Below are 144,179 nucleotides of genomic sequence, written 5' to 3'. Positions count from 1 at the left end.
CTCTCCAGTTATCAATCTTCTTGTTAATTTATCAGTCTCTATGTCTGATTGTCTGCCATCAATCTGTCCATCTGTTTGTCTGTGTGTGTGTGTGGGGGAGAGAGAGAGAGAGAGAGAGAGAGAGAGAGAGAGAAAGGTAACACAATGTGCTTTTGCATCCCGATACCAGAAAGCATCATAATTTTCAGATGCCAATAAAACAGTTACTTTGTCTGCGGGTGGTGTGAAAAACAGAATGTCCAACATGGTTGGAATGTGTAGATGGTTCTTTAAAGGCCAGTAAAATCCATAAAATGTTTAGTGTAGTCTCCATTACTGTATTAGATTAATTTACTTGGAAATTAGATGAAGCTGTAAAGAGCCCCATGGGATGTTGGGTTATTGCTACTGTAGAGAAATGATTGTGTGCTAGATTGAAGGTAATATAAAAATATTTGTAATAAAATAATGTATTTATAGTACAACAAATAACTGAAGGGACATGAATGCAATTGAAGATTTTGGAAATGTTCTGTTTGTAGATCAATATTTATGCTGCGTATCCAAAACATGCATCACAGGTTCTCTATTAGATTTTCTAGGCAGATGCTTTGTTGTGAATCACCAGCTGTTGACATTGTGATACAGACAGAAAGCCACTAAGTGTAGGAATGTCTACAAATGTCCATCATTTAAAGGTTGATATTATCTATATAGGAAAAAGTACATTAGTATTATTGATGTTGTCACTGCAATGTAAACTGACACTAAGTAAATAAAAGTCAACAATATAATATTTAACTGAAAATCAAGACAAGGCATCCAGTTTAGCCGCCTGCTGCTAAGATATACTGAGTGACCAGAACAAGCACACCATGTCATTTTCACACAATGATGTGGATACTTCGCAGTCAGGTACATATTTCTGTCTGGCTGCTGTACGGTCGACTGTATGGCTACTCTCTCCCACTCAGTGAATGCAGCTGTCAACCCACAGCCACAGTGAGCAGGAAGGACTGTGGATTCACCAAGCTGTAAAAGCGACTCTCCTGCAGGGAAAGTAGCTGATGTCTGGCTGAACAGTTACTAAGTTTATCACCCACCAGCTCTTATGAAAAATAAAGTTGCCAAACTCACCAAATGTATTGACACAGTCACTAAGTTGGCAACACTGGTGTGTTTTCAATTATGTCTCATTTGGTTACCTTGAAAAGCACATTCAGTCGCACATTTCCACAGTGTGTCAGTCACTTCTTCTTTGTATTGGGTAGCTAACATTCATCATTCTCTTCTTGGCACATTTTCATTCTGTTCATCACTGAAAACAAAAGCCTCTACTATCTATTAAGTCCAGATGTGTCACAATGGAAGACATTTAAGTATTTGTACTTATGCTTAAAAAAAGACAGATAATTGGTTTAAGTGGTATGCATGAACACAAATTCACATTTGAGAGTTTTGTACATTTTAATTTAAGACAGTCTAATATTTTATAAAGACCTGAAGACATCCTGCTCTCTGTATTCAAAGCTTGCTGAAAAGAGAGTCCAGTATTAGTTGTGTAACATCTCATATGAATAGGAGGACAGCTAAGTTGTGAATTCACATGATACACAAATAAAACAATTTGAAAGTGTATCCCATGATTTGTAGGTAAATTATAGTGATCACAAAAGCATCTTGCTGTGCACAAACAAATACCACACAACTTGAATACATGAAACTATTTATTTGTTTAATTATTTATTTCTAAAATGATGTGAAAAATTTTTACAAATAAATAAAACCAAAATTAAATACATCTTAAGAACACATATTTTTATATATATTTTCACAGCTTAGAGTCAATTAATCTTTGCTTTTGAAATGCTTTTTGAACATATTAACTTTTTAAAATATTTGTGATTATTTTAAACATATTTTTATCTGACCTGACGGATTTGGTACATCTGAATGTGGGACTATGAGACAACTCTACATCCTCTGATCCATCGATTGAGCTCTCCTCTCTGTCTGCTTCCCTCTCACATATATTCTAGAAAGGTTGAGATTGTTGGAGTTAATGAATAGAATCTAATCACTAAGATAAATCTGAACAAAACTGAGTTACTGTACATATACTGTAGCACCTTGAAACATGCACAGAGGAAGGAATACACACTACTATCAGATCATACATCAGATGGAGAAAGCAGGAACATACAGTATGCCTATAAGCATGTACCATTGTTTATAGTTGTGTATAGATTGTGTGTGCATGCATGCAGGACAGAAATATTCAACAATAGCATTGGTACAGAGTGAACAGAAACAATAACAGCCCAGAGCAGCTCAACCAAGGCAAGTTTATTTATACATATACAGTACATTTCAGCAACAAGGCAATTCAGGGTGCTTTACATAATACATTAAAAGCATCGAGACAAAGTGCAAAAAAACACACCATAAAAGGACATTTAAATACAATTAAAAACGGTCATTAAAGAACATAAGAGAATAGAAAACAAAAACAATCCAAAATAGAATAAGACAGGTATAAAATGCAAGAATAAACATTACAATGCAGTGTAAAAAATGAATAGTCACAACAGACCTGCAATTCCAGGCAGCATTAATTCATTTTCCATACCCGGGCTCTCATTTGAAGGGTCAAAGGGGTGCTTGACCCGATCCTAAGGAAGGCAGGAACACACCTTGGACAGGTTGCTTGTGTGCTGCAGGCAAACAAATTCAAACCTAAGAGCAATTCTGAGTCTTGTCACCTGAGTTGGATATGTGGAACATGTAAATGCCACATAAAAGGGAATCAGGGCTGAGATTTAAAACCTTGCTAGTCAGACATTATACCCTCTTTTATGAAAGACAACTTAGAGGAGGTCGGCTGCAGCAGGAATATTTGTACACGAGAATAGAAGTCTGCACTGACTGGTACACCTCAGGGTGCACCTCAGGGATATGACACAGAGGTTTAAGGTGCCCTAAAGCTCCATCTGCTCAGTTTAGAGACGCTGGCAGGGTGAATTCCTCTAGGCAGACAGCAACAGCGCACAGTTTTCACTACAATAAGTCTCACTGGGTGACAAAATGGAAACTTTGGTGTGCACATGTGTTTGTGTATTTAATCCTGTGGCTTATCCATCCAATTCAACAGATGTTAGAGTTTGCAATCCAGCCTGGAATCATTAGCAGTCATTTACCTCATAAGTACAACCTGATTACTCGCAAACACTCCTGTGTACAAAAACTGAGGCACACAGTTTGAGAGGCGGGGCTGCTGCAAGAGCCAGTGGGAATGAATGTGTGAGTTTTTGAAATTGTGCTCTTGCGCTCTCTCATAGTACCTTTGTCTCTCGTGTGTGCGAGTGTGTGCACATGTGCCAGTGCATGTGCATTTTTTTTTCCTGCAAGTGGTGATCCATTACTTTGTCAGCTATTTCCCATGATGCTTACCAGCAACAGGAACATTGTGTCTGGAGAAAATGACTTCATCCTCTGGAAGACAATACTACCTCATTCCTTTACTGTATTTCCTTTCTTCTCTCTCTCCTTTGATCCGTCACTCGTGTGTTGCTATAGTTTACTGCAGTGGTTCTCAAAGTGGGGTACAGGGACCCCCTGGGGTCCTTCGGGAGGTTCCAGGGGGTCCCCAGTGAAAAGGGGAATAATTTATTTTCGCTATAATTCCATCCATAAGAAACACAATGACAGGTCATGGGTTTCATACACTTTCTGTAATAAAACATCTAAAAGCAAAATTCTTATCAAATGGTGGACCCTAGGACAAAATCTTATCAAACTGGGATCTGTGGTCTATTTTGTGTCAGTTTAGGGGTCTTTGACATGAAAAAGTTTGAGAACCACTAGTCTGCTGTATAGTCCGTCTTTCTCTTTACCTCCATCTCTATCAGTGCCTCTCTATCTTTCTGGATCACTTCTGCTCTCCTCCTATTTTCTGCCTATGACTCATATTTTTTCTCCTGCTGTTTCTCTCTTTTCCCCTCTGTCACTTACTCTGTCTGCTTTAGAGACACTGTGTCTTTTTTCGCTCAGATGCTATGGTGATATTTCTCTTGAATGAGGGATGATCGAGCTAGCAGCTTTCTGCTTTTACATAATTGTAACATGACACACACATACTGTATTTTCTGTTTCCTCTTTCAGTCTACTTTTTCCCTCTCTCTCTTTCGCTCTCTGTCTGTCTTTCACACACACACACACACACACACACGCACACACACACACACACACACACACACACAACACACACACACATACACACACACACACACACACACACACACACATGCACAACACACACACACACAACACACATGCGCGCACACACACACACACACACACACACACACACACACACACACAGAAAAACATTTAGCTTGATGTGGTAGAGTGATTAGCATCAATCCTCTCACTGTACTAGCCCCACTCTATATGACCTTGGTTGCACCTTTTCATGCAAAGTAAAACTCAGTAGTTAGTATTGAGTTTCACAGACAGTTTTAACTGTTTATACTATATGGTACCCTTGTATGTACTCATGAGTATGTTGATTTTTGCATTTACTAGTGTCAGAGCTATTTAATTTTCCAGTGTATGTGAGAAATTCATTCCTTCTTCAGCTGAGTGATTAAATTAGTATATTTATTTATCTAAATATCGAGAACTAACGTATCCAAAGACACTCACAAATGCACTTGTAATTTTCATTCATATACATCACATAATTAGGAGGCTGTGCTGATCAATGATAAACCTCTCTCAGCCAATCTTATTACTTTTTTCATACCTGTTCAACAGCTGTGCAAACACAACAGAGCATGATGAAAATTGCTCACATTGAAAAAAAGGAAAAAAACTTTTACTGCACAAGAGACTGTGGCCAAAACACCCTCATCCTGCTATGCTGCATTTTCCAAGTTTTAATCAATTCCATTTTCACAACAACTGAAGACACAAATTTACAAAAAGTAGTAATCACATATTTGTAAGAAAGTGGGGGGGGGGGGGGGGGGGGGGGGGGGGGGTGGGGATACTGAAAGCATTCCAACAAACCTTTTTAACAGAATTATAAAAAGTAAAGGGAATTTGTTAAATTTGTGTTAAATGCTGAGATTGCAAGTAACCCTGTCTCCATGAAATTGTATTTATAAACTGTACAACTAAATTGCAACAATAAATACGTTTTGCTAGAAATGCTAGCAACACTGGCTGAATTACTTTTTCTCTCAACATAATGACAAAATTTTGTTGTAGAAATTTAATTTCTAGGAGACAGGGTTGTTGCGAGATATCAATTTCTTGGAAATAGTACTCCTGCATGAACAAACATACTGTATACATATACATAAATCATCTCATTGACATGCAGAACTTACAAGAAACTAGATCTTGCATCAAACACAAGTAGTAAACCAACAAAGGATACATTCACAACTTATTTCAAACATTTGTCGTCAGAGTAGTCAGAGAAATGACACCAGGTTTTCAGCATGACAAAAACAGCAATATTCTCAAGCACTAAGGGTAAAAGGTTTTGTTTAGAATAGTGATCTAACCTGTCCATGCTTTTGATTTACTTTCATAAAACTGACACAGCAATCAATCTTTATTTTTCTTATAATCAAAACTTACATTTAGTCTAATAATGGGGATGAGGAGCATTCCTGTCATGTTACAGAAACAAATGCTTGAAAATTAGGACTGCCCTGTTTTACAGTAATGGGGACATCTATTCACCCTGGTGTCCCAAATTGAAAGGGGCTAAATTCCATGGGAGCTGGGATGTATGATCCACATTGTTCAGTCTAGTTAAAAGTCCTGCTGCAGGCTTTTGAGTGAGCTGTATGACAGGGAGCTTTACAGATAAGGCAAGAAAAGAATGAATTATTACAGATATCATGCGAGGAAATCAAAGCATTGACATCTTCCTCAAAATCTGACACGGATAAGAAAGAATTCATCTTTGATATACAGTTGATAAAAATGTGAGTGGAACAATTGCCAGAACCTGACCTTTAAACTTATATTACAGTAAAAAAAAAAAAAGAAAAAAGAAAAAAATTATTTTTGTTCAGATGTTCACAGTGTTTTCTTGACGCCATCCAGATAATTCTACAAAGAGAGAAGATTATTGCACTTGAACTACATGGGTCAACAGGTAGTATATAAAGTATGATTGGCATCTTCAAAATAATGAAAAGAGACATCATGATTGCAAATGACAATGCCAAGAGAAAGGAGAATCAGAAACAAAATGAACAGAATCTGAACAGTGACTGAGATGTAGATATGATGTACTGTTGAGTCTAAACAGTGCCATGTTACACTACCTGCTGTGTTGCTGCTGTGGCAATCATAAGAGTGAAATTAGTTTCAATAGGCCTTGATTGCACTATTTGTCTAAATGGATCCGTTTTTCGCCTGCTTGAATGGCAAGTTGGAGGGGAAATATGTGCACTCATGCATGTCTACGGATGCCCTACACTCCAACACATCTCACATTACTATTTAATTGTGGTTGATTCATACTATTTATGACTAGCCTGTTGTTGCAAATTCTGCTGGAGGAAGCATCAAATTATCAAATGGTTGGCGACGCCCTGAGAGAATGCATGTGGTCTTTGAGGGCTCTTGTTGCCATGACTTAATTCACAAATAAATATGAACACCTTGCCTTGTGATACCTCATTTACATATAACTCTTTGTATTTCATTTTGCTGCCTTTCCCTCACACAATTGTGCAGGAGACAATAATAGCAAAATGAATAGGAAAGTGCACATCAAGTTGACGTAAATGCCAACATGTCACTGCAGAGACAGAAATGACAGACTGAAGCCAAAAACACACTAAACTGTTTTATAAAAAAAAATACAACTACATGTTGAAGGATTGTGAAATTTTGACAAGTGGAAACTGTATTTACATAGAAAAAAGGTTTCATTATTACACTTCCAATATAGACAATGATAGATGTGGTTAATCAGGGCTGTACTACAATACAAATTTAAAAGACAAGTCTTGTGCATCTGCATTTTTCTTTTCAAAAAAATTAGAGAACACCATACCCAACAATGAATTGATCCTACAAACAAGTATTGTTTGTGTAGTCAAAGTCTGATATAACTTCTTCCTCTGCACCTGAGACCTCTGTTCTTTTCCAAAAACATCAATTAGCAATAGCCACTCCGTTGCACTGTGTGACATGTTCCTTCATTGGACACTGTGATAATCCCACACATATACTGTACTGCTGCTGTAAATTCTCACTAATGAACTTCATTTGTGGCTAAAAAATTACCTCCACACTATTTACTCTTGTTTAAGTCAAATTTGCTGAAAACTAAAGTGCCTAGCTGTTTTACTTTTAAAAATAAATATATATGTGTGAGTGTGTATTTTTAAAGATTTACATCCTTAGTGGGAATAAATGAGCTTGTAGCCAAAAAGAAGACTTTTGATGTGATTTGTTGATAATCAGAAAAAATGAAATGTATCGCCAGCCTTATCCTTTAACCCCCTACCACTGTAATAATAATGGATAATGGCATTCACCACAGATCCAATTATTTCATCTGTTTTATTAAAAAAATGGTCACTCTAAGATTTTGTTCAAAAGTCCCTTAATCATCCACTAATACAGTAAAATACAGATTTCTTTTCATATATTTGATCAACTTTAAGAGTTACTACAATTGAACGGAAGCCTTGTCTCCTCATTTTTGGATTGCTTCTTTACAACAGAAGCTTTTTATCTTTTACTGCACAAAACAGAAAAAGCTGTATTACACATGAGCTGTATACACATGTGCATGCTTCATATGAATCTTTTGAAATTATATATTTTGTTCCCGTTCCAGGAACTCCAGGACTTGCCAAGTTTGTGGTTGTATGTGTATGTGTCTGTGTGTTTGTGTATATGTGTACACACACATGTGCAACAGTCTCTTCTCTCTCTCTGCAGTATTTTTCCACACAATGACAGCCCATTCAAATCCAATTAAAGCAACACTGAGGGCTTCACAGCATCATTCATTCGACTGTCACTCATTCTCTCCCACTATCTTTTGTGCTTTAATGTCATCTTGTACAGTAATTTATATTTTGAATAACCCTTAATTTTAAACTCCTTATATAAAAACAGTATATAAAATAAATAATAAATGTTTTTTATAGACTATAACACACTATAATATACATGTAGATAAATACAAGGGAATTTTATTCATGTATTTGTAAACACTTTTGTCCCCCTGTGAATCTATATCTTTCATTTAAACATTTATTGGATGTTTGAATGCACAGTTGAACACAGTTGTAATCATATATAATATTATGTCTTTACTAGTTTCAAACTACAAACTGTTCCAAAGGTCAAGAATGAACATTCAAATATCTTTCTGTCCTGACATTGAAAATGTATTTATTTTTCTTTCTCAGATTTCTTAGCAGCACATAAAACCACAAATAATTAGAAATAACCAGTCAACAAAATTAAACTAAACTACATTTACAGGCATTTTTCACTGAAGATCTCCTGCTAAAAAGCAAACTACACAAAATGAACACCTTTAAATTACCAGGAACACCTTTAAATTACCAGAACTGTATTGACAATACAGCATCATGACAGTATTAGATCAAATTGCTTTTAAGCAATTTAAGCATCTATGCACATACTGTAGGAGTATATATACTGTATGTATGAACATAAAATAATAATTAAGTTTTAAACGCACCTGTGTATGATTTCTACATGTATATAAACAGAATAAATGCTTTATAACACATGCACACAAACAAAATTGCTATACATATTTTTTATAATGTGGTCATCCATGTTAGTTATATTGAAAACAGGGAAAACAGATGAAAATTAGCGTTTAGCTATATCTGGTGCAATATATGTATTATGCATTGTCCCTGCTAAATAAATAAACAAAAAAAGCATTAAATATATATCATAACAATTTTAAATCTATTAAATGGGCTGCACAGGTGTAAATATACTTGATGAATGCTTTATTAATCACTTAGAAGCAGTTGATGGTAAGTTCATTCATATTCTGCATGTTTTAGCAGACACCCAGTTGCAAATCCAGGACCTGCTGCTCCCTGAGCAACATTGCTAACATGGCAGTGACAGAGTGTTCCTTTTGGCAGAATAGGAAGCAGTCTTTCCCAGGACTGCTGCATCACCACCAAACAGGAGAGTGTCACACTGCCAAATGTCACCCCTCAGCCCACAACACTTGGAAAAACAAACTTCTCAGAGGGCCATAAGCATCCACACAGCATCCATTAGGGTTCGGTACATCAGCAGGATGGCCATTGACCATATGGGAAGATTAACTGGGCAGCAACAGTATTGATGAAGCAAATATGTCATCACAACTATCCCAAATGAAGCCAACCTGATAGCTTTGCATGAGCAGCAGAAAGGTAAACAGATGCAGCTTTTTACTGATTACCAAATTTTAAGGTTTGGGGTGAAGAAGTAGGTAAATTATTTGCAATGGTAGATACAAGTAAAATACCGAAAATAAAACAAGGTAACTTGAAAAATGTAAATAAAATAAATAAATTAATTTCAAAAGATAACAATAGATTAGACAGAAAAAGATTTAATAATAATAATATTTAATAAGTATTTACTTAATAAGTAAATGGTAAATAATATAAGAAAATACCAGCAATAAAAGACACAAGTCAAAATAAAATTATAAAATAATGAAACACTACACAAAGTAAATAGATTACAATAAAACTGTAAAATGTTGATTAAAAATAAAATAAATAAAAAATATAATTATGAAACCATACAATTATAAGACACTACATAAAAGCCAGACTAAACAGATGAGTTTTTAGTCTACATTTAAAAATACAAGTATTTTCAGCTCCTTTCAGATCTTCTGAGGGCTGTTCCTGCGGCTCAAAGCGTAACGACTGAAAACAGCATCACCGAAGGCTTTCACTCTGCTTTTTGAAACAGCTAAAAAAGAAGAACCAGAGGATCTGAGGGGCCTTCATGGTTCATAAATTCAAAGCTTCTCTGATAGATGATCTGATGCAAGACTATCTGCTGCCTTATAAACTAATAAAATCATTTTAAAATGTTCATTTGAACAGCATTTTATTGTAGACATGACTAATATTACACTGGTGCTGTTTGTAAGTTAGCTGAGTGTGACAATGAGGCAACCCGTAGTCTGACTTGTTGCCATAGCAACAAGTACACAGAATAGAGACTGACAAATTTATAAACTTTTTTTTTCATTCCTGCTTATGTGTAAGTTGATGATTCCCTATGTGGTCTGGAGTGAATTATGAATGTTACTACTCTTGTAAACTCTTGTAAAAACACATCACATCACATAACATATATTCTAGACTTTTCCGTAAAATTCCCACTTTGCTGTTACAACTAAAGGCTGAAAATCCTTAACAGAATAATGTTGTTTCTGTGATTTATCCATCATTCATGTTTCCGTCTTTTCTACTTAATCGCCCTTTCCTTCATTACATCTGTAGTTAATTAACTGCAGCTATAATTACCTGGTCATTTTCCATTGTTGACATGCATTTACCTGCTGTATAGAAAGGCTTTAAAAGCAATGGTTACCATTATGTGTATGCGCTGAAATGAGTGTTTCAAACATCTTTCAAATGTGTATCAAACATGATTTGTGTATGTTTGCATCTGACTGCTTGGTAAGCATTTATTTCAGTGTTGACAGTTGGGTTGATATAAGTGTGTGTGTGTGTGTGTGTGTGTGTGTGTGTGTGTGTGTGTGTGCTAGGGGGGGCACTGCAGGGAGCACTGTTTCCATTAATGTCTGGACTAAGATGCAACTCAGCTTTCTGAATTATGTAAATGAGGTGCTGTAAATTCATGACAGGATCAATGGCTTTCATTTTTATCAAATCAATCAGGCCTCCATCAGTCCACAAACTCCACACTACTGTAGGACACACACACACACACACACACACACACACACACACACACACACACACACACACACACACACACACACACACACACACCGCAAGGCCTTATATTAATCCTGCCAAGACAGGCCTTAGAATTATGAGTTTTGGAATGATGTGTATACAGTCATAAATATAATTTTTGCTTTTAACCATCAGCTGATTCATGATAATGTCTGTCTGCATGTGTACGTGTGTGTGTGTGAGTGTGTGTGTGTGTGTGAGAGAGAGAGAGAGAGAGAGAGAGAGAAAGAGAGAGAGAGAGGGAGAGAGAGAGACAGAGAGAGAGAGAGAGAGAGAGAGAGAGAGAGAGAGAGAGAGAGAGAGAGAGAGAGAGAGAGAGAGAGAGAGCAGTAATAAGGCTGAAGTCCTTTGCGATGAGTCAACTATTGGGAAGCTACCAAATGGATCTTAGTCTGATACACTATAAGTCATAAAAGATGAAGAGTCTGGCCATTTTACTACAGCACTGCATATAAACTCACACTTATCCTCACACACACATCGCTCCTGTTGCTACCATAGTGGTGTGGTTGTGACATGTTGTTGTAACAACATGCTGAAAATTTGAGAAGCTACATCCTGGTATGTGGGTAAAAGAGAAACCTGCACGCTCGTATCAGTGCACACTGTACTTCCTTTTTGCAGGGCTGTCTGGGCTTTGAACAGCTTCAAAGACACGTACCTCAATTCCTGTAAACAACATGAGTTGCAAAACTGTTAAATCAAAACCGTTAAATACAGAAGAAATGCAATGAAGAAAACATAACATTATTTCACAGGTCAAGGAAAAAAAAACTTCTGGAGGCAGTTTTCAAGGACAATATGGATGTAATGTCTCTGTCACCAGTTGTTTTCTGATGGGAAGCTGTGAAGCCTGGTTTTGGCTTTACTGCTTGCTGCCTGTCCTGGTAATTGCTGAAGCCAGAAAAGAGCCTAAGTGGAGCTGAAGAGGGATTAGAGAGCAGCAACTACCCAAGCTGGGACACCTGTCAATGCTCCAACATGCCACAAATCATACATTTTTAGCTGTGAAGTATGCATCAGGCTTGCACTGTAATTCACTATAATGAAAACTCATGAACCCACTTGTTCACATGTAGTAGGCACCAGATTCTCCACAAAGAGCTGTTCAGGTATTGTTGGACCACTTGAATACATGCCAAAAGCTCACCTATGGGTGAGGGTACAAGAAGCAGAAGTTTAGATCTCCAGGTTAGCATTTGCAGGTAAAGAAAAAAGTTGCAATTAAAATATTTGTGCCACCTGCAGACAGTCAGTATTATAGCTGCAGGTTTTTCTTTTGAATTTAGTTATTTTCTTTATGTGCGTGTATCTTTCAGTTGTTTTTTTTTAATGTTTTAACATTTGTACCACTTGCTAGCTAAATTAAAGATATATGAAATTGGAGCATTGTTGTGTCACACAAACCCCCCGTGGATATTAATTACTGACACAGAAATATAATTCAACTTGTGGCTGTAAATCACATTTTGTTAATTGCCAAAGATGTTTTTTTCTCTGTGCACATCTGTGACATAACAGCTTTACCCATCACTCATTGAACCAGGAACAAACTAACATGTTGCTGTGAGTGTTGTGAGACTTAATTGTCTAAATAAATACTCAGTTGTCTGAAGCTAACTATTGCCCCTAAATATATATTTGGAAAAACAATATTTGGTTAAAATCCCCCATGTCTGGTTCTTCACAGTAACCAGAACGACGTTTCAGGAGGAGTCATTTTAAAAGCTTTTTGTACACATATACTAAAAATATCTGTCGTACCAAATCATCCAATAACGGCATCACTGTCCACTTCAGTTTTGCTTGCTCTTGCGTCCCACCGTCGCTCATTCTTCTCTCAAGTCACATAAATATCATGTTTCCACTTCCTCCCTATATCAAATGAAGTCCAGTAGGGGGTTTTTCAGCACAACCTTGATCTGCCATTGAAAGCTTACTTCACTTGTCTGTCTGTCAGGCATTGCATTTCACAATACCTCACCTCATATCCTTCTCAATTTGATGTCAGCCTTGATATCAAATTTTAAGAACTTAACTTTTGAAGCTGTATCTATTTTTAAGATTCTGTGACACATTTCTTCCTCTGTGCGACTTGTCAGTTGTAGTGTTGTGGCATTTAAATCTGTTTAACCCTTAAGTGTCACTGATATTGTTAAAGGACAAACATGTCTGCATCAAAAAACTGCTATAAAAATATCCTACATTAATATTATTTTCCACTTTCACTGAGTTAAATTTTTTAACCAACATCATAACTACCAAATTTGTTTGTTTTCAGAATTTTAACCCTTTAAATGCCAGTTTTTGACATGATGCCACTATGTTTTTAAATGAAAAAAAAAAAGCCGAAAATGAATTATTTTCCATATACTAAATGCAGGGGGATTTTTTTTTTTGATTATTGATTACAGTCTGAGATATGTCAGTGATTGGCAACAACACTGATTTTGAGGAATTATTATTTTTTGTGCAGTGTCAGATTACTAAAAAAATAACATTGAGGACAAACATTCCACTTTCAATTAATTAATTTTTTTAACCAACATCAGTCCTGATTATCACTACCAAATATTCATTAATTTTCAGAATTTTAAACCTTTGAATGCCAGTTTTTGACACGATGCCACTGTGTTTTTAAATGGAAAAAAACACAAAAAATGAATTTAAAATGCTAGGGTTTTTTTGTTTGTTTGTTTGTTTTTTGATTATCACAATCTGGGATATGTCAGTGATTAGCAACAGCACTGATTTGAAGGCATTTTAATTTTAACCCTTTGAGGCATGAGAATTTTGACCCTTTAAATGCCAGTTTTTTAGGGAGAGAGACGGGGAGGGGGGGGGATTGTGACCTTCGGTACTGTATAATTTAAACACAGTGTCTCAGTGGTCTCAATCACTAAATTCAAACCTTCTAATAAGTGTGCTGGTGGTCATCTTTTAAATTTAAATTATTGCTCTGTTAATAAGATTTGAAGACATATAATAGGCTTTGATATTTGCCATGTGGGCGTTGATTGACAGCTGTGATTGTCAGTTGGCTCACCTGCTGCTCTCTCTGGCTACGGGACTCGCACTGAGTACTGGAGTGTTGTCACAATATTTTGGTAAGTTTAATGTTACTTGATTACGATACCTGTCCTGTTAGTAGTTAACGTTAGTCCAAGTGGTGTTTCCAGTAAGCTAGTGTTCACATCTCACACTCCTTATTTGGAAGTTCTTGGCTCCAAACAGTAAAGATGGCACCAACCATAAGCTGCAACTCTGGGCTTCAAACCAGCTCCAATGCAAACCAATGGGTGACATCACACTTCGCTATGTCCATCTTTACATACAATCTGTGGTGTAAATGGATGAATGAGATGGAAAAAATGTAAAGTGTTTTGGATAAAAGCACCATATAAATGCAGTCCATTCATTTCCCAATGTTAAGATGAGTGAGCCTTTGTTTTCACAATTTTTATTCACAAGCTGTTGCTATACAGCTGATACGCAGATTGAATGGACATTTTGTTAGCATTCCATTATTATTCATTATTTATTATTCAGCCTTCTTGGCTGCATTATGGTGATCTTCACTGGTGTAGTTGCTTCTCTAACTGGGGCAACAGCCTTTCACAAGAGCAACACCAGACCAACTGGCTTTGACAAAATTTGATATATATGTGGTGAGATCTTGATAATTGCCCTCCTTAATGAAGAAAGAGAGAAATAGGGAAGAATGTTCTGAACTTAGGAACTTTCTGCATCAGTAAATGCAACATGGGAACAATGCAATGCATACTTCTGTGTACTATTAAATGTAAAGCAGAGTGAAGCAACAGGAGTATAAAGTAGCTGCTGCATTATTCATTATTCAAACATAATTATATCAGATGATTATGTGTTCGTCTCATCAAGTACTGCATTTGAACTGCAAATAAACAAACAGAACTTCTCGACATGAGGTCCAACTTACTTGCTGTTTCCGAAGCTTTCAACTACATCTTGAGGATGGAGTTGCTCACTTGCCATGGAGGTGGTTTAGTTGTTAACTGAGCAACTGAGCATCTCCGTCCGCTGACAAAGGCCACAAGGTGTGGTTGAAAGCTCCAGAAACAACAGTGTAGAGTTTTTATTCTCTCTTTTTTGTGTGATAAGCTGCTGTATCTGGTCAAGAATGAACCCTCTAGCCAAAAAGAAGAGAAACAGCTTGTTGTTTGTGACGTTTCATTTTAAACATGTGTTTATATATTCAAAAAATAATGTATTGAATATGACACATTGCACTCATTTGCGTGTGTGTGTCTGTGCACATCTGTGTCTGTGTAGGTGTGTGTGCTTGAGTGGGTGGGTGTGTATCCGTGTGTGTGTGTGTGTGTGTGAAAGTGCTGTTGGGGTGCAATCATTTCCTGTCTTCTGGTTTAGAAAAGATGTTGGCATGACAACATGACACTTGGGAAGGGTTGGAGGGTAGACAGATGAAAAGAGAGAAACAGTTCTCCCATAAATAGACAACTGGAGGTTTCATGCCATCTTTGAGAGGGAACTTCATGCTTGGATTTGTTTTTGAACGTACTTCTGATCTGAACTTGCATCTCAACCTAAAAATATTTATGAACAACAACAACGAGAACAAAAAACTTAACATGCTGATGTTAAATATTACATTGTAAAATCTGTTTCTGAAAACAACTGTAATTACCCTAAAATAACATAAACCCAACACTGAAAGCAAATCTGACTTTTTCTTTTTATTGCTCACTTTCCTTTCAAGAATGTCTTATCACACACAAACACTGCAAAAAGCACACTGCTCTCCACTCAAGGGAGCGGCATGTCTTTGTGAATATAAATTTATGTGTGTAGAGGTTTTTTTTTGCATAATTTACAAATTAGTTTTATGCGTAGATTGTCTCCTCATTTATGAGAAGCTAAGCCAAGATCAGCAGTCATTACAAGACTTTAAAGTCATTCACTATGGCTGGCATATTGATCCCGTCCATCTGTCATTCTCTCATATAATATTTATGACGAGGCAGCGTAGTTCATTCCCCCATAACCACAGATACCAGCACAGATCTGCTTAAACACTCTGGTGAGACTTTACTACCATGTTGAGCACTTTGCAAAAACTTTGTCGGATTACCTAAAAAAATGCTGTATCGTGCTGGATAAATGTGTCACATTGCAAAATATCTAAACATAAGAGTGAGGAAATGACCTGGATGACCTGAATTTCCATTGTTTGTTATTCTTTCACTCAGGGATAATAGTAGAGGGCAGATATCATTGTTTATGGTGTATGCTTCTGCTTTATAGAGAAAAAAATCCAAAATGAGGCTGACAGAAAAAAATAATAAATGAAAAGGAATATACAGGGCAAAAGAGAGGAGGAGAGAAAAAAAAACTGGGGATGTTATCACCTGAATTATTAATCAAGATAATTCAACTCCCAATGACAAGAGCATCTATCTCTGCACCGCACTGCACTGACACACACATTTGAACATCCACAAATACACAACCAACGCACACACACTTGTTCTTGCAAATGCACAAGACACTTTTATCTCGCCTATACTCAACTTTTATCTCTTTAAAATGGGTCAAGACAAAATGAAAATCAAGAAATTTCTCACTGGGCAAAAGAGATAGACAAAGAGAGACAGATACACAGGGGAATGAAGAGAGATAGGTTGGGGCTGGAGGGAGGGAGGGAGTTTTTTGATAAGAAAAGTTCCCTTCAAAACTCATAAGATTGCAAAGTGAAGTCACCTCATATTTGTAGCTACAGTATAAATTTCTTCTTTTTTTTTTTTTTTTGCACATCGTGCATGTGTGGGTGGCTGTGTGTTTTGCGGGTTATGCTTTACGCAGAAACAATGAACGCTTCCCAAAATACACAGTTAAAAAAGTGCTGCTCACTAGCGAAACTTATTTTTTACATTGACTTTTCTTCTTCAAGATAAGAGATATATAAAACTAATGTTTTGCTCAGCTGCCAATTTGCCCCTGGCTTCTTTTTCTCCTAGGTCAAAAGGTCTGAGAGCATCCAATGTAATATTATTATATGGCTAATGACTCAGTAACCTTTTCAGCCTAAACAGCCTTACAGGGGAGGCAGAGGGAGAATGCAGGAGGCACCAAGTAAACACTGACATGACAGAGGGAGATAAACTGTGTGTGAGACTGTGAGGAAGCAGAGGAGGATGAGGGAGCATTGTGGCTAACACCTACAGTGGCAAATGCGAGACAGAAGACTCACTTTGGTGACAATACAGTCTAATAAAAGCCACAGTTATTTTATCTACATCATTTTCTTTTCTAAATAGTGGGCTTATGTAGTTGAATTAATGGCGATCAAAACTGTTTAATAAAGACAAGCTGATAACCTGCTGCATGTTAACACAGCTATTAACATTTATGTATCATGGCATCACACAAACATTTTTTTTGCAGCGCATGCTCCTTGTAAATGCTTTTTTTTTCTCCTATTGCCATTGGCTTTATAGTAATTATATTTAGGTTTTTGGAGATTTAAATGGAATCAGGTTGAAATAACTGCATCAAAATGAGAACTGACAAACCATGACACTTTATCAAAATCTGGCTATATTGAACTTTAAAAGGCAAACGGGCTCTGCACACTCTGTTGAAGCATATTTTTTAATCAAATTGTCAGGCTTTTAGCTTGTATCAAGGCATACCAGATGAAGGTCACATAGGACCAAAAGCATGACTGTGTTTTGTTATTGCTTCTTTTGATAAAGTGTGTGAAAGCTGTTCCTTTCTTGCTGCCTTTCTTCCAGCACGCTTTTTGAGTCTTTCCTGTGTCTGTTTGGTTTTCCTATAGAAGGCTATTTTTATCACTGCCTTGAAACATGTGTCTTGTGTATGATGGTGTATAAGTCATAGAGTGCACCTACGTATATCCTCTACATGTATCACTCTGTCAGGCCTGTCTGCTGGCTGAGGGATGACAGAAATGGTGATGGAGGAGAACATGCGCACAGATTGTCAGCTAACACTTTAAACAGATACAGCAGTATATCTATATATAGTTCTCACTTAATAAAATACAGGAAATGAGCTACAGTAGGAGGAATTTACTTTCATAATTCAAAAGACAGTGACATTATTTTGTATTTGTTGTATCACTTCTATTCTACTTTCAACTTTCGCCATCTTTCACACCTTCTGAAATACAGAAAGGAAAGTCTTATATTCACATTTGGAACAAAATACACAATATTTCCTGCTGCTACTAGTGTCTAGTTGTCTAGTTTTATAGTTTTTGGGTCATGTGATTGTCTTCCATGACCGCTGATACCTAAAGAAGTGCCTAGGGCCATGTACTGTCTTACTTAACTTAAAGCTTTCTACCATACTATCCTACCTATTAGTAAATGACAGAGGCATGGCAGAGTTAACCTATTAAGGGGCCCCAGGGCAAAAATCTGTTGTTAGGCCCCTGTTGACCCCCCATCCCACTCACCTCCCACCTTCTGTACATTGTTTATACTGACACTATCACCAGATAAGAAAGTTTATATTGAACAATTTTGCAAAACACTCAATGACTATGTTTTAAAACTCTCTCTCTCTCTCTCTTTTTTTTTTTTTTTTACAATATCTGCACATGACAGTCACAGTGGTTAATGTTTAAGTTTAGGGGAAAAAATGTGGTCATGACAACAAAATATGGTTGGGGTATGGTTGTGGCAACTAAAAAATGTGGTTAAGGTTATGGAAAGATCATATTCATGGTGAATAACATCACAAATGTTAAAACAAATCTGTGTCAAGAGGAGAACTCCTGCATGAAGGTCAGACATGCTACAACCATCCACCACTTTGACCATCTTACCCTAATAATCCATTTCCCTACATAAACACACTACTTTTCTCCAATGGCACTGAACTTTTGGCATTGAACATACATCGTATAGTCCAGAATTGTCCAACATGGACATAATTCCTGAGGAATTCCTGTTCATAGCCTGCTGGCTCTGCTGGCTCCCATTAATTACATACTTTGTACATAGCAGACTATATAGTACATAACAATTTAATTACAGTATATGCTCAGAGACCACACATTGCAAATAAATCAAAAGTGGACCAAACTCCATTTGAGATGTTAAATCTGGAGCTTCTGGGGCTCTTGGGGAAACTACCTGTTTTGTCCAGTTAGTAATCTAGCCCTGGATAGAGGAAGAGAAAGAAAGAACCAAACTGTGTAGCCTAAGGATTGTATATGTGACCACAAATTAACTGAATGTCATTAACAGTACTTCAACATATGTGAAATTTGTGATGCACAATTAATTTACTGTTTAAGCATCTTCTTCAGACACATTTCATTTAATGGTTTTCCTCTATGGTGGCAATATAATGGCCTTAATGCAGCAGCCTGTGTGTGTCAGTTGGAGGAGACTTAATTTGTCAGCCACCACCCGTTGCTCATGGCGTTAACGGGTAGTCATGCAACAACAATTCTGAAATCCAGCTGCTACAGGAAATGCTGAACATCAAGTGTATTTATTCAATTGTTTTATTTATACATGTGGTGATTGTATACAGTAGAAATAGTTCAGACCCTATGTGTCACCAGCCAAAGCTATATAGGTGATGATTACTGGCTATGAATGCATGTAATGACTTTTTTCATTTTTCCAAAATTTGCTGCTAATTAAAAATGTAACATCATGAACATATATCAAAATATAATGCACTACTTTTCTCTCAAATCAGCAATAACAATATGTTAATGTTGCATATATGCAATGTGTATGGCACTTGTCGCAGATCTGTAAAACCTCTGAATCTGCTGAAACATTTATCTAATAAAAACTGGGATGTTTTTTGTCTTTTTGGCCTTTTGGTATTTTCCTTTAAATGGGCTTAAATAGTTTGAAATTCATTATTTTCAGCCCCTCACCCATAGTAATCCTGCAGCATGGATTTGCAGGATAAAGCGGAATGGATCATGTGGAAATGTTTAATAAGAAATCCAGTGGGATTCCTGCACAGTATGTAAATGAATGGAAATCGTCTGTCATGCATCATAAGCTGTAGTGTTGAATTCTTGGAAGGTATTTCATATAATTATGTTGAGATCATAAATAATATAGCATGTTTAAGGGATATAAAAAATACTGGGCATACTGCAGTTTTCATCAAACTTCAGGCTTTATAAAACAACCAGCAAATCTGAAAAACATGTTCAACATTTACATGCATAATTCAACATCATTTGGTGTCATTATGCAGCTTCCAGCATTTAATGTATGCTGAGCATTTTGGAGTACATACAACTACACATTTCGTATTTTGCACTAATAGTTATAATAAAAGGTTTGCTGAGATTTTCTGCATAACTCAATTCCAGTTACTCTGTGAAAACAGGGTTCTGCTGAATGCCACATTTTTAATATAAAGTATGCCTATAAAAAAGGCCATATTCAAATGAAATATAGGAAATATAGGAAAGTGGCTGCACTGCTACTTCTGGCCAACACACATGATTAATTGAGCAATTTCAGCTGTTCATTTATCTAGTGACTTTAAGCATAGAGCTCAGAAAGATAGAGTAGGGGGGGAAGCAACAAGTAAATCTGCAAGATTTTCTATATCCAGCAAAATGTGGGCCTATACTACATCATTTCTGCATGCACTGCAGTGTTTCGCTGCGATTACCATAATAATAACAATCAATCAATAATTGACAACATAATGTAACCTTCAGCTTCAGGGAAAATGTCTTTAAAACTAACTGTAACTTAATAAACGGGGTTGGCTGTGGCTCAGGAGGAAGAGTGGGTTGTCCACATGTTTTTGCAACATTTCAATTTTTAGAAATAACATCAAATAGATAACAAAACTCCATTAAAGACAAACTGCATTTATGAAAGGAAACAATAGTCAGAGGTTGAAAGTAATTAGCAATTGAAAGACCCAACAAATATAAAGATATGAAAGAACAAGCCCACCATTAAATGTGTTGATGTTGGCCAACAGCATCCTCAGCATCAGGGTATGACAAGTCAATTAGTTAATAGTCTGGTTCATGAGCCAAGACGACCTGCCACAAGCAGAGGAAAAAAAATCAGCTCCCTTCCAACTGATTATGATACAAATCTTTTTTTCTGAAACATCAAAGAAGAAACACATCAATTTTGATTTTTGTCTTTGCCTGGAGCACTTACATATATTCCGGCAAAATGCTGTTTCTGATTTCAGCTGTCTCAATAAATACTTAGAAGAATACAAATGACTCATTGTGAAAGCTTGAGCCCACTGAATCAGAAATCTAAGCTGTCAAGAAAGACTTTAGTGAGTCTTTATTTGAGTTTTCACACCCAAATGAGCTTTATTTTATAGTAAAGGCAAAGCTTTGAACCAGAAAATGTACCTATATCTCTTGAAAAGCACCTCAAGCTCTCTCAAAGTGCATACAAAGATGGTCTCCAATTGCTTGTCAATCAAGCGTGAGACAAGTATTTTGTGTCTCCTGCTTCAGGCTTTGAGGGGGATTTATTTTACTTAAGAAGAATTCTAAACCTTCGAAGTCAATCTCGATTGATTATTACACAAGCTGATTTCAAAATTGTGAAGTTCACATCTTCAGCTGTCATATGAACATTATGAGCTATTTTTTGTATGTGGCTACTGGTTTAATTTGAATGTGTTACATCAGAAATTATCTTGTTGAACAGATGTCTGTGTAATATAAAAAGTCATAAATCACATGGCTTAGAACAGATTCAACTTTGGCTTTCTCAAACATTAATAAGTGCCTCCATTTTAATCATATACAATTTTAGTGTAAGTGCACAAAATAATTTTACATTTTCTGTATTTTCAAATGCAGAAATAACAATTTTGATAAAAGCAAATGTTAACCTTATTTATTTCAATTTTCAATGCATAGTTGTTACTCATAACATTACATAATGATGTCTCCCTTCCATTCAAGTGTCTTAGTGAGCCACGAATGACATGTGAAAATGAGCCAGCATGCACAATGCCAGGACCCTGAAACTGAAGTTCAACAGTTCAGTGTCTTCAGCCATCATTAATTTCATTATTTATACCTGTACTGTGTCTACTGTGACATATTATAATGTCTTCTGTGAAAATGCCTATTATATGGACCAGTTGATCTTATGCAGATGGAGCTTCAGGTTGTCAAAATGTGAAAAGAAGTACTGAGAACCTTTGATCTAAACATCTGTAGAACAAATAAAGGACAATACTTCAGTTCAGGTGAGCTCATGTGGTGCTTTCGTACTGATGTACAGTATAGTTGCCTTTTACTTGAGATCAATGCCTCTGTTCATGGGGGCGATGATGATGTATGACTGTTGTGCGTGTGTGTGTGTGTGTGTGTGTGTGTGTGTCTGTCTGTCTGTCTGTCTGTGTTGTTGACAATTCACTTCTCTGTCCACTGGCTGCTCTACTCTATTCTGCTTTACTATGTTCTTCTCTACTCTACTCTATACTCTACTCATCTTAATTTTATTCAGCTTTACTGCTTCTCTACTTTACAATACTCTTCTTTTAGTCTACTTTTTAATAATCTCAAGAAGACTGCATCAGTGGAGGCTGATGGGGACCCTGTAAACAGTTAACAACCAGCAATTATCCAATCTATTCTGCACCAATCTTGAAGATTCTGAAGCTGACATAGTTGCTTATTACTTTTCTATTACATGATTTTTACATGTTCTGTGCCCTGATGCGTTGCAATAACTGTGCAAAATCTATTGATATGGTACAAGTCTGTATTTGTGCCAACACTTACTGTATGTACGTGTATGTATGTGTATGTGTGTGTGTACTTGTTTACTCATGTGGCGACATAAATCTACAGAGTCACACTGTGGGGATTTGCTTTCCTTTTGGGGACAAAAAACAAGTCCCCATAACGTAAATCATTAACATAAACCTTAAAATAAGGTCACGGTTAGGTTAAGGGTTAAAGTTAGGCGAGTAGTGGTTATGGTTAGGGTAAGTCTCCAGGACATAAATGTAATTCAATGTAATGTCCTCTGAAGTGATGGAAGCATGAGTGTGTGTGTGTGTGTGTGTGTGTGTGTGTGTGTGTGTGTGTGTGTGTGTGTGTGTGTGTGTGTGTGTGTGTGCCCCACATAGAGAATCAGTATGTGATCAACAGGCCACCACCAAACACCACCGAGTTTCTGCACTTCTCTTTTCCTGCTTGTCACAACTTCTGACTAGCTCAGTGAAAAGAACACACTCAAACACACACACACACACACACACATAAATATACACTACAGTCTGCCAGTGCACACAGACATTCACACACTGTTAAGCTTATAACACACTCTTCATTTGCGCTCTGACAGCTCAGTACATGTTCTTGATGAAAGAATTGACAGTTCAAGGTGACGGCTACCTCCAATTAATCCAGTGTTGCGCTGTGTGATGTGAGCTCAGCGTACAGGATTTGTGTGTGTATGAGTAAGTGTGTGTGTGTGTCGGGACACATGTGTATGTCTTCTCTTTTGAAGTGTTGGTCTAGGTAGGGGGTAGCTGACAGGTGTCCCTTCTTCTTAGCCATGCAATTTATCACCCCACTGGTGGTAGGGACCTTTGCCTGAGTCCAAATGCCCACAGAACAAAATGTTTTCTCTGCGTCTATCTCTATTTCTGTTGCTTTCTGTTCCTAAACATCTAAACAACAAGACAAACAAGCAATGATCAAATATTTCAAAACAAAGAATTAGATGTATGATAATATTGCTTTGGTACAACATGACCTCACAGTTATATTCTCCTCTCTCGTGCGTTCTCTCTCACAACGGCAGTGAATATATTCTAACCCAAAAAAAAAAAAGTCAAGGCATGCTGAGCAGCCATGGAGATTTTAAATCTTTTGTTCTTTCTGGCTTAATAATAAAAAGTGTTTCAGGGCTCAGTATGAGCCAGCTGTCAGAAATAAACCATGGCTATCAATATCACTCCCCAGATATCATTATTTTAGTTCTTTTCAATTAATTATGAGAGCGTGGTGAGACGGTACTTTAGATCTCATTTCAGGGCCTAAATTGGTTTGTGAGCATAAAAACCTTTATTGTGTACACCCTGCGGCACACACACACACACACACACACACACATACACACATGCACGCACACACACACACACAAAAATGGTGTGGAGAGTGAGTTTGGATATGGAAGTTAAATGTATAATTTTGTAGCTGGAGATCACAACATTTTCCTGGATATTGACTGGCTTATCATCAAGCTTTTATTGGAGGTTAAAATCTCGCTTGATAGTTTTGTTCCACTGGATGATTTTTTTTTCTATTGAAACACACATTCCTTCACTCTCTCCTTGGTAACAGTAGCTTTCTCTGTGGGGAGCCCCTTACCAACACCCCACCCACTCCCTCCCTAACACTCCTCCTATTCTATTCATCCACTGCTGCTGTACCGTATCAGCTGGGGGCGAGGGTTTTAGGGAGAATAGGGAGGGCGCGGGGGGGCCAGAGGGTGATGAGGGAAGCGTGAACCATGGTGAACAACACAAGCATAAAGACAGGCCTTAAAGTTGAGATACAAATCCATTTCCTCGTATTTTTTTACCCTCTCCTCTATTCCTATCGCTCTAGCCTTGCTGTCTTCATCTGCCCCATCTCTCTTTCTCTTCTCTCTCTCCTTGGCAGTGGACGGAAGGAGTCAGGGTGATAAATAGGTGGTGTCCGATGTGCTTCTCCTCTCCTGTCGTTCTTTCTCTCCTTCTCTTCCACTCTCCTCCTCTTCGGTCTCGGCTCACCGCACTCCCGGACCAACAGCGTGTTCATTCCTGTCAGCAAAAAGAGAATCACTGGAACAGCCAGATATACGCTCACAAACACACACACATTTACACTTGTGCACACACTCACACACTAATATAAACTCGCAGAGACCCCAACACACGTGGATCACTAGAAAGAGTATAGTCGGGTTGATAAAATGGGGCGACAGTGGGATGTTAATGTATAAAATGCACTCAGAGATTCACTGACATACAGCCACACACTGAGCTTACAGTACATGCACAAACACACTCACAGCCAGAGTCTATTAGTGTTCACAATGCACACAGTCTGGATGAATTAACATCAGTGGTCACCAGCATCGACACTGCACATGCACTTGTTTATCACAGGCATTTTCTCCCTCCTTATTTGTGAGTGTGAGAGTGGGTGTGTATTTGGATTGTTTGGCTGAATAAACTCCCCGTTTTAGGAAGAATGAAAGAAAAAGAAAGAGCAAGGGGATACAAGCCTGCAGTCTTAGCAGAAGAAGGTGGTCAATACCTACCTCAGCCATGATGGATAGTAGCCCCGGAGTTAGAACTGAATATAGCTTTATTCCTACTAACCTCTAGTGACACGTGTCCTCCCAGAAAACCATTATCAAAGTAAATGCCTGTATCTCAAGCAGCGCCATATATTTAAGCCTATAAGAGCTCTGAACTGTGCAGAGCTCCCTCATCCATTTCCAAAATCTCTCAAAACGGCCACCTGTCCAGATCTTATCAGTATATCTCAAATCAGGACAACACATCATACACAACATTCAGCCTTATAATAACATCGCCTGCAGTGTCAGTTCCCCCTCTCCAAACATTCTCAACATAGTGCACTTCCCTTGACCCCTCACTAGGTAAGTGAGTGTGTCACTGGAGCTTTATTGAGGAACAATTGGTGTAAGCATCCCCTCAATGCTGCCATGCATCACCTGTTGTTTAATTGAAGAGGCTGAGTGCTTGTTAATGATCCTCTGCTTGACCCTGGGCCTGTATTTGCATTGTTTTTAGCTTTGCACATGGCTAATAGCTAGCCTGAAGGCACACCGGCCTTGCTAAGGATCGAACACCAATTTCCTCCATGCCAAGGGCGAGCTTACCACATCATTTGGAACACAAGAGAGAAGGTGGATGCCTGCACACAAACGCAGCCAAGCGTTCTCTATATTTCCTGCCGCAACACATACTGTCATGCACACATGTGCACAAACAGACTGTATAACTGAACCCATGTGGCCTGGGGGTGCATTGAATAGGAACAGTGAAAGGTGCTATTTATTTAGCTGATGAGAGTGAACTTGTTAGTAGAGAGGCTGTGGTGGAGAGGCCCCTAACACCTCCAGAGAACTGGCTCTTTCCTTTACTTTCCAGAAAGACTCTTTTAAAGAGGTCAGAGAGGGTGAAGAGCAAAGACAGCATGCTACAAAAGAAAATTGAGCCTAAATGGAACAAGCTAGCACACAGAACCACCCTGCACCCCCCGCCATTTTTCTGAACATGTCTTTAAATTGGGTTGTAAAAATGTGTATCTCTTGGGTTTATATGAGAATCCAATCTTCAACAAGGAGGGGGTGAGCAACAGAGCAAGTGATAAAAACAAGTAAATCAATTTAGTTGCCGGATTTATTTTCCGATCACAGAGAGCAGTGAGTAATAAAAACTGTATTACACCAATGCTAAGCTTCGCTTGCATTTTTCATTTATGTGCATAGCATTTGCGTGTGTGTGTGAATATATTTGTGTGAGACAGTTGCCTTCAACAGCAACAACAGCATTTTTTTGTGTATGTGCTTGTGGCAGAATTGTGAGTTTCTATTCACTAAGCAAATACACAATAAAAGCCCACTGGGTTCCATTTAACAACACAGAAATATCTACGGTATGTGCGCAGATATAAACAATGTTATAGCCCCATCACTGGCCCACTGCTGTCCTTATGCTTTGTCTGTACTTCACTCTCTTTATGACACTTATTATTTGAAAGTCAACACACATACGAGAATCAGTGTGAGTAGAAAAGCCCAGACAATGTTTTGGAGTATCATTTGGCAGGTGCAATGGGGAGGATATTGGGAGAGGGGCAGCAAAATTGCCTCAAATCGAAAAACTATACAGGAAATAATTTACTTGGACTGTATGTCTCTAGGCACTCAACATTTAGAATGGGCTCTGCTACTTTAATTGAAAGGGAAAGAGAGACAGGGAAATAGAGAGAAAAGCTGTTACAAACAAGAGCATGATTTATGAAATCCATCCCTCTGTTCGTCAGAGCGAACTCATTATGTATGCGCAACAGCGAGAGTGTGAGAAGACGGATGAGTCGTCCCTGTGGTGGAGGAAGAGGAATGGCGGCGCTAAACTCCGCCGGTAATCAACTGGTGAAATTAAACATCAAAACAACAGGAATGATTGTGTGCGGCAAAGCGATTTGTCTGCAATTAGCGACCGGTCGCATAACTCACACACAGGCACACATAAACACATTCACACTTAATGGAACAAGACGTGTAACTGTGTGTGTATTTGTGTGTGTATGCAGAAATACGGCACAAGATAACCATAAAAACAGTAAGTTAATAAACTTGAGAGACATTAACAGGACCTGGGGCAATTGGTGAACAGCTACTTCATTTGTCAGCAGCTCTTATTGAGCGCTTTCTGAAAGGTGGCTGCTTGTATTTATGGCCCTGTCTCTGTCATTTGTTTATGCTAGTTTAGTTAAGGTAAGAGAGAGGGGGAGAGAAAAAGGCAAAGGAAGAGAACAGAGACATTTTTGTGTATCTGGTATTCATTTATAGTTTATTGTATCCAAGCCAGAATCTTTAGCCTAGTATAAAAGCCACTGTCGTGACCTTTAAAGTGTTCCATGAGCTAACATAAGGCAACATACACTCTCACAATATCAGGACAAGACATCTGTGGTTTGTATAAACTCAATATAAAGGCAGTGTGTCAATGTCTCAGCTTCATCTGCAGTGGAAAAAACAGACGGAATGATTACCTGAGCCGCAGAGACCCGTATGGAGCTGGATTTCATTGTGGAAGTTTGTCTGAATGCTGCCAGCGTAATTCATCAGTGTATTGTAGCAAGCACTGTTTACCACAGCAGGGGTGTCACACAGTTAACACCCAATGTCAATGCTGTAAGCTTCGCAAGACTGAAAAGATAGTCAGTGGTCCTTTAGCTAACAACTGCTCTCATATTTCTTTCCTTCTGTCTAATTGAATTCCCTGTGTATCACAGGATTACTAGTTGTCTGAGCTTAAGCCTATACTTTTCTTAATCCTTAACATGATTGCATGTGGTTGTCTCAGTTGACAGAATAACCTGTGCCATAACAACCTAGTCGAATACTTCCAGCAGCTGCAGCAGCTACTGGTATCCTTGGCGATGCAGATTTCTGTGCAGATGTGGTCACTGTACAGCCAACTGACTGAAACAGTCTTGTGAATAAGCGATTAGGAGAGCTGGACATCTACTGCCAGTCTGTGTTGCTTTGGGAAAAGTATGTGGTTGTGTGTTTTGTCAGTCAAGCAATAATAGTCCCTGATAATGTTTTGAACATTTGCAATGAAGGTGTCTTATGAATTTGCCAGCATGTAATTGATTTTAGTGCTTTGTCTGTATGTGCTCACCCCCGTTTTTCTCCTGCTCTTCTTCTCTAACTAACTTAAATCCTGTGTTTGTCTATCAGATCTGCTTCTTTCTTCTATCCATCATTATAGAACAACATGAGTAAGGCTGCAATTTAGATAAAAATAATACAGGATTGGACTGCTTCTGACCAAAGTGCCATGATTGGTCACATATTGTCTGCCAGTGACACCATTTCATTTGCAGAAAGATGTAAAGCTTTACCCCCTGACCTAATATGATTCAGATCAAGACCACTTGTCAAATGAGTGAAGTGCCCTAGCTAGTCCCTTTATTGAGATCTGAAATCTGTTTTCTTTGCTTTCCTCTTTCCTCTGAACAGAAAATTGCTTCAGTGCAGCTCACCGGGGGGGCTGGGCCAGGATGGAATTGGGGGTGGGGGCTTTGGCTTCAAATGATTTGTGTGAATTGCTCACACACCGCATGTTGGCCTTTCACCTCATGCCACGAAGCAGGTGAAATGGGGTTGACCCAAACCCTGCTTTTTCGCAGCATGCAAAAGAAATGGAATTTGATATGATTCACATGGTGTGATAGGGTTCATCAGATCACAAAAACTTGAGGGCCAGCTACAAAATCCACATCCGCAGTGTCTCTTTTTGGACAATACTCTCCCCTCTCGATCTCTATTTCCCCCTGTATTCTTCAATCTATCTTTTCCTCTTTACCTCTGACCTTTTCATTTTTGAGTTCCTCTATACCAATCTGCTCTTCCATCTTGTCGTCTACACTCTCTCTCAATCCTGCCATACTACTGACCTTTCAGTTTCATTCTTCTTCCATTTCTCCACCTCTCCTCTCCTCCTGGTCCAGGCTGTAATTCAGCTTGTTTCAGGGCCAGTTAGGCAGCCAGTGGAGTTAATCTGTCTTTTCAGGTCATAAATCACTGCTTGGCATCTCTCTCTCTCTCTATCTATCTCTCAGTCTCTCTAGTTCTCTCTCGCTTCTCTCTCCCTCTTCCTTGCTCTTACCTGCTGCATGGACGTGGAGCATACTTTGAGGTGATTGCGACTGACAGTCAGTGCTGGTGTTCTTTGCATGTGTGTTTGTGTGCGCATGTGTGAGTTTGTGTGTGGTTATCACTGCTTTAACACCCAACAGATAGGGAGTGAAACTGCATACTCTGGAAGTGCCACAGCCAATAAGAAAAGATTGTTGAAATGTCAAGACCAATCAGAGGTGATGCTCTTCTCTGTAGTGCAGTTTGGATCTGTGTGTGTGTGTATGTGTGTGTGTGTGTCTCAGCCTTTTTGCAAACACAACAATGACACACACTTACACTAGTAACAGATGGAATCTGCTGGCTAAAACATCATTCATAAGATGAACAAATTCTTTTTTAGCTTGCTGCAGATGAATTAAAGCTGACTCTGTGCATGCATGTATGGCTGCGTGCATGCCTGTGTGTGTGTGTGTGTGTGTATATTTTGACATATCTACAACCAGGCAGGTGCAAGGGAAACTGCTGGCTCTTGCATCAGACAAAACCACATCAGGAACTAGAATGGTAGAATTGATGGGGGGAGAAAATACAGAAGAAAGAAGGGGAAGGAGAGAAAACAGCTTAGCGTAGCAGGAGGGTGCAGAGAGAAAGAAGGAGAATGCGGGAGGAGAGTAAAGTTGAATAGCAGGAGGGCGGGAGTGGGAGAGCCAGTGAATGAATGTGTTGTGGATCCATTGTGCCGAGCTTCTGAATGGAGTGTTAGTAAGCTAAGTAGTAACTGGTGATTTACAGTTCTGAGGCCATATCAGCTGAAGTGGGCAAACAATACCCTTTTATAAGAAACATTCAGCAATGGTAAAAAAAAAAAAACAACCCAAAAAAACACGAAGAACTGTGCTGCTCTGGATCTAAAGAGGGGTGAAGTGTTTTGGAAGTCAGTGGTTAAGTGCGAGAAGAAACATCAGCAGAGAGGAAGAAGGGAGAGGGAGGAAAAGCTAAGGGAGGGACAGACACAGCAAAAAAGAGAGAGTGCGAACTGAACAAGCGGGATACAATATTTTTTCTCATTTTGGCTTTAATGAAACATTTTGTAACCAATGTGTTAATTAAGTGTTGTATTGTCTCTGTTAGAAAGTGTGCCACGTGATCACCCTAACATTATCAACTGTTCAAATTTATCACAAAGCTGTGTTTGGTATTTTTGCGTGTGTGTGAGTTTGTGTGTGTGTGTGTGTGTGTGTGTGTGTGTGTGTCTGTGTCTGTGTGTGTGTTTGGGGTGTAAATAATCTCCAGGCTCTCTCTGCTGGCTGCAGGTTTGCAGGTTCCCAAAGATTAGCTTCCCCTCTGAGCTTTGAGCTATGTTCAGCACCTTAAAGCGCTCCCCAACCACTTTGAATGTAAAGACATACGATAATTCGACTACCACTTTGATAACAAGAACCTGTGTGGACTAGAAGCTAAGGTTTGTATTTGCTAAAGATATTTTCCACCATTTTTTTTCTGTCTCTCACTGCCTATCTCCCACACTCAGTGAGAAATGCTGAGATGCCAGTCATTATGAGCAGAGCCGCCCAGCATGGGGACCCTGAACGCAGACCTATCCATGGCATTAGAACAACAAGCCCTGTGACGAATGGGAGAAAATAGAGGAGTCGCGCTGTGTATGTGTGTGTGTGAGCGTGTGTGTGTCCGCAGCTACACGTTTGCCATTCTGATTTGTTGAGAAAGAGGGAGATTCACATTCGACCACTCTGACTCTATTGCACTGCAGAATTGTGATAACGGCCACACACACGCACACGCACACACACACATTCACACAATCATTCACCTAATCTGCAACTGCACTCCCTACTGCACTGCCCGCTCTGCTCTGCATATAGATTGCGAAGAAGATAGTCCACAAGGAAGGTTCTGCAGAAGTGTCACAGGAGAAGTACACTCAAACACACACACGCTTTTGCACGTGCACGCTGTAAAGCCACACACACAAGTGCTGCAGCAGGAGCAACAGTTGGCACTAGCTTGCCTCCCTAAACCCACGAGACCTCCTTTCAGAGACCCCAGAGACCTCAGCCTCCCTCCTAATGCTCCCCCATCCCTTTCCAATTCATCCTCTCCTCTGTTCCGTTCCTCCCCCTCCTCTGCCCTTCCCGCCCCAGAGAGTTCTCAGTTCTGACAGAACAGTTAATCATACACTCTCTGCAGGTCTCATCCTATGTGCGTGTGTGTGCGTGTGTTTGTGTGTGTATGTGCGTGCGTGCATGTATGTGTGTGCATGCCTGTGTCCAGATGTACACCTTCATTTTCAGCAAGACAAAGGATTTATCTTTCTCACCTCCATTTTTCACTAATTTCTTTTAACTCATTTCAACTCCTCTTTGCCTGCCCTTCATCTCTCATGTCTTACAATAAAAAACACAAACAAGTACATTAAAGTAGAGACCGTTTTCAATAGTAAGTCTTGTGTTGGTCAAGAACACAAACAGCTGGATCCTACAGTCCCCATAATGTAACTGATGATGATGATTATTGATATTTTTTCAGACTGGAAAGCGCCCTCCAGGGCCACAGAGAACATTACACAATTATTTTCACAGACTGAGCAGTACTCCCAATGACAAGTAAACTTATCTTGATGCGGACTGCCCTGATAACCATTGTCATCTCTCTATTGATACCATCTTATAAAGGTATAAAAATACTTCTCTATATATGAATTGATCTTGATGTGTAAAATTGGTGGAGTGCACCTTTAAAAAGAAGCAAAATGAGGCTGCTGCTGGAGAAGACGCTGGTCATTCTGTATCTGCTATGGTGGATTTTTCTTACTATGATTATTGTGAGTCCAGATAGAAGCCCTGTTACAAGCTGAAATCTGTAACCTTCCCACACAATGTCACCTTCCCCTGCAGTGATAGGTCTCCAGCGAAGATGAACAAGTTGTCATGGAAGGTTGTGGGGAATCCTGCAGTTTATTTGAACTAGCCATTACAAGAGCTTGGAAAATATCTCGGCTAATGAAGTGTGAACCTACTGGACTTCTGCTTGATTTTGATGCGTGGAACTATAAATGTGGTGCGAAATGTGTCGCTTCCAGTATGCTGGCTCAGTTTTAAGTGGACTTTATTGGCATTGTCAGCCAAGACAGGAGCAACCTGACAAGTCACGAGTATCCGATCAACTCACTGGCAGAGTACAGAGAGAGTCTCCAGCCTTGGTCAATGTGCTGGTATTTGCATTTTATACTCCACCACACAAATTAATATATTAGCTAATTATTATTTATAAATTCTTATGGAAACCAACTTTAAGTTTGAAAAACACTGAATAAATGTAAAATATCTAAATTAATTACATGATAGTTTAAAGTTATTGTCAGGGTGGTTGAGTGGAGCAGGTGGACCGAAATGCAGAGACGGTAGGCAGGGACAATCCGATGCAGATATTTATTAATGAAAAAAGCAAAAAGTCATCGGAACAAACCAGAACGCAGGAGACACAGGAACATCAAACCAGAAGCAGGACAGAAGCAGACAACTCGACAAAGACCGAACTGATAACTGGACTATAAATACACAGGGAGTGATTGCAAATGAAACACAGGTGAGGGAAACGAGACACAGGTGAGACACATGAAATAATCAAACACAGGAAGTAAAGTGACCAGACACAAGGAGGAAATATTACAAAATAAAACAGGAACTAAAGTAGACAAACAGGTGACACAAAAAACACAGGAGGAACACACAAGGGAACAGAGAAAACTAAAACCAGGAAACAAAAGCAACACAAATGAAAGAGCCCCTCAAAAAGTCCAACTAAAAGCAGAAAAAATCTGAGGGCATCAGAGGGATAACAAAACCAAGGAAGTCAAAAGAACAAAAACACAAAGAGTCCAAAAACAGAAAAAGTCCTGGTAGGACGTGACAGCTATGAGCCCCAGTACCACATACACAAACTTATGTTTTTGTTAATTATTCTCAGACAGCAGTGGACTATTCCATATTTATGTGCAGCTGCAACAAATAATTCAAGAAAGTGGAACAAAAGCGAAAGTACAAGTGGACAGAAAATAGACAAAGTTAAACAGCAAAGCATGCAACTCCCTGATGTTTCCCTTTGCAAGAGAAAAAATTTTGCTAAAGAATTTGTTGCTGCTTTGTGCGGTAATGTTAGTATTGATAATGATGTGCATGATTTCCTTGTAATGATAGTGATAGTGACAAAGTGTAATTGAACCTATAACATTATTCTTATGTTGAGAATGCAGGATCCAGGTCCATCTCAATAGATAACCTAAGGTAAATTAAATATAAGACTGACAATAATTTTTGTTATTATCAACAAATCTTGCGAAAAGACCTAAATCTACAATGTGTCAGTTCATCTCTTAATACTCTCTGACTTCCCCTGCTGTCAGGGGTACCTAGCCAAAACCCCATTCATTACTACTGAAGAGTGTAGTTTTTTAAAAACAACAAAGGCTAAAACAGCTGGGCACTGAGTGGTGCTCTAGTGAGTATTTATGGCAACAGGATGGTCTATGTGGGATCCAAGCGGTAACTACCATAACTTGAGACTGAAGCCAGTGCGGAGGTATCCTAAAGTGCAATGCCACCAACGGCCACTGGATCAAGTCAATAATTTTTTTCAACAAGTCAATATGTATGGTCTCAATTGCTAAATTTTGGTCCTCTAATAAGTGTGCTGGTGGTCATTTTGGAAATTATTGCTCCGTTAATACAATTTGAAAGCAGGGCAAAGCAACTTTATTTGTATAGCACATTTCAACAACAAGGCAATTCAGATTGCTTTACATAAAACTTAACAGGCATCAAGACAAAATGTAAAAGCAACATAAGGCATTATAAAAAGATATTTAAACACAATTAAAAGAGTTAAATAGAAAATAAAAATAGGCTATTATAGAATAAGAGATAAACAGGAGAGTGAAAGTTACAGTGTAGGGTATGATATTAATCAGAAGCCTTGAATTTGATTTAATAAAAGGCAGCAGCAAACTGACGAGTCTTCAGCCTTGAACAGAGAGTTGTAGCAAGCCTGCAGTTTTCTTGGAGTTTGTTCAGTAATGTGGAGCATAAAAACTGAACGCTGCTTTTCCATGTTCAGTTTTGACTCTGGGGACAGAAAGCAGACGTGTCCCAGATGATCTGAGATGTCTGGATGGTTCATAATGTAGCAGAAGATCAGAAATGTATTTTTGCCCTAAACCACTGAGTGCTTTATAAACCAACAGCAGTATTTTAAAATCAATAAATCAACAGGTAGCCAGTGTAAAGACTTCAGAACTGGATTGATGTGATCCATTTTTTGGTCTTAGTGAGGACTTGAGCAGCAGTGTTCCGAATCAGCTGCAGCTGTCTGGTCAATGTTTTAGAGAGACCTGTAAAGACACCGTCACAGTAGTCCAGTCTACTGAAGATAAATGCATGGACAAGTTTTCCAAATCCTGCTGAGACATAAGTCCTTGATATATTCTTCAGGTGATAGTAGGCTGACTTTGTAATTGTCTTTATGTGGCTGTTGAAATTCAGGTCTGACTTCATGACTACACCAAGATTTCTGGCTCAGTTTATGGTTTTTAACATTATCGATTGAACCTGAGCACTGACTTGTAATCGCTCTTCCTTGGCTCCAAAAGCAATTACTTCAGTTTTATCTTTGTTTAATTGAAGAAAATTCTGGCACATTCAATTGTTGATTTGTTCAATGCACTTACTCAGTGCTTGTATTGGACCATAGTGCCCTGGTGATATAGTTATGTGAAGCTGTGTGTTTTCTGCATAATTATGGTAACATATTTTCAATAATCTGAGCTGGTGGGAGCATGTAGATGTTGAACGGAAGAGGCCCCAGAATGGAGCCTTGGGGAACTCCACAGGTCATTTTTGTCTGCTCAGATGTGTAATTACACACAAAGTAGTCACTGTCCTTTAAGTAGGATTCAAACCAGTTTAGTACTGTGCCAGAAAGTCCCATCCAATTTTCCAGTCGGTCTAGTAATATGTTATGGTCGACTGTGTCGAATGCAGTACTGAAATTCTGCCACTCTGTGGCTGTCATTGACAACCTTAACAGAAGACCTTAAGTGCTGTGGTGTGCCAAGAAGTTGTTCAGCTGTTGAAAAACAGCTTTTTCAATGACTTTGCTTAAAAACAGGAGGTTTGATATGGGCCTATAATTGTTCATTAGTGAAGTGTTTTGATCGTTCTTTTTTAAGAGTGGCTTGATGACTGCAGTTTTCAGGACCTGTGGGAAGAAACCTTTGAGGACATATAGTAGCTTTGATGTCTGCCATGTGGGCGTTGATTGACAGATGCGATTGACAGTTTGCTCACCTGCTGCTCTCCCCAGTTCTGTGACATGCACCTAGTCAGATTATTGTTGCAATATTTTGGTAAGTTTAATGTTTCTTGATTACAATGCCTGCCCTGTTAGCACAATTCAGTTAAAGTAGCTAATGTCAGCCCAAGTGTGCACTGCTTGTTGCTTCTGAGGTACTGGGGCGTGTTTCCACCACAACCCGCACTCCTTATTTGGAAAGTCCTGGCTCCAAACGGAAAAGATAGTGCCAACCGTAAGCTGCAACTCTGGGCTTCAAACCGGTTCCAATGCAAACCAATGGATGATGTCACACTTCGCTACATCCATCTTTATATACAGCCTATGGTGGGATCAAAAATTAACGACAATGCCCACATTCATCACAATGAAGGAACATGTCACCCAGTGCTACAGTATGGTTTGTTGATGTGTTTTCAATAACAATGGTCTATGGTACATAAAAACAAGCTATATCAAGCTTCACAGGCAATACTTGTTAGTTGGATCAATTAATAGTGTTTTGGGGATTTGCTGACAATAAGAAAACAGAACATCACCAGACTTGTCCCTAAAGGTCAATAATTCCGTCCATAATGGTCAATGAAAGATCTGTTTTATGGATTTAAATGTATTGTTCAGACATCAAGAGCATTTACATCCTGCTACTTCATATTTGTTTCCAGATTGAGATTCAGGAACAATTTTGTCCTTGGAGCCATTACTAGTCCAAACACTACCCACCACTGCTAACTCGCTCACAACAGTCAAAGCACTAAATCCAACACGTACAGTGCTAGCCTCAAGTATTATAGTGAGTTATTATAAGTTAGTTTTTAGTTACTACAATTTCTCATACAGAGCATTCCCTTCTTCACAGGTAGTGGGAGCCAACAAGACTGAGAAGAAATTTATGATCAAGCCAAGAAAGGATCCTAAAACACTCCAGGTTTTTTGTTTGGTCGGTTATCAAGTAAAAGGGGACTAAAAATGGAGAAAAGTGAATTAATTTGGTGTGTTATAACATGTTTGAAAGAGGGTTGTGGATTCAATTTTTCCAATGGAGTCAATCACAACATTGAAGTTTTCCCAAAAAAACTTTGGTTCATATTATCATGTTCACACATTACACTGAAGACTGCTGATAAATGAATGCATGAGTCGATCCATCCTCGTTCTCCCTCTTGCTGATAAGATATGCTGATGGACACACATACCCTCTCTCACACGCTTACACACTCATCAAGTGTGCATGGAAGTGTGGGTGTGAGTGAATGTTACAAGTCAGCAATTTCGAGGTGTGAAAATTGCTCTTGCTCTCCAGGATATTTTTAATTTCCTATTAAACATCATTACATCCGCATGATTATGCATGGAAACCACACCCATGTACGTGCACATACACACCTGTGCACACACACACTACACACATTTATGCACCATCTCTCTCTGTCAAAGACAAACTCACCAAGTTCATACTGTGTGACTGCCCATGTGATGCTCATCCTTGTCCTCCATTTCATTAGACAGGGGGCGGGTGAGCTATTCTGGGATAGAACGGTAACTCTTTGTTGGTTGCTCAGCTGAAGAGACGTCACCAATAGCAACAGAGACCTATGGCCTCCCCCCTGTGGCGTCCAGCTCTCATAGTTATGGTTGCGAGTATCCATGTCTGTCTGTGTGTGTTTCTATGGGTTCATCCCACTATGTGTGCAGACTTTGAGTGTGTACCTGTGTTTTGCATGTGTATACAAACGAAACAGGATGTGATATATCACTCACAGATCTATAACACTGGCATACAGCGAGGGATGAACACGTTAGTGTCAGTTGCAGATGAGGGAGACGAGCAGAGGAGAGGAGTGATGTGACGGTTATCGATCCTGCCTGGTAATTACAGCGCGATTTATTACCAGAGAGAGGGAGTGGTGGGAGTGAGGGAGAGACAGGAGAGAGAAGGTATCATATTTAGTTTGGGGTTGTAAGTCAGGTTTTTGGCGAGAGTGAACAAGGTCAGAGAGAGACAGAGATAGATCACTTTACTCCTCCCTCCCTTGAGTGCTGTGTGATCTGATCACTGTTGTGCTTTCTGACATACTCCCCGTCCTTTCTCTCCCCACTCATTCCTATTTTCTATTTTCTAAATCCTCATATGACCATACAATGCAGATAGCACTGATGCTCAACACAAGGACTCATGTTTGTCTTCTTAAAGCCATTGGAAACCAAAATCCACAACGGCCTTATAACTATGTAATTTAAGGTCTTATGTACATAATAGTAAGCATCTAAAAAGTATTAGAAAGTAGTTTCAAACCAAATTCGAAATGTTGTCATTTAAGTTTTTGTAAACTTTCCTGATTTCCTGGATTTTAATTGGGTGTGGTTATGCTTGGACATTTATTATGAAAATAACTCAATAATTCCACAAACGAGTCATTAACGATGTGACGTGCTGATGTGCTGTGGTAAGCGTATTGTCTCATTTCTGGTTGCTGGAGTTTCTATGTCATTCGTAGCATTTCTGCATCTCAACCCAGTTAATTTTGATATATTCTTCATTACTGTGGCTAATTATCCACTGTACATTTAAACTTACACTAGTTCTGCTCAAGCACTCTTAGCTCTCTCCTTTTAGTGACTTTCTTGCGAGTCACACAGTTTACACGCTTTTCAGATCTGCTAGTTACTTTAGCTTAGCAGTTAGCGATAGCTTCCCTCTCTCCCTCTCCTGCTCTCTCTTGTGAGGAGGGGTCTTATGTTTAGCTATTTTTCTGCCTCCTTTAGTGATAATGGTACGTGTAATAAATGTAGTAGTATATTTACCATGTTGGAGGTGAGGCTCAGTAAGTTAGAAGCACGGCTCTGCACCATGGAAACCCAGTTGTTAGCTACTTAAGTTAGCCAGCCCCCAGTAACTGGTGCGGGTGTCAGGTCAAAACGTGATCTGCCACACCTACACAGTCTTGAAAAATGGTCTAAACAGCAAAATGAGCGGTTTTTTGAACCAGGTTTTCTAATAGTTATGAACATTTATGGATGCTTAATGAGAGATTCAACTTTGATATTATATATATGCATTTTTACTACTACAAACCAAATTTCCAGGGGCTTCAAAAACTCTTTCATACATTTAACCTTTCCATGCATGGTGCCTTTTTGCCTGTCAGAAGCATCACTTGTAATCAGTGTTGAAATGAAGTGTTGATATGATATGAAATGAAGGTGCGCTCTGTCACTCTAACAACAAGCCTGCCAGTGTTTGCGGCTTGTAAAAGTGTGGGAGTGTTGGGTTGTTTACAGAGATGTGTGGGCGTTTAGCATGATCTTGTGGGTATGTGTGTGCATTTATGTGTGTTTCTGTTTGTGTGGAGGCAATATTGTTCCTGAATATGTCAAAAACTATGTTCTTATTGGCGAACCACATCCTGTCTTTCAATGAGTCACACAGAAAAACACACGTACCAAAACACACTATGATTGTTCTAATGTCGATGTTTGATTGAATTGTAGAAACATAGTGATCCTTTCTTTTTTCCTGACCACTTTCTGTTATTCACAACCTACAGTTTAGGCCTTAATGCTTTTGGCCACAACACAATACTTTTTTTACACAACTAACAATCCTTACACTTCCTGATTTTTTGCCTAGTTTTGCTTTCTTCACCAAACAAAAGCTTGTTGTGCATGAAAGTAAACATTTCACTTATAATAAAATATCTTGAAGTTGTTTCTATTGGTTTTCTTCACATGTATGCAGACAGAAACACAGGCCTACAAAGACACAAATATAAACACAGACAGAAGACACAGGGCTAACTTTTCAAACAAAATGATGGAAAGCAAAAGCAAAATGTGTAATAGGAGGCAAACTATGTGTTTCTTATTCTCACTGAGATTTGTATGTATACGTTGTACCTTATAACATAAACCAAGGCCCAATTTCCCCTGATGTAGATGTATTTTTTTCTTCAAAGCAATGTACTGAATATAGGCTTGTTATAGGAGTATCATGTTATGCTGGCGGAGGGATTAGATTAAAATAAGAATAAGAAGTTTATCTGGGACTGCTAAATAAGGAATACATTTGATATTATTCATAGAGCATAGTTTGCTGGTGTATGTTGGTAATGCTGCTACTGGCAGCATTCCAGTAATAGATTGATTTGAGTCTGGTTATTCTATACAGTAGAGACCCAAAGATGGAGGAAGCAAATCTCTTTCTCTCGCTGTGCATGTGCATGTGTACAATTGTGTGCTGTCGTGCACGTGTGTCTTTGCCTTATCAATCTATAAGCGCTGTATTGATTGACCAAAAGATATTTCCTCTAATGTGCTTGGGGATGAGGAGTGCGAGGGGGGGGGGCAGCTTTCACTTAGCCTCCAAGCTCTTAAGAGAACATCTATCTATCAACATTTCCAGGCATGGGGAGGGGTCAGGATCAGGTAGGTGGTTCAATCACACGCACACACACACACGCACACACAAGCAGGAGCAGGAATCATTAAAATAGCAACAGCTATAAGCAAAGCTCAAGCATGTTGTTGTTTACACTGTGGGAGGCAAAAAGCTGATGCATCTCAGAGAGCTGCTAGTTTGAGCAATAGATCCCGAGCTTTGTGGAAACAGCCAGGAGAGGAGAGTATCATTATTAGTGCCAGGGCTCAGGGTCTAGTATGTGTTTAGTGAAAGTATGTAACAATCTGCCCAATGTTTTGTTTTGTTTTTAATTAGGTGTGTATAACGTGAATGTTGCACTGTCTGAATGCCTCCTACCATGACTCCTGGGATGATGTGATGCATTGTGATGATAATTTCTTTCCCTGTTTTTACACTCTAGCTCCATTTGTTCTCTTCAGGCTTCGCACAGGACTAGAGACTCACAGAGCCACCATTTAGCTCTCAGCAGGGAGAGAGAAGAGGGGGAATCAGTCGCTCCTCCTCTCTTATCTCTCACTTAACAAAAGCCTCTGATGAAGACAACAAGCATTCTGCCTCTCTCGCTCTCTGTCTCTCTTGCTCTCTCATTTGTCTCTGGCTCTCCTCTGTTTAACAGTCAGAGTGCTAGTTGAACATGGCAGCTCTGACACTTTTCACATCTCTAGTCCTTTGTTGTGTGTGCTTTCACATGTGTGTGAGTGACTGCATCCTTGTGTGTGTTGTTGTGCATAGCACCGACTTGCTTGCCAATGTCTGCGCTTTGTGTATTTGTACTTTAGCCTGTGCGTCCGTACATAAGGAGTGTGTGTGTGTTTTAGAGCATATGTGTACATATGTGTGTGCATGCATTCTCTTTCTCAGTTTTCACAGCGGTTTTTGTCCTATTGTTTGTGGCAATGAACACGTCTGTAATTATCTTTAGGGATTGCACACATATGCATGGGACACATATTCACATTGTAGCTGATGCTGCAGTCTACGCACAGCTGTCTACTTTTCATTTCGGGCTTATTGTCTCCAACTAGCACCACGGCAGAAGTGGTTCTTAGCTTGTAATGCGGAGGAAATGGGTGAACAGCCTCTCTAATTACACTTCACCCACTGACACTAATTTACATACAAACACAATCACACTCCAATCCAAACCTTCATTATCTCTGGATTCCATTCTGTAGGGCATTATATTTTGGCTGGTATATTTCATTCAAGCTCTGTTTCTCAGCACCAATGTTTAGTCATTACGCTAATTGAAAGCCACAAATAGGGATGTTTCCAGTGAGAATGTGACCCAAGAATGTCTAAATTTCTCAAACTAAATGAAGGGTAAGTAAAAGGAGCATGATACTAGTATGAAAATGGGTTTTTTCTCAGCTCGCTGTGTTCATTATGTGATGTTTATGTGTATGTGCATGCTTATGAGTGTTTGTGTGGGGCCTTCGTGCATAAAGTTTTATGTAGCCAACAATCAGCCTAAACATCACCCTCAGCACAACTGTCTTTTTCTATGGGCTCATACATATTCTTCACACTTCTGACTCGGGTTCTCTCAAACTGCATGCACACACTCTAAATAAGCTCTATTGTAAGGCCATTACAATGTGAATGAGGGGCCCACCAGCTCTATTGAGAGGAGCATGAGTGAGTGTGTGTCAGTGCAAATAGGTTAGAGAGATTGATGAACTAGTAGGAAGGGAAAAGGGTACACCTAATCAAGTTAAAAACACTGTATGATTGACATTCTATGCCTGGTTGATTGGCATTCTACAGAAGTAGGCCTAATGGTGCTGATTTCTAAGTGTGTGTGTATGTGTGTGTGTGAGTGTTCAGTGAACATGCATGCATGAGTGTATTTTGAATACTGAATGTCAGAAATATCTTGTATTAAATCCCATGATTGATACCATCCCTGATTATTTAAAATGCATTCTTTTTACAGCAGCTACAGTCGAAATGTATCTCCTTCTTCTCCCTCTTTTCATCCTTGAGCATTACAACTTGTGCAAGAAGCGAGAGAGAATCAGAAAGGCGCGCCATTAACTTGCACCGGTGCGTATCCGCCTGTGACATCCCTCATCCGCCTAACACCAACTAACTGGCTGTGAGCTTTTACCGGGACCGTGATCGCTGATGCCCGAGAAAAAGGCTGTTTGTGTCAATCAACCCGAGCCCCCTCCCTTTCTTTCCCTTCTCTCTCTCTCTCTCTCTCTCTCTCTCTCTCTCTCTCTCTCTCTCTCTCTCTCTCTCCCTCTCGATCGCCTCCACTTGTGTAGGCGCCCTTAAACCAGAGCATTTACGCACGGCAGTCAGTCGTTAACGGGCAGCCTGATATCGGTGCTCCTCCGTCTGCTCGCTACCTAATCTCCACCCTAAGAGCAGAGATAAAGGAACAAGTGAGCATAGCGGGAGAGAGGAGGGAGACAGCGGGGGAGACGAGAGTAAGAGAAAGAGAAGAATGATGAAGGGGGGGAGGAGAGCGGATCATTCCGGCTGGCCGCCCCTGCTGCTCTAGTGGAGGGTAGAGAGAGAGAGAGAGAGAGAGAGGGGAGATGGCACAACGCTTCAGCATCCAAAACACACGGGAGTGGTGCGCCGCCGAGACCGGAGCCCCGGACCCACCCGAAGACGCATCACACTCACCGCTCTCCCGTCACGTACTCTCCCCGCACGGCAGCGCTTCAGCCTCGGTAAGAGGTAAGTGGGCGAGTCGGTGGTCGATCTTAACATAAACTTCAGCGGCAGGAGACGGGATGGAAAAGTCTCTGGAAGCATCTGAGTTAATCTTTCAGCCTGTTAAAAGTCTGGGATGTTTATGATGCGGGTTGTTTTCTTTCTCGTATTTTTGCTTGGATTTAACAACACAAACACAGACGAGTCGATTTATTTCTACTTTTTACTTTTTTCCGCAGTTTTTAAGTGTTTATCATTTACTTGACACCACGAGCATTCACTTGTTAATCCATAATATTTAAAATTGGATATTTTTTCATGTAGCTTTTCAAAAATAATTGCAATTATAAATAAAAAAAATTCTAATATGGCCACTGACTCAAAGACAGAAAAAAGGACAAAATGCCTTTGGAATTCATTTTGAAGTAGTCTATAATCTTTGCTTTACAGGTTTAATTTTAAAATAATTCAAAACTTTGCTCATGTAACATTCACAAAATGCATACTGTACTGTATGGGCCTTGCATCATAAGATTCTATTGCATGATTTAGACTACTTTAGGGAGTCATAGTTATTAAAATGTAAAACTTCCATATGAAGTCTCTTGCGTTAGTCCAATTCCAGCGCCCTCCTGTGGCTCCTAATAGTGAGACACAGGCATACCTATAGTATAGTAACATGTTGAACCGGCACTCATAATTGAGACACTCAGCTGCTTGTCAGATTAAATGTGTTTCCTACTTTTGAATCTTTAAACACCAATTTGAAAGAACCTCTTCAAAGATTGAGTAAGTCCTCTTCTTAGCAAATGAGAGACGATTTGCGCCACATCTGTGGTGTGTAACCAAACTCAAACTCCAAAGAAAGAATTTAACACAATTAGTATACTTATTCAAGAACTAATTAGGATGACACACATTTTATTCAAGAAACTGTTACTACTTTTCCACTGTGTGGGAGTAACTATAAAGAAAAGTGTTAAGTGTTCTCTTCTTTTTCATTTTCTGGTATCATACTTATGATATATAACTGGAGTTCTTCGTCTATGACCTTCTCCTTGCGTATGCTCTCTAAAGGCAAGGAAGGAGAGAAAGATGGGGTACGTGAAGAAAGACTATTGATATTCAAAAAGACAGAAGGAGAGAAAGAGGGGTGTAGAAAGATAGGGGGGGAGTGAGGCGTAGAGAGAAAAGAGAGAGAGAAAGAGATGCTGTGGGATCTTTTCTTCTCCCTGGCTCCCGGCACATACATTAAGATGCTAATCCTGGTCTTTTTTGTCTCTTTCTATAATTCATCGCATTTTGTTCCTCTCTCTGCTCTTTTTCTCCGTCTCCCTTATTCTTGCACTTTCTCTCGCTCTCCATTTCTTCTGTACTGTCATGGGCTCCCCCCAGATTAGTGCTCCTGGCAAAAGGATTCCAACTCTAATTTTGTGGTATTTTAGATGATTAGGTTTAGGAATAGGACAGAAGTGCACAGAGTTTGGCGCAATTAGAAGAATTCTCTGTAGAGCTTTATGGGACTGATTAGTTGAGCTCTCATCCACCTCCCCTCACTGCTGTATTAACACACAACCAGCTGTTGTTTATTTGTGAGGATTGACTTTTTTGTTGTGTTTGTGCTTTTAAATGTGATGTCACTTTGTGTGTGTGCGCGCCAGAGGTTGGATAAGCCCTAAGGATACAAGTTGTTTTCAATCAGATCTGTAGTTACCAGCTGTGCCCTCACATTCCCCAGGGTGGCACAACCTAGGTACACACACACCCGTAAGCACGTACGCAGAGAACTAATGCATACTATTCAACCTTGCCCAGAAAATTCACTCTTTCTTCTTTTCTCCTTGTCCCCTTTTTCTGCAGACATTAATCATCACTCGCTCCATCTCTGCATGTGAGTCCACAGGGAAGATTGGAAGGAGAGTACCTCGACTGCGTTTCCTCAATGAAGACCTTTGTTCCCCGACATCCAGCAAAGCTTTCTTCTCCACCTGCCATGGTGACATGACACACCCCTGAGTGGCTTTGCTCCTTTCTCACACATATAGACAATCTCTTGGGCTCCCCAAACCCCCAAAAGCTGTGCACATACTCTCTGGGCTTCAGCAAACTAAAAAAGACACCTCCTCCTACGCACAACACCTCCTGGATTCGTGATGACGGTGGCCGTGCGATTCCGTCGCCACTTACGCAGGCTCCTGCTCCTGCTGGCCTCCTGCTGTCTCCTCTCCCTCCTCCTCTCTGCATACTTTCTATTTACAAACTCCTCGCCTTCCATGCAACTTGGACAATCTCCTGAGCCTGCCTGCTCACAGCCGCTCTCCATGTCCCCGTACCGTCAACTCCCATACCCGTACCCCCCTAACCCTCCTCACACACATGTCCACACTGACCCGGTAGTGCTGGTGCTGGTGGAGTCCCAGTATTCCCAGCTGGGTCAGGACATTGTGGCTATTTTGGAGTCAGCGCATTTCCAGTTCCGCATGGAGATTGCCTCAGGGAAGGGTGACCTTCCGCCGCTGACAGAAAAGGGCCGTGGACGATATTCACTCATCATTTATGAGAATCTATTAAAGTATGTACATGCAGACACATGGAACAGACAGCTGTTGCATCAATATTGTACTGAGTACAGAGTGGGCATCATAGGTTTCTACCGCTCCACCGAGAACTCCCCGCCTCTCCTCAAACTCCGAGGCCTCCCGCTGGTGCTTAGGACCAACCAGGTGCTGTGGGACTGCTGTGTGGTGTCTAGTTCTCCCCTCCTCCACCTAACCAAGCCTGGGACGGATCGAGGGGCCTTACCTGGGGAGGACTGGACCTCCTTCTCCTCCAATCACTCCACGTACCAGGCTGTGCTGCATGCGCGGGCCAAGGAGGGAGCAGGGGCAGGTAGTGGTGATAATCCAGGGCCTGGCTTCAGTCTAGGCCTGCAAGCCACTGTTGTACAGGACCTGGGACTCTATGATGGGGTGAGGAGGGTGCTTTTTGGCCAAGGACTGGGCTACTGGCTCCACAGACTCATCCTGGTGGACGCCATCTCCTACCTCACAGACAGGAAGCTTACTTTGGGCTTGGACCGGCACATACTGGTGGATATAGATGACATTTTCGTGGGGAAGGAAGGGACACGCATGAACGCCAAGGATGTGAAGGTATTTAGGGTGATGGGTGTGCGATAATGTGCATTAGAGAGAGACAGAGTGGGATAGAGAAGATGAATTCCTGTCAGGTCAGTGGTGTTGGATTAGATTTTCCATTCTGCTATCAACTTCTAAAAATAGTAATTGATGGCTTTGCACTCTTGAAGATAAGAAATGTTTACTTATTGCACTATAAGTCTGACAGCTCAGCAAAAGATTTTACCAGGAGTGTATTTCAGAGGATTTAACTTGGGCATGGGTGCACTGAGGGGGTATTTGGGAAAGCTCATGCGTGTGTGTGTGTGTGTGCAATGTCTATGTGTGTTGTGTGCCAAGTGCGTTGTGTGTAAAGCATATGTGTTGGGGTACAGCAAGAGGGTATTTATCTCAAATGGAGGTTTAGCCAGAAGTAAAGAGGCCATTTAAGGGAACAAAGACGTGGAGTGAAAGAGGGAAAGAGGAGGGGTGCGGGAGAGAAAGAGAGGTAGTGAATAAGCCTTTGAAAAGATGAATGGCACTTATTCCTCTTTTCCCACGTTCCTCCTCTTAGGGAGACTAAAGGAGAGTCAGCCATGCAGCCTGCCTCTCAAGGCAGCTATTGTTTCAACACACACGCTTGCATGAGCAAAGACATACACACATAGGCATGCACTTCCACACATGTACACATAGAGAAATACAGTATTTGCACACACTCACATGCATGTAAGACTTCATTTCTGTGGGAAGCTGACATCTATAAGAGAAAAAAAAATCTCAGGTTTGCTGGAGTGTTGATAAAACCCTTCAGCATGAGGAATTTTGTTTTAAATCGGTGGTCACATTCTCCCACTGTGTCAGCACTCAGGGGCATTGAAGGGAAACAAATTGTGTTCGTTGGGTAGGGCTGGGTCAGTTTCCGGTTTTGCTGGTCTGGTCTGGTGTTTGAGCTTAAGCTGGTTTGATTCTATGCAAACCAACTGAACCAGCATTTGTCATCATTAGATGTAAATTGACACTAAGTCACACTGGCGACGGTGCACAGGTCCTCTTTTCTTACGTAAATGTTGTTATTTGGATAAACTGACCACATATCGCCTAAAAGATATTAAAACTTGATGAAGTGATATATTAACAGTCCTACAGCGAAAATGATAACAGCTTTATCTCTGCCATCATCACTGCCGGTTGGTGTGAAATGCATTCTGGGATACTTAACTTAAGCTACCTTTGGCCAACCAATGGTGTAACATCATCACTCAGTCAGGGACAGTCAGGTTGCGTTTGTAAAGCTGGTCCCACTGGTGCGATGTTGAATGGTTGTCGTGAGAAAGAAAAACTCGATGTCACTCAGTTGTCCTGATTGTGTTGCCGCTACATTCTCATTCATGGGCCGTCATTATGTTCCACTCGGAGCGGCTGAGTCACGCGCAACACCCAGTGGTAAAATTCGATATTACCAGTCCAGTCTGGTATTTGGCTTAATATTAAACCAGTTTGAAAATGTTTACATCGGCCCAACCCTGTCAGTGGGTTTTCATGTGTGGGAGTGTGTGTGGGACTCTAAGACAGGTGAGATTTATGTGATATGCATGAGCTAAGGCCAAAGGCTTCTGCCCATCTCAGTGCAGCCACAGGATATACATGATAGGGAGATATGCGTGTGTGTGTGTGTGTGTGTATATATATGTGTGTGTTTGTGCGTGGGTGTTTTCTGAATCACTATTTTAGATTAGAATGTCACTTTCCGTCAATGGCTGACACCTGTACCGTCGGGCCAAGTGAGCCACCTGTCCGTGGCTGAAACTTGGGGAGGAGATGAGAGGAATGGGGAGGCTGAGAAAACAGGACTGCAGTGGGTGGTGAAGTGGAGAGGAATTCCACCCTTGAATATAAAAAAGATGCTTGTATCCAAAAAGGATAAAAGAGTGTATATCCAAACACACACACACAAACACACACATACACACACACAAACACACACCATGCGTGCACACACACACACATACACACACACTCACAAAATGAGCACACAACCACTCTCTAGTTGGGAGTTTTCATTTTAAGTCTGTCTGACTCTTCAGCTTTGTAGCATAAATATACATGAGGATGAACCAGTGCCGTAGCAGAAGGACGGGGAGATGGGGATGGAGGAAGAGGTCGAGAGAGGGAGATGGAGAGATGGATAAATAGTGAGAGGGGCAGAAAAAAAGAGAGATTGATGCTATTTGAAACACTCACACTACTCCAACATTTCTTCTCTCTCCTTCAGGATAGTTGGCAATCATAGAGAGGAAGACTAGAGGAAAAAAGAAGGAAAAGATTTGCAGGGAGAGAGGAAGAGAGGAGAAGAGAAGGGAAGGTGGTGTATGGTGCCTAGGGGAAGAGCTAGCAGCTAACTTTACGCGATTTCAGAGAAACAAAATGCTGAAGGGAAATAGTGAAGCAGAGGGGAGGAGGTGCAGGAGCAGAAATATGGTGATTTGTAGCAGCCCTCCACGGAGAGCCTCGGGTAGAGTTGTCAGATTACAGTCTGAACAAGGCATATTTTAAGTAACAAGTAAACGTGTAAACCGTGATTATGTATTAATAATCGTGCATAAACACATGTGCGCATTCAAATCAGCCAATTTATTGTAGTACAGTAGTATCTTTTCAGTGTCATATATTTGTCATGATGGGGTTTATTTGATTTGTAAATCATGTTCGCTTTCAGATGGGCTGATAAATGGAAGTTTTTCCTTTCTAGCAAAATGTAATTGAAAAGCTGTTGAAAGGATGAGTCATACTAGATGACCAAGTCAAGCATTCATCTAGCTTTCGCTGAAGGTTACAGCTTGAAAAGATGTCTCTTCATTCAATTAAAAAGATGAATGCATGTGGAATTCAAGAAATTATTTAATCATGAAAGCAAGATGTTTCCACAAAGTGAAGCTAAGGTTGTGTAAAATAGTGTGGCTGTGATGATATGATATATGATGAAAACGAGGAAACTGTCCTAAGTTGGATTTGGGACAGACTAACTGATGGCCATGATGACATTACAGATCAGAAAAAAGGACATCTTAAAATTTATTTTGAATATTTTAAATATTACTCTAAATATTCTGAGATGATTTTGTAACAAGCAGATATCAGTAACAAGTCACACCACAGCGCACATATCACAGTGAATAATTATGAATGACACAGAAACTATGTGAAAATATAAATCCGCTTCAAAAACAGCTTATGTGTAACACTACATCGGAGTATGTAACAGGATGTGTTAGTGGCCATTTAGTAGGACAAGGTGTTTGCATTGCCAGTGTTAGAAATCCCCTCTTACCTCAGTAAAGCCAACATTCATCTCTTGCTCTCCCAGACAGAAGAGGAGAAAAGAGTGAGACAGAGAGAGAGAAAGGCCAATTAAAATGCCACCCTCCTTCTCTCTGCACTCTTCATTAGTCTCACCCCACGAGTTCATCTGGTGACAAACAATACCCACACCCCCTGGTGTGTCCTGTGTGCACACACTCACACACACAGCTGTATTTCCTCTATTAAAAATGATTCACGGGGAGGCACCCCACGCATGACATTTTTCAAAATGAGGGATGATGCCAGTCAAAAAACCCCCATCAATGACGCGCGCGTGCCGGCGCTTGTGTTTTTTAATTCATCCGTCTAGGTTTTCTTTTCTCTGCCTCCATTGGAGTCGTCGCTGGGAGGTGTCCGGTTGTCGTCTTCAGATCCCTCTTCATCATCTTCCTCCTACTCGGTCTCCTCCTCCTGCATTCACCTTTCCTCCTCGCCTGAGTCATTGATTACTATCTCCTGCCTATTTGTATTCTTACCTAAACCTCTCTCTCAACTTGTTTGCGCTCTTTTCCTCGCTAAGATGTTCTCTGCCTTCATGTCATCCAGGTTGAGAGGACACACTCACACACAAACACACATGTAAACACAAATAATGCATGTGAACTAAAAAGCAAAGACACATATGCTCACTTTGCACATAGAACTTAGCATGTTGATCATCCTTAAAGGTGGGTCTGAACTCAGTGAAAAGCGCTGTCACCTCACATTAACTAAGAATCCTCCCTTTCTCTGATGTGTGGTTAAATACTCACCATGTTTGTATGTGTATGTGTAAGTTCGATTGTCCAGTGATGAACTGTCATCATTTCAGAGGAAAGTCCCTCCCCGACCATTTTATATTGTGACAGCCCATCCCTTGCACTCTTGAAAAGTTATAGTTGGCTAAAATAAGATTTAACCCCTTTTACATTTGAGAGCAATAAAAACACCATAAATCCTAAATTTTAACCTTACATTTTATGACTTTAACTAAAATAAAGAATATACAAAAATGGAAATTTATTTTTGTGCAGCAGAAACACATTTTATACATAGAAGGCTCTCTGGGTTAAATGTGACCTGAATTTATTCAGAAATTAAAAAATTCTGCACATTCAATAACATTCATTGAAATCGTTATGACTGATGAGGTACATTAAAAATAGATTTGTGTTCAGATATTTGTTACAGAGACTAATTATGAAGGCATTTTGTGAAGGGTTGGAATACTAACAGTTTGTAAGGGTGAAGCATGTACTTTCAAGGAAACAACGGGGCAGTTATTTAAATTTCATTACTCGTGTTTCAATTGGCAAATGAAATAATTACAACTTTCATGTGGCCTAATAAGCCATAAATTGTTTTTTTGCCTGTAGGACAGAGCAATGTATGACTGAAGAGGACAGATAATGATGTTGGGGTGTTTGAAATGAAGAATTTAAATGTTCAGGCCTGTGAGGAAGACACACGAGGCAAAGTCTTTTTTTCATGTCTTTATGATCACTTTGGTTCTTACAGATGACCTAAAATTGAAAACAAAACAAAAAAGGCAGGAAATATCTAGACTTCAATGAAGGTCTTTGGCTTAGCAGTCTGTAATTTATTGTGCAATCCTACTTACAGTTAATCTTTAGACCTAATTAAGTATGATGCATATTTGCCACTTAAGTCAATGGAACTGAGCTCACATCCTCATATCCGTTTATTACTTTGCCAAATGCTGTTACATAAGTGATGAAAAAAAGACATAAGCAGTGGAGAAAAGATCTGAAAACCAGTGGAGAGAGAAGGAAAAGGGAGAAAAAGAGAAGGCTTTTGGAGGCGCAAACTTCTTTTTTAATGCAAGTTCAGACAACATCATTTGAGTTCAGACAGCATCATTTATTTAATACATGGCAAAAGCTGGCACCATTGATAAGGAATCTTAGGTGTCAGGTTTTAATGTAGGTGGGAATGGGAAAAAAGAGATGACATATAGGACAGCAGAGGAGAACAGGATATTGCTTCCAGCATGATGCTTTCTGACATCTGTTCTCATTCGTGCCCTGATCTGGACAAGTGAAATTATCAGTCTGCAAGAGGAGAAGTTTTACAGTTACCCTGTTAGATAAAAAAAAAAATTACATGTTTACATATGAGGGATTTTCTTTCTTTTTTTAAACATAAAGTGCAAAAAAGACGGTCATCGCGGTGTCATTGTAATGAATCCCCCAAAGAAACTATTTGTCAACAAGAAAATGATCTTAATATCTTTTTTGCTTAATTAACATTTTTTTTGTCAGTGCTCTCATTTTTACTCAAAATTAACTCTGTGAATGTGGCTTTGTGCCATGCATTATTTTTCACAAAATGAGGCAGGTTCTGCGGTCACAGCAATCACTGAAACTCAAAATCCTTGTGGGCCTGCCAAGTAGAATTCAGTGTAAGTATAGCGATGCCAAAGCAATCACAAGAACCTTGGATCCGTAAATGCAAGTGAATAGATGATTTTGTAAAATGCTCCATTAAAAAAAAAAAAAAAAGGCTACATTGACTTGGATTTGACAAGCAAGACTGGAAGTGAGACAGAGAAGGGAAGAGTAAGCAAAACGAAGACTGGCATTAACTGGTAAAGTGCTCTTCCTGCTCATCAAATAGAAATGCCTGACCCAGTTAAATTTGCTGGTCTGGTGTTCACATTACATGCACAGATACACACACACAGGCACAAGCTCGTATAGAGGAATCAAGAACTTTGACCTGCTTTCGTACAAGGATGAAACCCCATAAAATGTGTCTAATTTTCTCGTTGCCCTAAAATCTGTTTGCATATGAATGCTCACTTGCAAATAATTTATTTTATAATTACTTTTGTTATTTTAGATCTCCCAACCAGGCGTAAGGCTGTGAAAAGAAAAGCAAAGAAAAGCAAAGAAAAGAAAAGAAAAGAAAAGAAAAGAAAAGAAAAGAAAAGAAAAGAAAAGAAAAGAAAAGAAAAAAGTAAAAAAACAGTGCAAAGGCAAGAATGACAGAATGGGGATATGGTGGAGAGGTGGTTGGTGTAAAGGGTTTGTGAAGGCAGTGAATGCCAGCTGTCCAGATGCCTGTCTCCCATCTGTTTGAACCCCGACATCTAGCTGGCACCTCTTCCAGTGCTTACCACACACACACATGCAAGTACACACAAGTACACACAGACATACACACACACACACACACAGTCGCTCTCACGTACACAGAAACAAACTGGCATTGCTTCTGACACTAGCAGTGTTAGGCAGCTGTGGGATTGGGCACAGAAATGAGGGCTATCGCTAACCGCTAATCCCAGTGTGTGTTTACCTTCATCACTAGGATTGTCAAGATCTCTCACATGCTACATAGTCCCTCCTCCTGCTAATCCAAATCCACCCTTCCTTCTTATAAAGTATCTTTTATGGCCCATTTTAAAACCATCCCCAGCTTTGAGCTCAATATCCAGCGGACAGATTGGCTCCATATTGCTCAAAGCCCTCCATTCTCTCGGATCTGCTGCCGTTACTCTCAGAAAAACAGCAGGAGAGGACTTCATTGTCCCTCAAAGCCAGAGTTAGGGTTTTGTCATGTGCTCAGTGCAAGTGTTTTTGTCCAAGTGTACTCCTTTTTATTGCTGGGCATAGTTTGTATACTCTTCATGGTGATCTTCAGTAGTCCTCCCATCGCTTTCGACTCCTGAAAGGAAGATTTCTGAGAGCAACACTCTAGTTTGGGGAAAGTAAACTGCTCTCTTCTGTTTGGAGAACCTCTGGAGAGGAAGCATAGACTGAGTTTGAAGGGAAAAAAGTTATTAAAACAGAGAGGTTCAGCTGATATGCAAATCACTCTGATCCTTATTTTACAGATACAAAAGAGAAATTTACTCAAAACTGAGCAAAACAGAAAGTATATTATTATAGTCTGTGTAAGCTAACATGTAGTATCATAAAGAAAACACACAAAAGTCACCCAAAATTCAAAATTGAGTGACATAGAAACAACAAGCTATGTTATTATATCTTTAAACTTTATAATTCTTAACAATTCAACATAAAATAAATAAATATATTGTCCTAGAAGAACATTTATATTAATAATAACAGGGTTTGAAATGATAAAGTTAGGATTATTTAGAATTTTACAATAGGCGACTTGTCAGTAATGTTCTCTTTATTGTCTGCAGCAGCATTATGCTATTATAAGCCAAGCTCTCTGAAATGAAACCAGTAAACTGCAAAGTTTATCTATTAAATGTAGCCTATTACATAATACATCTTTTGAATGGTTTTAAAACCACTTTGCAGAGACTGGAAACTTGCTTGAGAAAGCTGATCCATCACAGTGAGCAATGGGTTGCCTGTGAAAGTTTCATAATCAGTGCTGCAGCTGCGAGGGAGTATTTTGAAAACTCTTCTTTCTTGCTGGTGTATTCTCTGACATGTAAGATTTGAGTTTTGGCTGCGGAACAAAAATCTCTTTAATGCAAGAAACTGCCAAGTTCACATTAGTCCTTTCAGAACATCCATGTTTGCTTTTTGGAATTTGAAATTCCCAAAACGTGGCTCGTCAGCGCAGTGCTTTTCAGGAGCCAACTATCAGTTCTCGGATGACGGAGCACCATAAATGCAGCGCCATGTAGGCTTTTAAAAATGTTTCTCTGCTCATAGTGGCATTACCGCGCAATGAAGACATAACTTTCCCAAAATAGGAAGAAAATAAAGGTGACAAAATGTTCGCTGTGATAGTTAAATGGCAAAAGGGCTCGTATGGTCATTTGTGCCTCTGAGTCTCACTGACGCATCACAAAAATATCCTTTCATGGCTTTTCTGTTTTCTGCTATGGATGTTACGTAGCAGAATACAAATGAGGTGTTTAAACTAATATACTGCATACTTGGACACACACCTACGCCGACTCTCACATATACGAGCACACACGTTAATAATGCATTTCGACCAAGTGCATCGGGGAGTGTATATTGAGTTAGAATGCAAAGCACTCAGCTACAAACTTAATTTAATTCTTAAATCTCTGTATCCACACGTTTGTCTTTGTGTGTGTGTGTGTGTGTGTGCGTGCGTGCGTGCGGGCATGCGTGTGTGTGTGTGTGTAAAATTTAGAGGATGTCATAATAGAGGAGACAGGGGATCAGATTAGGGAGCTGTGCACATCTGTCAGCATGCAGTCATCTTCAACACCATTAGATTAGAGCTAATTAAGACACTGTGCATGTGCCTGTATATTTGTGAGTTTGGGAGCCACACACACACACACACATACACATACACAGGAGAGGATAAAATAAAGAGGGAGAAAGAAAGACTGCCTGGAACCGATTCCTTGCTCTGACATCAGCTGCTCAGGTCTCGTAAATCAGGGAAGGTTCCTGGGGATCGATTAAAAGCAGCATGACAAAGATTGGTAATAGAGATGTGGCGCTTAGCCCGACAGAAAGACCCTACAGATGGAGAAATATAGAGAGAATATATAGAGAGAGTTTCAGAAATAAACAAAATATTTGTGGGGGCAAACGGTGAGAAGTGCAACGATAGCAAGAAGATGGGGTGGGAGAGTGCAAGAGAAAGAGCAAGGGGAGAGAGTTATAGAAAGAGAGAGGGAGCGATCTTTCCTCCATGCTGCTTCAGCCTTCCTTTCAAATTAGAACAGCCCCGTCTCCTGAGAATGTGACATTTTCACGGAGCAAGCGAGAGAGAGATGGAGGTTCAGAGAACAGTGAGGGGGGTGGGGGGGAGACAAATGGGGAAGGGGGGCAGAGAGGTGACTGCAGGTTTTCAGAAGCGGGAAGATGGAAGAAAAGAGGGAGAGTCAGAATGAGAGGAGGCAGTAGTTGAGGAGAGAGAGAGAGAGAGAGAGAGAGAGAGAGAGAGAGGGGGTTGCTGGGTTTCATTTGGTAGTGTTAGGGATGGATGGAGTGAATGATGAGAAGGGAGGAGTGTGTGGGAGGGTTATTAGTCCACCCTCCAGAGGCTACTAATGCACTGACCTTCATTAACTCGCATTACTGTCGGTGTGTGACTGTGTGTGCAAGTGTGCAACTCTCTTTAGTTAACACTCATTACAGAGTCTTTGTTTAAAGGCCAGTAAACTAATGAAGTCATTAAATAAGTGGAGAAAATCCTGATTCACGCATTGAAACCAGCGACTGAGGTAACTTTAAGGACAGGAACAGCCACTTGTGCACATTGAAAACAGAATAACAATTACAAAATAATGAAAAACACTGTAATGTCATAGGATGAGTTCCCACAGCCAATATGATAGTTCTCTGAGGTACCAGAGTTCACTTAAATGTACAACAGAGAGGCATTAGACCTGAATCAGGTGTTTATCTATGCAATTGCAGACAGGGGAGAGATGAAACTGATGTACTGAAGGGGATTCTTGTTATTCTGTCTGTCTATCTATCTATCTATCTATCTATCTATCTATCTATCTATCTATCTATCTATCTATCTATCTAACTATCTATCTATCTATCTATCTGTCTGTCTGCAGGCTCTCCTTGATACTCAAAAGCAGTTGCGTTCTCAGATCTCCAACTTTACCTTCAACCTGGGCTTCTCTGGAAAGTTCTACCACACAGGTGAGCGCTGTAAGGCTGAAATAGAAATACTGTGCCTTTACTAGAACTATAAAGCATCACTGTAAAAAAAAAAAATAGTATAACCTAGACCTAGCATGATTTATACATTACTTCACTACGTCTAGTGTCTAGTGTAGACACACAAAATGCATTAGTAAATTGTCAGAAATTTACTAAATTGGTGCAGACTTTTCGATAATTAGCTTCATGAAATAATGAGCTATCCATTGTTCTTATGTAAACTGAGCGTACGGTATGCCAGCAGTTTTACTAAAAAGCCATTTTCATTTTCTACACTAAAACATCCCTTTTTTCCCTTTTTGTTTTGATTGATATTTTCACATTTACAGTTTTGTTTGTACCTGCCACAATCCATCAATTGGAAACTTAGCAGTAATAGCAATTAATATTAATAACATAAGATGATCTTTACAATTAGTATTATTATTAGTATTATCAACTCTGTTTTGATCTCAAAAAAGCAGCACATTATCATATGGAAGTGTCTAAATAACTTTATTCTTTTCACTGTGAGTAGTCGTGATGGAAAATCTGTGCCTTATTTATTTGCAGGTTTGAAACATGGCACTTTGCATCATACAAAATGTGGACAAAATGATTCAGTTTTTTTATGATGTAGATTTCTGTTGTGCATATAAACACAGATTACTGTATGTCAGTAACCATTTACACGTTCATATTAGACAGATAACAATGACTTGTGAAAGACAGATCTATCAAGATGAAAACAAAAGTGCAAATGATTTAATTTAAATTTGTACATTTATTTTGCAAAAAATATAAAAAAACAAGCAAACAGTAAAAAAAAAAAAACATTTAAATAAATTACATAAAGATGATTGCATTGAAATGAAGCATGAATTTACAGCACAGTAGTCACAGGAGGACTGAATTAATCCCACAAGCTTGCTGTAGTTTATAGTGTATACATGTGATAAGATATCCAATCTTTTTATCTTTTTCCGTCTCTAGATTTGGAGTTACAGAGTCATATTTATATACTGTAGGCATATTTGTGAGACTGTGACATACAGCTGTGTATTATAAGCTCTGTTGTGGTTCCAAGGACAGATTTTATAGATTTTTCGTGTTAAAGTGTTTAAATCTGCAGCAAGGGAACAAAGAAATAGGACACACTGGAAAAGAAAAATTGAGTTGAGACTGAACATGATTATAATTAGATGAAATCTGATATAGAATACAACATATTACCATAGCATCTGTTATTGCTATGGCATCATATTTCATCACCATGGTATCAGATCTCCTTATTTAGCAACACGAGCTTACAGTAAGACAACCCAGGTGCTTGATTATATAACCTTATACCAGTATGAAGCTGTGTACAGCAGCAATTTTTAACATGCTCTGAATCCTCATGAAGCATGCATTTGTATATGTGTCATTCCTTGTCCTTTTGTCCTTGTGTGTGTGTGTGTGTGTGTGTGTGTGTGTGTGTGTGTGTGTGTGTGTGTGTGTGTGTGTGTTTGTGTGTGCAGGCACAGTGGAGGAGGACAAGGGAGACGATTTACTGTTGAAGTATGTGGATGAGTTCTGGTGGTTCCCCCACATGTGGAGCCACATGCAGCCTCACCTCTTCCACAACGAGTCCTCACTGCTGGAGCAGATGGTCCTCAACAAGGAGTTCGCTCTGGTGAGAATGGATGTACACGTGCACACACATAAACACACACATACACACATTTCTTGCAGCTGTCTATATCCTTGTTGCTTTCCTTTTGTGTGTCCTTTTAATCATTCTTTGTTTCTCATGATTGCATTTTCTTCAAGGATGTCTGTTGCTATTAGTAATTGTCATTTCTTTGCCACAGCAAATTACAGACATGATGTTAGCAGGTCATAGCACTGGCACTGTTATGACTAACTTTATTCACAGGCTAAAAAAGGAATACAGTTGTTATTTTCACTATGTTATATAGCATACAACACATGGGAAATATACAGCTTAAAACACACTGGCATATGCGTCCAGGAAGTGTGACATTCTTATTACACAGGACATAAACACCGGAGACCAGGGTTCAAGTCTCTTGTCCTTTGAAATGTTAGTTTTAGTTTCAAAATGTGCTTTATGTGTCGCAGGCAGATGCTGTCAGAAAAACAAATGAAAGACGTTGACAGGGAATGTTTTGCAGATGTGTGCAGTTTAATATGTCCTTGTTAAGTTGATTAGAAAAATTATAATCAGGGCGGAATTACACTTCCTGCAGAACATGCAAATTATTTGCATATGAACGTATTTTTAAGAGGTTTGGATTGGGTCCACAACAACGTAGGAAAATAGTTTTACTTCTTTCACCATATGCAATAAGAATGCTTTTGCAAAATTTAACATTTTGTGCTAATTTTCTAAAACCTAACAATCATAATATTCCAGTGGGGAATGATGCACTTTGATGGGCACACCTGAGCCCTTTTTAATGTCTACTGTTTTAATCTGAAGTCCACAAGGTAGAGTACTATTGTTGCTCTGCTCTGCTCTGTTTTGCTGTGCTTTGTTGGTATGTGTGTGTGTGTGTGTGTGTGTGTGTGTGTGTGTGTGTGTGTGTGAGTGGAGATGATTTGTATGACCATACCGGAGTGTCGTGTTACACATACAGTACAGTGATGGGGGAGCTGGTTCATGTTGTTGAAGGTGAACGTGATCATAAAATGTGATCCTTAACCTTTATCGTATACACACATACATACTCCACTCTCTCATCTCCTGACCATTGATGCTTGGCTTTGCCAGTGTGTGTAAGTGTGTGGCGAAGGACAACACCATCAGTCTGCAAGATGCACCCAGAAACCATCCACCCTCACACTCATATGCACATACACATAAAACATACACAAACTTTTTTTTTTTTTTCTTATTTCCAACCTTAAGGCCAGTGTCATAACAAACACAACACAAACCCATATGCTCCTTCTACAAGGTCAGGCTGTTGGGCTCAGTGTGTTTGCGTGTATAACACCTATAACTTGTGTGTTACAGTAATGTACATAACCCTCACACACATGTGTTTTTGTATACGTGTCTTCCCCATCTAGGAACACAACATTCCAGTAGACATGGGTTACGCCGTGGCCCCTCACCACTCAGGGGTCTACCCGGTACACCTGCAGCTGTACGAGGCTTGGAGACGTGTCTGGAACATCCGGGTCACCAGCACTGAAGAGTATCCCCACCTCAAGCCCGCCCGCTACCGCAAGGGCTTCATCCACAGCAACATCATGGTGAGACAAAATTCTTACAGTAATCACATGTCCGTGAAAAGCCTCAGGCGTGCATCATCAAGCACAAACGTGTGCTCATTCACATGCACATTCATAAATGCTCTTTGATCATTTGACATGTTTCTAAGCATATGTTAAAATTCATTAGCACCTTCACAACTAGCATATTTGTAATTGGACATCTCATTTTTTTGTGCAGCTGAATGTGTAAATGACTGGTCTCGTTTGAAAATATATATCTTACAGCCAAACACCGTCATGATTATTTAATGTTTTTATTTTTGCTCTTTTAATCCTCTATAGGACTAGTATTCATGTTGCTTGTTGTTCACAGCTGATGGGTGTGGATATCCCATAGATTACAAGTCAGTGTTGACACATTTTACAGAATATGTTGGCCAGGCAGGGTGCAGATGTATGTGTTGTTTGACAAAAAGAGGTGAGTCAGGTTGGTCAGATAAATATGATAAATATCACAACCAAGTGCATCTGTGAAGAATTCCTGTATGTTATCATGTGCTTTCCCTTAACACCATTGATCATGCATTTTGGAGCTTTCATTCATATCACATGATCTTCATGATTCATCGGTCTTGAATCAAACCTAACACTCAAAGCATGTTATGTGGTGTCTTTGACTGCCACAATTAAAAAGGATTTGTTTAATTTATATAACTGAAATTAAAGCCATTTAGAATTCTTGGAGCAACAAAATCAAAGCAGACTTACTGTAAATGGGGAATCGCTTGGTTAAAAGAGCCTGTTTTGATATGTTGCTTTGCTGATGCTCTTTTATTTTACTTCAAAAAAAAAACTATTCATCTACTGTCTCTTTGTTCAAATAAGTGTTTGCTGAATAGTAAATTGTGTGCTGATTGTTTCTTGCAGTCTTGAACAGAAAATCAATGATGCCTTGCGTGGTTTGTAACCTCTTTGTGTGCGCACGCATACGTGTTTGTGTGTGCGTGTGTGTGATATGAATTATTTGACCTTGTCTCACCACAGCATGCTCAGCTCCACATTGATTCAATATTTAATGGCTGCCCAGTGCAGCTAAAGGGGTGAGCTCTGCTGTGTGTATGCGTCTGTGTGAGCATTTTTGTATTTGTATATACGTGCAGGCTGTGAAACAGGCCTTGTACACTGTATTATAGGATAAGGATCTCGTAATGAGAGCATTTTTACACTTTCATGCTCCAATAAATAATTCATCAGTCAGTGTTTGAGAAAGCAAGAATAAAACTCTTGTCACCGATTTCACCTAAGCATGTTGTCTTCATCCCTTTCTCTGTTCCTCCTCCTTCTTTTTGCTCACTTGTCAGTCAGGCACTTTGTCAATGCGCACAACTGCTCCCTTATTGACAAAAGAGCCAATCACATCTGACACCAAAATTACCAGTCCATGTTGTTCTGCCATATTTGGATCTTGAGAAAACAATTTCAACAGACAGCTATGTCAATTTCCTAATCAGTTCTAGAAATCTGCTTTTTATTTCTTGACATCTTGTCACAGCATCCGAAAAGACAGCCACTTAATCCTACGTCCCTCCAATATAAAACCAAGCTGACAGTTTGACAGGTTATAATGTGTTATTATACATTATCAATAGTAAAGTATCCAGAATGAGTAAATGGTAAATAGACTGCATTTATGTAGCGGCTTTCTTGTCTTATCAACCACTCAAAGTGCTTTACAATACATGCAAACTTTCATCCATTCACACGCACATTCATACACTGATGGCAGAGGCTGCTATGCAAGGTGCCAGCCTGCTCATCAGTAAGCAGGCAAAGCTTTATTTATATAGCGCTTTTTAAAACACACAGTTACAAAGTGCTTCACACACACACTCACACAAAAAAAATATAAATAGATAAATAATTAAAGCAAAATAAATTACTATATAAAACACAGCACAATGAGGAAAAGACCAAACTAAAAGGAACCAAAACATAAGATGGGAAGGTATCAGAGGCATCACTGAATCACTGATTTAAATAATAAGCCACCGAACAAAAATACATTTTTTTTTCTTAACAACATGAAACATCACAAAGAAAAACGGGACAAACAACAAAGAAGAAACTGGCAGAAAAACTTTAATTTTTGTGTAATACAAGAGGAAAGCAACTTGGTATTGAAAAAAAGATTTTTAAGGAGAAACCTGACAGCAAAATTAAATCCCCAACAAAAATTACTCTAACTTACCGACCCCAATGATGGATGCACTTTTTTGGAAAGTTTTGTTCCTATTGCCTTAAAGCATAGGTTCACAAATTTCCAAGTCTGTCCTAAAACAATAGTCAGGTGCCCAAATGAACATTGACATATGTTTTTCTTGCTGTAATCATTCCTCTTGTTCATACTGGCAATTAAGAGAACCCTTCATAAGGCACTTTCAATTTAAGTGACGGGGGACAAAATCCAAAGCCCTCCTTCTGTGCAAAAATATCTTTATAAATTTATTTGAAGCTAATATCAGGCTTCAGTTGTCCAAATTAGTCAAATCAAGTCAATATCTTTCAAAGTTCCTGTCTTCTTAGTGCCAAGTTCTCTCTTTTTGTCACAATCCTTCCACTGCAACTGAACAAGAAAACACTTTCCGTCAAGACACAGAGGGAATTATTTTAGTACCAAGACTGTAACTGTGGAAGATATCCACTTGATTTGACTAAATCTGACAGCTGAAGGCTCATATTATCTTCAGCTAAACTTTTAAATAATTTTTTACTCAAAACGAGCACAGTGTATTTTGTCCCCCATCACTTACTAGGGATGGGAATTGATAAGATTTAATCGATACCGATGCCATTACAGATTTTTTATCAATTCTCTAATTGATTCCTGACAAATTTTCTGTGTGGAAAAAGGCCTACACAGGTTTTCAGCATCAACTCAACTGTTCTATTATCTCTGAGTCTGAAGACAGTGTAGAAACAGAGTAGAAAAAAACGCATGCATGTGACTCAAGTGTGCAAAAGCTTCACTGTTTAACTGCTGTTTAATTTGGAACCGGTTTGAACTTTGTGCAGCATTTAATTTTCATTTTCTTAGTTAAAGAAAAAATCAACATTACCAAGTTTCCAGCAGTGTAGACAAATGAGTTTGATGTCATTGTTTTGCAATGTGCAACTGTCAGAAAAACATGCCGGCATCAATAAAAGGAATTGATAAGCTTGGAGGCATACGATTCCAATGTATATGTCATTTTGGAACTGGTTCTCAACTGGAGCTGGTTCTCGATTCCCATCCCTGTCACTCACTGTACATTTTAAGTGGATTCAGAGGGGATCTTCTAATGGTCAGTATGAACAGGAGGAATGATTACAGTGAGCAAAACCTGTTTCAGTGTTCATTTGGCCACCTGAATTTTTCAGACTTGAAAATTTGTGAACCTGTCCTTTAATCCCTACATTTTTATTGCATGGAAGAAACTTCTTTTCAATTTTTCAAGTTAGAAATTTCATTCATGCACTGAAAACATGCTGGTAGGGGAGCAAGGACGCATGCAAATCAGAACAGATTGATGAAAGCTGATGATCAAGTTGACTGGGCTTTCATCAGCTGAGCTTTCCTGGTCTCTCAGCTCTCTTTCAGGAAATGAAGGGATTTCCGATGACTTGTTGATCATGTCGCTTATAGTCAGACTCCAGAGTGAGGGAAGCAAAGTTATTCTTGAAGCCATCACTCCTGCCTACAGACTCTCCAGAGAGGATTCCCTGGTCTGGTGCTAGGCAGCTATATTCTGTACAGTGGACTGCTTTTTAGTTCTCTGAGGAAAATGTTAGGATACAATTACCTCTGGGAAGCTTCGGGTGACTCTCAGGTCTGTGAATTAGAATTATCTGCCACTGGTGGTCTCAGAGGTACCCAGTATGTGCTGCATCTAATTCACTCCCACCTCTTACAGTATCCTGCAAAACAATGTATTCTGATGGGACAGTAGGTTTCACTCCACTTACCTTCAAATGTTAGATTTGGTGAAGTTTAAAGTGCATTCTTGACTTTGGAAACAGCAGCTGACAAAATAATCACCCCTCAAGGTTTATTTAGTAGCTGTTTTGGAGCTTTCATTCATATCACATGATCTTTATCAGCATATGGAGTTTGCCCAGTTGTCAGGCAATTTTATATGCTTAAATCTCCTGTTTTTCTGAGCATTTTAACAACCTCTTGTCCGTGTTCGCTTTAAAAGTAATCTTCATCCTCATTATCAGCAAATGAAGATTATGTGATCAAAAGCTCTAGAACAACTACTAAATGGAACTTGAGGTGAGATTATTTTGTCAACTGATGTGTGGAAGGAAAAAATAATAATAATCATAATAATAATAATCAACTTTCAAGCTACCATGGACAAAAAGTCATCAGTGCCCACAAAAAAAAGAAAATACAGTATATACGGCCTATATATATAAAATACTATACAGTACGGGCCTCAGCGCATGCTGAATTAGAATTATAAATCACTCCACCCTAAACCGCCTTGTGAGCTTTTAGGATCTGATAATTCATCTACCCCCCTGACCTCTCGTAAAATTACTCACCACATCACTCACGTCCTTCCCATTTTCTTTACCTTTCACAGTTTTTCACCTCCAATTTTTCTTGCAGTTTCTGTCTATTAATCTCTTTCTCCCCTGCCTCTCACTCCATCTTTGTTTGCTCAGAGGAGGACAGGAAGTTGTCTTAAGGTTGTAAAATTGGTGTTTGTGTGTCTCTGTCAGCAGATTGAGAGCCACCCACTGGACCCACAGTATCAGAACAAATCAGACTGAGATATGGGATTGTGCTGTGTGTGTGTGTGTGTGTGTGTGTGTTTGTGTGTGTGTGTGTGTGTGTGTGTGTGTGTGCGCGCGTGTGTGTGCGCGTGTATGTGTGTGTGTGCACCCACGCAAACATGCGTACTTCTGTGTGTGTGTATTTCTTTTTAAAATGTACTATATCAGTTTGAGCTATAGCTCTGTGGATAATTGGTTTGGTGAAATAGTGCTGAGTGTCTGGCTCTGGTGGCCTTCTCTCTCTCTCTCTTTCCCTCTCTCGTGTGTGAGTGTGAGTGTATTTGTGTGTATTTGTGTGTGTGTGTGTGTGTGTGTGTGTGTGTGTGTGTGTGTGTGTGTGTGTGTGTGTGTGTGTGTGTGTGTGTGAACGAGTCTACAGTGTTTTATAGATAAACCAATATCTGCACTTCCAGCCTTTACTCTCTATTTCACACAGAGAAGTGCTCCACAAGGAGTTTTCAATAAAGACCTTCTCTTCTCTTCTCTTTTTTCTCTTCTCTTCTCTTCTCTTCTCTTCTCTTCTCTTCTCTTCTCTGCTTCTCATTAAATGACCTAATGAAAAGACGATTAACTTTAGCACTGGTCTTTTAATGCTTGATTTTGTCTTTTTGATATGTGTATAAACCCCAGAAAAAGCAATATAATTTTGTGTTTTTTATAGCATTATTTAATTACCTATACATACATTCCCCAAATGACTTTTTAACTCACTAACTCACATAGGATGTGTGGCAAGTTACAGTTGAGTTTATCTATAAAGACTCTCTGATGATTTGAATATTAGACGAATCAGAATTAAAGCAAAAGGCAATGTAATTGCTCTGAAAAAGAGAAGCAAGTGTGCCTTGCAATTGCGTGCTCAACCTCAAAAATACAAAACAAAACTTGTGATCTGCAATGTATTTGCTGTTGACTCAATTGTTGCTGTCACTTTTGCAAACACTGGTGTTACAAGTAACAATAAATAGCATCTGAGAACAGCCATATCCTGCTTTCATCAATGAAGGCACAGAAGGGTACGCAACTCACACAGGGTGTGTCTGTATACTTTTAGTATTTTCATGGCCAAGGAAGCATAGTGCACCTGCTCGTGGTGTTATTAAAAGTAATCCCTTATCATCTCCTCCCGCCTCGGTAAACAGCAAGTCACCAAAATACCAAGCAGGTGTAGTTGAGTAGTGCCCTCGGAAAATTTAACCTCACCAATGCAAATCAATGCCTTGTGCTATCTATGCACCTGCATGAAAATAGGGTCTCTTCTGCCGTGGTGAAGTAATCTCTGCTGGACAGCTCATCAGGACTGCCTCAAACACACTGGAGGCAGTAAGCAGTGTGTCCTTTGACAACCCTAATTATACACCTTTTTTCACAGCAGACATCTTGACTTGTCAAAACATGAAAAGCTCAGGTGGAACTAATAACATTTAATGATGGCTCCATTCTGTTTAAGTGCCCCGGTAAGCGATGTCAGTGTGAGCCAGCATGCACAATACCTCCTAGTCCGGGAACTAGAGCCACCTAAATGGAACAGAGCCATATGTTAATAATGCCTGTGCTTTTTCTCCTATGACAAGTCAAAACGTCTGCTGTCAAAAAAGGTCTAAGAATGCGACTTGAGCCATCTGTGGAAGTGGCACCTGTGTTTCACCACTGCAATAGGTAACATTACCATATGCTTTATGGCATGACATGTCAGAGTATCCTTGACCTGTCCTGATGCTTACGCTTCTCATATTTGCAAACTGCTGTGTACATGCTTGATGAGACGATTGATACTGCTGTCATTTACACTATTAAGAACACCTGTGCAATCGTGCTCCTAATAAAGCGTTGTGGTGGGTGGTGGTGGCGTACTGAAGTTCATTTTATTGAAAAGTGTTCCTAATATTTTGTCCCCCCAATGTATGTTAATGGGGTGGACTAAATATTAGGAAACATAAAGTAGAATTATCACCATCAACAAAAATTGAAATTGTATAAGCTTCATAAAAGTAGAATTTATGGCAGAGCTGTTGTATTGGATTGCATTAGATTGCACAGGTGTTCCTAATAAAGTGCTTGGTGAGTGTATGTCCATTAGATATAAGGCTACAGCCAGCAGCAGCCAGTTAGCTTAGCACAAAGACTAGAAACAGGTGGAAAAGACTAACCTGGCTCTGTCTAATGCAAAACAAACATCCACTTGCCAGCCTCTCTAAAGGTCGCTAATTAATGTGTTACTTCTCCTTTGTTTAATCCATACAAAAACTGTAAAACCACACATTGGAGTTGACGGACTAGTTCCTGGCTGTGAACAGTTGCCAGGCAACCAGCAAAAATTCTAGGAACTTTCTTCCACAATCTCACAGAGAAACTGCAGTTTTAGTTTCCTGTTGTATCTCAAACCATTCTGGTGTTGACTGTAACGGTCAAGTCTAAAAACTCTGTGTGGTTCATTGAAAACAATTGGCATGTTCCTGTTCCTGTTCCTGTTATTTTTGAGGTTTTTTCCATGAATGCTATTAGCACATTATTTAGCTTTGTGGGGGTTTTTTTACATATCAGTTCCGGTTGTTGATTGTTATCATAAACTATTTGTTAAAGTTCCTCCACAGACATGCTTTGCCAACGGAGGATATTAAACATATTAACAACTCCTTCTTTTATGTGAATGTGTGTATGTGTGTGTGTGTGTGTGTGTGTGTAGGTACTGCCTCGTCAGACGTGTGGCTTGTTTACTCACACTATCTACTATAAGGAATACCCTGGTGGACCTAAAGAACTGGACAAAAGCATCCGTGGGGGAGAGCTGTTTCTCACTGTGCTACTCAACCCGGTGAGTCAGAGAGAGCACACAAACACACACACACACACACACACACGCACTCAAACACACACAGTTTGCACATGAAAACGGATATATAGCAAGAAACAGGGAGGACTGTTACTTTCTATTTTGATTTTTGCACCTAAAAGAAGCACCAATGGTTTCCCGCTGCTCTCTCTCTCTCTCTGTAAAGGTAACTTCCTCTCTGTCTGGTTCATCCTGTTTCATTTTTGCTTTGTGTGGGTGTGTCTGTCTCTTTTCCTGTCAGGGGCTGCTTCTCACTGTGGAGCTGTGTTCATCTCCCCACTTTAAATTAGGTCTTACCACAGGGGGGTTGCTGTCACACACGCACACACACACACACACACACACACTCACACACTCACACATATACATCCTCCCCCTCTCACTTACCCCTGCTGTGTATGTCAGCTCAACTTGATTCTGCTTTGAATTAAGAAACAGAATTAGGTTTTGGTGTCAGTTAAGATGCTCATCCACGTGCACACGCTCACAAGCGCGTGCACACAGTTAAAGGTAGGAATAGAAATCCACAAGAATTATCCCCTAACAATCTCCCTCTGTCTCTTTCTGACTCAAACCACACACATGCACATGCACAAACACACACAAAGATGCTCATGGACCAGTAGTAGGCAGTATTGAAGTGTCAGGTAGGGGAGTGCTGAACTAGAGGAGCTGTCAGAACTCAGTGAACATCACAGAGTCAAGTGCAGCTTCCCACAACAACCCAATCTACCCCTTTCTTCTCTCTCTGCACCACTTTGTCTCTGTCTGTCTTTCTTTTGCATGTTATTCTTATTTAATTCTTTTTTTCTTCCTTATTTTCTTTCTTTCTTTTGTCTCTTTTTTTCTTGACCTCTTTCTTTCTTTTGTTTCTTTCATTTATTTCTTTGTTTCATTCCCTCTTTGTTGCTTTCTTTCTCTTTTCAAATAATAATGATACATGGCATTTGCATACAGTAGAGATACACATGCTCATTGTTCTACTCTCAATTTGATATAACAAAGCAGGAATCAGTTTGTATCCAGCTCAACAGAACTTAAATAATTGCTTAATGCTGCAGTTCCTAACTTCTCTGTGTCTCTGTTCTCTTTCCTAAAAAAGAAGTCCTCTAGTGCACATGAAGTGTTTTACACTTCCCCCTTGCAGCAACAAATGCTCTCTAATAATAGTCATGAACAAGGTGGTTGAGTACAAAACTAGAGGGAGTGTAATTTACCTTTTTCTGTCCAAGGTATGCACTGGTTTTGGGGGCTGAATTGCCCATTACGTATTGTTAAGTGAGACAAATTGCATGAATACAAGGAATCTAGGTGACATAGTCAACTGTGGCTATAAAAGTCCTTCTCAAAGCCATTTTGGGAAAACTGGCAATTTAACAGGAGGTAAAAGGTGCCGGAATCTTTACTGGCATGAGATAATGCAGTCCGTAAAAAAATACTGACATGGCCGGTTTTAACTGAATTAAAATCACAGACTTGCTCTTATTAAATTGTATATTATCCCATCATCTTAAAAACCTATTCTGTCCAAATAGTCACAAAGTAATAGCAGACTGCTTTGTGGTTCCTGAAATCACCCGAAAGGACCCTGAGAGGAGATTCTCAGATGATGGCTGGACTGAGTGCCTCCTGAGTAAAAACTCCTGCACCATAAATTTAAGGAATCACCTGATCCAAAAGAGGGTTGTTCAAAGGCTCCGTGTATTAAAACATACTCATTGGATTCTTCATCCTTCTGCACCTGCAAATGCACTTAGGGATCCAACTGTAAACAAATTTATTCTGCACTTGTGTAGCGCTACACCTAATGATTATCTTCATTATTGATTAATCTTTCAGTTATTTTCTCAATTAGTTGATTGATTGTTTAGACTATGAAATGTTAGAAAATAGTAAAAAAAAAATGGCATTCACAGTTTCTCAGAGGCCACAGCGACGTCTTCAAATTACTTGTTTTGTCTGACTAACAGTCTAAAATGTTAAGATATTCAATCAACTGTTCATATATGAAAAGAAAAAAACAGTAAACCTTCACTTTTGAGAAGTTGGAACCATAAAATATTTGGCATTTTTTCTTGAAAAATGACAGGAATGATATATAGTTGCTGATCAATTTTCTGACAATCAACTGATCGATTAATTGACTAATTGTTGCATCTCTAAGGAGATGTCAAGATATTTTCGATTAATGTTTCATGGACAGTCCAATACCTGACCCAGGAAGTGCAGCTTTTAGTGATGATGGTCCAGGTAATGACAACAGTAACCCAACATTTTGTGATTTTAACTATTGCTATTGTAATGTAATGTGGGGTGATGCTCATAATGATTATAATAGTGTAGTGGTGTAATAGCGTTATATAACAATATAGTGAACTTACAGTTTCCTTGCAGTAACAGGGTTTAAAATAAAATAAACAATAAAATAAGCAACACCAGAAAAAGAAAAGAAAATTTGAAATATCCATCAAAATATGTCATGCAGTTTTCATTTTGTCACACTGTCTTCATTATATTTTTGCAGTGACTTCACATTGTGCTCCAGAGGTGGTGATTAGTGCCAAAAATATTTCAACAGATAATTTAATTTGAGTGTGTGTGCGTGCATACATGTGTGTGTTATATTTGTGTAGCTGTTTCTTTTCATAGCTGCTCCGAGGACCTAAGAACATTTCTACTCGCATCACCCGTGATGTCATCTCAACATGAGCTCACAAACCAAGAGGGATGCCTCCGCAGGCTTAGTGTCCCTCTGTCTCTAGCTTTCACACTCACTCACACACACACATAAAGCGAGAAACACACAAAGGCTAATTACATTTTTTTTCCTCTGTTCCCGCTATCTTTTGTCCTTCTCTCTCACTTCCTCCCTTTCTTAATCAGTGCAATAATAGATGAAACTCTTCTCTTATTGTATCTCTTAATGAAGAGACCTATTAAACATAAAAGCAATTTAAACACTAAATGAGAGTTATCTGCCATGACGTCCATCCACGCGCACACACACACACACACACATACACACACACTGATGAATCATTTTCATTTCTCCCTGCTATGTTTCCATTTGCAGATGCAAAAGCTTTCATTAGAGTGTGCACTTTGTAATCAATAGTGTTCTGTAACTCTCTGCTTTAGTCCCTCAGGGGTTTCCTATTGTTTGATGATCCGCACATTGGTAACATTGTCACTTCCCATTCAGTGACTTTAAATCACATTTGGCCTGTGGTGGCAGTTTACCACTGACAACAACCATCCAACATATTGGATGTGTGTGCATGTACGTGTGTTCATTTGTCTATGTGTGTTTGGATACTTTTCCATCATTCCCGGGCTGCATAAGGCCATCATTGAGCTCCCCGTCTCACATAAGCTCGACAATCGATTGGACGACCTAGACTCTGCAAACAGCCAATAGGGCACAAGTCATTCCCCAATAAATGGCCAGAGAGATGGTGAGAGAGCAAGGGGGGAGAGAGAGAGAGAGAGAGAGAGAGAGAGAGAGAGAGAGAGAGAGAGAAAAGGAGGAAAAGAGGGAGGAGAGTGGGGGGGAGACAGGGAAGGCAGGGTGAGAAGGTGGCAGACAGATTGAGATTTAATTTTCAGGTCACGGCATCTTGTGTCACTTGAGAATCCAGACACATACAGAGAGGAGGTGATGCACACACACACACACACACACACACACCCACCCATGCATATGTCAGCATGCAAGTATCTGCGTATGTGCGCATGTGTATGTTTGTATAAATGTGTGTCTAGCTGACATAAGCAGAGCTGTAGACATATATCAGGGCTGACATTTAGCGCTTAGCTCTGCCACTAAGCTTATTAGCCAAACACCAAATATCAGCAAAATCTCCCTCCCCCTTACAGTCGCCTGTTTTACCCAGCATTCACCCTCATATCCCTCACCCTTCCTTTCCTGTCCTGGTCTCTGGTGGCCTTTTCTCTTCTCCATCCACTTTTTTCTTTTTTTTTTTTTAAACTCTTTTTAAAAATCCCCAACCTTTACAATTGTGTTGACTTTGGTCACACATGTGAATCTTTCCACACTTCTTTTGTCTCATTTCCACTCCTTCCTTCCCTTTCTCCGGAGTCCTGCTGATTGCTACTGAAGGCTTTGGCAGCTCATCAACACATAAACGCTCTCTCAAACACACACACACACACACACACACACACACACACTTTCACACACACACACACACACAATAAGCTACAATCCAAACAGGAGGAGAAATTACAAAGTGAGAGTAAAGCAGTGAAGACAGCAGAATGGGAACGGGCCAGTAGATGTTGACTAGAGCAGGCAGAATAAATTGAATTGAAATCATTTGCTGTATTGACATTCAGCTTTCAATTATCCACTGATGAGACAGAGACAGCGAGATGGACGGTGAGAAAGAGAGAGAGAGAGAGAGAGAGAGAGAGAGCAGGTTGCAAGAGCAAGGAAGGGTGACGGTGAAGGAGGAAGAATAAAACAGGCAGGGGGTTGTAGGCTTCTTTTTAGTAGCAATAACAATTCAATCAGGCAGAAATGTATGTGGAACTAAGTGTTCTGTAATGGGAAACAGACCGCTACAGCTAGGAGGAGAGAGAAAGCAGCAGAGGAGACAGAGAGGGATGAGTGCCAAGGACAGGCAGACAGATAGAATAAGTCATTTATGTCTTGTTTTCTTAATTATAGCACAGACATGACAGTACCACAAGACAAGAATGTGCTGGTTGCAAAAAAATAGCGCAAATGAAGGTCAAAACATCTGTAAATGTATCTTGTAATAGATACAATTGTAGATTACAGTTTTCAACAGTTTTCTGTTGTTGTTTTTTGAGGTGTTCCTGGAGCTGTTTCATCACCAACCAAGGACCAGTGAATCAAGTAATTTCTCCCAAAATGCAATCATGTTAGAGGGGATTGGAACATGTCGCAAACTCAAATACATGACTGGTGTTTTCCTAATCTTTCAAGACATGGCGTGTGTGTGTGTGTGTGTGTGTGTGTGCTTGTGTGTTCATGGATTTTGAAGAACATCACTCCATGTTGGACTGACATGCTTCATCAGAGCATCTAGGTCAGCATAAGATCAGAGAGAGAGGGGGAAAAAAAACAAACATAAAGTGACTTTTTGGAGCAGATGAGCGAGTGAGAGACATTAAAGGATGAAAGACGAGGGAGGAAATGAAGCTACGTAGGAGCAGTGAGAGGAAAAGACAAGGGACAAAGATTAAAAGAGGGAGGCTGCGGCATTGGGTTTATTTCTCTCATTTTTTTCACTTTGCTCCCAGTCTAGTTCCAAGTATGATTTGAGCCCAATTCTGGTGTTAAATTATTAGCATGGTATTCTTTATTAAAGGCACATATGGGACTCAAAGCAATCCAATATTCAGGAAATGAGATGTGGCACTGGAAGCTGAGAAAAGGTTTATATGGTTCAGTTAATTGAATTCTTAGCCATAGCGAGTCCTTCCACCAAAAGGGTTTGGGGCCTGCACTGTGTCGGGAGATTAACACTCTCTCAAGTGGCTTTTTTGTGTTTTGCTTTTTAATTCAGACTAACCTGCCAAGGTTATTTTGGGGGGCTTTTCCTTTGTTATCCCCCTCTCTGTATTTTATTCTTTTCTCCTTCTCTGCAGTTCTCAAATTGCAAACACAAAATCACCTTCTCTCTCCCTCTTTGTTTAATTTGGCAGCCAGTGCTTAAGCCCAAGCTCCATAATGAATGTTTCCATGTTCAATAACAATCTGTCTGTGTGTGTGTGTGTGTCTTTCATGCACCTGCACGTACACCTGACACACACACACACACACACACATACATACAGCACACCCCCCTCCCCTCGCAGCCTGAGTCAGACATCATAGGGTATTGAGTGGTTTGAAGGGAACATAAATCACTTTTTGATCACTTTGCCTGCTTTCAAAAAAGCACAAAACAACACAAAAAGGGAGAGGTGGAGAGACTTTGAAATGGTTTATCGCATCTTATTTACTCAGGTCAGATATGTCTGCATTCACTATATATCACTTCGAAACATTTTCATTTTATAAAGTTCACATCATGCTATTTATTTATTTATTTATTTTTAATCCCAGCAGGATGCCATAGGAAATATTCCTCCTCAACCACAAATGTGAATAGATGTTTCCATTTAGCCACTGTTGAATTTAATTTTACACATTTTTAAAAGTAGTGCTCAAGTTCTTTATTCATGCTTCAAAGAGGATGGAGGTTTGGGGTTTTGACATAACGATTTACAGGACGGGAGGAGCAGGAAAGCAGTTTTTACTGGCTTGCATTTCTGTTGTTAATGGTTGAGTGCTTGGTGATGCCTTCACAGTGGTTCCACTTTGTTACATCAACTAGATTGATATGAAGCAGGCAGGGCTGGATGGTGCGGTGCTGGTATGCTTAGAGTGAGCACGAGATAAGACGGCTATGGCAGATGCACACAATCGAGCTGGCATACGCAAACGCACAAACGCATAAACAATTACGCTGACATGTGCCCTGCTTGCATACCCTTGGTCTCTCTCTCTCGCTCTTTCTTTTATGTTCCGGTCTCTGTCACAAGGACACACACAAGTAGACACACACATGTCTACTTCTCTTTCTCTCCCTCACAGTGCGTCTCACACACACTCACACACACACACACACAAACAGACAGATTCCTCCCATCAGTATTCGGAGGCGATCAGTATTCTGAACAGCTTTCCAGGTCGGCCGGACGCTGATCCATCAAACCCCGACACTGTGTCGCTTTGTATCTACGGCAACCTTCGGCTTTAAAGAGGAGCACCGACAGTCCTCTGTCACCAGGAAATTCACTGCTTGTGTGTGTCTTTGTATGTGTGTGTTCACTTTCATAGGCTTACTCCCAAATATACTCACACACAATCATTCATGGGCACACAGACACACACATGCACACATCCACCAAATAATTCATATCTTAATGGCTGATGTTACCGTTTCATCCAGACACTTCACGTTCCCAAGCTCCCTCAAATCACAAAAAGAAGCGTGCGTATGTGTGTGTGTGTGTGTGTGTGTGTGTGTGTGTGTGTGTGTGTGTGTGTGTGTGTGTGTGTGTGTGTGCATTTGTCTGTAGCAGCCATCTTAGCTTGTCTCTTTGATCAGCCTATAAAAGCACTGAGGCGTGGACAGATAGCCTGGACCAACACACTATCGCTCCTTCACTCCCTCTGAGTCTCTCCTTATCCCTCACACACATTAACCGCCGTGAACACACCGACACACTCTGAGACACTCTCCCATGTGAAGCTGCATCTCTCCCATCACCCAGTGGTTATGAGGTGTATTGTGTTGCCTCCTGAACTTTATCTAACAGAAGTGGTGAATACATCGGATTCAGTTTATCTGATTTTCCTCTTGGAACTGCACTGGGCTGAGAGTTAATGTATAATCTTACATAACACAAGTGGAGGAGTGTGTCACTTTGCAAAATGATAACAAATATTGATTCCCACTGCTGGACAGCCTCTCTGTTAGTGACTTTAAAACCATCACATACTGAGAAATTATCTATTTGCTTTCCACTGCAGTCATAATAACAGTAATTAGATTTTCAGTGCTGCCTCAGTCTTTCACAAACATGGGAACTTGGAAAATGAGATTTTGACTTATCCCAGTTTTGCACAATACAATAAGTATTTTTCTCCTTCTTTCCATGCCTTTCCCTTTTCCCTGCTACCCCTCTATCCTGTCTCTGTTTCTCCACCACAGATCAGTATATTCATGACCCACCTGTCTAACTACGGCAACGATCGTCTGGGCCTTTACACATTCGTCCACTTGGCCTCCTTTCTTCGCTCATGGACAAACCTGAAGCTCCACACACTCCCACCCCTTCAGCTCGCGCACAAGTACTTCCAGCTTTTTCCCGAACAAAGGAACCCACTCTGGCAGGTGTGTTTGCGTGGGTATTTGCCCACATGTATGGGCACGTGTTTTCCTGCGCATTTTATCAGTGCATTTTTGTGTAATGAGATATTCTTAGTGTAGATTCAAAAATGTTCAAGAGGAAAACAACGTACGCTGTGTGATTTTGGTGTAGTGGAGTCCCGTTTTCTTTTGTACTGCACAAATTATGATGAGTTAAGAGTAAATTGTCCATGAAATGGCAATGACAAAACCCTTAAATATCCTGGTGTACAGATGATCAAATTGGAAAAAATTGGAAATGTAGTTTAATTTTGATACGTTTAAGTTTGCTAACTTCGTCTCAAAAGCCTGGAGAAGATTCAAAGATGGACTATAATCATTTTACAAGTATTTACTCCAATTTCTCTACTTGTAATTGTTTTTGCCAGTGATTTATGGATTTTACTGTGATTGACTTGATTTTATTATTGAAAATGAAGGTCTAGAGATTTGATTGTTATTGAAGTTGGGTTTCTATTTTTGAGTATTGTTGAAAATTTATTTGTAGCACTCGGGCTGGGAATCATTGAATGCAATATCAAAAACTTCATTCATTCATTCTGTGTAGTAAATCCTCAATGTGCCGGATGTACGTGCACATGTGTTCTTATATGTGTTTTATGTAGCCCTATAATCCTTTGTCTGTGCTCCTACAGAACCCATGTGATGACAAACGACATAAAGACATCTGGTCTAAAGAAAAAACCTGTGACAGATTACCCAAGTTCATGGTCATAGGACCACAGAAAACAGGTAAGACAGACACACTCAGACATACACATACAACAAAGAGACTCCCTCTGTCAAGTCAAGTCAAGTCAATTTTATTTATATAGCACCAAATCACAACAGAAGTTATCTCAAGGCACTTTTCACATAGAGCAGGTCTAGACGGTACTCTTTACTCTTTCTCTGTGTGCCCAGGTGTCTAGATACTCCACATCAGAGCCCATTCATTTAATCCCCCTCGCTCCTTTGGTCCTGTCAGAGTGAGACAAAGGAGGAGGCTCTTACCTCCTTTCTTCCACCCACATACTAAGTACTTTAGATGCATAGAGATACAGTACTGAGCTACTGCCCTCTCCCCCTTTCCTTTTCTTACTTTTCCTCTGTCAGAGAGACAAATTAAGAGGACATTATTAAAAAATCTGCACACGGTGCTTGGGACCTGAGTTTTGCCTCCTTGTGATTTCAGGAATTCTAATTGGCGGTGTTTGGTGTGAGAGGTGAGGAGGTCCCGTAATGCTGCTAATTAACCAGGTCATAATTTTATAAATGGGAGGATGGGTCACTATAGCAACATTAGCAGCCCAACAGCAATCACAGTACAATAAACTCTCATTTTATCGAAGGCTATGCCTCCCATGTCAGAGATGTTGCTGCAAATAAGAGACAAGAATGAGGGGAGATGTAACAGGATGTGTGGGAGTAAGCGTAAGGGGAACAGGGTGGAAAGAGAGCTGCTGAGGGTGAGACAGAGGGCACGACCACAGCCCCAGTGCTGATTGGTGTCAAATGGTTTTGAATCATTTGATGGGGAGGCCTGTGATCATTGCAGACACACACACACACACACACACACACACACATACATACACAGTGTATTCTCAGCAAGATATAAATCTTGCAGGGCGAAAAATCATCCAGTATGGATCAGTGGATGACAGCTCTCACACATACACATACACATACACACACACACACACACACACACACAGACATACACACACACACACACACACACACACACACACACACACACACACACACAGACTACTCTCTGCTGAGCTGAATTAACGAGCCAGTTATGAATTATGCCCTTTCTTCCAGGAACGACAGCACTTTATCTTTTCCTGCTCATGCATCCCTCCATCTCCAGTAATTTCCCCAGTCCAAAGACTTACGAGGAGGTCCAGTTCTTCAACACTAACAACTACCATAAAGGAATTGACTGGTGAGAACACACACAAACACACACACACACACACACATACACACACATACACACACATACACACACACACACTAGTCTCGCGATACTAGACAATCGGAAATCTTTACTTACCGAAGTGTAGGGATTTCTAAATGCACGGTAGTTGCTTGAACGGCAGTGATAATGGCCGCTAACAAACCTACGCTCCTTACATTCTGGACATGCAAGAACACGCCTTAACGGAAACGATGCTGTCCCCCCATTCTCCTCTGTAGTGAACTGCATTTCACCGCCCCAATATGAAGGGCCGCCCTAAAGACTTTGTTCCCACTCAGTTTTAATAACGAAACCTGGGAGATTGTCCTCAGTCTCTATGAGCAACGCATTTAGGGACTGATCTGTGAGTCTATACACACACACACACACACACACACACACACACACACACACACGCACACACACACACTCACACATTTATCCCCTATCTTTCATTCTCTCCCAGAAGAAGCAGAGGTGAAATGAATGATTATAAACAACCCTTTTGGTTTTGTGAGGTTGTTACAGGCTGTAATGTGTCTTGCAGACTTCAGTGATACATTAAGCAGTTCAACAATGTCTTCAAAATGATCCTTCTAAGCCTTCAAAATGATCCTTTTAAGCCTGCACATATAAGCCAACAGACATATGGCTGCCTAAATTGACCCATAAATGGGTTACTTAGCTGACAGAGACACAGCTGGTGCATTCTCCGAATTCATTCAGCAAGAACTTGACTCTTCATTAAACACTGTATGAATTATATCATCAAGTTTATTTAAGACTTGTTGTCTAAGAAAATGGCCATATCTTTGTGACTGAAGAACTTGTATATTACTTTAAATAAAGCATTTCGGTGACGGAGTTTACTTAAGTGTATGTGTATGAGGTGTATATCATGAGTGTTTGCATGTGTATTTATATTTCTTCTAAATATTTTTCTGTGTGTCTGTTGCCTCAGGTACATGGAATTTTTCCCTGTGCCCTCTAATGTTAGTACGGACTTCCTGTTCGAGAAGAGCGCTAACTACTTCCCCTCAGAGGAGTCCCCGCGGCGCTCTGCTGCCCTGCTGCCCAAGGCCAAGATCATCACCCTGCTCATCAACCCCTCTGACAGAGCCTACAGCTGGTATCAGGTACGTACACAAACACACACAGAATAAATTACATGCCAGTTACTACTACATGTATTATTTTTAACTCTCTACAGCTGCCTGCCTCTTCATATGAAATGCTTCATCTCTGTATTGATTTGCAGTGAGTTCTTTATCTGACTGTTTGAAGTCAGATTTTTCTCAGTGAGTGAGGAATTAATGAGCCTGATTTATCTGTATGTCTTAATATGGAAAATGTCAGGACATCCTGAATCTTCAGCTTAAACCTGTTTGATAAATGAAACATGAATGCCAACAACATGCCATCTGAAATGTTGTTCCATCGCCCACAATGAAAAATTATAATGCAAAGTTGTGAATATATTACTTTAAGTATGAGAAGATGAATGACATCAGCTGTACAATCAGAGTGAGTTCTTTAAAGCGTATGTGGCTGTATTTTCTAACCTTCCCAGCATCAAAGAGCTCATGAGGATCACGCAGCCCTGCGGTTTACCTTCTATGATGTCATCAGCGCAAGACCGGGAGCACCAGCCGAGCTGCGCTCCCTGCAGAGCCGCTGTCTCATCCCCGGCCTCTACTCCACACACCTAGAGAGGTGGCTCACTTACTACCCTGCTAACCAGGTATGCACTCATACAAGCCTATACAAATGCACACGTACAGACAATTACACCCTATTTCAGTGGTTTCCAGACTGAGGGTCGAGACTCCCACAAGGGGTCACTGCATTAAGGTGTCGTAAAGTGACAAGACAGAAAGAAAAAAAATTCTGACACACATTTTTTTAAGCTCTTCTCCAATTTTTGTGAAGATTTCAATGTGAATTATTGTATTTTATCTCCTCAAGTCTCAAAAGATGTTAAAATAAAAGAAAATATATTCATTGAAAGGTTTTCATTTTTTTTTTATTATATAAGATTTATATTTCACAACTTTTTGAAATGAGGACATTTTCCCTGAAGAGAGGGAGGAATGTCAGATGAGATGTTAATTGTGATGAGGGACATAACGCTAAAAGGAATGCTAACTGTATAATGTCCTTATTTTTGTGAAAGAAGGTGAAGTGATGTCTAATGTCAGAGTTTTGTTTTCCAACTTTACCGCAGTTATAGTTGCAGTGAATCATGCTGTCACTTTTATTGTGTTCCTGAAATTAATTGTAATAAACTAGCTAGTAATAGTACCCAGCTTTACAGTTTGTATGTATATATGTCTGTGTGTAGGTGATGATCATAGACGGCCATCAGCTGAGAACCAACCCTGCAGCAGTGATGGATGAAGTCCAGAGGTTTCTGGGAGTCACTCCTCATTTTAACTACTCTCAGGCCCTTACGTAAGTCTCTCACACAGTATGTCTGCTGCTGCCTCTTTGTCTCTCTCTCTCTCTCTCTTGCTTTCTCTCTCTCAGTCTCTCAGATCTCTGGCATCCTGGGTGAAGGCACCTTTCACTTGCTGTGTCCTGTGATTGAAATGATCAGTTCAGCAATAATAAGACTTCAGACTCAAATCTGTGTGAAGCCTGACATCTACTGGTGAATCTGCTCTTTGCCAGTGTTCGGTGCCAGGTGATGTCACCGATTTTGAGTACAACAATGACATCGCCTGGCACCAAAGATCAACCGCTAGCAGATGGTATGTTCACTAAATGCTTTGAGCCATTAAATGTCAGACTTTACACAGATTTAGGTTTGGGCTACTGTCTGTATTTTAAGGGGAGAACGGTAGTCAGTACGTGTGTCTTTTTTCAAATGTTATCTTATGTTGTATGTGGTCCCCAAAAATAAAGACCACATACAAGACATAAGAAATGATGAGACAAGAAAGAGATGGTAATTTCTGATGAGCGGTGACTCATTTTTCTTCAAATTTGTCGCATGTTATTACAGCAGAAACTCTTGGGTATAATATCAATTTAGCAAAACAAGTGAGTCAAAAGGAATAATTAATTAGTGTCAAGAAACAGCAAGTAGTTTGTGCAATCTATAACATTTATTGAGGAATGATTTGATAAACCTTATTTATCCTGATTGCCAGTAATCAATAAATGACACATGTGGCTAAAGCATCACTTCCAAACATATTAAGAATAAGAACAACTAATTACATTGCTTGTGTAATTTGTTCTCCAAAATAACATGTGTGCAATGTAATTAACACATGACTTTGTTTTCGCAATAACAATTTGATGCCTATATTCTTGCCAAGAGACAGTCAAGTGGTGTTTCAGCCTCCTGGGTCGCTGGCCTGGGATCAAGTCCCAATAGAGTGTTCACTGTCCTCTCACTTACACTGGCTGCCTGTCAGTGTTACAGCTGTCCGAATAAATAAAAGTGTGAAAAGGTTAGTCCACTGCACAGTGTCAATCCAAAAGAGCTAAAACAGCAATCGCAATAGTGCCAGTAATCAAGATAAATCACTAATGCATTTTTTATGAACGAAGCATATTCGTCCACAAACAGCACATCCTGCTAATATACTCTAATTAACCTCAAAGGACAGGTTCGCAATTTTTCAGGTCTTTCTTAAAACAATAGTCAGGTACCCAAATAAACATTGAAATAGAATTTTCTTGCTGTAATCATTCCTTCTGTTCATACTGGCCATTAAGAGATCCCTTCATAATGTACTTTCAATGGAAGTGATAGGGGGACAAAATCCACAGCCCTCATTTTAAGAAAAAATGTATTTAAAATTTTATATGAAAGTAATATGAGGCTTCAGCTGTCTGAGTTAGTCAAATCAAGTGGATATCTTCCACAAGTATAGTAACAAAAAGAGGAAATTTGGCACTAAAAAGACTTTGAAAGATACTGACTAGATTTGATGGATTTAGACAGCTGAATCCTCATATTTGCTTCAAATAAATTTTTAAATATATTTTTGCACAGAAGGAGGTTTATGGATTTCGTCCCCCATCAGTTACATTGAAAGTGCATTATCAAGGGATCTCTTAATGGTCAGTATGAAGAGAGGGAATGATTACACCAAGAAAGACATGTTTTAGTGTGCATTTGGGAACCTGAATATTGTTTTAATACAGACTTGAGAAAATGTGAACCTGTCCTTTATAGAAGTAATGTAGAAATACAGTTCCTGATGTGAGCCACATTCTCAAGGGTTGTAAATACAACTAAACAACAACATCATGCGTGTATTCTGTGATACAGGTTCATTATACAACAAATGTATTCATATTTTAACATGCTTAATATGTTGGAAGTGATTCCTAAAACATGTCAACAAAATTATTTTTAATTGGAATACAACTCCAGAGAATTAGCTTTTAGCCTCTTGATGCTCTGTTTCCACTCATTCTCCATTAGAGATGTTGCACGTGACCTTTAAGTTTGGGAGGAGTGGTAAACTGTTTATTTCTCGAGCACCACTCATCAGAATGCAATCTGCCTGCGAGCCCTCAAACCTCCAGACAGGGACATCTAGAGTTTGCAGCTCAGATTGGGACAGAGAGTGCCTCTGTTTTGAATCACGAACCCACATGCATACAAATAATTTGTAAAGAGATGCATCTTGACAGAATAATAAGGAAGATGTGCGTATGTTGTGCTTGAGTGAGTGAGTGTGTGTGTGTGTGTGTGTTTTCGGCGAAGTGCGAGTTACACAAAAGCCTAATCTTTCTTTTCTCCTTCTCATTCTTTTGACATGGCAGCAGTCTGACAGATCCTCAACTCTGGAGCCTATTTATTTACTGTAATCCCCTCTCCTTTCTTCCTCCTGTCTTGTCAGAGGAAAACTGAAGGAGAACCACTTAACTCTTTTTTTTCTCTTTTAGTCTCCTACTGATGCATGCAGATAAAGAACAATATTTGCAGTCACATACACATTAGCCCCTATCCTCTAATGTATATCTTTCTACCTCTTCTTTAGTTGTACTTTGTGCTTCTATACTGCAAAAGCAATCTGCATAAATATAAACGCCTTCAGAATTTAACATATAAATAATAGATTAATAAAAATTCTACAGTATATAAACATAAAAGTACATTCAAAAATATATGCAGGCATACTGTGTACACACATGCACATACACACTTAAATACACACACACACACACACACACACACACACACACACACACACACATATATATATATATATATATATATATATATATATATATATATATATATATATATATATATATATATATATATATATATATATATGTATACATGCTTGTGACAGGTTTTCACATACAGTAAGATGCTGCTGGAGTGCAACACTCTTTGCACTCTGCTAACAAGACAGGCAGTTTGGCTTCACATAGGATGCTGCAGCCAATCAGGGAACTTTATAGAGGCGCCAACCTTTTTTTTTTTTCTCTCCCCTACATTGCGTGTTGTTCACAGTCAGTCATGAAATGAAGTTCCATCTCTGGCACATTCATCCTCAGTGATTATACATCATCTCTCCTATCTTTTACAGTCATGTTTTATGATATCCGCTTTTTTCCAATAGTGAGGTTGTGATCAATCACTCTGTAACTTATCGTGTACCTGGCATTCATGGAAGTCAAATAATCTTCCACTTGTTTTTTGTATTGAGGGTTAAATGCCATTCTGGCCTTAATAAGAATACTGATTTTAATACGGCCCCAAGATATATATACATAGAACAGTTGGAGCAACTTGCAGTTTTGTAACCCCAGTGAACTAATGTGTGGCAAAATTATATAGAAACATGATTTTCTATTTTTATACACATCTGCTTATTGATCAAGAGTTATTGAAGATAAGCAACACTTTGGATAAAGTAGAAACACATATTTTACTTCCTTCAAATGTACTATTCTATTGTCACATTTAAATAGAAAATAGAATGCAGTACATCAATAGAAACAAATGAATAATAAAAATAAATGTATAACCTCAGAAAAATAAGGAATGCTTCTGGTATTGGAGGAGAAAAGAAATCATAAAAAAAATAATAAAGGAAAAAAGTATGCCTTCATCCTTTGGTAGTGTGGCATACAAACATCCATTTCTAGGTACTCAACTTGATGGTTGCATATTAAAAGCTTTGAATGAATATGGGCTAATACAGTGCATTATAAAAATTGTTGGTATACTTGTTTTCCTCAGGATGTCTTGACACAAAATGAACCCAAACCAATCACATTTAGAGCTGCAACAATTATTCGATTAATCGATTAGAAAATAATTAATTGAAAGAAAATTAATCTGCAACTACTCTGATGATCGATTATTCATTTGAGTCACTTTTACAAGTAAAAACACCAAACATTTGATGGCGACAGGTTATCAAAAGTGAGAATTTGCCACTTTTCATTATAACAAATTGAATATTGTGAGGTTTGGACTGTTTGACGGGCAAAACAAGACATTTGAAGACACACTTTGTGCTTGTTGTTTGTTGTTTTCTGATGTTTTTAGACCAAAAATAATCAATTAATTGGGAAAATGATCTGAAGATTAGTGGATAATGAAACTGATTGTTAGTGGCAGCCCTAATCACACTTTTTAATCAAGTAATTTAAAAAGTGTTAGAGATCATTTGCATCTCATCTAGAATTACCATTAGCAGTGGATTAGTGTATTAACCAATCAATAAACTATACTTTTTCCTCATGCCTCTTGTTTCTCTGGTGCACTGCGAAAGATAGAGAGAGGGGTTGCACGACAGAGAGGAGAGACATGGAGGGAGGGGGGGAGATAGAGACAAATAGAGATGAAACAAGACAGCACAAAAGTGAGAGAGATGCAGATAGTGAAAGAATTGGAGACAGACAGTGTGTTGAATGCGCAGTGACATTTATGTCTGGTCCGTGAGTGTAAGATGGCCCATTTTTTCTTGCCTAATTTCCAGAAAAGAGAAACTCCCTCTTGATGTTGCAGCCAATATGGCAATACTGACATTCATTTTTAAAGCAAGCAGTTAAGATTTTTTTTTATGGAGAATTCTTTTGCTCTCCTTTCTCTGTCTTTCTTTTTTTTCTATCTGCCTTGCTCGTTTTCTCTTCTCTCAGGTTTGACCCTCAGAAGGGCTTTTGGTGCCAGCTCCTTGAAGGAGGAAAGACAAAGTGTTTGGGAAAGAGTAAAGGGAGGAAATACCCTTCCATGGAGCCAGAGGTAAATTTAAACATTTTAATTAAAAGAGATTTATGCTCAGTGAAAAAGTGGATATATGTATCAAATGAAATGTTAGAGAAAGAGACAAATAAAAAAAGGAAAAGCAGCAACCTGACTGACATTGACGGCTCACAGTCCTCGCCAGTGCTGTGGCAAAATTTCCCACAGGACTAAGCATAGGGGTGGAAACTGTCAGCCAATCAGATCCAGCCAAAAAGTTACAACCTAATTATGAGGCCTCAATAGTAACACATCACCCGTGAGAGAGAGGATGTGGGGGAGGGGGATTAGGATGGAGCGAGAAAGGTAGAAGAAGAAAATACAATCCATATATATATCCTGGCCACTGATTCCACAGAGGACAGTGAATCACACCTTTGCTCTCACATGAAGACAAACACACATAGATACAATTCGTCTTCTCACATGTGCTCACACATGCCTCGGTGTCACCTGTAATTAAACTGTATTTGAGTTTGCACCAAGGGGACAGAGGCAGAGGACAGATGAGAAGGGAGGAGAGGAAGGGAACACCAAACAGGAGAGACAAGAGAGGGGGAAGATGAAGATGAGGGATGCACACAGGAGGGAGAGAGATAACGGATCTCATGCATCCTTCATGTAATTTCCCCCCCTCTCTTGAACCTCTCTTTTCTTAGCTCTGCTCCTACCGGTTGGCACTTAGTGGCCCTATAGTCCCATTGAATTGAAAAAACTAATCTAAAGGTGGTGGCACATCATTAATCTCTCTCAATTTCTTGTTTGCCTCCTACTCCCTTGCTGTCTTTCTTATTTTCTCTTCTAAATATCCCTCCTGCCGACCCTTTTTGCACCCCTCGTTCTTCTTTCTCTTCCTGCCTCCTTCCGTTTCTCCGTACTTTTCTCCTTGATCATTCGTCTCTCCCCTTTTCCTCCCTATGTCATATGTCCCTTGCTACTTTCGTGCTTCCCTACATCCTATCTAATCCTCACTCACCAACTTGCCTCATTTCCTTCTTTCTCTATTTGTTTTATTTCCTTACTACATTTCCCTCACTCCCCATCCATGCCCGCTTATCTTCTTACCTCTTTTGCTCTCCCCTGCTTCTCTCTTCAGGCACGTGCATATCTCTCCAGGTACTACAGGGAACACAACGTGGAGCTGTCAAAGCTGCTGCATCGCCTCGGACAGCCCCTCCCCTCCTGGCTAAGAGAGGAGTTGCAGAAGGTCAGCAGCATTAAACTCTTTGACACTCACCAGCATATAAATGTTGGTTAAAATCTCTAAATGAATTCATGTCAGTGGATTGGACTGAGTAGTAAAAATCTGTATTCTTAAACCACCTTATTCTAGTATTTGTCTATAATCTAAAATTACTGTTACTAAATAAGCAACAATTAAAGTTTTTATAGCTCTGTGCATGTGTTTTTTCAGATTTGATCAACAGTGTTGGCAACATAAGCATGCAATCCCTCAACAGTCATTAGATTTGAATTCAAATGTTGCTAAACTCTGATTGGTGCACAGAAATACACAACACCAATACAGAAATTTCTCGTGTGAAATAACCAAAACTGTTTTAAATTTTACAGTAAGTTTTGTTCATGTTGGACCCCATCGCTCATAATAAGAACTTTGTGAAAAGAGGTTTTTAAGGGCCTTTAAGCTTTAAGATAAAACCATACACAGTAAGCAACACAAGTTTCGATAGAGTATGCAAGACACAAAGGAAACACAAAAAGTGCTGGCTTATGAGAAAAAAAACTTGATTACTTCTTAATCCTGTCAAGGTATTCAAAGAATGTATTTAAATGAGGTTTCATAGTGTAAGTGCAGTAACTGACAGCAGCTTCACCTTGATCTCTGTGGAGTCCTGTTTTTTCTGCAGTGCTCAATATTGTTTGTCTTTGTACATATTGTCTGTGGATTTGTTTGTGCTGCTGTGTGTCACTGTATGTGAATCACAGGCCACCACCTGACAAGTACACTTTAGTTTCCCAGCCCATTCACAACATCCACAGCATGATTTCATCCCTATTTTCATGGTTGCTACTGTATGGGATTAAATAAGAAAACAAAATGTAATTAAATTATTTTATCCCTCCTTTTCCCCTCTTCTCTGTGTCTCCATCCCCTCCCTGTCTACATCCCCTCCCTGTCTACCTCTTTCTTAAGGTTAGATAACCTTTGCATCCATGAGCCAGGGTTAAAGGTCAAGGGTCAAAGACCAGGAAGCAACCAGGAGCACCTGACCTTCAGATGCACTGTCTGTGGCCTTTTAGCAAACCCTGAAGTGAAGGCGAGGTCGAGGTGCCTTGTTTCACGGAGGAGCTGTGACACTGCTGAAGGGAGCAGAAGTCATGAAAGCGCAAAGAGACTTTGTGGACTGAAACTGAACTCTTGAAAGGATGTGTGGATGAATGTATGGATGTGTGGATGGATGGATGGATGAGAGAAAGACAGTTTCAGCTGAATCACACAGCTCTGAAGAAAGTGGGACTAAAAGGAAGAATCACGTCATAATGATGAAGAGAACTATGGGAGAAAAGGAGCATTTTGGCAAGTCTTTGATGCCCAAACCCTGTTCTGGCCTGTGGTGAACTCTCGTACAGACCTACAGTGATTCTGATGGTTTTTACTTTTTGTTTTATCTTCACCTTTAATTTATAATGCCAGAACAGCGCTGGTCAGCTGTGCGTGGTTCCCATAGAGATGACTTTGCACTAAGTTCTGTTCCATGTATCTCTTAAGACAAAAAATCCCCACACCCTATAGTTTGGTTTTACTTTGTTTGTTTGTTTCTTCCACAGTGAGAATGGATAAGCTGGGAGTTCATATTTTAAAGAAAGTGCATAGACTCAGGGTGATGACAGGCTGTTATTGTCTATGATTGGTTCTTATTGTTTTGTTCCTTTGTTTTTTTTTTTAAAGTAAAGCTAGATTCTGGTAGATCTGGTAGCCTTGTTCACCCTTAGAGATGTCACTTGAGGCTTTCACTGGAAAGTATGAACTGGGAATGAGTCACTGAAGCAAGATGCATTGCCCGCTCATTATTTTCCTGTGACAAGCCATGCAGAAGAACGCTGTGTCCATTTAGCAGAGCATGAGCGCTGATGATTTCAGCTCTAAGGACTGAGGGGACATCAGTTTGTGGGAAGAAAACTGACCAAAATGAGCTGAATTGATATGACACTTAATTCCAGGACTCTTAAGTAGCTACTGACCGCAGGCAGTTTTTGTTTTGTCAGTGTCTCATTCAAGTCTCAACCTCCTTTTTTTTTCCTTTTGAAAACCAGTGGCCTACGTTGTTTAGCTTCAATTTGAATGCAAAAAAACCCCTAAATGTCAAACACAGAAACCAAAATTAAAGAAATGGATATGACTGACAGCATAACATGTTTTTATTAATGAGCAAGCCAAGACACACAAACTTTATTGTGCAATGACACACCCACACACACACACACTTGTGAAGAAACATTATCTTTGACCTTAATAGTTGACAATAGAGTCCTTGTCTTCAAAGGTAAGTGAAAATGACACGCATGACAGTTTGCTATTCAAAAAATTTGGGCACACTTTTGTCAGGTATTGCATCAGTCACCATTAACAAACCTGCTCTACAATAATCTTCAGTTTAAATAACAAAGTTATTTCACTATTCCTGTTTTTTTTTTTTTATCAAATCCAACAGAAATGTTCAGAGCACAACAATATGTCAGACTGCAACATATAGACACTGCTGTTACACAATGTAACTGGACAAGAAAACTGAAACAAGTAAATAATTCATCAAGGAAAAACATACAAAACAGTGGACACCACAACTCATATCATTTTTTTAAATTCCATATTTTAGCTATACATCCTAATTTGGGATCGTGACAGGTGTTACCACATTGAGTTACTGTTTAGCACAGATCTTGGTGTTGGTGTGAATCACACTGCATTATCACGTCATACATGATGCATTAAAGTAGTATAGTATTACAGTACAACTGTCGCACCCTGTTAATGTCATGGCATTCAGATAAAGTACATACTGTATCAGTCAGTGTTGGAGGCCTTGAGACTACGTGTTTTGATATACTGCAGTAAAGGCTGCCAGGTCAGATCGTATTTATCAGTCTGCTGTTGAGCTATGTGTCTGATTTGTTTTCTCATCATAAAATGTGAAACATTTGCAGTAAACCTTGAATGTAATGGAAAGCTTTGAGATTACCAAAGCAGCAGGATACAACATCTAACCATGAAGTCACAAGGCAACCAACATCAGATTTATGTCTTGGGAGTTTAAATAGCACTGTAAAAACAGGTCTGGAAGATCACAGTAGGAGACTGTATGAGGAATCAATTAAAACATCCATCACAGGTAAGGCAGGAATGAAGTCTATAGCATGTGTATGTAGGAGGCTGGTCGTGTCCTTATTACATTACAGAAAATTGGTCTTTATTTGAAAGAGAAATTTTTACTATGTTCAATGAACCCGTCAATGAATTTACACTCTGAACCTCTTTTTAGATGAAAGATAAATTATACAATATGGCTTCCCATAAATCATTATTTTATGCACAGTATATCCATCCCTGCAGTAGCCCACTGTAGCTCACTGTGTTTGTAAGGAGGATGGCAGGAAAGCAGTCAGTGTTTTTCCTAATTATAGTGTGTATTGCTTTGAACAAGTTATTTTTGAAATGGTATATACGGTTATGCTTTTTGTTTTGTTACACCATAGATTAAACCGATTGGTGTGTAAAGACTGGAGTAAAAGTGTGAAGCAGTATGGCCTGTGGAGAGAACAGTATATTTAGTTATTAACTACGTTGTTGATGTAGCTTGTGAGTGGGATATTAAAAGAAGTTACAGACCAGTAATATCATAACATATCAAGATGAAGGTTGTTGCATGATCTTGTTTAAGTGTGTAGCCCCAAACAGTCTTGTTTAAAGAAAGAGCCATGCTACTCATAAAAAAAAGGTAAACTCAAGTGCTGATCTAAATATATTTAGTCTAAAAATAACAAATCCCAAATCTATTAGGGGATTTTTTCTGCCACCTTCAAAGCAGCTGTCAGGCAGCCAATTTGATGTGCATGAGATCACTCTTATTCAGGTTTAATTTCTATCCTTAGATCTCACCCAACTGGTTTTCCCAAGTGTTGCTAGTGTTTAAAGAACGGGAACAGATATGAGTGGAAACGAATTAACCATGTATAATGAAACCTTCTGTTCTGCACCGCCACTGGTGACATGTAATTAGTGCAGAGAGCTATAGCTAAAAGTTCAGTGAGAAAAGCAAAAAGTAAAAGAGAAAAAAAGGGCAATGCTAACTGGTTCCTCTATTTATCATTTTATTTCATTGTTTACTTATAATATATTTGGATTTTGTTTGTTTAATTATTTGAATAGAAAAACCACATACATTTGAAATGTCAAATCTGCAGCATAAATATCTTAACACCAAAATCAACACAAGAAGTAAACAAACTACAGAAAATCAAAACAACAGGAGATACGGTAGCTCCCATATCTGTTCTGTAATGTGCAATAATGACCACAGGAGGGTGCACTCACATAATAAAGGCAAGTGTACAGACAATTCAGCAGAGTTAAAACAGGATATATGATGATGGAGTTGAATATTTACTCCCATAAACATTCCCCTGCAGCATGTTGTGTCTTCTGGGCTCATTACCTAAATGAACTGTTTGCGATTGAGTTGATTTGTGTGAAAAATACCTGCATATCACTACCATGCAGAGTTGTGCAACGCCTCTGTTTGACACACATGATACAAAATACAATGCAAAAAAAAAGTCTACGAAGGAGGAAGAAGAAATGTTCAGATACAAAGACAGTAATGCATGCAGACATTGTCAGTGGCAACATTTCTCATAAAAATTGCATTAATTACCACATCCAGAGCCAGACAATGCTGCTCTTTTATATTGCTTTTTCATTTGAGCAAATGTCTTGGCTTGTGGTTTACTGTGCATTTGAATTTCAAATGTGTTTATCTACAATAAGAACTTATAAAAACTGTAGTTATGTATTCTCTGTTGTGTCTTTTTAAAGATTATTTATAGTGATAGTGATAGTGAAGGTCTTTTATTTAAATTCTCTTGCGTAGGAGGGAAATACATACAATCAGTTACGATTATACAGCAACAAGGACCATTTGGAGAACAAAATGTCACATTTCACTGCCATCTTTTCAGAATTGTAGAACACATTTTCATGTGATGGGGTAACCAGAAGATGTTGCTCTTTTGCAAAATATGAAAACTGAAAGGCTACCCTACCAGTATATTTATTGTCAAGAGAGTATTGTGCTTATAACAAACAAGTTATAACCATAATTTTCCAACAATTTAATAACTGCACTTGACTTTTGAAGCACAACAAGAAATACCAAGTGCTGCAGATACGATAATATTCTTATTTATGTTCAAAGCTTTCATGCAGCTTCTCACTGTAACAGTTGGTCCCTGTTTTTAAATGTATGTTGAGTCAACATGACGTGTTTGACTTGTAATGGACTCATAAAATGGCTTCCATTCCTATAGACATGGCGTGACATACCAGCGACACTGTGTGTGGGTGTGTGTGCATACACATTGTCTGACACGGTGGTGCTCACTTTCTCAATTTGCAGTCAGAAACAGACCTGATAGAGCTCTGTTGTTCTAGCAGCTGTTACTTTTCAGTACTGTGCTGTGTAACATACGTAAAGTGCAACAACCACTGAGGAAGTACACAACACCAAGATCTTTAACAAAAGCAGATTATTCAGGCCAGATATTCAAAGTATATCAATTAAACACATATCAAACTCAGACTTTTTTTTTTTTTTTTTTTTTTTTTACAAAATCTCAGTTTATGGAGAAATGTTACAGTACATTGAAACAACATATAATCAGTAAACACCAAATAAGAAGGCAGTGTAGTGTCTGTTTTTTTTTCTTCTTTTTTTTCTTTCAAGTGTACCAGATTGTCTCTGTTCAGTGTTGTGAAAACAATGACAACACTGAACTCTCCTACCAGGATAGAATAACATGAACTAACAGAATGTCGATATGACAAATCAACACATGAAAATACTGTTATGTGCTTTGATTCACAAACATTTTAGTCCCTTCCTTAATGTCGAGCAGCACTAAGACAAGGACAAATACTGACTGGACATTTTAAATGCCTGAGTTATTACTAAGACCTGAAATCTGTTTTTACATAAAGTAAAACAAGGAGCACAGTGGAGAAACTTAACATAAATAAGAATGAAATGAGGTGACGAGGCATTTAACTTTGGCAAATGTCAATATGACTAGAATGCTTAATACAAAGGCAATGAATATCATGCATTAAGTACCTAATGGGGGTTCTTCAAATTCATATCATGACATCACTTACTGTGTTTGCAAGAGTGCATGCATGTATACTGTATGCTGGTGGTCCCTTTTCACCATTCTTACTCACATATTTCATATCATAAATTACAATACAATACCTTTATAAGAAGAAGCAAGCACAGAAAAAAGACATTTAGTGTAGTATGAAATATCACAACAAGCAACAAAAAGATGTAAGGTACGACATATTCTGAGTTGAGATTTAACACCATCCAAAGTCTTGCAGATCATGAGAATATTAAATCGTTAAAATAAGTGCTAACGACTTACATGAGAAAGAAGTCATGCCTTTCTCTCTCCAAAAAATATAAAACATTTCCAGGAGAAAAAGTCCAGCATTGCCTTATTGTCTCCATTTGAAAGTCAGGTTACAAATTACATCAACAAATAATTGGCATCAACTATTCATGACTGAAATACATTGTTGTATCACCTGCCCGATCAAGTAAGTCTTGAGAGTCATTCTTTCTGATTGAGAGGTCAGTTATTTTAGTTCATCATTCACCTTTCATCGCCTTTTGTCTTTTCTGTCATCACGTCCGATCACTTTGTGTATCCAGGAGCTGAAGGCAGAGACTTTGGTGTACACACCAGGGGACTGTTGTGTCCGGCAGGCATGACCCCAGGACGTGACCCCATAAACCACCCAACCCCCTCCTGGTCGCTCACACACCAATGGACCTCCACTGTCACCACGGCAACTGTCCACACGCCTCTCGGCCTGAATGCTGCCGGCACAGAGCATGCGGCTTGTGAAAGCTCCGTGGAAATGCTGCTGGCAAATACGACGGGGAAGAAGGGAGAGGGGGGCCTGCTGTAGGGTCTTGGAGTACGAACGGCCTGAGAAAGAGTGAAAGAGAGTGTGTGTGAGCATCTGTGAGTTTATTAGTGTTAAAGGTCGGAGGTTTAAAGGTAAAAACAAGAGGAAACTGCAACTATTGTCTCTGTACATGTAATTTGTTGACATTTGTGGATGTGAAGCACACTTAGTTTCCCTTGTGCACCATATATACATTTTGTTTTGTATTAAGTTTACTTTGCCTTGCTTATGGGCAGCAGATTTCAATTTGACTCAGTTCATCCACATTATCATCAAAGGCTCTTGGATTATGATCAATATGGGGCTCTCTAATTTAGAGATGAATCAATTTCAAAGTTTCTAGTAGAGTATAAGACAAGTTGTTATCTTTCATCCCATGAAGATTGCCATCTTTTTCTGTCTCTCTCCTTCTGTATTCCAATTCTCCTGCATTCAGACCTTGTCAGTGCTAACTTTGCTGTTGTCCTGGGGAATGTTGTAGACAGCCATATGTCTTCGCTCATGCACATTCTGTCACTGGTCTGATGTTCCTGAACTAACTTCAACGATTCTTTCATCTAAACCATCAACCTGTCTCTTAGACCTCATCACAACTAGGCTGCTTAAGGAAGTCTTATCCTTAGTTAGCACTTCTTTACTAGATATAATCAATCTGCCTTTATTAACAGGCTATATAACACAGTCCTTTAAAGTAGCTGTAATTAAACCTCTTCTTAAAAAGCCTACTCTTCATTCAGGTGTTTTAGCCAACTATAGACCTATATCTAACCTTCTCTCTAGGATCGTTGAGAAAGCACTCACCAAACAGCTGTGTGACTTTCTACATACCAATAGTTTATTTGAGGATTTTCAGTAAGGGTTTAGAGTGCATCATAGCACAGAGACAGTACTGGTAAAAGTTACAAATGACCTCCTAATTGCATCAGACAAAGGACTTCTCTCTGTACTTGTCTTGTTTGATCTTAGTGCTGCATTTGACACCATTGACCATCACATCCTATTACAGAGAATAGAATGCATTAAGCTGGTTTAACTCCTATTTATCAGATTGATTTCAGATTGCACACATTAATGATGAATCCTCCATGTGTGCAAAAGTTTGACACAGAGTTCCACAAGGCTCTGTGCTTGGACCAATACTATTCACCTTATATATGCTTCCTTTTGGTAATATTATTATAAAACACTCCATAAACTTTCATTGCTATGCAGATGATACCCAATTATATTTATCAGTGAAGTCAGATGATACCAATCAGTTAACTAAACTCCAAGCATACCTTAAGGACATAAAGACCTGGATGACCTGCAATTTTCTGCTACTAAAGACAGATAAAACTAAAGTTATTGTGCTTGGCCCTAAACACCTTAGAAACAGATTAATGGCATTGCTCAAGCTTGAGGTGGACGGGCAGTCCACGCCTTTACTTGAAGAGTTTACCAACTTTTATGTGAACAGTGTCACAGCTCTTGTCAATCAGCATTGCCCTGACCTCCAGCACCACAGTAAGGAATGTGGGAGTTATCTTTGATCAAGATATGTCCCCTAACTCCCACATCAAACAAATTTCAAGGACTGCCTTTTTCACCTACATAACATTGCAAAAATCAGGCACATCCTGTCTTGAAAAGATGCAGAAAAACTAGTCCACGCATTTGTTACTTCCAAACTGGATTACTGCAATTCCTTATTATCAGGCTGCCCCAACAACTCTAAAAACTAGGAAAAGAGATTATATTTCTCCCATATTAGCTTCTCTGTACTGGCTCCCTGAAAAATCCAGAACAGAATTTAAAACCTTCTCCTCACCTACAAAGCCCTTAATGGTCAGGCACCATCATATCTTAAAGAGCTCATAGTACCCTATTACCCCACTAGAACACTGCACTCACAGAATGCAGGCTTACTTCTGGTTCCTACAATCCCCAAAAGTAGAATGGGAGGCAGAGCCTTCAGCTACCAGGCTCCTCTCCTGTGAAACCATTTTCCAGATTCAGTCCAGGGGGCAGACACCCTCTCTATGTTTAAGAGTAGGCTTAGAACTTTCCTTTTCAATAAAGCTTATAGTTAGGGCCGGCTCAGGCTTGCCTTGGATCAGCCCTTAGTTATGCTCCTATAGGCCTAGACTGCCGGGTGGACTTCCCGTGATAGACTGGGTTTCTCTCTCCTCCTCCCCCTCTCCATCTGTACATATTCATGTCCCAATAATGCATGTTACTAACTAGCTTCTTTCCCGGAGTTTTTGTGCTTTCTCGTCTTGCAGGTTTCTATGGATCGTGGTTGCTGCTAACATGGTCCTGCTTGATGCTCATGCTTACTATTATTATTATTAGTCATATTTCTATCATTATTAATGTTGTTATTGTTATTATTGTTGGTGCTGTGCTTCTCTGTGTCTCTCTCTCCTTTATCTCCCTCCCTCTCTCTCAACCCAACTGGTCAAGACAGATAGCCGCCCACCTAGAGCCTGGTTCTGTTTGAGGTTTTCTTCCCATTTAAGGGGAGTTTTTCCTTGCTGCCTTCGCCAAGTGCTTGCTCATGGGTTAGTGTTGGGTCTCTATAAATTAAAGAGTATGGTCTTGACCTGCTCTATACGAAAAGTGTCATGAGATGACTTTTGTTGTGATTTGGCCCTATATAAATAAAACTAACTTGAATTCTTTTCACCTACTAGCAAAGAGCTTCACCATGAGGCCATAATGAGTGCAGAGGTTCAAACTATCCCCCCATATTCTACCTCCCTCTGCCATCATCTCAACAAGCAAAGAAATAAACAGTAGTTACAAGGACATGATCCTTCACCGGCTTCCCACACATGAACACGGCCAATTGCGTTTGTTGCAAAGCATGACCAAGCTGGTGGGAACCACTGCTGAAAACTCAACCCAAGCCTCTACAGTGGTGGATGACTGTTCAGCCCCTGACTCTCTTCGTGACCACACAGTGTTATTAACTGTCCATAGCAGCTTAGGGTGGTATGTATGTGTAAAATGTGCTTGTGTGTGTGTGTGTGATATCAGAGTGGCAAGTAGCCAAATGTAAACAGCTGTACAAAGCAGACATCCCGCCTTAGGTCAAACAGCCGTTGCCCATCATCACACACTCTAAATAGCCAGTGTTGTCACCACGCTTAAGTAAACTAATAAAAACACTCACACATACATGCACATTCAAGACAAGCGTACTTGAATTCAACTGACAAAAGACACTTACCTCAGTAGGGAGCACATTTTTTTGCAAAAGCGTGTACAGTGACCTCCTGAAGCCGTATGTGACCAAGTTGCTATGATTAATGACATCAGTGTGTAATTTAAAGATCAGTAACAGATGTGTGCCTGTGTGCACACTCAAGATTCAGAAGGTAAAGTTAAACAAGTGCAATTACTTGTGGAGGATTCATTTCAACTTTGCAGTTGACCTTCAAAATAACTTTCATATGGTAACAATACTATTGTGGTTACAGTACATGATTGTTTTACTGTCTGTTCAAATGTACTGACAATACCCCAAATAACTCATCCTAGTGAGATGTGATTGGAGTTGGAAAGATTAGTCGATTAATCAGTTAATTATTTGACAGAAAATTAATCTGCAACTATTTTGACAATCGATTAATTGTTTCAGTCATCTTTAAAGCAAAAATGTCAATTATTCTCTGGTTTCAGCTTCTCAAATGTGAAGTTCTGCAGCTGTTCTTTGTTATATATGACAGTAAATTGAACATCTGCAGGTTTTGGACTGTTAGTTGGAAAAAACAAGCAAATTGAAGACCATATTGTTGAACATTTTACAGACCAAACAATTAATCAATTAATCAAGAAAATAATCGTCAGATTGATTGATAATAAAAATAATCGTTAGTTGCAGCCCTAGATATGACTTGCTTATTCACTCATTACTTTGTTTCATGCATATTATACTGTAAGATTTCTGCTACTCTCTTATTGTCTTGGTTAATATTTACAATTAAATGTTGTGAATTCCTTACATTAAATATTTTCATTAAAACAATGCCAGTTTTAGCTGTGATTTACATTTCATATGAAAGATCACAGCAAGGACTTCTGGATGGCTTATTCTGTTCATATTGATTTAAAGAATTAAATACATCAAAAGTGGCTAGATTAAGACTGTAACAGATATGGCCTGGAGGCCTGGAAAAGCATTAAAATATCCTTGCTCATGGCGCATGATACAAATGAAACTGTTAGATTTAACATTCAAGTGATGGAGAATGTGGAAGCACCAACTCATATCATGCTGGATCTGCCTTTTAAATTCATCTCATTTTTTGTGCACTGTTCTTTACTTATGAGATTTTAAAGGTGTCAAGGTCCCTTTCCCATACAAGCAAATACAAATTTAGCATTTACTCATTTGTTTTGTGAAATTATGCTTTGTTATGCACCTCAGGGCCGCTGTGCCTACACCCCTTCACACACACACGTCCTCACCTGTGTCACCCCAGCCGGTAATGTGACAGTTACTGGCTTGTTTGACCACTCGCTCTTTCCTCATGGGCAGACAGGCGGGAAGGACATGACGGCTGAATGACACACACTCTCCCGGCATCTGGCCCACTGCCCCCGGTGACAGATGAACCAAGGCCAGGTCGTAATCATTGCTATGGGAATGGTAACTTGGATGGAGGACAATCTGATCAACACCATACTCCTCTTCGTATTCCTCGGGGACGAGGGAGTGGTAGTCGCCCACTCTGACTTTATACTGCTTGGTGCTGTTTCCATACCTGCATAGAGAAATAGTTGGATAGATCGAAAGAGACTATTAGAGAAAGAGGATGTGTGCGCTAGAGCAATCCCACTGCTGATACATAAATTATGAGCAATAAAATGACTAGCTCTGGCAAAGGATATGTCAGCAATAGTTTATCTAGAGCTGGAAATAGTACAAGCACATTACACTGAGCACTCATAGTCATAAAATCCTCTGCACTGGTTGCCTGTACGCTTCAGAATCCATTAAGTTAACAAGATGTAGGGGTCTCTTGGTTATTCCCTCAGCTTACCTGATTTTAATGGGTGACCAGGCGTTTTGGGTCAGTTGGTATTATCTTTTAAATCTCCTCTTGAAACATGAATTGGAAAACATTTTTGACATTTTTATCTTTCTCTTTTCAACAATCAACTCTTTTTTTCTTTTTTTTAACCATTGTTTGGTTTCTTATTGATTTTTAGCTACATTTTGTATTTCATATTGTTTGTTTTCCCATTGAGACATATGAATATTTTATATGCTCAGTTAGACCATCCTAAAAGCTTTATTCAAGTCAGCTACTCTTTTTCTCTGTTTTCTTCTTCAGCACAACATTGATGTAGTGCTTTTATGCTTTTTAGTGGATTGTATATACGTCCTTGTCCAATGCAAACTTGGACAGGACAGGGAATGAGTATAGGCAGAAATGATAACAATAAATCTGTCATTGTGTCTGTGTTAATGGTTTTATCTGAGTCACAGGTTGGCATAGTGAAGTATTTTCCATGCTTTACATTTACTTGCAGGAAATGTTCGCCTTTTTGAACTGGAGTGGGAGAGAAAGAAAAGACAGGAGGAAGGTAAATCTGGGACAAAGACAGGGCCAACGGAAAGGGAGGGAAGAGGAGAAGAGTAAAAGAAGGAGGCCTTTTGATTGAGCCAAGTCTGTGTGTCCAGTTACAACTGGTAGAATGTCTCCGGAAAGATCTCCTGACCTGGGAATGCCACGACGTTCCTGGCAGAGCAGATACACTGCTGACTAGCCAGCTATATAGGTACATACCCGTTCAAACACATGTCTTGACACTGACTCACTCTGTATGTGCAAAGCTATTGGAGATTGGCAATAGATTGCAGAAGTGGTACAAGGCTTGGTCCTGTACTAAATGTGTCATCTCATGATTATGACTACTACTACTCATTATTTTCATTGTTCATTAATCTGTCAATTGTGTTATCGATACAATAAAAACTCGCTAAAATGGTGAAAAATTGCTATAACTGTTTCTCAAAGCCAAAGATGCAACCTAAAATTTCTTGTTTTGTCCTGACCAACATTCCTCAACCAAAAGATATTCAGTTTACTATCATAGAGGACTAAAGAAACCAGAAAATATTCACATTCAAGAAGCTGGAATCAGATAATTTGGGTATTGTTTTCTTAAAAAATGACTCAAAACAATTAATCAATTATCAAAATAGTTGGTGCTTAATTTTCTGTTGATCGATTAATTGACACATCGGTTGAATAATCAACATGATACCTACATAATTTACCTTTCACACACTGTAAGCAAGTTTAAACTCTGCTTCAGTTATATAGTACTACTATTGGCAAGCCACCAGCTGTACAGCTACAAGGTATAAATAGGTTTAATATGTTGACTGCATGTGACCTCTGACCTGAGGTCATTTTTTATGAATCCTACTAATGGTTAATGGTAGTGTAAGGAATCAGGTAATATGATTGGTAGCCTAGTTACGTTAGGTAGTTGTAACTTGATATGTTATTATAAAATCCTGTATGCTTGTGTGCTAAGAACAGGCAAATGTGAGAATGCTGACATTTCTATGCATTTATCTTCTGTGTATTGTGTATCATGGGTGTGTTTGTTTGTTGTTGTGTGTGTTCTGAGTGTGTATCACCCTATTTTGGTTACAATATATGAAAGGTGACACTGCAAAGTCGGAAGTCCCTATCTTGGTCTGCTATGGCACGCATGCAGCAAATTACTTCTCCAGACTGTCATAGCTGAATCTGGACAGCTTGTAGCACTGACGACTGATTTGTGAACGGGCAGGCAAGAGAGGTGCTTTGTAGTGAGTGACCTTCCTTGTCTGCTTACAGTGTCTATGATATCAAATATCCTATTAACAGCTAAAAGTATCTTACACAAGTTGTCATTTCTTATGTTTGGTATTTAGGTGTGTACTTCTCTTTGGAGCAACAGTAAACACTTGTCAGAAATAATAATTTATTGTTGTATAAGGAAAGTGTTTGAACATGTGCTGTGCAAATTTTGAGCCAATCTGTTAGTATTGTAGGAATGCCATCAATCTGGCTCTGATAGATGAATTTCAGCTCAACGTTTAATATAAAAATGAAAGCCTGAAGCAATAGGTGAGTGAAAACCTTGGTCATTAAGCACAGGCTAACATATAAATAAAGCCTATAATTTATTTTCATACATGTGTACTTGGAAGAACAATCTGTTAAAAGAGGCCAACTATTATGGCTACTACAAAACCTACTGTGCAGTTTTAAATGACTTACAATTGTTAGTAGAGAGTCAGAGTAAAATTCATCATTTCAATCTGTGGTTACACAGGTGGTCAACTAACGCACTGTATGCATTAATAAATCCTAGAAGTCCTGATTGCTGCTTCCCTAGTGGTCTTAATTTGCAGCACAGACTCAGCTGTGTATTTCCTGTGTGTGTCATTTTATAGAAAATGATGTCAGTTTCACATCGTAGAGTAGAGGTTCTTGTGTTAGGAATATACCTCTGGCAGTGAAATGGCACTGGAAACGATTTAGTGAATGACTTCTTCCTCTCTTTAATGTGGAAACATCAGGATTTATAGTGGTGGAGCTGCCGGGGCCTGTAAAGAGATTTGGTTTTCCTACCAAACCCAAACCCTGGAACTAATACCTGGAAACGCAACCAAAAAATATTATCCTCAAAATGTAGTCTAACAACCTTACATCCACTGTATAAATATGAAACGCAGACTTTATCAGTATTGCCCTCACAACCCTCAATATTCTCAGCTCTCCACAAATTTGCTAAGTCTCTCTTTGCTCTATTCTCTTTCTTTTTTGCACAAGTCTTTCTGCTACCTTCTCTGCTGTATGCATTAGGTAATGGATTTCAAGTTGGTGGCGCCATGTGGAGGCCCCCAGACCAGATGAAGTTGAGATGAAATAACCGTCTGTCTCTCTGCCACCTGCACCACAACCACAGCCAAACCATAACTGATTACTGCTCGCATTGATGAGGTGTTCAGGCCTCTGTTAGACATGAATGTGTTGTGGGAGTAAAGAAGTTGGTTGCCAGATATAGTTGAATTTTAGATGAGTTCAAGCTTCAGACAAAAACATTAAGTTAATGTTAAACATCTTTAAGTCCGTCTGAAGAAACAGGTAGAAGGAAACATATGCACAAGCATGCTCATGTTTCCATGAATAAAGAGAACTTCTCAACCCCAATATATGCAGAGAATCCCAATACACAATGTACAAGGCGGATGTGTTTGTGTATGTATGCATGAGTGTGAACAGATTTGGGTGTGTATGTTTTACCTCTTGAAGCAGTGTGCCGAGGTCAGAACCCAGCAGGTGTCAATTAGAGTCGCTCCGCACACCAACCTCCCGTCTCCTCGAGATCCTCGCAAACGAATCGCAGCTTGCCATGGCCAGCCACCCCTACAGATATAAACACACGGCCAAGCATGCATACAAACGCACACATATAAACAAACAAGCAATTATAAAAGTGCGCAAATAATTCAAATGCAAACACAAACACAGGCACAGAATCCTGACTACAACATTTTAACAAGAGCAAATTGGGTCCTATTCAGACAATTCAAAAAAGTAGTGACACTTTACTGTATTATAAATTCAGCTGTAATTCATAACAAGACTAAGAGACACGCTAGCTGCTCTGTGAGGCTTGGTACTTTGTGCTTTGAGCTAAATGCTAATGTCATCAAGCTAACATGTAGATGTTTAGCATGTATAATATTTAGCGTTTTTACCATCTTAGTTTAGTGTTCAGACAGACTGACATTGCCATCTATATGCAGATAGCTTAGCTAAAAACAGGACCTTAAAGATGCAGCCGACATATAAACAGGCAAATTCTATCCAAATTTGATTTATGTGATTTCTTTGGAAGATACTAAACATTAGAATACCTGGCAAAATGGGTTTACATGTTGCTATGTAAGGTGTAAACATGCAGAATGTCATCTAAACACACACACACACTCACACTCACACTCACACACACACACATACACACAAATAAATACTGACTATAAAAAACATTATCTACACATACATCTACCCAGAGATGTGACCACATGCAGTAAGGTGCATACAAATAAGCATAAATGTTTTTTCTCTTGCTTTATTCCAATCTGTCTCTGTCTCTCAAATCAAACAATCTTTATTAGCATGAATAATGACATACCATAGCTCAATTACATATCATGTTCTCACATACACACATAGAAGGACGCACACAGAGCGAGAGAGAGACCACAGGATTTCCTTGTTTCATTCCAGTGAGTTTGTTTGTCTTGGCTGAGCACGCTTGTTTCTTTCTAAATGTCACACTCACACTTAACGCTCATTTTCCTAAGCACTTGCAGGCTTCCACTTACGCACACGTAGCATATGTTCATGTTTGCACGTACACAAACGAGGAATTTATTTGCCTGTGATTTCAGATCAACTGGTTTCCATTTACGACCTGTTGACTTGAAAATGTGTCCAATATTCTTTATTCTACATGTTTCTGGCAGGCTTTTCCTCCTGTCCACTCCAGCTTACCTCAGAGAGTTTTCTCCCCCTATGATTCGGCGCTGGCGAGTGTGTATGAGCCGAAGACCACAAATTGAGTTGACAGGATCTGACAGAGACAAAAGAGAAACCATTAGGCGTATGTGTAGTGTATATGAGAGAGTGGGTGGAAGGGCGATGATTGTTAAACCATACATTTTGGCTCAGACGTTTCTCTTATTAAATATTTAGACTGATCCAAAAAATAATAATGCTTGAAATTCATCTTTTACTACTACACATGAACCGTGGTCTGAAATAAGGTAAATTAAATAAATGAGAGATCGTTTTCATAGTGTGTGTGTTGTTAAGTCCTACAAACATAGGTTAAGTGCTTTTACAGAGGATGTCATTTCAATACTGAAGAGACAAAACACCCTCTTAAATGGGTTTGACTTTCCGCAGTATGTGCAAGTGAGAGATAGTAGTTGCCAGTTAGTGTAATAGCACATGTGCAGGTAACAGATAGCATTGCATGAGTCTGTCCTGATGTGTGACAGACAGGGTGAAGCAATAACACAGCTCTCCTCATTTTACCATCTGGACATATATACACACACACACACACTGGGGTCTTCCAACCTTCTAAAAATATTATCTATTGACTTTTCTTTAGTCATTTGTTTCCCATTAGTTCTTCAGTGTATATGACATGTTGGAAGTGTTTGCTAAACACACTATAGTTCCATGAATGCTAAATGCACACTCTGTTTATTTTCAGAGCAACATCTAGAAGAAAGAAAAAAGAAAAAGAAAAAAGACTTGACTAACTGACTGACCTTTGACCGCTTTATAGCGGGGCTGGGATTCACCATAGTCACAGATGACCCCAGCGTCCTCACTGTGGCGACAGTTGTGTGTGCCGGGTGCCTGTTTGATGCAGTCAGCTAAAGAGCGCTCCTCGCCGCTGCACTTCACGTTGTCTATGTGGATGGGTCCAGTCCCTTCCCCGAAGTATGCCATCACACGGGCTTTTGCCACCCCACTGGACACATACAGACATTTTATTGCTATTGCTTTCTCAATTACAAAAAAAATAGAAAACTGTTTAGAACTGTCACTTCACACTAAAGCTGAAAAACAAACTGCAGAAATGTCAGTATTTGACATGTAGCCTTGTCAGTTTTGTCTAATATTGTAATGATATTTTAAAGGCATCAGTGTACTTGAAATGTAACTATTTTTACAATTAAGTATTAGAAAGTGATTAGAACTCTAAGATCTTTCACAAGATCTTAGATCATGTCACAAATATACAGTTCAAGATGAATGCTTAGCTGTTTTATCTTTCTGTCTGTATGTGTGTGTATGCAAGCATATAAGCAGTGATGACATGTGATGTTATGGTTTGACATTCTCTGGCTGTGAAGCAAACCAGGTCAAATCGCTTTAACAATCTGATAACAATAGTATTTGTATCCTAATCTCACCTCTGACTTTAATTAGCAAACAGCCGACAAGTACGCCTATAGATTGTGGATGTGTATGTATGTCTGTGAAGGCTATAGCTGTGGATTTAATTAAGATTGATAGATAACTGGCTGAGATAATCTCATGTTGCATCCCTGGGGTTTGGTGGGTGGCAGGTCTTGTATCCGCAGTGATCCACAGGGGAATATCATGTCTCTTATTGAGACATTTAGTATTGTGTATGTGTCTCCAATAGCTCCCCAAGCACTACTTAGCATACAAAGGGCAAACCTCCAAGTCACTTGGAGCTATGCCTGAAGACTGACATCAAACCTGCTTGGTGTGTTTCTGAGGCAACACACAGTGATACAACATCAGTTAAACATGTAACACAATCTTCTTTGGATACTAACTGCTCAAGTTAGAAAGGAAAGCCAAGTATTTTCTCTCAAACATAGTTTTTAAACAACTTTCATCATGAATAATCTTTAGAATTTTGGATATTGATTTTATGACTAATGTTTTTTTTTTTGTGGATCAATTTTAAATATTGCAAAGGAGGATGGAATAAAAGATGCAGGCAAGGTGAACATGGTAGAACAGACAACAGGCACTTATTAGAGTTTGGATGAACTTCCAACCTACAACACGTCTTCAAGCTAAGCAACACTTCTGGGTCAAAACTGTTGACTGTATACAATTTGTGTGAATTTGTGTGTGTGAATGTGTACAGTATATTTTGTTTTATCACCACCAGAGCAACCTCTAACCCTGGGGGACCTGCTGTGTATATAATGACCTTTCACCACACCCCATTTGAGACAGAATGATGATCCTAACATGGCTTTTACACGCCTCCAACACGCTTCCCTTCTCTCTCACGCTTATGCACTCCAGATGTGGCTTTAATCTACACACAGATGTGTCACAGAAAATTGGGTGGCTATGGAATGAGTACGCGTAGCTGAGGAGTGATGAGAGAGAAAATGAAGACAGTTTTCTTTTTTCTGTATGAAAACACTGTACGGTGTTCAAAACAATGGCATCCAATTGCCATTGTTTTGGAAAATGGGACAGTGTCTCGGAGGGAAGCGATAATGGGACACAGAGAGGATGGGATGAGGTAGTTTGCTTCGCCTCAACATGTCTATCATTGTGCATATGACGTTTGCACAATTAGCCTGCCCTTTAATAGGATGTTTATTTTGGCTCTTGGAAAGGGCACAGATAAAACCCCTTATAAAAGTAGTTGGCAGCACATCAGAGCCCTATAAAAAGTGCTCAAAAAGTTGAGTGCACAGTTTCAGAATATTGATCCATGAGATAAAGTCATTTTAAATGATTCAATGCATATTATAGTTTTTCCACTGTAGGTTAATCTGAAACTCAAGATGTGCGTGATGAGGTGTAACGTGGAAACAGAGAAGGGTTGCAAGATGAAGAGATGAAAGACAGAAAAAGAAAGACGGGGTAAGACAGATGCCAAGTCTAAGAAGTGGTGATTGATTTTGCAAACAGAGCAGGCCGTCTGGATTCACTTAAGTGACTGTAATGTATACAGTGATCACATTGCAACGCCACAGCTCACAACTGAGCTTTACCTCAACATTTTACCTCTATTGTGATATCCTGACCAGGCCCGGAAATTAAAAATATGTTGTAAAGGAAAAATATAAGAGGACAAATCTGAGAATACGGGATGGTGTGTAAAGGATGAGAAAAAAGACAACATTTGCACGTGTCCTGATGTATGCTCACCTTATTACACATATACAGTAATAACTTATAACCTATTTAAACTTAGAACTGAAAGGATTAGACATTTAGACAAATGAAAGAAAATGGATTGTCTACTATTTTGATAATCAATTAATTGTTTGAGTCATTTTTTAAGTAAAAAGGTCCAAATTCACTGGTACCACATTCTCCAATGGGGATATTTGCAATTTTTTTTTAAAAATCTTTCTATAATAGTAAACTGAATACATTTGGGATTTGGACTCTTAGTTGGACAAAACAAGTCACTTAAACATGTCAACTTGATGGGATTTTTTATTATTGCTGACATTTTATACAGTGGAATGTCAAGGCAGTCCATTTGGCAGTCAAAACTTTTGTCTCACTTATACTTGATGGAAGTCCTCCATATATTTGTTGCTGTTCTTATGTTATCCAGAAACACAAGAGTACTAAAGAGACTATTCCAACACACATACACACACACACACACACACACACACACACACACACACACACACACACACACACATACCTGTATCCCAACTGTCGACACACCACCTCGGCGTCACGATCAGTCCATCCATCATCACACACTGTCCCCCATTGACCAGACAGATAGAGCTCCACCCTGCCTTCCCTGGGGCTCTCTCCTCCCACAAGCCTCACTGGCACACCTGGAGAACACACACACACAAACACACACACATAATTTAGACTGACAATACACAGACTCACCCTGCTAGCAGAGATTTATTTCTGTTCTCTGCGGTTACCAAAAATCCTTCAGTCTAGAAACACCTAAAGACACTATGCACACATGCACTAATAAACCTGATCCTCCAGGCTAACGTGTCTAGTTAATGGGGCATGTGCACTCATGTTCCCTACAAAGGAAGTAGCTGGAAAACTTGTCTGTTTTCATGCAGATAACCACCTGAACCGCTTAATGTGTGTGTGTGTGTGTGTGTGTGTGTGTGTGTGTGTGTCCAGAAGGGAAAACTCTTAGACTCTTGTTCTTTCTCTCTCTCAAATGCTATTCACTCAGTCTGAGCTTTAGGTTTAAACAATCCATCATCATTTGTCTGCACATAGATGCCAAGACACTAATCTCAGTTAGGTGACTACTCATTTCTTTTCCATGTGTGGGCAGTTTCAATTTCGGTTTACATTCCTGCCAAGTGTTAGGTCAATTAGTATTTATTAACTTAAGTTTTGAAGATGGAGAGAGTTCATGAGAATTCTAATTTCATTTCATTTTTAAGTATCTGGTGTGTTAACTGTGAGTTGTTTATTAGCTGCTGTTTGTTGCTCATACATTTTAGAATTTTATCATTTCAGGCATGTTAAAACAACTTCAGCTTGAGTCAGTTAAGCGTGAACTTGTTCTCCATGTGTGCACTGAGTTGAATGACTAGCGGCATTCAAACATTGTGTGTGTGGGATGTAAGAATTGTAGGAGGGAGAGATTAAGGTAGGAGGGGTTAGGGGGGGTTAATTGTGGGAATGTTTACTTCTTATTTGGTGTTGGCTATTGAGGAAATGCTCATCTTTGTCCTCTTGCTTAGGAACACAAACACAGTTTTTTCCCCTCTCTCAACACACATTACTACTCTGAAACAACACCAATGTGATGGTCTCTCACAACAGAGAGTGAAAGAGAGACAGGCAGACAGACAGACAGACAGACAGATAGACAGAGAGAGAGGGAGAGTTCAAAGCACTGCCTGGCTTATCTGAGTTTTCTCCTTTTCCAAAAGCAACATAAACCAATCTGCCTGTGGCATGTTGAGGGGGAAAGAGGGATTTACACGCACAGATAAACACTCAAACAGATGCACACAAACAAACACACACACACAAATGCTATGTAGTAATGACATAATTCTTTAGTGGGTGTTTGTGGGGTGAGTGTGTCCCTCGGGCTCTTGCCAAAGCTACCTAAGCTATCTAAACCCAGCAAATGAAACAGCTATTTCAGTCTGTAGTACGTGCTCGCTACTCAAAACACACATACTCTTCCAATTTATCATCACTTAGGACATTAAAAACATGATGTATCCTTTCCATGACATTCACCAGACTTATCAGAGTCATCTCTGTTACATTCAACATTAAGATAGATGGCGGTGAACTGAACAGATATATACTGTATGAGGTGAAATCTGAGCTACTACCCAACTGCCAACTACTAAATTAATTGCCAACTACTTTGATAATCGATTAATAATTTTGAGTCATTTTTAAGAGGAAATTTTTCTCTAAATTCTCTGATTCCAACTTCTTAAATGTGAATGTCTGTGATAGTGAACTGAATATCTTCAGGTTGTGGATCGTGGGTGGGGACAAAAAAAGACATTTGGCGACGTCCCCTTCGGCTTTGCGAAACAGTGATGGACATTGCTCACAATTTTCTGACATTTTATGGACCAAACAACTAATCTATTAATCAATTAATTGAGAAATTAATGGACAAATTCATCGATAACATTAGTTGCAGCCCTATAATCCTGTGCTATACGATAATGTGGCACTATGTCAGCCCCTTAGTGCCTGGTATTCAATGTTTTGTAGTTATGAGGAATTGCAAGAGGTAGATTAATTTAGGTAAAGGCCAGCAGTCGGTCCATTTAATCATGATGACTTTACAAGCAACCCAGTTGTTAAGGCAGGACAAGCTAACTGACAGCTGTGCCTATGAGAGTTAGCATGACTTACATCATACTCTATCTATGTCTTGGAGACTGTTGGCTTTCCTCTTCTAAGTAAGATGAGATTTAATTGATTGCAGGTTGCGTTTGGCAGAGATCTTAGAAACCAATTTTAGATCATCTTGCACTTCCATTACCTGGTTATATGAGTGAATGGAAATTATTGCAAATAGAGACTTTCATCATTTGGTTTTCTGTTCTTCACTGCTTGTAAAGTATGTGTGGTCTAAATACAGTATAACAAAATTAGTACAAAAGTCAGTAAATGCATAGACCAATGGGAAGTTAAATATAAAGTTACAAACTGAGTGAAATGAATACAAGCTGCAGCAAAAGGACAGTGCAAAAAATATTGAAATAATTTCAGTGTGAGGAAGTCTGAAATTATGTGTTATTAAATGAGATTTTGCTTAAGATAAAGACTTAGTTTTCCTGATCTCATCAGGCAAATCATTCCAGAGTCGACAGGCCGATGGCAAACCCTGATAGTTTTCAGTCTCAACCTCAGAACCACTCAAAAGGTACTATTGGAGGATCTCAGGCGGAACTCAGCTCATAGGGGGTTAAAAGGTCAGTAGTCAGGGGCTAAACCCATATGAGCCATAAAAGTGATTAAAAATCCACATTCAACTCTGAAACACATGTGTAAGCAGTGTAGCGGTACTAATATTGGGGTTTTATGCACTCTCCTGCTGCATGTTGAAAGAAGTTGGGCATTGGGATTCTCAAGTCTTTGTACTTATTATACATTGTCTTATACAGTAATGAAGAAGATTTTCAAAAACCAGGTGAGTATATCAATAATTCAGATTAAATAGATCAAATCTTTGATCAAATGAAACAAAGAGTGAATGTAAAATGAGAGGTGAAATTGGACAACAGTATTCTGATATACTGAAGTTTAACCATAGGAACTTTTTAGACATTTTTACTTCCTTGAGACAGTGTGCAGATTGGTTTTAATGCTCAAGGTTGCTGGGATCAAAAGAAAAATAGATCTCGGTCAAATCTGCTCATACCTGGAAACTGGCATTTTGTCTTTAAATTGTGTGGCATGTGAATGGAAAATGCAACAGGTTGACGACTGGTCCCTGAGGCACTGAGGCACTGAGGCACTGAGGCACTGAGGCATATAATTTAAAGGGGCTGGATAATTTATAGTCATCCATGGCAACACAAAAGATCCCTTCTGAGTGAAAGACTAAAACCAATCTAAAACTATACCAAAGTCGCCATTATTAAAAGCCTTGATATGGACTAAAGTAAGTAAATGAGAAGAGTGCTAAAAGGTGTGAGGTGAGGCAAGTACAATGTGGTAGTGTGACCAACTCTAAAAACAGAATAGAATTTTTGAGAAATACATTTACCATTTATGAAGGCAAATACCTGCACCACAACCAATATTTCCTAAAACATGGGTCAGAAAAGTCTGGAGATTGCCCACATGTGTGCTTGTTAGCTGGCAAATCTCTCATCTCTAACCTTTAACACTCCCACATGGACAGCACATTTTAAGGGGTAACGCACAGTTTCAAGTAGCACAATGGTAACTACTCTTAGTCTTTCAAAGTTCAGACACTGTGACTCTCTACATATGCACATACATAATATCAAACCACATACATAACCAACATTTTAAAGGTTACACAGAGCCTCCCTCACTCATTCATGGTTTCCATGCTATCTGTAACATTTTACAGTAAGTACATCTTACAGTAAGATTCTGTCTTACTAGTTGGAAGACTGTCCCCATTGCGCTCAGGGCTGCATGCGATGTTAACGTCTTCATTATGTGTGCAGTCATGACGGAGCCACTCCCTCTTGTTGCACAGCAATAGGCTAGGCTCTTTCCCTGTGCAGCTTACATCATCCAAAAGAATGGGACCTGACCCCACTCCAAAGCGTGGGACTGGGGTGATGTCTAACCCTTCAGAAACAAGAGTCTCACCTAACCTGCAAGGTGGACACGTACACACACATATCCACACACAAACGCGTAAGTTTCACTTATTAATAAGTAATGAGAATGCATGCATATGTGCCTGTCTGGGGACAATAGTTCACATTACCTGTAACCAAGTTGGCGGCACACTACTTGTGTGTTGGAGTCTGTCCAGCCGTCATCACACACTGTCCCCCACTGACCACGGTAGAAGACTTCTACACGTCCCTCATAGCTCTCTGCACCCCCTACCAACCTAACAGCACCGTCTGGAGAGGAGAAGAAAGACAGACAGACAACGTTTCTTCCCAAAAACACTGCAAACTGCATTGCAGTTATTCAGATAATTTCTGGCTGCTGTAATGACAAAAAAGCTCTGAGAGATTCTGTTCAGACTGAATAGCTGGTTTCTATAGCCATGGCTCAGTCTTTAAGATGCCTTTGAATATTGGTCGCCTGGAAACACACCAGAATCTTAAGGCTGATTTATGGTAGGTCGCTCGACACTTTTGATATGTGTCGCTTGACATAAATGACGTATTTTCAACAGAAAATATGTCCAAACTATGTTTTTGAATAGTTTTTCGTCTCCTGAAACCAATTTGCCTTCTTCTTAGCAGACATTTTGACTTGTCGTAGAAGGAAAAGCACAGGTGTTAATCATTAATTTTTGTTCGATTCCATTTTGACCTTATAGTGTGCACGATATCAGGCGCTAGCACCAGAAAATGTAAATGGAATGCAACCCTTATTAATGTTATCAATTACACCTGTGTTGGGTTGAAAGGGCTATTGTCTCCAGCAGCAAAGCTTCCAGGGTCATAGGGACATGCAAACCCTTTGCACCACGATAAGGTGGGAATTCCTGAAAGGGCTTCAATATCTTTATTTGTAAAATATGTGTGCTTTTCAAATGCATTCCTTTATGAATATTATGGATTGCTTATGCTGACGTAGGTGCTGGCCAACCTGTAAGAGTATTGCAGGACACTCCTGCATCCTCAGAGTGCACACAGTTGTGTTCCCCCCAGGCACTTTTTGGACACTGCTCCAGTGTGAGCTCATTGCCTGTGCAGCGCACCTCGTCCAGCCACACACGGCCTGAGCCCTTGCCAAAATGCGCCTGGCCCCATGCCTTCGCCACACCACTACAAAGAAAAGAAAAGGTACAGAAGAATAGGAGATTTGTTTTGCAGTAAAACTGATACAATCAAAAGCAGATGCACTGACTGGCCCTGACTTACAAAATACAGGGTGCAGGGTGCTGCATTTGTTTAATTTGGAAAATGAATGGAGTAAATTATTGTATTTCAAATCTATTACTGAGAAATTGCTTGCCACGCACAACCATGCATGCATAAACATTGCAACACCAACACCACTGTCAGTGGCATACACAAAAAATGCACACATGAACATTTGCAGAGAGTTTAGTGGTGCTAAATATGCATCTCTCTGTGGTACTAGAATTCATGCAGGAACAATGAGCCTGATTCACTATCTGACCCCCAGATGTTCTTTACTGCTCGTTCCTCTCTGTGTGTGTCCGAATGGAAAGAATACTTCTCATAGTTTTGGAGACAGAGGGAGAGATACATGGCTGGACACCCACATTAAATCTTCTCTATCTTTCTATCACACTTTTTTTTCCTTTTGAATTAATGTGAATACAAACATTAATATATGTGTGTGTGTGGGCGCCCCTTCACCTCAACCCCAGCTGTCGACACACCACCTCTGCATCACTATCGTCCCATTGGTCATCACATACGGAACCCCACTGCCCCGCATGGAAGACCTCAACTGTGCCCTCCGACCCCAATCGACCTCCTACCAGCCGTATAGGGAGCATCACTGCCGCTGAAACGCACACACACATAAAAACATACATTTACACATAGTATTCTAAAAAAAACCTTTGCATACAATGGATCTGCAATATACTGTTTGAACGCCAAAAAAATCGTTTTTTTGTAGTTTTTATATTATATTCATATAAATGCAAACCTCTATCCATCCACCACAGACCTATAATTCCTCAAGAGGAGGGCCTACCTTTCTGCTGGGTGCAGGTAACAGCTGCAGCCAGAGAGCACTCCCCTCCATTCCAGAGAGTCTTGGGACACTGAAGGAGGTCTGGCTCTTCTCCCTGGCAGTGGACCGACCTCCAGTGGAGCTTGGCCATGCCCGGACGAAACAGAGGAACTGCACGTGCATGACCTGAGATCCTGGAGGAGAATCAGTGATCAAATGTGTTATTTTCATCCTACTATTATATATTTTTTATTCCCGCAACTGACATCGAACAGCAAACCCAGTCTCATCTGATAAGAGGTGCTGATTAAGAGGTGTGCAATGTTTTCAAAAGAGAAATGCTTGCCAACTTTAAATTCATACAATCGGAGATAAATCCTGCAGCCCGGCTAGAGCAGCCCGTCTCGGAGCAAAAAGTAAAGCAGTCATTCTAGCCTGTTAGCAGTAACCTTGAGCCATCTGAATGTTCATGATCTGCCATTCCAGGGCAAATGCGGTCAGCAGTTTGACACCCAACAGCTTTCAATAACTGGCCACGTGACACTCATCACTACCGATTCCAGCTGACATATGGCTGACATTTGCCCTCTTTCCTTTCCGCTGTGGATTTTCATTGACTCCTGTGTGAATGTGCACACACAGGCATGCGTTCATGTCGGCATGCGTTCCAGCACTGGTGTTCGTGTCAACATGTGTAAGTGCACAGAACGTCTCTGTTCTCTGGGGAAATAAGACGCTTTCTGACTTCACTTATGAACACTGTGGATATGTATGATATGACTGCGGACTCCCTCGAGACCCGCCAAATTAGTGGCTCTTCTAGCATGACAGCATCTCAAGAACACAACACACAGTTGTGTGCATGTGTGTGTGTGTGAGAGAGAGAGTGCTGGAAACAAGGTAAATAGCTGAGCACTAAAGGTATTTAAATACCTCTGGGGAATGGGGGGTTGGAATGCAAGGGTCACACAAGAAAAGTACAAAGACTGTGAAGAGAAGTGAAGAGAGCGCATGCATGTGTCTGAAGTGTTGTGAAATTCTCTAACATTCCCACCAATTTTCCATCATACTTTTACCCTCTGTCAGACCTCTGAGGACAGCTTCACATTGTGAATATTCATGGAATATGGCGATTATACTTGCACCTGTGTCTGAGTACATATGTGACAGGGAGAGGCAGACATGTCTGCGCGCATGTGTGTGCATGTGTACTCACTCACCCCTTGCCCAGCTGTCTGCAAACCACTGCAGCGTCTTCGTCCTCCCAGCCATCACTACACACAGACCCCCACACCCCTCCCAGGTAGACTTCCACCCTGCCATCGAGCTTGGAGCGGCCTCCATGCAGACGTACTGAACCTGGGATAGAGAGAGAGTTGGAGAACAGTAGATGTACACACCACATACAAAACCAGGGGGAAAAAACTTTAAATAAAAGAGTTAAAAAGAAGCTCAATCTAGCTGGTAATGGCAAAAAAGAGGAAGGCAGGTGGACACAACTGTCTTATACATGTGGCTATAATATAAATCTGTCATATCAAAACTGTGCATGTTCTCATTTCATGACATCCATTGACATGATGTCTCAGCTGTGTGTTGCTATATCCCAACTGGTCTATGAAAAGAAAAACGTGATAGAGAGATGGTGCTTTTAGAAGCAGTATATAGAGTATAAGACACTCAGTAAAACATCTGTTTGACTATTTGACTATGTGCTTCTGGTTGTCACTTATATTGTGGCGAAAGGGACATATTTAACAGTCAAAACTGCACATTCTTTCTTTATAAAAACAACGTTTCTTCCCTTTTGGCACCATAGCTCACCACCATACTGCAATTGATTATATAACAAATTTAAATAGTTTGAGCCACATCAAGGATCTGGATCAGGATCATCAGAATTTTGAACTGAGATTTGCACATATAACCCTAAACCCAGGTAACTGTATATAGGTTTTCATGGTTACGTGTGCACCGTGTGTTTATTGGTGGAATAACCTGAGTGTATTGCACTTTTTATTTGATATCCTTGGTAAGAGCTATCAAGGCAAGAGAGAATGTAGTTTGTATGTGTTATGGATATTCCATAACTGACCAGGACAACAGAATGTCAAGCTGTACTCCTCTGTTCTCTCAAACAGAAGATAACACATGTTGTTTAATAAACCAGGAGCCTCACAGGCGAACCAAGGCCAGAATGCAGGTCATCATCAGACGCAACAAGACAAACCAAAGATACAGATTTAGGTCATAGGTTTATGATTCGGAACTGACGAACTAGTTTCTATGATTGGCTTAAAGGCTGGTTTTGGACTGTGTGGGTCAGACGAGTTTGGGGACACCGTACGAACAGGAGGTGTCCCTTGAGTCGCTCTCCCTTGCAAGGTTCTTCATTAAAGTTTTCCCAGAATCATCATACGAAGTTTGGTTTGGTCTTCTCTTCTTCAAACTGACAACTGCCAGTGCATCAGCTCCGAAAATCCACAACAGTATGCACAGGTGGGTGTCCATCTCTTACTTCCATCAGCATATCTGAATTTTAATTAGAGAGGACGTCCAGTGTGTGGCTGTCTTGCTTTTGCAAAAGGTCACAAACACAGCAGAACACCCAGAATTTGGGCACACCCCAGACCTCCCCCAAAGATGTGTGAATGCCCAAATATCTTTAATAGCACTATTGATGTTCAGTATATCAATTACTGTAAGCTAATTTATCCATGCGGTGCCTACACACCAAGACTAAAAATACCACTGGCTGCCTGTTTTGTACAAAATGGAAATCCCACACTCTTGTTCCTTTCACCACTCTCTCCCTTACTTTCCTCTACCTTTCATCAGTCCAGAGATGTAGTGCCCACTTTGTTTTCAGTTTTCATTTTAGCAACACTCAGTATTTCACTTGATAGGTATGGATAATGTGATGTTCCTCCTGTCAAACCATTTCAGTGTGAGGAGAGAGATTTTATGCAGCCTTCTCAATTTACTCTCTTATACTGGTGATCCTCTGGATTGTGTTTTGCCAAATACACCATATAGTATAAGCAAACGCATGTGCACCCATTATCTCAAACGTGTTTAGACTGGCCACTTGCATAGTCACAACTGGGACAAAATGAATTTAGTATGTAATATGCTAAGGGATTTACTAAGAGATTTATCTGGGGCAGCCTGCCATGACTTTAAAATTATAAATCCGTTTTAATCTTTGGAGGATTATGCGTCTGGTCCATAACGTTCGCGTTATATTTCTACATATTTCAAATGATCGACCCCTATAAAACAGTGTGTCTATAGGCCTGCGTGTTTACCTTGTTTACAGTCGCAGTACCCCCAGTCCACTCTGCCTCTGTGGTTTCTAAAAAAGCACCAGGGTCGGATCCTGCCGTCCGGGTTGCGACAGTGATTGTGCTCTCCTATTCCTTTATCCGGGTAGCGCTCCTTGAAGCCGGCTACTTCGGTCCAGTTCATGCACCGGGCGCCGGACTCGGTGACGTCTATCGCACCCCGATAGAAGGCGTCTTTCCCACGGCTCTGGACGCAGTCATTAAACGGCAGGATGAATGAAGGGACGCTGCTGGAATAACAGTAGCCGCTGTTCGCAACCAAAAGCGCGCTTGTTAAAGCAAGAAATGCCAAATTCATGTTGTTAGGTCTCTGGTTGTAGGCAGCTGTTGACAGTGGAAATTACAACTGACATTGGCTTGTATCAACAGCGGAGGAGACGCTTTTCAGTCAGCCTCATCGCCCTGCCGTGGGACGGGAGTGAGCGCCGAGAAGCGAAAAACGACGCGGATCAATTAAACTCCTATTTGCGTGGGCAAATGGGCAGGCAGCCCCCAAAAGAAAATTCAGTAATATATAGCCTGTTATAGCTGTTATTACCCCCACCCCACTCCCCCTAATTTTTTTCAACTTTTCGTCCATTTATTCTATATTCACACGTATAGGCTACTGCTTTTTTTCTACCTACAAATTTCAGATTTACGTAGAGTTAAGGGGTAACCTTCCTATACTAGCCTACAATAGGCCTTTAATTAAATAGCCTATTCCTAATTCCATATTCACGTTTTACGCCTCATAGCCCAATACTTTCACAAAACTAAATATATTGAGACTGCACATTGTTAGGCCCGGATTTTCTTCTTTCTTTTCTAAGTATATAAGGCTATTTCTATTTATCTTTTGCTATATGCACGTTCTTCCTTCACGTATAATCCACAAAAGGCTTCATAATATTGATATTTGCAAAAAGCAAAACTCGATTACTATCTACTATCATGAGGAGATTCAACAGGATCTTTTTTGGGAGTCCAGTCATCACCTGCATCCTGCAAGACAGCGATGGATAATTAAATATTGATGAACTTGCTCTCTCTCCCTTCTGTCTCCCTGTATGAGTGCGTGGTGACAGACAGATCAGACAATTTAGGAGAAATAATTTCCATTGTGTTTGAGAGTTTGTGTTTCTCTTTGAGAGAGAGAGGGGGGGGGGAGAGAGAGAGAGAGAGAGATTAATGGAATATAATTAAATAGCGCCTCTTGTCTACAATATAGTCGCCTATTCTCTGATTGGAGGAGGAACGTGGAAACGTTGAAAAACAGCGCCCGATTTGATGACACCATCACACGGCGCTCTTTCAAGTGTGCTCACTTATAATAGAAACCGGCGTACGCCGAAACTAGCCCGGGTAAGCGGCGTGAGTAGTCGACTACCCGCTCCTTTTGCCGGCTGACCCGCTCCAACCTAGCTGCCAGGACTATAATGGAGGGGAAAAGCACCCTTGAGTACGTGAATAAGACAGATATATATCCACGGAGGAGTCGCGGCCAGGTGTTTTTAGCAAGTCATATTAGCGACTAACTCCACCTTCGCCCACACTCACGTCTAACCCGAGCGCCTCGGTGTCATTATCGAGTGCACCCATTGTAGTTTTAGCGGTTACTGCACATTAGCTGATTGTTGGCTTCTTTTATAGCAATATCAACAGCAACTCGCATTTATATAAACAGGGCTTGATGCACAAACGATCTGTGGTGTTTAACAGTTAATTAGGGTGCATTACGAGGGACGAAATGAACAGTCGGCTGCAGGAGATCCGCGAACGACAAAAACTTAGACGGCAGCTTTTAGCTCAACAGGCAAGTAGCTAATCTAACCAGTCAGCTAGCGTTAAACAATATCTGTAGCGGTGGACAATCCGTGGAGCTGCTAGATAGCCAGTTTATGTTTTATAGAAAACGCACATTCGACTGTGTAGAGAACAAGGAGAGAGTTGTGTTGTTGGTGATAACTTAGCTGACAGACCTCCTTCAAACATTTAGCTACATCGGTCGCCCTCGAGTGGCCTTAAGGTGCAAATAACCTCACTGATGAAGCAGTTAGAGCCAATAAAGTGAGCTGACCAGTGGTGGAAGAAGTGCTCAGATCCTTCATTTAAGTATAAGTTCTAATGCAGCAATGTGAAAAAACTCTATTATAAGTTCAAGTCCTACATGTAAAAGTATTAGCAGCAAAAATGTACATAAAGTATTGCAGTAGTAGTGGTTTGGTCCCTCTGACCGAAATATTATTATATATGACATCATTAGATTATTTATACTGAAGCATCAGTGTGTAAGCAGCATGTTACTGTTGTAGCTGCTGGAGATGGAGCTAGTTTCAACTACTTAACATGCAGTTAGTTTAGTCCAGTGGTCCCAACCAATGGGTCGGGCCCCTCCAAAGTGTCACCAGACAAACCCAATGATGATAAATGGGAGAGGAAAGAGGAAAAAACAAAGTTCTTATACACAAATCTGTTTTTGGACTTTTTCTCTAATCTTTTGTTTTTGCTGAAATATTGGATCATTTGAACATTTATTGAAATGAAAGCATGTGAGAAGTTTAGAGGGAAAAATCACTATTTGGTGGAGCTGTTAACAACTCATAGACATCTGAAATGTGACCCCGACTACACACTGCTTTTTGTAAGACGTCAAAAGCCAAAAAGGTTGAAAACCACTGGTTTCATCTTTAATAATGTGTTGTATTTTAAAAGCTTGTTATATTATCAATTGTGTCAGATCTTCATCTGAAAAGTAACTAAAGCTTTCAAATAAATGTAGTGTAGTTGAAGTATAAAGTAGCATAAAATAGAAATACTTAAGTAAAGTACGTCAAAATTGTACATAAATTCAGTACTTTCCACCACTATGGTTAACACAAATGACAACACAGTATGACAACATGTAAGTTAAGGTCCATATAAATAGAAAATATACCATGACTCATTTTTTTAGAGCATGTACAACCCAGAAATAGAACATACTGAGAAAAAGTTTATCTTAATACAATACATATATACTGTATGGATTAAAATAAATTACAAAAGTACACAGGACAGGCTGCGCATTGTATAATTGGAGAAAATATCATAACGTGAAAGTATGTGACACTTATCTACATATTCTTGTCTATTCAGTTAGGAGCTGAAAGCGCAGACAGTATTGGTGCTGTCCTGAACAGTAAAGATGAATTAAAAGAGATAGAAGAGACAAGAGAAACATGCAGGTAAGATATTTTTAACCCCAAAAAAGATGTATAAAAGGAGTTCCCAAGTGGGCCAGTAATAACACAAAGAAAAGAGGTGAGCTGTTGAACAGTTGAAAGTAGCTGCCAGTCCAAGCTTTTCTTGTGTTCTTCATGCCATTAAGTGACAGTATTTGTGAACATATTAAATTCTAACACTTTTTTGCATTCAATAGCTCCCCTCCTTTCCTCTTAAAGTATTCTTTAAAACACTTGTCCATCTTGTTCACCAGTTTTGTCTCTTCATTAGCAGTGCCAAAACATTGATTTATTTTGTGCTTTAATAAGACGGGAAATCTAGAAATGTATTCAGGATGTTTGTGTTTTGCAGGGCTTCATTAGATAGTTTAGCCCCACCCTCTAAAAAGAAGGCACAGACAGAGGGAGAGGACACAGAGGAAGATGTGGAGGAACAAAAGGTGAGCGCAATCATATGTCGGCATTATGAATCTACATGGATTAAAGAGGAATTCGCCTCACAATTATGTTATGATAATGACGGTAATAAACCTAATTGTCAAATGGCATGTTCGTCATAAGGCTTACTGCAAGCCTTTGAGTGAGTATGCGTGGTGGAATTTAAAAAAAAAAAACTGACAACAAACTGCATTTTCTCAGGCAAGTTGTTCCAGAAAGCAAAGGTGTGGTCTGTTACTAAAGCTAAGATGGCCCCTGCCTGAGCATTCTCTTTTGAAAGTAGACTTGACAGTAGAGCTAAGCATTAGTCTTAATTATTAGTGGTGAAGATTGTCCAAATTTCTAAATGAATCTGTTGGATGTTACACATTTTTTTTTATCAGATAGACAGATACATATTCAGTCAACATTTCATTGGTTAGGCTCTTCAGTCGTCATTGTCAGGTGGTGGCTGCAGGTTGTGAACATAAATTTGGCTACCACCCAAAACCATTGTGTTTCTGCTTTCTCAGCCAACAGAAGCTTTTAACAGGGTGCTATTAGTTCAATTAGCCTAGATCTTAATGGCCTTTAGGGTGAAGGATGAATGAATCAAATTCAATATTTGAGCATTGTGTGAAATATGAAGTTCACTTATGTATATCTTTTGGGCAAATATGATGTAAACAGAAAGGAGGCTGATATACTTTTTATTTATTTCCCCCTATTTGTTTTCCCAACTTCTTCCTTTATTTATTTTGTTACTCTGAGTAGCAACTTTATCATGATTGTGAGTTCACCAATATCAATCACATTCCTTCATGCAGATAAAGGTTCTGTTCATAGAAAAGGTTAATCTCATAGTGCGTGTTTGTTTGTGTACGTGTGCATTTGTGTGTTAGGATGAGGTGGAGGTGCAGCAGCCAGAAGAAAGCAACCCATATGAAGAGGTGTACAAGGATTCAAGTACTTTCCTTAAGGTTGGGATACTTGCTGTCTTTTACCCAAACTGTTTATTTTATTTACTTTTATATCTTCTTTTTTTATTTTGTTAGTTTCCACTGCTTAATTGAGGTAAATAAACTGGTTTCCCTCACTGCAGAACATAGCTACATTAGGTGTAGATATTAACAAAAACTGAAGGTAAATTGAATGTTTTTAGCTCAGGAATAATTTGCTGAGATTTTTTTTCCCTCAACATAGGTATGCAGATGTGACTTTGTGATTTATCGCGTGATGGTATTTTTTTTTTTTTAAATGAGCTTGTGTAAATCTCACTTTCAACATTATTATAATGATAATAAACAAGAAAATGAGACATGGCCACTTCATAGGGAAATTACAGGTCTGACATGTTGGTCGCCCTCGAGTGGCCACAAGGCGCAAATGACCTCACTGTTGAAGCCATTTGAGCCAATATGGCTAACACAAGTGATTATTACTTAAATGAAGTACAAGTACATCAAAATTGTGCTTAAGTACAGTACTTGAGTAATGTAATAAGTTACTTTCCACCACCTTAGCTAACACAAATGACAACATGTCAGTAAGGATCAATATAAATGGAAAATATACCATGATAAATTAACAATATTTATAAAGGATGTACAGAGATAGAACAGAGACGGGCTTCATCAATATCAACAGCAGTGACTACTTTTAATGGAACAATTCTTGTGTTAAATTCCAACTCACTGCACTTTGTCAGGCTTGAGTGATACTAAGTAGTCTGCCAAAACTCATTTGCCCAGATTTGTAAAATTCTCTGAATGTTTTCTGTGGTCACACTATATGGTGTACCAGGGGCAGAGTGGGAATAAAAATTGACCTGGGACTTTTGAGTGAGACTGACCCACCAAATCCCACCTGTAGACAAACCTCTGGATGCGTGACTCTTTACAAGAATCATATAGTATAAAAAAGAGATGAAATTAACTATAATTATTTGTAGAAGAATACATAGGCTGATTTATACAGAGATCCAGCATTATAGCCGTAAAGACGATACATCATCAAGCCACCTTTGCTTTTTTTACACTGAACCAAACAAAGCGAGCATAATGCCGCAGCCCGTGTGTGCTTTTACATAGCATAGCGGCATTCCAGATTCAGAGGCAACAGCATCAGCTCCCTGCCCCACCATGCCAACTGTCCCTTTTACATAGACGTCGATCCGGTTCTGTGACTATTAGTCATCCATATCCATAGCTGGTTTATTGGCAGAGCAACTCCCCCCCACACTCCATGTCTGTACCTTTTATACAGAACAGTGAGCCGAAATAAAAGCCCCAACATTCCCGCCTTGAACAGGCTATGTAAAAGTGGTTCATGAAATAGAACCCCCTGTACAATGTTATATTTCTATTTATACAATTTTGTAACATTAGAATTGTTATTTACATTGGGTCAGATCAGATCTATGGTAACAAAAACTGAACCTTAATAAGTAAGATATTTGGTATTTACTGCTGTTCAATTTACATTGTGTGACATAGTATTTCCATTTTTCACATTCCACTTTCTATAAGTAAGTTAGTAGGCTAGAGAGACTGAGAGATCAGAATTCAAACTGACAGCACAGCAATGAAGTATAAATAAATAATACAGCATCTGACATATTAAATTTCAGTGGCCTTTCTTCTCACACAATGGAAAAGTGAGATAAAAAAAAGCCTTCCTTTGAACTTGTGATCTCATGTATGAAAGACAAGATTTATTTGGCAGAGTGAATCTTTTTCTTGAAACGCTTCAGCAAAGTGAATGGAATGTCAATAACATCGTCGCATGAGTCACCTGGCATCAACTTGAAATTTCAGATTGCATTGTGTTTCACAACTTTTAATTAAAGGTTAGAACCAGTTTAATGACGAATAGAAACCAGAGTGTTTGCTTTCACAATGCTGAAACTATTCATGCATATAAAGTGCCTTTATCTGACTAAAAGCTTTAGTCACAAAGCATACAAACACATGTAATTACAGTTCTTGTGATCTGCTTTTGTTGTGTTACAGAGTAAATAAATCAACAGTTACATAAGTGTTAATACAACAAACAAATCAATCAAATATTTATTCAAGCAGAAGGATTCCCATTGTTGATGTGACTTCTTTATTTAGAGAGATTTCATCCTCACATGAGTCTAAAAAAAATAAATAAATATTAATAAGATACTACAAAAACTTTATTGAAATTGGCAATTTCCCTTTAAGCTTTTTAAATTCCATACATAAAATGCGAAAAAAATGTAGTAGACATCCAAGTATTCATATGTATGTTGTCTCTTTATGCAGATTTTTCAGATTTATCTTATTCATTTAATTTTCAGGGTACCCAGAGTTTGAACCCTCACAACGACTACTGTCAGCACTTTGTGGACACAGGACACAGGCCACAAAACTTCATTAGAGATGTTGGTGAGTTTGTTGCTCGTGTGTGTGTGGATGTTTACGTGCATCCGTGTGCTTGTGTGTGGTTCTGACCTGAGTGTTTTCTGTGGTTCAGGCTTGGCTGACCGATTTGAAGAATACCCTAAACTTCGAGAGCTGATCAGACTGAAGGACGAACTCATCTCCAGCACCAATACCCCTCCCATGTATGTTAAATGAAGATGTGACTGTTAAACTAGATATTTACCTGATTGTTAATATGATTACACTCAGAGAAAATGACTTGAATTAAGAAAACCTGGCAGCAACTGTTTTGAGAAGAGTTGGCTCTGTCTAAAGTGTGTGTGTGTGTGTGTGTGTGTGTGTGTGTGTGTGTGTGTGTGTGTGTGTGTGTGTGTGTGTGTGTGTGTGTGTGTGTTAGGTATCTTCAGGCTGATCCAGAGCACTTTGACCTGCAGGATTTGAAGTGCAAGTTTGATGTTATTCTGCTTGAACCTCCCTTAGAGGAATACTACAGAGAATCAGGCATCAGCCACACTGAACGTTTCTGGACCTGGGATGATGTATGTATGCCTGTTTGGCTTGTTTGCATTTAGTACTTTGTATAGGTATAGAGGTCTTGAAAAGTCTTACAAAAGCAATTCATTCAGTTACTCCCAAAGAGGGCTGAAAGATTATTCAAAAGTCTTAAACTTCATTTATAAAAGTCTTAAATATTGTCCTTTGCCTGCTGTAGGCAGTATTGTTGAAGATAAAATGTTCTAACATCTGATTGCGGGCTCACAGGAGGTGGTATACACCTATAATTTAAAAGTAGGATTGTTTCGACAATTGACTGTGCATGCAAGAAGCTTTTTAATCCTGATTTTGTGGAGTTTCAGTCAACACCATCAGACTTATAACAAACACTTGTCAATACTGCTAGCTAAGGTAGCTAGGAAGCTCATTGACTCATAATGGGAAACATTTAATTTAAGCAAAAACTTAAATTAACCTTAATTAATTAATCATCTTTCATTGGTTCATCCATCCTTCCATTTTCTGCCAATTAACCAGATCGAGGTCATGTTAAATTCATTGACTGGTGTTATTGTTATATACAGGCTGGGTAGTATTGGGGGGGAAAAAAGAGTGATATAATAATTTTGTGAACCCTGCAGAAACCCTGAATAAAGGTCAGGTGCCCACTAGACATCATTTTATCTAAGGATACATCACACAGCACAATTGTCATTTGCCTGAGTTATAATTCTAATGATGAATATTTTTCTTTGAGCACGCTGCCACACTGGAAGGCCCACTACAAAAACATTAGGCATGTTTGATAACAATCCCGGCACCCTGACCATCATGGAAGCATTGGAAGGAAGTTAAATAGGATTGTGCTGACCCTCTCCTAGTAGGGGGTGGCAATGGTTTGCCAATCTGCAAATATGAAAACTCATCTAGGATGGCCAAAACAGCTGTCTGGTTATCTTATCATCACTTGGCCTAAGGGAAAGGAATTGTTTCATTGTTTAGTGAGTGGTACTTCTTTCATGTCTGCTATTGTAGATCATGAAACTGGAGATCGAGGAGATTTCAGCTCTACGTTCCTTTGTGTTTCTCTGGTGTGGCTCTGGTGAAGGCCTGGACTTGGGAAGAATGGTAACGTGATTTTCATGAGGTTTTGAAACTCAAGGCATTCATGCTATCTTCTACTATCTACAACAATGCATTCTTTGAGCCATTCAAGAACCCGCAGGTTTAGTGTTTATCTAACAATTGAGTTAGGCAACTGTTTGTATAATGTTATAACAATAGGCTGAAGTGTTAGGCCCCCTTCGCAGACTTACCCTGTTTCCCGTCCAGCAAGCTGTTAGAAAAACAATATTATTTTCATTATGACGTGATTGCTGTTTGTGACATATCCCTCTTTAAGCTCTTCACTAAGACACAGTCTGGCTCTATGTTACAAAATAGATTTTTCTGTTGTCTTTACCAGATGACGTATGTTTATACTACGTACATTCTGAATGTGTTTCATTTTACAAATGTGCACAAGGTTTTTCCACTTGTCTGCATTATTGTAAGGCAACAGATGTCAACTTGTTAATTTGAGCCTTTATGTTTTAGAGAAAATTAGAGTGACTGTAGACTGGCTAGTAGAGGAATTCTGATCTTAAAAGCCTTTCTAATTGTTTTGAACTTTTTGCCAGTACCATTATCAAAAGCAAAGTATGGACAAACTTCAAGGAATGAAAGATTATTTTAAGATGTGGAATGTGATATGAAATGTGTGGAATGAAAAAACAACAACTAATCTTTGTCATCTTAAAATGCATCAACTACTTCAAACAATGGTAAATAACAAAAGTGGTGTGAAAACATTAGCACAGGTTACTCAAACATGATGCAAGTGAAAATGAGAGAATTACTGGCCTTATTTGCCCTTTGAATCACAGAGTGAGAGGAAGGCTGTTCGTTTTTCAGCAGTGCAGCAATTTGTTTGCATTCAAACACTGGATTTTGTAATTGAATTTAAATAATTCATGATTTTTTTTATATGATACAGTAAATGGGTAGGGGAAGCCCTACTGTGCAAGCGTTATGTTAAAGTTTTATTAATCCATCAATCCTCTTAGATTAATCAGAAAATGTACCTGTCAATATTAGCAGCCCTAAATTGAATGATTTTTTGCTAATGTGGTACATAGTCCATCATTATACTTACCTTTATTACACCCATTTCAGTGTTTGAGGAAGTGGGGCTTTAGGCGGTGTGAAGATATCTGTTGGATCAAGACCAACAAGAATAATCCAGGCAAGACCAAGGCACTGGACCCAAAAGCAGTATTCCAGAGGACCAAGGTACCAAACACACAAACAAAACCAGCAGAAATGTGAAATATCTGTTCATGTTCATGTAAATATTACATTAATTAATTACTTTGAGATTAGTTTTCCTTGAAAATATGTAGATGTAATGTTAGATACACTATTTAAAGTATACAAGGCTCATTTAAATATGCAAAATTTAAAGGTAAACCTATGTGAATTGTATAATGTGATGTAAAGTGACGTAAGACACATTCCCTCCAGGAACACTGCCTGATGGGAATCAAAGGAACAGTGCGTAGAAGTACTGATGGTGACTTCATCCATGCCAACGTGGACATCGATTTAATCATCACTGAGGAGCCTGAGATGGGAAATGTTGAGAAGCCTGTAGAGATCTTCCACATCATTGAACACTTCTGTTTGGGCCGCAGGAGGTTGCACCTTTTTGGACGAGACTCAACCATCAGACCAGGTGAGACGGACACGCTCTTTCCTTTGAAAAATAGATTGAATTAAGTTGATAACTGCTTGTTGTATGTTTTTGCTTTTTAGTACCTCTACTTAATTCTGAACATTCATGCTGTTTTTTTTTTTTTTTTTGTCTTCTCTTTCTAGGCTGGCTGACAGTGGGTCCTACTCTGACAAACAGTAACTTTAATCCAGAGACTTATGCCTCACATTTCGGTTTGCCCAACTCCCACCTATCTGGCTGCACTGAGGAAATAGAGAGGCTGCGGCCCAAATCTCCCCCTGCTAAGCTGAAGTCAGATCGTGGTGGTGGAGCACCCAGAGGGGGACGTGGTGGGCCGAATGCAGGGAGAGGAGGAGACAGAGGCCGTGAAAGAAACAGACCAAATTTCCGTGGGGACAGGGGAGGGTTCAGGGGCAGGGGAGGACCACACAGGGGCTTTCCACCGCGCTAGAGCAAAGAGCTCATGCCAACCAGACTGATGCCAGATCTTCCTATCTATATAACTACAAACTCATGCTTGTGTGTAATGCAGTTGGTATGGTTTGTATGTGACAGTTGAGAAGTCAGCGAGTATGATCAATCTTTTTGAAACTTTTTGGTTTGTTTATATTTTTCATGGATATACTGTACTTGACATTGAATGATTATTGTCTGAATAAACATTCTTTTCACTATTTGTGCTGTTGGTTTGGTTTATGTGTTACTTCTTGTCCTTGAATATCTATGTCAACATTACAATACACTAATATTTAGAGAGCATGTATGATTGACAGTCATTATGATTAACCAATGTAACACAAACATTCTGTATTGTTGAAGAGTGACACTAAAGCAGCCACTCTTTCTCAATATACCAGTACTTTTCAAGTCATCATTTCAGTGTACTGCTACACTGTTAATGTAACATTATACATTTTGAACTGTCACTTTGGATTTACTGTGAATTTAATTGCCTCTCACAATACTGCTTTTGTGGCCAAGCTATTTGACATTTGTGTTTGCACAGCATGTGCATCTGCACAATGGAAGCTGATTGGCTGTTCCCTTCTGATCACGCTTTTCCTGCATGCTGTCAAACATGTACAGAGAATGTCAACTGGTCAGAGTTAAGGAGAGGTACCTTTTCAGGAATGCTGTGCATCTTCCTCCTAAGATGCATCTTCAATGTACATAGTACTCTGGCTGTCTGGCGTTGTTGCTTGACAGTTGCCTCCTACCTGATATTTTACAAGTCCAGTCAAAATGGTTTTACCACAGTCAGAGTGTGGCTACATGGATGCCGCATGTCAGTCTGCCCACCACTTTGATCCACACTGAAATATCTCAACAACTTTTTGATGGATTGCCATGGAGTTTGGTGCAGATATTGATGTTCCTCACAAGTTTAATTGTAATAACTTTGGTGATCCTCTTATTTTTTATATAGTGCCATCATCAGGTCCATGTTTTTATTTGTCTAATACTTTGCATTATGACTAAATACATGCAAAGCTAATGACCTGCCCATCAGTCTGTGCTGTACTTTTTGTTTAGTGCTAATCAGCAAAGTTGGCATTCTGACACTTCAAACTAAGATGATGAAAATAGTAAGTTATATCTGTACCTGCTAAACATCACCATGTTAGTGTTGTCATGAGAAAATGTTAGCAGCATGCCTAAATAGAGCCTCAGAGCCACTAGCATGGCTTCAGACTCTTAGTCATTTTCAGCTTTAATGTGAAGCTTTTTTTTTTTTTTTAAATCAGTTTTGAGGCCTTACACACCCAAGAAACTCCAGGCAGGTATTCTTTTTGTACTTTAAAATAAATAAACCAAGACTGTAGACGTGTACAGGCCACTCCCTTTCAGTTCCTGTTGTGCCTGTTGGGGCCAAACAACTTAACTCTTTTACTACACTTTATTAGCATGTGGACTTTGGTGAAGAGAGTGAAGAAATTGCAAAGTAGATATAGTAATTACTTTTCCAACTTCAACCTGAAACTTCAACAAATATAATCAGCCACAATACTTGAAAACACCTGTGAGGGTATGAGAAACCTATAAGCATTTTTTTTTTGTGAGCTGGTATGTATGATGGTTGTCTAGGTTGCCTCTCATGGCATGCATATTCAGTGTTGCTGGGAGTGGCAACTGTTAATTTGTTATTTTTAGATACCAGTATTTCTCCAGCACAAACAGGAATTTGTTGACTGATAAAATCTGGGTCAAGCTATTCAATATCAGGCAAGCAGTTAATGCATCAGTCACACTAAATTAATCCAAGCATCTTCAAGTGATATGCCAAGTGACAACCTTGTTTGCGGCTTCACTTGCCCACATTTTTTTGGCTTTAGGTGCTGGCACTGGCATTATGCTGTCATGTTAACAAGATTTTCTTCCTGTAACCACAGAAGGAAGGTTTTTGAACAGATTTACCATTACAGGAGAGAAAATGATATGTAAAATGTGGTGCAATGTTAGATAAATAAACAAAAAACGCATTATCAATGTCACATTTAAAAACTTATTCCCTTTGGAGAAGATAGTCATTCCCATGAAGCTACCAGATGGGTGACATATTAAAAGAAAAACCAGCATAAAGTGTCTTAGTAAGGTGTTGGGCCACCACATGCTGCCAGAACAACTTCAGCACACCTTGGCATTGACTCTACTGGAGGGATGATCACCATTCTTCCAAAAGATATTCCCTCATTTGGTGTTTTGATGATGGTGGTGGAGAGCACCGTCTAACAAAAATCTCCCATAGGTGTTCCATTGGGTTGAGATCTGGTGACTATGAAGGCCATAGCATACGATTCACATCATTTTCATACTCATCAAACCATTCAGTGACCCCTCGTGCCCTGTGAATTGGCTCCCATCAGGATAGAAATGTTTCATCATAGGATAAGGGTGATCACTCAGAACAACTTTGTATTGATTTGCAGTGACTCTTCCCTCTAAGGGGATAAGTGGACCCAAACCATGCCAGCAAAATGCCCCTCAAAGCATAACAGAGCCACCAGATCCCCTCACTTTTCCTTTAAATTGTCACCTATCTGTAGTTCCTTTGTGACAACTTGCTGTTCAGGCCATAGCTCACTTAGAATGCAGATGGGTTACTGCCAGCACAAGACAATTCAGTATAAACTTAGCAAGGGTGTGTTCAGAGACGGCAAAGATGCAATCACAACATGGATGTACGTCAAAACGTTTTATAAAGCAAAGTGTCATTAGCAGAGCTTTCTCACGCAAACACCGAATCCAACTGGCTGTTGGCCAGCTGTCATTAAAACTCTGGAGTGTTTTGAGCAAAAGATATTGAAAGAAGAGACGCAACTGCATGTTTATCATGTTAGTAAATACATATCATTAAGCCAGGTTACCAGATACTGCTATGTTCTTTTCTTGTTTGAAATTGCAATAAAGTAGTAATTTCTAAAGCTACAAAAGTCACCATCTTTGTTGAGTGGTATAAGTCGCTGTGGTAAACCGTGTATTTCTCATCTTTTGTGAGATTAGCTGAGGGAACTGGGTCCATTTATCTGTTAATATCAGAATACTTCAGCTCATCTTTTAACAGGAACATGCAAAGGAGAGCACATTCCCTTCACACTGGCCTCCCTTCACTGGCTACCGGTATGTTTTAGGATTGATTTTAAGATTTTATTGTTTGCCTACAAATTATTAAATGGGCTAGTTCCAATCTATCTCTCTAACCTTTATCAACCACATGTCCCATCAAGGTCACTCAGGTCTGTTGACCAGTTGCTTCTGGTTGTTGTACCTTTGCAGTTGTAGCCCCAAAACTCTGGAATGAGTTGACTCTGCATGTTAGGCTGGCCCCCACACTTCCTGTTTTTAAGTCCCATCTTAAAACACATCTTTATTTCTTTTAATTCAGTATTAGAGTTGCCTCTCTTTGTCTTTTTGTCTGTGTTTTTATTAGTCTAGTCTTTGTGTTTTTATTGTGTTGTTTTATGGCTTTTGCTATTTTTATTGTACAGCACTTTCAAACACACTTTATAAATGTGATTTTACTGTCTTAACCCTAATCCAATCAAAATGTGATATCTGCACCTAGTCCTATTCATATGTGTTTTTGCATTCATCATCTTATTCTATTATTTAACTCTGACATGGCATAACCCTAACTTTATCCCCTAACTTTATCATTACATACACAAAGTCAAACTTTTCTGATAAATCAATCACAAATTAATTTAAAAAAAACTGCCTGGAATACTCACAAAGAAAAGTCACATATGTAGTCAGAATGTTGGTATATGTTGCTCATATGTGTGTATTGCTACTTTAAAAAACTTTTTTTTCTTTTTTTTCCCTACCTTGAAAGCTCTATGCAGAAACAACTGGAATGTTCTTGCCTGCACTGTAGCATTCCTCTCGCAGTCTGGATGGTTTGCCTACACACAAAAGTTCCACACTTGCTCTGATACAAATACAAACCAGTCTGAAAAATTGTCACATAGAACAGTTTTCAGTGCTCCATCACTACAACTTAACACACTAGATCAGGGTCCTGTTACTTTTTTTTTTTTTTATTCTCAACAAATCCCATAAAAAGACCCAAAGCAACAGTGTGCTAGTCTATCTCTCAGTGTGTGCTGGGTTATTAGCGTACGGAAGTTTGTGTTGTTATTTTGCAGCAGTGTGGTGTCATTTGCACATGATTTGCTTTGTTTAGAGCTGTGTGGCCAGTCCCTTGTTTTATGTCATGTTGGGGTAAGAGCATTACTCAATGTGACAGGGGCAGTAACAACTGGGAAGAACTGGGTTCACTAGAAATGGTCAGTTGAAGATGTCCAGATACACCACAGAACATTTTATACACTCCTTTATGCCCTAAGCTGTGAAACTTGCAAACTGCTTTGTAATGATAAGTGTATTTTGACAATTTACATTGGGTTTTGTATAATACATATATTATACAAATTATATAAATACATATTATATTGCTCTCTATGTCTCTAGTAATTCGTTAATTTCTTAGTGAACTGAATTTCTTACTAGCCTGCTGTTTTAGCTTAACTTATATACTATTGGGATGTTTTTGCCTTTTTTTGCACTTATTTTATGACAAATAAATGTGATTTTTTTCTGTTCCAAGAATATACTGTAAAAGATCGAAGACTGGGGCAATGACAAAAAGTGCAATTTATTCCAGGTTATATATTACCTTGGAGCCTCTGTAAGATAAAATTTAGCCTGTGATACATTTATAGTGAGATGCAGTGCGTACATTAATCTGCAAGATATCATGAATTTATAATGAGTTGCTAATATATCATTGTTACACAGGAACCTCTCATATTCCTTTTCCTGTTAGCAGGTATTTGTTAGAGTGTGCATGGATCTGAGGGTGACTGTGAAAGAGAGAAAGAAAGAGAGAAGGGAGTGGAATTGGAGAATTGGTAGATCTAATATTTATTTTTACAATTGAGTACTTACAAAAATAACTTTTTTGTTGCAGGACTGGTGGGAACAATGTCAGTTACAGTGCAAAAACCTCAAAAGTGACGTATACTGAAGCCCTGAAAGAAAAGATTTAGAATTCTGTGAATTTCAGTTTTTATTTTGTCTTAATGTTTGTTTAAAAAGAGAGAAAAATAAAAAATCACCAAAATCACAAATCTTTCTACATACCTTTAGCATTTGTTTAGCCAAGACAGCTCTTAAGGTATTCCCATTCTGGGTTTAGTTTTCAGTGCTACATGTTTTACAAGTTACTGTTGTTTTGTAAATAGGTTATTTAAAGATTAAAATTGACCATGTTGTCACAAACAGTTATCTTGTTACAATGTACATACGACACAAGGCCCTTTTACACTACAGTGTGGTAAAGTGTGGCTCCTCTTACAGCTGAGCCACACCAAAAGTAAAATATTCACATGGTGCCATAACCATCCCTAAAAAAAACAAAAAACAAAAACAAAACAGCTGGAGTTTCGTGTAAGCATGATGATATTGTAGTTGCTAGGATGTTTTCAAATGGTGTATGCTAAACACTTGTTTGTGAGTCGAACATGTATATGGCATGTTTCAGTGTCAGAAGGTAATTGCTGAGGTGTACAAACTGGTGATTATTTCTAAATTGAGCAGTGTGTGTTACTGAATGGTTGCTACAGTAAGCATGGGGATTTGCTGGATTGTTGCACCGGTAGTTGCTTGATTATAATGACAAATTTTCAATGATAATTCTATGGTATCCTAACCAGGGGCAGATTTAGCAATTGTCACACTGTAAAAATTCTGCATTCAAAATTTTACTTTAAGGTGGAGTATTTTACCTACTTCATATACTGCTGTTTATAAATAAACATAGTCTACATGAGCATAAGCATAATTAAGCATAATACTTGAGTAAATGTGTTTGGCTACTTTCCATTACTGGTATTAAGGAGGTTGCTGATTGTCATGGATCCTATCATGTACTTGCTTTTCCTCTGTTTCTCCGACCTGAGCTGCTGTACTGCATCTTCACAACCAGTATCTCATAAGTCACTGCCACTTGGATCAAGTTCACTGCCACTCAGTTCAACTTCCTCTTCTGTCACCACAAGCTCACTGCCAGTTAACACAACAACAACACAACAACACAACCATGAGTCATGTCAATATCATCATTCCCAGGTAAAACAAGTTCCTTATCAGTAAACACAGCTGAGTAATTTCAACAATAGTCAGTGTAAGCAGCATTCATTCTGGTATTTCGTCTTATATGTCATCAAATTAAGTGAAATGTCAGAAATAACAGACAACAACAATAATAATAATAATTTCTCTTACAGCCAAGGTTCAGTTGTGGTAGATGCTGAGGTGATATTAAACAAAGCCAGCTCAGTGCCAGATACTAGAGCTGTGGCAAAAATGTTCTGGTTAAGGCAGCATCCAACAGTTCCAGCTTCTCCCTCTCAGTGAACGCATCAAACATTTTTGCAACAAAGTAAGATTTGTTTTCCTAAATACATGGAGCTGCAGTCAACTGCTACCCAACTGCTGCACCTGTCATATTGTATTTATTCATGTTTTTGTACTGTGTTTTATTATTACAGGATTTTGGACAGAGACAACTGCATCAGTATCTCTTCCTATAACACCTCTTAGTCCAACTGCTGCTCCCAATGCTACAGGTCCTCTGACTCCTGCCCCTAATGCTACAGCTGCTCCAAATACTGCTCCACATTCCACAGCTGCTGTTACTGCTGATCCCAATGCTACAGCTACTCCAACTGCTGCCCCTAATGCAACAGCTATTCCTACTACTGATGCATCAGCTACTCTTGCTGTTACAGCTGTTTGCACTGCTACTCTCAGTTCCACAGCTGCTCCCACTACAACAGCTTCTTCTACTGCTGCCACTACTTTGACTACAGAAACAACCACAACTGCATCAACAAATCCTCCATCATGCAGTGAGGGAACACTGTCTATAACAGTAGTCTCAGAGGTAAGATGGCCTTGCTTTGTGATTAGTAGACATCTTTCACCAAAAATAAGCATACCTATTTCTGATAATAAAAGTGAAGACAGATCACATGTCACACAGACTTTAGGATAGCCAAGGCAGGGTGCACAATATACTTTTTTTCATTTACTCACCCATTCATAAGATGTTACAATGTGTTTGGGTATTCAGCTTCAGAAGTGTTCAGGCAGTAACCTAACATCAGCACCTGTATACATCAGTGGGCTTAGAATTAGGGTTTCTGTAGGGATAGAGATATTTGCCTGAATTATAATTGCTTGCATTAACAAACGAGTAAAACTCAAGAGGAGGATATCTACATATTTGGATTTTCACTGGGGACAAAAGTAGATGCAAGTGACCACTCTTACATTCCTATCAAGGCTCATTGCCATAAGAGAGCTGGATACAGTCAGCCTTTCTTCCAGTCTTTCCTTTGGCCAACCAAAATACTGCAGCAAAAATAATAAACAAACCTTTATTTATCTAAGCTAATGCATTATTTGGGTGTAACTGTAATTACATTTAACTAAAAGCTGAATTGTCTTTTAGGTCAACAAAGTTTGTCAGCAGGTCTATTCTTTAACTTGCCGTTGCTCATTTGTCAACATGTTCATGTGAGACAACATTTCACTTTTTTTGCTGGGATATTGACTAATATTGTTTAGGTAAGTATTTCAGAGTGCTGCTTTCTCTCCCTGTCAGTGCAGGAGAGGATCAGTGGTTGTTGACATGACTCTTGTCTTCAAAGATAAATTCCTACAACAAGCAGCACTAATGCACAACATAAGTGAACTGACCAGCGACTCCACATCTCTGAACAATATATCAGGCAGCATGAAAGTTGTTAAAAAACATTCTATTTTAATTTAATTCATGTTCAAATTCAAATTCATTCAAATTCTGCCAAAAGTTAGCTTAACATATAATCAAAAATGTGTCTGTCTAAGAACTAATACCAGGTAAGCCCATACATGTAGTATCCATTCATCCATTCAATCCACACCATATCCAGCCTTTATTGTAGCATCACTGTGCTCAGAACCAGCTGCTGTCAGGACAGCAGTTGGACAGACGGTCTTCACCAGGCTGACTAATATTAGTAACTCACAAGACAAAAATAGTTTTCAAGTAGGCTCCATAAGGTGTATACAAGAAGATGGCATTGTTTTTATGTATTGATGAATTTATTTGATTTCTCTTGCTCAACGTAGTTCAACATGCCTATAGTGAAATGGGATAACTCATCATGAAACTTTGGGCCTTTTGCTAATCATAACAGATATTGTTAAGTTTATAACATAGACAGTGGAAAATGTACTTGTTTTGAATAGTTGCTTAGGGAGGTTATGCATGTGCACAAGAGAAAAGAAAAATATACTTGAAACCTAAAAGATGTGAGGGGGTTATCACATACTCATCTCTGGAGTCAAGTGGATAGCTACATCTGTTTTGTGAGATGGACAAGTGACAGACATCAAAAATGCTCGAGAAAGGCTAACAATGCGATTTCTCTTAAGATGTCATATTTTAAAATAACAGAGTCAGGGGATTTCTAGTAATGATAACAATTAAGTTCAAGGAAATTTCTCTTTATAAGACTTGATTCGCCAACATAGGATAACTTAAATGATACATTATTTAGAAGAGGTGTTATTAGTTTAGCTGATGATCAAACCTTTGAGCCAACAGTGTTATGTTTTTTTTTTAGCTTTAAATATTTCAAGTGTAATCATGTATAAAAGAAAGTGTAACATTTGTATGGTAAGCCTCTGTTTTGGAAGCGTACAATTGTGTTAAGTCAAGAGGATTTCACTTACTAATATACATATACGATACAGCAACATCAAGTAGCCCTTCTCATCCTACAGTGCTCTCACTGGCAGTCTTATCATTTACACTACTGGCTGTGGCACAGATGCAGACAGGCTTATAGATGACATCCAAGACAGTCACTGACTGCATAAAGAGCCTTTGCAGTGTTATCAAGTGTTGAAGAAAACGCTGCAAGAGGCAACATAAAATGTGAGTATTTTTAATCAGTGAGACACACAACATTTCATTTTTTTTACACATTTACTGGTAATTCTTTCCTATTTTATTTGATTATTAGTCAAATAGATTTCTATCACCTATTCTCATAACTATTACCAGTATAAAAATATAAACCTGTTTAGACATGCTGTAACACAGATAAGTCAGAAAGTTACATTTTCACAATTATAAAAATGCTTTGGCATTGGCTGTTTTTAGCTTAACAATGAGATGGATATGGGGTTGGAAGTGTGCAGAAATTTAAAAACTGATTCCAGGAGGTTCAGCTTTAAAGGCCTGAAATCTCAACACCTGCTAAAGTAATCTTTCAGGCACTTATACTAGTTACCAATTCATTCAATTTCTCACATGTACTATAATTATAGCCCCTGTAATATATATGAAATTTTAAAGGCTATAAGACCTTATTTTATGAAGTAAAAATCTACAAATAGGGGAATGAAGCCTCTAAACTGTGATGTGATCAGCAACATATATTAATATTGAAAAAAATGTTCTAGTCTTGATGATCTACTACCTTCATAATTTATATTCTTAATTACATTTTCATGATGTTGTTGTTGGTTCTAATTTTGAGTGATGTTAAAGATCAGTTATATACTCAAATTAAGATTTAATTGCCATATGAATTAATTAATTTCAAGCATGACTAGCAATCCAATTTCATGTTTCTTTTTTCAGATTTGATTACATGATGCAATTCGTTCTGTTTCCACATGTGTGAAGTGACAAAATGTCACATATATATATTTAATATATATATATTAAATGCCCTGTGCCCCAGGTCCCCATGATAACTGATCATAGAGGTCAATAGTGATTTCTGAGAATGTCTTTGTACAAAAATGGTGAAATGGATGAAACATACATATAAATTACAAAGCAAGTAAATGATAATATAAATATGTACAGTTGTCACACTGAGTACACTCAGCAAACATATTTTAATGTACACTCAGATCTCACAGTTTTCTTCATTTTGTTTCAAACATATTACTGTGGGGAGGAAAATAAAGTTTTAAAGCAACTATCCTTGGTTTACATTGATTTACCTACTGCTCAAGGTAGGTTTCCTTAAAATTAACACTGTCCTTAATAGTTATAACATACCTTAATATGAGCACTAAATAACACTTATAATATATGGAAAATGATGTAACACTTAATTTTAAGTCGCCCCATTTAGAATTTCTAAGCAGTATACAAACATTAAATAAAATGGTTCACCACACATACTACATATACACACGTATACACACACTGTAAGCAGATAGAAGGACATTGCCTGGGTGTATTTGGATTTGTGAGCCTGGATACATGGACATTTATGCACATCAACAGAGCAGGTCCTGCCTATTGTATGCAATTATAGTTATGTAGATTGCTGTGTCTCTTTAATGTGTTGATTTGACAAGCCTATAGACGACAGTGTTGTTGGTTCTTAATTTGATTTGAAAGCAATGTTATTTTGTCATGCTGCTTTGGTCTACACCCGTGTGCTGTTGTTCTGGCATATATGGTCGTGAATAAATACTATCCCTAGGCTAGTTGTGTCCTGTACAACAGTATTTGAGGAGTGGCTGAGTGCCAACTTGTTAGACAAAGAAAAGATAGCTAGGCGGTATGTATCCTTTGTTTCTCAGAGATATGATGAATTATACTATTGTACTTATTTCATAACCTGACAATACTTTCTTTGTGTGCTTAAGGAGTGATCAAGCAATTCTCCACTACAGCAAGGTTTCAAGTGCAAATATTAAGCCTATATTAACACTGCTGTATACTACAGTGATTTTTTTCTTATAATCCAGTATAACTGACTTAATTGTAGTGCATGCCTTTCTTATATCTATCTATCTATCTATCTATCTATCTATCTATATATATATATATATATATATATACATATATATATATATATATATTATAGGTTTATCCTAGATTGATTAAATACTTTCTCAGTAAGTTTTGGAGTTCATAGGGGCTTGTACTTTTTATGTCTAACATAAATGAACCTTTCTTACTCAGTAATCATGTCAAAAGCTAAGCAGCACTGAGAACTACATTTTTTCAATCTGGCCACCCAAAGAGTCATTATCAGAGTAGTCTCACATTTAAAGTATAATTTAATCAATTCCTCATTGTGTGAAATAAGTCTGAGTGGGCAACATTTTGGTGTGCATAACTGCTGAACTTACAAAAGAAAAAATGTGTGATTCTTGACTACTCCTGTGGGTGGATCATGTACCTGCAGTTGGAATGTCAAAAAAGCCCTGAAGTCGTTAAGCTCCTCACGTAACCCAAACTTGTCTCTTCAGAATGTTAGCAAACCTGATTCAGTCTTAGGATTGCGTAAATCCCCGTACTTTCTGAAGCTGCCAAGTCATGAGCATGAGCCTGTGTGATGTGTCCGTCACTGGCAGCATCAGTTGTTTTTCAAATGCCAAAAAATGACATAGATGTTTGAATGTCAAAGCCATCTGGCAGCAGTATAATTTAAGATTTTTGTCCACTGGCAGTAAAGGAGGAAGCAGTGTGACATTAACTTAAGGGAAACAAAGTCCACAGAGGGAGAAGTTGGAGTAGTTGATTAATACTAATAAAGTTTGTTTCCCATTTCCTACCAACACTTTAACCATGACCATGGGGTCATTCCCTAATTCCCTAATTAACCAAAGTATTGTTGTAATCATAATGACAAAGGTCCCTTTACCTTAATGAAGTAGTAATTTTAACCTAAACCACAATGTTTACCTAACCAAGTAGCTATTTTAACCCAAACCATGATTTTCCCTTAACCCCAAATAAATTGTTTTTTTTTGCCAAAACCTAACAAAACCGCAGTGTTGTCAGACCATAAAACATGCAATTAACTACTTCATCCTCCTTGCATATCTTGTTTGTTCTGCCTATGAAAGAATGGTATGCTTGAGTTTTGCTTCTCATGTGTTGTCTGTCCTCTTTCCAGAGCTCTGTGGCACAGACAAGGTTTTGTGGTCCTGGTCGTAGTTAGTCTTGGTTGCTCCACATCTCCATTTATTACACTTAATATATTTTATGTAATATCTGTACCAAACATGCCTCATTTCTGAGCAAAAATAGATTCCTTACTCACCTACTTACTTACTGTTTGTTTCCCTTTTTTCTCTCCTTTTTGCTATTATTACTATTACTATTTTTACTATTCTTTTACCTGTTTGTTTTATTTTTGTTTGTATGCTTGTCTTGATAATTATATTTAGCCTAATATTTATCATAATTTTGTTTCTGTGACTCTTGATTCATGCAATGTTGAACCTTTTGTCTATCTGTATGTTTGTACAACTGTTTTGTTCCTATGTTGCAAGAAAGAAATAAATACAAATTGGTTCTGCTGAAAGTGCATGTTGCATGTCTGTCCAGCTGGGAGGAGGAATTTGTCCTCTGATGCTCCTCCTTAAGTCTTCTCTTTTGTTCCCTGTTTGGTTTTGCAATTACTAATTGTTTCTTCATAACACACTGTCTTGAGACCCTTACAGCTGCATGTAATGTTATACATGTGTAGTTACTTTTGCACATCTAATACTCAGCTCAGCTTTATTTTGTTTATTTAATTTAATTTTTTAAATCTGCTTTTCACTATTTGGCTTTTTTGCTTTTTTGTGACCAACTTTTTTATTACTTTTTCTTCATGTAGTTTTGTAAGGGTTCAGGGCACATAACAAAGGGAACTGGATGCATTCAGACAAAGAACATAGTGCATCTAAAACCCAGACAAGATGTGTCAACAATTCTGTCCAGGAATTTTTACATTACCAACATAAACAAACAAAAGCGGCCCATACCCTTCTATGTTATACCCCTTGGCAGCAAAGAGAGGGAAAAAAACCTGATTCTGTGTATATATTTTTTGACTACTGACTAATATTTAGAATTTTTCTGTACTGTACTACATTGACATCAATAAAGTATCTCTCTCTATCTCTCACTCTCGCTATCCTTAATCATTGAGTAATTGTCAGTCACTTTTAGTCTTTGTATAGCATGCTTTTTATTGTTTGAGCACATAATCTTTCCAGCAATGTAAAAAAGGGTTCTGTTTAGAAACAAAATGAAGATGCTACACTTCATAGAGTATTGGCCTATTTGTTCAGTTTGTATATTATATTGTTCTGGGGTTAAAAATATTAATTAATTGTAATATTAATATTTCATATTAATATTTATATACCTGAGAGATATGCTCTATTAATTGAATAAACTACATTTAAGTTAGCTTTAAGTTTGACTTACACCATTATGACAATATTCTTAAATATTTCTATTATTGTCAACAATGTGTCTTTATTACTAAATGTTTGATTTGGACTGATTTTATTTAACTTAATATATTTGCTTTTTGTTTATCATATCTATTACATTTAACACCTAAAGTAACATATGTTCTGTTGTGCTCATTTATTGCATTTTATCTCAACCTCCCAGTCTGTGCATCCTATACACAGAGGCTCTTCGAAACCAAAGTGTAGAGATTTGTTTGCCACTGGCTGTCACAGGCTTAACAATGTAGTTGGACCTGCTCACTCTCAGCAGAATATACAGCAGAAGTAACACTCCCAGAAACACCACACCCCACATACTGGAATTATGCTCAGAAGTCCCCATGCTAATATGACATCTCAGGATTCCAGAAAAATATTGCCAACTTCCTCGTTCAAACAAGAGGCTATAGACTCTGTGTAATCCATTTATACAACAAGCAAACAAAGACAGCCTGTGTTTATTATTTAAAATCATAAGCAGGATAAATCATGTGAAGAATATGTACTGAATATGAATGTTATCTAGTCCATAGTAAATTAATAAATTAGTCTCAATGCATTTATGCAAATAACTATGCTTTCATTACCCCTGGGGAGAAATGCATGTTGTGAGTCATCGGTTGTGCAAATTGTGCAGCTTCTATTGTTCTGCCAGTTGAACATGAATTGTCTTTCTGGCATGGCTTTCATCTGTTTCTGTTGTCAACCCTCACCAATGTCCCCACCCATGATCTTTTCCCTTTTCAGATTCAGTCTATGCTATTTAAACAGATGCGTCAGAAATGGAATAGTCAGCAGGTGCATTACAATGTGCATAGACTCCTTTACACAAGGATTTATGCAGGTATGCTACCTGGAAGACAGCACATGATACTCAAATACAGCTAAAACAAAACCTAACACCAAGCGGAACAGAACATAAACAATATTTTGTTCCAATCCAGGAAGCAGAGTGATTCTGTAGGAAACGAAAAGGTACAACTTGTTTGTCTGTGTTCACCTCTGAGAAGAGCACTAGAAATTCAAAGTCAAATTCAAAGTATTTTTTCCACAAGTCAATTTTATCTCACTTGCAAATTTCACCTCTTCTAATGAGTGTGCTAGTATGATTGTAGAATTTATATTTTCTCAATGTTTTACAGTCCAATGTTCCACTTAAGACTCTCAAAAAGATCATGCAGTGTAAGTTTCTACCACACAGTAGTTTGCCCTCAGGCTGTACCTTAGTATTGGGCAGTGGCTCATGCAGGGCCTCAAGCTGGAAATAGTCACCTACCACCTACTCAAACCTTTGCTGTAGGTGCTGTCCATTTTTACAGAAATGTATTCATAATAGGATGTAAAATATAATTGATATAGATATATAAAGACGATTTGACAAAATCATCTTAACTCAAGGGCCACCTACTTTTAATAATATGTTTGTTTGAGTTGTTAAATACTCGTCAGTACTTATTTATTAGTCCTCTCCCATCTAGCAATAACTAATTCGACTACTGATGAAGTTTGTGATGTGATTGAAAGCTCCAGAAAAAGCTAATATGTAGACCTTTAATTAAGATTATTTTGTCAAACTACTATTTAAGTTGTCTTATTTACATGTTATGTATCGTTTCTGGCTAGCTAGCCACCAGTAAGCCTATATTCAAGAATCACCTTGGTTTTACTCTTAGTTGGATGGTGTGTGCAGCTTTTGAAGCAATTATTAAGATTACTGTAACACCAGTTAATTGGTTTTACGTACAGCGTCTCTTTCATATACTGTTGTCCTTTTGTTATCCTCTACGTCATGGCAGGAATGTCAGTATGTAAAAACCTGACAGTCATATTTTTATAATAGCCCGCCATATGACGTTTGTGTCTAAAATTAGTTGCGTTTACGTAGCCTAGTTTTGTGATGAGTGGAATGTATATTGTATGTACAGTATTGTATGTGTGTGTGTCTGTCAACTGGATAGTCCTGTGCATGTATTCTATGAGGATATAAATACATAAATGTTGTAAACTACACTAAAGAAAGCACAGTATGTATAGTATATTTCTGTAACACTGCTGCCGTTCTGAAAACATTATGAGCAATACCCACATCATTTTATACTGAGCAGCACAACTTCATTTGTTTCTTTATGTCATTTTTCATTGAGACAAATATTGTCTACAACTCAGCTCATACAAAGACCAGTTTCAACAGTCTAGTCACAAGTACCTTAAATGTGTCCGTAATGTAACAGAGTAACAATAACAGTAACAGAAAATACAAAAACTGAAACAAATTAATGTACATTAGGAACTATTTAGAAATAAAAAGTAAGAGTAAATCCTCCAACACCATGCTGGCCATTCAAACTCTCCTGTCTATCTGTTCACTGCATTTCATTTCATTTAGCCTTACAATATACAAAAAATAATTTGACATAATAGCCATCCTTTACATGTCCTCACAGATAACAGACAGACTGTGTCTTTTCCTCTGACCAAACACATCACAATCAGTGTATTTTTACGTCCTCCCTTGTGTATAAGCAGACTGTTGTCCCTCTATGATGTCTATTATGTCCAGGTTTGGGAAATGACAGTTGAGGCTTTGCACCTGTAAACTACATTTGACAACATGTCACTGTAAGTTGCACTAAAATATTAGCTGAACATGTTACTGATTGAAGTTAAAAATTCATCGTCATCAAATCTTTTTATGCTATATTATCATATATTACTAAAACCTATTAAACATTTATGTTTGAAAGGTTGTAACAATGGAATGACACATTCTGCAAGTGAGGATTTCCACAATCCTGAACCCTGATTTTCATTTGACAACTGTGCAAAAGCAACTGAGAAAAACTGCAAATATTAAATAACTGATTATGGAACTAAACCTGATGCAGCTTCGTGTAGAAAATGAATGGCTTGATGTTGTCAGTCAAGCAGTTTGGTAAGAAGCCACAGCCAACTTCCTACAGCTACAAATAATTAAGTTAATAAAGATCATACTGAATAATGATTGGCTTTATTATGCATAAGAAGGAGGTATATCATTTGCAGGGTTGCAGATTGGACACTGGACAACCAGCAAAGACAGTGTTGCCTCTTGAATTTTAAATAGAGGAAAGAAGGAAATCACATATGAAAACAACAGCTTAGTGGCAAAAATGTAGTTAAGTGTAAAGGAATGACGCAGTCTCTCTGACCAAACTTTTGCTCTTTGATGAAACTATTGACAGGTTCTACTGATCGATTATATTAATGATGAAGATTAATTATATTGGTTTATCAAGAGGAGTTTTATTTTCACTCAATAATGTTATTAAGGACAAATCAATCATTTGGGGCGGATGTGGCTCAGAGGCAGAGCTGGTCATCCGCTAATCGCTTCCGATTAGCTTACGATCAGTGGTTCAATCCTCGCATCCTCCAGTCCACATGTCAAAGTGTCTTTGGGCAAGATGCTGAACCTCAAATTGCTCCCGAAGGCTGTGCCATCTGTGTGTGAGTGTGTGTGTGAGTGAGCATTAGAAACTCCTCCAGATGAGCAGGCACCTTGCATGGCAGCCTCTTCCAACAGTATATCAATGTGTGTGAATAGGTGAATTTTGGCATATAGTGTTAAGTGTTTTGAGTGGTTGGAAGACTAGAAAGGCACTATATGGATGCAGTCCACCAACTTTGCAGCATTGCTCTATGCAAGTATTTATGATACAGTTGAATTTTGGCACCAGTGGCTGATACTATATTGTAGCACCTTATATATATTTGAAATAGCAAGGATGCTTCCATTACTCAAACAGCATTGGTATTTACATCTCTCAACTCTACATCAACCCCCCCTCCATTTTACGAGGGCTGACTGTGTGTGGTTGGATTTGTGAGCCCTACTTAATCTTTTTAAATGGTAATGATGTACATCAGCAGAACAAGTCCTGCAAGTTATGTCAGACGTTTCGAAAAGCAAGAATTTCTTCTCTCTCTGACAAAAACCTCACCCACTGACAAGTCCTCACTTCCATATTTTGACTCAACAAGGCAACGTGTATACTTAGTGTCAGAGTGAACCATTCACTGAACAGGTAATTGCTGCAAATAGAACAATATTATTGGACTTGGGAGTCAACTGAGGTAAGAAAGCAAATATTCATTGCATTTGACATTGTATCTAAAAAAATTTAAAATACCAAGAAACCTCTTGGTATCACCGGTATATATATTAATTTACTAATTTATAAAAACCCTAAAGAAGGAGAATCTTAATGACTCATGGATTTGCAATTATTTTTTTTAGATGTTAATGCCTACATGTATTCATACTACATTTGAATCTTTGATTTTTTGTACAGCTTTTTTGGGACTATGAATTGATTTCTTTGACTTTAATAAGATTTCCATTTGGGCTCAGGGGAAACTTAAGAAAGGAATTCCAATCATAATTTCTGCAGTGTATATTTTTCTTTTGATATAGATCTACTGCGTTTACATGCCGATTTTTATATTGACTCTTGCTTATCCATTGTTTGCTCAGACACACCTGTGATTCCATCTATGTTTAGTAGATCATATCTTGCTAAAAAAAAAAAAAAACCTGAGGAATGTAACATAAATCAAAGCAATGCACACATAATTCCGAAGGCTGTAATAAATAAGCAGTTAAATGTCTTGTGGATTATGGTTTGGTTGTTCAGGGTGTGGCTGCTCTATCCGCATGATCTGCTGCTGTCAGCTAGATATAATTAATAAAAAGTATAAAAGTTCTTGTACTGTCACTAAGATTGATAAATTTGTGTTTCAATGAGTAATAATCTTTGTAGAGACAATTACCTTGCTTGACAAATACATACCAATATTTCTTACAAGAATCGATAAAGATGGCTTCTAATTGGAGAAAATGTGTAATAGTAAGTGTTCAGATGTAAATGACCTTAAATTTCAGTGCTTCAGGTTCTCACATACGTATTTTAATGAATCTAAAACTAAAAGGCTGGTGTACCCATGCTTAGACAGATCCATACTGCACCAAGAGGTTTACGGAATCTAAAGACTTAATTCATTTTTCTGTTTGATATTTATAATCATATAACTGTATCATTATCAGTTTATAATAAAATGTAAATGTGCTGGAATGGCAGAGTCAGAGTCCAGATCGCAAGATAATTTCTCTTGAT

At 39.1% G+C, this 144,179-nt stretch overlaps 3 protein-coding genes across 9 annotated transcripts; 2 read left to right on the top strand and 1 right to left on the bottom strand.

Annotated features, from left to right (window-relative positions):
- The first annotated feature begins 42,130 nt into the window (after window positions 1–42,130).
- On the top strand, window positions 42,131–87,322 carry ndst3 (N-deacetylase/N-sulfotransferase (heparan glucosaminyl) 3). Of its 6 annotated transcripts, none has more exons than XM_042394341.1 (16): window positions 42,131–42,254; window positions 42,479–42,899; window positions 44,736–46,027; window positions 55,845–55,932; window positions 57,453–57,607; window positions 59,011–59,196; window positions 66,665–66,793; window positions 74,563–74,745; window positions 75,417–75,513; window positions 76,591–76,714; window positions 77,691–77,865; window positions 78,300–78,470; window positions 79,071–79,180; window positions 83,852–83,954; window positions 85,051–85,161; window positions 86,115–87,322. In XM_042394341.1, exons 3-16 carry the CDS (start codon window positions 45,029–45,031, stop codon window positions 86,142–86,144), a joined length of 2,661 nt encoding a protein of 886 aa, XP_042250275.1. In that variant the 5' UTR covers window positions 42,131–42,254; window positions 42,479–42,899; window positions 44,736–45,028; the 3' UTR covers window positions 86,145–87,322. The 6 variants fall into 6 exon arrangements, with proteins under 6 accessions (XP_042250275.1, XP_042250289.1, XP_042250282.1 ...); XM_042394355.1 differs by lacking the exon at window positions 42,131–42,254 and adding an exon at window positions 44,537–44,628 and having other exon boundaries at window positions 42,456–42,892; XM_042394348.1 differs by lacking the exon at window positions 42,131–42,254 and adding an exon at window positions 44,537–44,628 and having other exon boundaries at window positions 42,456–42,899.
- Window positions 87,323–89,710: 2,388 nt separating this feature from the next.
- On the bottom strand, window positions 89,711–117,120 carry prss12 (serine protease 12). Of its 2 annotated transcripts, none has more exons than XM_042388784.1 (13): window positions 116,869–117,120; window positions 112,784–112,922; window positions 111,585–111,757; window positions 111,239–111,389; window positions 110,499–110,677; window positions 109,657–109,798; window positions 109,320–109,540; window positions 105,412–105,553; window positions 102,509–102,714; window positions 101,721–101,799; window positions 100,464–100,586; window positions 96,619–96,914; window positions 89,711–92,183 (listed from the first exon to the last, which is right to left on the bottom strand). In XM_042388784.1, exons 1-13 carry the CDS (start codon window positions 116,879–116,881, stop codon window positions 91,852–91,854), a joined length of 2,196 nt encoding a protein of 731 aa, XP_042244718.1. In that variant the 5' UTR covers window positions 116,882–117,120; the 3' UTR covers window positions 89,711–91,851. The 2 variants fall into 2 exon arrangements, with proteins under 2 accessions (XP_042244718.1, XP_042244713.1); XM_042388779.1 differs by lacking the exon at window positions 116,869–117,120 and adding an exon at window positions 114,872–116,348.
- On the top strand, window positions 116,469–125,879 carry mettl14 (methyltransferase 14, N6-adenosine-methyltransferase subun). Its single transcript, XM_042388793.1, has 11 exons — window positions 116,469–116,702; window positions 118,025–118,113; window positions 118,463–118,550; window positions 119,430–119,507; window positions 121,853–121,940; window positions 122,029–122,119; window positions 122,335–122,476; window positions 123,468–123,560; window positions 124,647–124,763; window positions 124,995–125,205; window positions 125,349–125,879. The coding sequence occupies exons 1-11, from the start codon at window positions 116,637–116,639 to the stop codon at window positions 125,654–125,656; spliced, it is 1,371 nt and encodes a 456-aa protein (XP_042244727.1). The 5' UTR covers window positions 116,469–116,636; the 3' UTR covers window positions 125,657–125,879.
- The last annotated feature ends 18,300 nt before the right edge of the window (window positions 125,880–144,179 follow it).

This window comes from Thunnus maccoyii, chromosome 2 (genome assembly GCF_910596095.1).
Source record: "Thunnus maccoyii chromosome 2, fThuMac1.1, whole genome shotgun sequence".
NCBI lineage: Eukaryota > Metazoa > Chordata > Actinopteri > Scombriformes > Scombridae > Thunnus > Thunnus maccoyii.
This window is presented reverse-complemented; position numbering and strand designations above follow the sequence as displayed.

Bases quoted from the DNA above. Each gene is read 5' to 3' on its own strand.
- prss12 (XM_042388779.1), bottom strand. From the start codon at position 115,205: ATGAATTTGGCATTTCTTGCTTTAACAAGCGCGCTTTTGGTTGCGAAC. The intron at 111,758-112,783 runs GTGAGTGAGTAC...ATTCTCCTCCAG, and splicing joins TGCAGACAGCTGGGCAAGGG to GATCTCAGGTCATGCACGTG. The intron at 92,184-96,618 runs GTGAGGACGTGT...ACTCTTTCTCAG, and splicing joins TACCGGCTGGGGTGACACAG to GCCGTTCGTACTCCAAGACC.
- mettl14 (XM_042388793.1), top strand. From the start codon at position 116,637: ATGAACAGTCGGCTGCAGGAGATCCGCGAACGACAAAAACTTAGACGG. The intron at 118,551-119,429 runs GTGAGCGCAATC...TTTGTGTGTTAG, and splicing joins AAGATGTGGAGGAACAAAAG to GATGAGGTGGAGGTGCAGCA. The intron at 122,477-123,467 runs GTATGTATGCCT...CTGCTATTGTAG, and splicing joins GTTTCTGGACCTGGGATGAT to ATCATGAAACTGGAGATCGA.
- ndst3 (XM_042394341.1), top strand. From the start codon at position 45,029: ATGACGGTGGCCGTGCGATTCCGTCGCCACTTACGCAGGCTCCTGCTC. The intron at 83,955-85,050 runs GTAAATTTAAAC...TTCTCTCTTCAG, and splicing joins ACCCTTCCATGGAGCCAGAG to GCACGTGCATATCTCTCCAG. The intron at 85,162-86,114 runs GTCAGCAGCATT...TCTTAAGGTTAG, and splicing joins TAAGAGAGGAGTTGCAGAAG to ATAACCTTTGCATCCATGAG.